General features: G+C 42.9%; 2 protein-coding genes and 1 non-coding gene across 7 annotated transcripts; 1 reads left to right on the top strand and 2 right to left on the bottom strand.

Annotated features, from left to right (window-relative positions):
- Positions 1 to 1,137: 1,137 nt before the first annotated feature.
- GLRX3 (glutaredoxin 3) lies at positions 1,138 to 54,003 on the bottom strand. 2 transcript variants are annotated; one of them, XM_077126422.1, is made up of 11 exons: positions 53,896 to 54,003; positions 38,474 to 38,582; positions 29,312 to 29,386; positions 28,413 to 28,614; positions 23,282 to 23,454; positions 22,993 to 23,054; positions 21,155 to 21,212; positions 19,230 to 19,282; positions 5,027 to 5,066; positions 4,843 to 4,935; positions 1,140 to 1,433 (listed from the first exon to the last, which is right to left on the bottom strand). In XM_077126422.1, the coding sequence occupies exons 1-11, from the start codon at positions 53,988 to 53,990 to the stop codon at positions 1,383 to 1,385; spliced, it is 1,011 nt and encodes a 336-aa protein (XP_076982537.1). In that variant the 5' UTR covers positions 53,991 to 54,003; the 3' UTR covers positions 1,140 to 1,382. The 2 variants fall into 2 exon arrangements, with proteins under 2 accessions (XP_076982538.1, XP_076982537.1); XM_077126423.1 differs by lacking the exons at positions 4,843 to 4,935; positions 5,027 to 5,066 and having other exon boundaries at positions 1,138 to 1,433.
- Positions 39,768 to 39,874, bottom strand: LOC143654715 (U6 spliceosomal RNA). Its single transcript, XR_013161907.1, has one exon. It is a non-coding gene; the product is annotated as a U6 spliceosomal RNA (small nuclear RNA).
- A 25,963-nt stretch (positions 54,004 to 79,966) lies between the features above and the next one.
- C13H10orf143 (chromosome 13 C10orf143 homolog) lies at positions 79,967 to 138,534 on the top strand. Of its 4 annotated transcripts, XR_013161812.1 has the most exons (5): positions 79,967 to 80,726; positions 102,869 to 103,033; positions 103,131 to 103,193; positions 107,588 to 111,611; positions 111,844 to 118,470. XR_013161812.1 is itself a non-coding variant. In XM_077126420.1 (4 exons), exons 1-4 carry the CDS (start codon positions 80,658 to 80,660, stop codon positions 138,467 to 138,469), a joined length of 318 nt encoding a protein of 105 aa, XP_076982535.1. In that variant the 5' UTR covers positions 79,967 to 80,657; the 3' UTR covers positions 138,470 to 138,534. The 4 variants fall into 4 exon arrangements, 3 of the variants coding, with proteins under 3 accessions (XP_076982535.1, XP_076982534.1, XP_076982536.1); XM_077126420.1 differs by lacking the exons at positions 107,588 to 111,611; positions 111,844 to 118,470 and adding an exon at positions 138,449 to 138,534; XM_077126419.1 differs by lacking the exons at positions 107,588 to 111,611; positions 111,844 to 118,470 and adding an exon at positions 123,538 to 125,181 and having other exon boundaries at positions 79,969 to 80,726.
- Positions 138,535 to 144,179: the final 5,645 nt, after the last annotated feature.

Below are 144,179 nucleotides of genomic sequence, written 5' to 3'. Positions count from 1 at the left end.
AACTACCACAGTATACAAGTAAATTATTGACTCCTCCCCCCTAATCACACACATCCCTGAAGCCCTGGCTTAATAAAATTTCAGTTAAAATTCCATCACCATTTGCATTTAAAGTTTTACTTATACAAAGACTTTTTACTTTAAATGAAAAAAAAGTTCTCATGGACCAGTGCTCCAAAGAATCCCATTTACTTACACAAGGTGGCAAGAAAATCCACTGTGATGGGCTCTGATAGCTCCTAGCAAGGAGCCAGGAGGCCATGTTAACGTTAATGCCCAATGTTAATGCACACCCAGAACCACGTGGCTCTCTCCTCTTCACACAATAGAGAAAGCTGGACGCTGGAGAGAGGGGCTATGAGGAAACCTTCTGAGAACCCCATTTCCTCTTCTTCTTTTTGCTTTCTACCACCAGGCAGCATCATGGAGCCGCAGTCACCCAAACCAACAGGCTGGAGGAATTTAGTGAGGAGGGCAGGGCCACAGAAGCCAAGAAGCTAAGAGCCACAGTAGCAATTCCAAGCTCCCTGTCTAGACCATGCATGACAGAGCAGTTATTTATTAAATATCACTTAGATTCAGGATCAAAATACTACTGAAATTCCCAGACCTCAGGACATTCTTAACCTGTCTGAAGGGCCACCTCACTCTCTTTCATTCCGACAATTTAGGTTATGATGTTCGGGATTAACTGCCAACAATTATCCACCTAAGGTCTCCGCTCCCATTCTGCTAGACAGAATGGAAAAAATATTTGCCATGATTTATATAATGAGCAATCATTTTCCACTCAAAAAATGCTTGGAAGTAAAAATATACCATTAGTGCTTTCTGATCTGAGTCTGTGAATTTACAGAACTATTCTACATCATCTTTGCAACTCCACTAGCAACAAGTTCAGTGATGCTTTCAGAGGTTCTTAGTCGAATTTTTCCAAAGCTGCAAGTAGGTCTTTCAGCCAGTGGGGGGAGCCAGTGGGTCAGCATTTGAGTTACTCTAAGGCCTGCTGTGAACCACAGATTTCATCCCATACAGTTCTCCCTCCATTTTCTGAGGACTATTTCTTAGTTGCTACAAGAAGCCCACATGTTATGAAAAAGATCAAAGTGGGTTAGTTGCAGTAACTATATGTTTAACATCACGGCACAGACACATTTTGGTTTTTTTACACAACTTTTAATTGAATTTGAAGATGTTCATTGCATTCTATTTTCAGTGGAAAAAACATAACATACATTTAGCACAACCTTGTGAAGGACACAAAGCATAACTGGATAAGAAGCAGTTTTCTATTCCTAGTCCATTTCTGAGGACTAAATCATGAACTGCTCCATTGCAATTAAATATTTCTGGCAATAGTTGAGCACCAAGTTGAACATTTATTAATTTTCTCCTCGCAGTATAGGAAGCAATTCTCCATTTTCTTTCAGTTCCTAAAAAAGAAAACAATAATAATAACACGCATAATACTACAAAATTAAAATTTAAAAAAATTCTAAAACCAACACTGTTTAGCATGAGGAAACACAGCAACTGGATCAAAATAATATAGCTCTCTATTTAAATTAGAGCAGTGAACAGGAAACAAATTTTAAGTGATACGCAAAAGGAAAAGTTGCAGGAAAAAAAAAACTCTGATAGTCCAAATTCTCTCAACAACAATACACAGTGTCCACCACCTCCTGGACGAACCAACAGGTTCCACTATTTCAGCCAGCAACCCACGCTGCAGGAAAAATCACAGTGCCAAGAATCCAAAGGACAGGATCCACCCAAAAGCTCTAGTAATTCAGAGATATGGCACCCAAAGAGCCATCACTAGTTGAGTGGACCTGTAGACCAGGCTTTCTACACTTTATGTGACTATTTTTCAGATTTAAAATTTGGAGTATAAGCATTGAGTTAAAATTAAGATAATAAAGGATAAAGAAGTTTTTGCCAGGTTAAAATAAACACTTAATATAGCATTTTAGGTTATCAATAAGTAAGATAAAAATCAATAAAACCATGAAAATCTACACACTGGGGCCTCCTGCTGCCAATGAAGTGAACATTCTGCTGGGCCCAGTGGCGACTGAGAAGGTAGAAGACCACCAGCTCCACGGAGAGATGCAGACAGCCCTCAGGTAGAGTCTGAACTTAATGGCTTACTAGTTATGGGATTGTAAAAACATACCTAATTCCTCTGTGTTTCCTCATCTACTGCCTGAGAATAAGAGGTGCTTTCACTTTGGCTGCAGGAAGATTATATGCAGGAACCAGGTAAAGCACCAAAGCAGTGTGGCTGGCACATCGAAACTACTTAAAAGACAACAGTCCTAGCTTAACTGAACACCGTAAGTACATGGAACCTTGAGTAGGGCATGAGATTTTGTTGGTTTGTCCAGAGTGATGCCCCGATAAATCCCAGAGTGATTTGAAAAGTAAATAAAAAAGTATTTGCAAAGTGCCCTTGGGGGAATGGTGAGAAAGGGGGAAAATTCAACTTTCCCAAGTTGAATTCCTGATATTCTCACAAGCAGTGGGGACAACCAAAGCAACAGGCCAAGCCCCCAATTTTGGGGGTTGTTCATACGAAACTTAGCCCCACAAAGGATAAGTCAAACCTACTTAAAATTAGGCCTAAGAGTCACTCCCAAGAGAACCTTTTTTGTTACTCAGATGTGGCCTCTCTCTCAGCCAACACAACAAGCAAACTCACTGCCCTCCCCCTGTCTACGTGGGACATGACTCCCAGGGATGTGGACCTTCCTGGCAACGTGGGACAGAAATTCTGGAATGAGCTGAGACTCAGCATAAAGGGACTGAGAAAACTTTCTCAACCAAAAGGGGGAAGAGGGAAATGAGACAAAATAAAGTGCCAATGGCTGAGGGATTCCAAACAGAGTCGAGAGGTTATCCTGGTGGTTATTCTTACACATTAAATAGATATCACCTTGTTAGTCAAGATGTGATGGAGAAGCTGGAGGGAACTGCCTGAAAATGTACAGCTGTGTTCCAGTAGCCATGTTTCTTGAAGATGACTGTATAATGATATAGCTTTCACAATGTGACTGTGTGATTGTGAAAACCTTGTGTCTGATGCTCCTTTTATCTACCTTGTTAACAGACAAGTAAAACAAATGGAATAAAAATAAATAATGGGGGAACAAATGTTAAAATAAATTTAGATTGAAATGCTGGTGATGATGAAAGGGAAGGGTAAGGGGTATGAAATATATGAATTTTTTCTATTCAAAAGCTAACATGTTAAGCATTGTTTTTCCTCCAGGAAGGAAACAATTTACTAAGAAATATGCCACACTGGCTGGTGGCTGGTTCCAGAAGAGGGATGTCAAATCTGACACTGAGCAGGACTCAAAAACATGCAGATACAGCCACAGGACGGAGCAGCCTGAGCAGTAAAAAGAGCCATATCCTGTCTACAAAGCACACAGTCCAAAGCACCAACGGCCCTTCAGCAACAGGCTAGGGTCACTTGAAGAAATGTTGTGCTACCTTTTTTTTGATGGGGGAGCATGGTTTGAGAATCAAACCCAAGTCTCTGCATGGAAGGCTGTGCTACATTTTAATTTGCAACATAAGTACAAGGAGTACTTTTTACTACTTGCTTTCCATGTAACCAGTTGGAGGCTGATCTCAGGAGAGTCACAGCAGAGATAACCTGAGCACACCTGCACCAGCCACCCCTGGCCCTCAATACCTTCATGCCCAGGGTGGCCATGACATGGGTAGAGGGTGTTGAAAGCTGCAGTTTCCCTTCTAATGTTTCGGGCTAACCAACAGAGCTATGAAGTAAACAGGGACTATCAGGTGGGGCTGCCTTAAGGTCTAGACTTTAAATTCTATAACAAAAGCCATGTCAATGAGAGTTTACTGAAGGCAAACCAGAGACAGAAATAAAAGTCTTTCATCCATCCATGCATACATGCAAAGCACCTCAAAAGATTCAAAGATGTAAAGGAAATGGTGCCTTCTAAATGTGCTTACAATCTAACAGAGTTAACCGAATTTTCTAGCATCTGTAAACCAGAGGAACTTAGAGATGAGCTAATCAAATCCCTGTGCTTTTCTTTTAAGAAGCTGAGGCCCTAAAGACAGGTGACCTTCCTGCCAACTGCCCAGCCAGCAGTAGGCCCTGAGGCACATAGGGTTCCCGCCTGGGCCTCTCTAAGGCTCCCTCACTCTCCACCACCATTTATAATCACAGAAGAGTGCCACAGGAGAGTGCCACACATCAGGCAAAGTAAAACTGCGTGGGAACTTCAGAAGCAGGAGTAAGCATTTCTGGCTGGAAGAATCTGAAAATGATTCACAGACAAGTTGGGCCTTCAAGGACACAAAACAGTTATTTAAACACATAGAATAATGAAAGGAAATACAAGCAGAGAGCACAGGGTGAAAAAAAGCTGAGAGGCAGGAATATACGGAAGAAATTCTACAGAATTTAGCATAGTGTGAGTAAAACTAAAATTTGGGAGTAGTTTTCAATCATAGCCTAAGATGCTTGGAATGCAAAACCAGAGTATGGACTTCAGCCAGTAGTCCTTCGGCAGTGGAAGGAAGCTTTTAAGGTGGACCTAGAGAAGAAGGGGGGCCAGGCAGTGGGGGGGATTATTTGGTCCTGGTAAGAGATAAGAGTGGTGTGACATGGCAGCTGCAATGAGAATAACAAGCTATCGTGGAAGCAGATCCAGCAATTCTGGTTTAGAAGCAATTGGACTCGAGGTTGGAAGAGAGAGGAGGCAAGGACAATCCCCAAAGAGCTCAGTATGAAATCCTAATTTTAAAATGTGCCAAGATTTCCAGTTTCTTCAGATGCAAAACAAATTCCGACCTTACCTTGACAATATCCAGTCCTCCAACAAGCTCCCCTTTTACATACAGCTGTGGGTATGTTGGCCAATTTGAATAAGCTTTTAATCCTTGCCGAACCTAAGGAAACAACATGAAGCCTGACATCTTCATATCAGACCCAAATGATTAAAGCTAAGACAAAAGACAAAACATAAAACATGGAACTTACTTCTTCATCCTCCAATATATCAAATGTTTCATATTCAACACTACAAAAAAGGAGAAAACTTTTTAACAGGAAGTATAGTTTCAAACAAAAGTTGTACAACCTATTTGCCTTAAAAAAAAATAGTCAAGAAAAGTAAACTACATTTCATTGCACAAAATTTACTGTAATGAAATGGAAATGATTTCACTGCTCAATCTATCAGCTACTACCCAGAATAAGTCAATCCAATAGAGATATTTATCAGGATTTTCCTATGGACAGTACTGAGTTAGACCAGAGCTTGGCAAACTTTTTCTTAAATGGCCAGATAGTAAACATTCCAGGCTTTGCAGGCCAAACTATCTCTGTCACAACTACTCAGCAATGCTGTTGTAGAAAAAGCTGCCAGACAATAAAGGGGGAAAATCCAACTTCCCCATTTGGAGAACTGATATTCTCCCAAGCAGTGGGGACAACCAAAGAAATAGGCTGAGCCCTCAATCTTGGGGTTTGTTCATATGAAACTAATCCCTGCAAAGGATAGACTAAGCCTACTTAAAATTAGGGCTAAGAGTCACCCCTCAGAGAACCCCTTTTGTTGCTCAAATGTGGCCTATCTCTCTCTCAGCCAACACGGCAGTTTTGCTCACCGCCCTTACCCTCTCCACATGGGACATGACTCCCAGGGGTGTAGGCCTCCCTGGTAGCTTGAGACAGAAATCCTGGAATGAGCTGGGACTCAGCATCAAGGGATTGAGAAAACCTTCTCAACCAAAAGGGGGAAGAAAGAAATGAGACAAAATAAAGTGTCAGTGGTGGAGAGATTCCAAACAGAGTCGAGAAGTTACTCTTACGCATTGCATAGATATCTACTTTCTAGTTTAAAGTGTATTAGGCTGGAGGGAAGGGCCTGAAATTGTGGAGCTGTTGCAGTGGCCATGTTTCTTGAGGATGACTGTATGGTGATATAGCTTTCATAATGTGACTGTGTGATTGGGAAGGCCTTGTGTCTGATGCTCCTTTTATCTACAGTATGGGCAGATGAGTAGAGACATATGGATATGAAATAAATAATAAGAAAAAAAAAGAAAAAGCTGCCAGAGACTATGCATAAATGAACAGTGTAGATGTGTTCTGTAAAACCTTATTTAGAAAAACTAGCAGCCAGCTATGGTAGGCTAGCCCCCGGTTACACCCATGCTCACGATGCACACAGACTATGAACTGAATACTCTCATTGTTTACAGCCCCTGCCTTGTACTGCTGCTTCTTTGCCTACAGGAAGCTGCATAGCATAAGGTAAGAACTCTGCTGCCCAGGCGCTAAGGCCGGCAAGAAGAAGGGATGGAGGATGGAGGAGCTGACCTACCAGGGTGACCAAGGTGACCAGGCTGCGGACTGACCCCACCTCATGGAGATCTGTTCTCCACACTCACAAAACTTATTTCAGAAAACATGCTATTTGTAACACACATAAGACCAGTGAAAATTTTGTGACAACCTTCCATATAATGAACACTACTTACACAAATGAATGAAAGGTACTGCATGGACATCTAGTCATTTAACTATAAGGAGCTCTGAGAATCAGGATGAATATATGACTAGGTCCTTGAAAGGTGACCTGTGGATATGTGTGTACTTTCCGTAGGTGACCAAAGAAAATGCCACCTGCAAAGAACAATTAGATTTTCCACCAAACAAAACCATCTTCATTGGGAAGTCCTGTTTGTTGAGTAAACAACAAGCTCCCAAGGAAACAATACAACCGTTCACGGTGCAGCAAACGGTCAAGAAAATGGGATAAATCAGCAGCAAATACCAAAAAGGAATGTTTGAAAGGAGAGCAAAAGGAACAAGATAATAAACAGACCAAAAAACCTGAAAATTGTTTTCAGGTAAGGGAACAATTCTCCCTCCCTGAAAACTTCAGTAACAAAAATATTGATTCACAGACATAAGGGACCTAAGAATTATCAAACTTGAGTATATGTAGTAGAATTCTAACAGCTAAGATCTCTCCTAAGAGTGACTTTTAAAGGCAACGTTCACATCCCAATATACATTTGCATATTTATTTTGACAAGTGAAGGAAAAGAAAAGTGGAAGAATGAAGAAAAAGATTAAAAAGCTAAGAGCTTTCTCCACATGCTTCCCAGCAAGAGCCTGAGGTTCCCAATGGCCTCACCAATCCACTGTACACCTCCCACCCTACCTCCCCATTATGTCTAGCAAGCCTAGAACAGGGAGGTTATTATCTCCCCAAAGAAGCCCCTCTGTTCTGGGGTAACTGTGGTACTTTCAATCCAAGCAAGATCAAAACACAGATGGAAATGAAAGCAAAGCATGCAGGTTTCCCCCTGACACACAAGCTCTGATGGGCTCGGCACACTATGGCCCAGAAGCCAGCCTGGCCACACCCCTCAAGAGGGCATACCCTGACAACACACTATTGCTAGGGAAAGAGGAATTGAGCGTTTTTGAATTTGCAGATGCAGAGGCGAGAAGACAAGGAAAGGCCATTAAAATAGATGACCAAAAACAAGCCAGCCACCTTCTACCCAACCCCATAAGAACAGCCCATAGCAGAGGTAAAGAAGGGAGAAGGCATGAGGCCATAATTACAACAAACTGACTTTGCTCTGTCCTGTAAAATGCCACAAATGAAGACATCAGCTATTGTTCTTTATACAACAATATAAACTGTATTCAACCAGTGCTACTGAACTGACTACTTTCAACCTTACCCAAGCATGTCTAAACATTTCAATGAAGATTACATTCCCTGTAACTTCATGAGGCTGACTAATTTCTTTAAAGCTCCAGTTAAAACATACTCTGTATCCCCATCAGGGAATGGTGAGAACGGGGGAAAATTCAACCTCCCCAAGTTGAATTCTTGATATTCTCACAAGCAGTGTGGACAACCAAAGCTATAGGCTGAGCCCCCAGTCTTGGGGTTCGTTCATATGAAACTTAACCCCACAAAGGATAGGCCAAGCCTACTTAAAATTAGGCCTAAGAGTCACCCCCAAGAGAACCTCTTTTGTTGCTCAGATGTGGCCTCTCTCTCCAGCCAACACAACAAGAAAACTCACCACCCTCCCCTATCTACGTGGGACATGACTCCCAGGGGTGTTGACCTTCCTGGCGACGTGGGACAGAAATCCTAGAATGAGCTGAGACTCAGCATCAAGGGACTCAAAAAAACCCTAGAATGAGGTGAGACTCAGCATCAAGGGATTGAGAAAACCTTCTCAACCAAAAGAGGGAAGAGTGAAATGAGACAAAGTGTCAATGGCTGAGAGATCGAGAGGTTATCCTGGAGGTTATTCTTACGCATTAAGTAGATGGCACCTTGTCATTCAAGATGTAGTGGAGAGGCTGGAGGGAACTGCCTGAAAATGTAGAGCTGTATTCCAATAGCCATGTTTCTTAAGGATGATTGTATAACGATATAGCTTTCACAATGTGACTGTGTGATTGTGTACCTTTTATCTACCTTGTCAACAGATGAGTAGAACATATGGAATAAAAATAAATAATAGGGGGAACAAATGTTAAAATAAATTTAGTTTGAAATCCTAGTGATTAATGAAAGGGAGGGGTAAGGGGTATGGTATGTATAATTTTTTTTTCTGTTTTCATTTTCTTTCTTCTTCTGAATTGATGTAAATGTTCTAAGAAATGATCATGATGATATGCAACTATGTTATGATACTGTGAATTACTGATTATATATGTAGAACAGAATGATCATATGTTAAGAATGTGTTTCTTTCTTGTCATTTTTTTATAAAATTTAAAAATTAATGAAAATTTTTTTTACTCATAAGAAAAAGTTGATGCTAAATTACCCTGTAATGCAAAGTATTCACAAAGCAAAAATAAATGTTATTTGTGAAGCAAAGAAAAAAAGTATATACACTATAACTTTTAAAAAATAAGCAATCACTCCTCTTCCTCTTTCTCCACCGGCGGCGCTCCCGCCGCCATCTAGCCCTCCTCTTCCCCCTTCTCCGCTGGCGCTCCTGCCGCCATCTAGCCCTCCTCTTCCTCTTTCTCTTTCTCCGCCGGCGCTCCCGCAGCCATCTAGCCCTCCTCTTCCTCTTTCTCCACCGGTGGCGCTCCGGCCGCCATATTGCCCTTCTCTTTCCCCTTCTGCTCCAGTGGCACTCCATCCGCCATCTTATCCTTCCCTTTCTCCTCCTGCTCTGGCGGCTCTCCAACCACCACCGTGCCCTCTTCCACCTTCACCGGCTCCTCCGCCACTGTCGTCGACAGCCTTGCCATCCTCACCTTTCCTCCTCCAGAACAGCTACTAGGGGAGTAGAAACGATACAGAACAGCTCCCGGAGCCACGACAGAGATCAAAAAGACAGCGTACCTCATCCTGGAACGGCTGACTGGCTGGCAGAACCCGCTCCGGTGAGACCGCCAAGGGGCGCAGGCTTCACCGGGCGGAGTGGCAAGCGGCTGGAGTCCCTCCCCTCCTCCTTCCCGGGCCAGCTGGCAGAATTGGGCAGGCAGTCCCCTCAAGCCGCGGCGGCTAGCGCCCCCACCACACGCGGCCCCCCGGACCAACTGAGAGAATTGGATCGGAAATCCCCAGGCTGCGGAGAACAGTGACCAGGGGGGTCCCTTCCAAACACGTGACTCCCCGGTCCGGCTGGGAACGGTGCACTCTCCCGGGCCAAGGCGGCTGGTGCCCTCCCGTCATGTTTGGCGCCCCGGGCCGACTAGGAAATTCAGACGGGCGCTCTCCCAGGCTGCAGCGGCCAGTGACCCTCCCCGCATTCGGACCCCCGGGCCAGCTGGCACACTTCCAAGCCGCTTCGGCTGGCGAACCTCCCAGACGGCGAGAGTTTTCCAAAGTTAAAGGACCCACAGCACCTTTTACTGGTGGGACCCGCAGACAAACGTGTGCCACGAGTGCCCCCTACTGGGCAGGATAAGAAAAACAGAACCCAGAGATTTCACAGAAAAATCTTTCAACCTGTTGGGTCCAACACCCAGGGAAATCTGACTAAATGCCCAGACACCAGCAGAAGATAACGCATCATGCTCAGAAAATTGAAAATATGGCCCAGTCAAAGGAACAAACCAATAGTTCAAATGAGATACAGGAGCTGAGACAACTAATGCTGAATATACGAACAGAAATGGAAAACCTCTTCAAAAACTAAATCGATAAATTGAGGGAGGACATGAAGACATGGGCTGAACAAAAAGAAGAAATAGAAAAACTAAAAAAACAAATCACAGAACTTATGGAAGTGAAGGATAAAGTAGAAAAGATGGAAAAAACAATGGATACCTACAATGATAGATTTAAAGAGACAGAAGATAGAATTAGTGATTTGGAGGATGGAACATCTGAATTCCAAAAAGAAACAGAAACTATAGGGAAAAGAATGGAAAAATTTGAACAGGGTATTGGGGAATTCAAGGACAATATGAACCGCACAAATATACGTGTTGTGGGTGTCCCAGAAGGAGAAGAGAAGGGAAAAGGAGGAGAAAAACTAATGGAAGAAATTATCACTGAAAATTTCCCAACTCTTATGAAAGACCTAAAATTACAGATCCAAGAAGTGCAGTGCACCCCAAAGACATTAGACCCAAACAGGCGTTCTCCAAGACACTTACTAGTTAGAATGTCAGAGGTCAAAGAGAAAGAGAGGATCTTGAAAGCAGCAAGAGAAAAACAATCCATCACATACAAGGGAAACCCAATAAGACTTTGTGTAGATTTCTCAGCAGAAACCATGGAAGCTAGAAGACAGTGGGATGATATATTTAAATTACTAAAAGAGAAAAACTGCCAACCAAGACTCCTATATCCAGCAAAATTGTCCTTCAAAAATGAGGGAGAAATTATAACATTCTCAGACAAAAAGTCACTGAGAGAATTTGTGACCAAGAGACCAGCTCTGCAAGAAATACTAAAGGGAGCACTAGAGTCAGATACGAAAAGACAGAAGAGAGAGGTATGGAGAAGAGTGTAGAAAGAAGGAAAGTCAGATATGATATATATAATACAAAAGGCAAAATGTTAAAGGAAAATACTATCCAAACAGTAATAACACTAAATGTTAGTGGACTGAATTCCCAAAAAAAAAAGACAAAGACTGGCAGAATGGATTAAAAAACAGGATCCTTCTATATGCTGTCTACAGGAAACACATCTTAGACCCAAAGATAAACATAGGTTAAAAGTGAAAGGTTGGGAAAAGATATTTCATGCAAATAACAATCAGAAAAGAGCAGGAGTGGCTATGCTAATATCGAACAAGTTAGACTTCAAATGTAAAACAGTTAAAAGAGACAAAGAAGGTCACTATATACTAATAAAAGGAACAATTAAACAAGAAGACATAACAATCATAAATATTTACGCACCGAACCAGAATGCCCCAAAATATGTGAGGAAAACACTGCAAACACTGAAAAGGGAAATAGACACATATACCATAATAGTTGGAGACTTCAATTCACCACTCTCATCAATGGAAAGAACATCTAGACAGAGGATCAATAAAGAAATAGAGAATCTGAATATTACTATAAATGAGCTAGACTTAACAGACATTTATAGGACATTACATCCCACAACAGCAGGATACACCTTTTTCTCAAGTGCTCATGGATCATTCTCAAAGATAGACCATATGCTGGGCCACAAAGCAAGTCTTAACAAATTTAAAAAGACTGAAATCATACACAACACTTTCTCGGATCATAAAGGAAAGAAGCTGGAAATCAATAATAGGCCAAGTGCCAGAAAATTCACAAATACGTGGAGGCTCAACAACACACTCTTAAACAACGAGTGGGTCAAAGAAGAAATTGCAAGAGAAATTAGTAAATATCTCGAGGTGAATGAAAATGAAAACACAACATATCAAAATTTATGGGACACAGCAAAGGCAGTGCTAAGAGGGAAATTTATTGCCCTAAATGCCTATAGCAGAAAAGAAGAAAAGGCAAAAATTCAGGAATTAACTGTCCACTTGGAAGAACTGGAGAAAGAACAGCAAACTAATCCCAAAGCAAGCAAAAGGAAAGAAATAACAAAGATTAGAGCAGAAATAAATGAAATTGAAAACATGAAAACAATAGAGAAAATCAGTAAGACCAGAAGTTGGTACTATGAGAAAATCAATAAGATTGATGGGCCCTTAGCAAGATTGACAAAAAGAAGACAGAGGATGCAAATAAATAAGATCAGAAATGGAAGAGGAGACGTAACTACTGACCTCACAGAAATAAAGGAGGTAATAACAGGATACTATGAACAACTTTACGCTAATAAATACAACAATTTAGAGGAAATGGACGGGTTCCTGGAAAGACATGAACAACCAACTTTGACTCAAGAAGACATAGATGACCTCAACAAACCAATCACAAGTAAAGAAATTGAATCAGTCATTCAAAAACTTCCTAAAAAGAAAAGTCCAGGACCAGACGGCTTCACATGTGAATTCTATCAAACATTCCAGAAAGAATTAGTACCAACTCTCCTCAAACTCTTCAAAAGAATCAAAGTGGAGGGAAAACTACCTAATTCATTCTATGAAGCCAACATCACCCTCATACCAAAACCAGGCAAAGATATTACAAAAAAAGAAAACTACAGACCAATCTCTCTAATGAATATAGATGCAAAAATCCTCAATAAAATTCTAGCAAATCGTATCCAACAACACATTAAAAGAATTATACATCATGACCAAGTAGGATTCATCCCAGGTATGCAAGGATGGTTCAATATAAGAAAATCAATTAATGTAATACACCATATCAACAAATCAAAGCAGAAAAATCACATGATCATCTCAATTGATGCAGAGAAGGCATTTGACAAGATTCAACATCCTTTCCTGTTGAAAACACTTCAAAAGATAGGAATACAAGGGAACTTCCTTAAAATGATAGAGGGAATATATGAAAAACCCACAGCTAATATCATCCTCAATGGGGAAAAATTGAAAACTTTCCCCCTAAGATCAGGAACAAGAAAAGGATGTCCACTATCACCACTATTATTCAACATTGTGTTGGAGGTTCTAGCCAGAGCAATTAGACAAGAAAAAGAAATACAAGGCATCAAAATTGGAAAGGAAGAAGTAAAACTATCACTGTTTGCAGACGATATGATACTATACGTCAAAAACCCAGAAAAATCCACAACAAAACTACTAGAGCTAATAAATGAGTACAGCAAAGTAGCAGGTTACAAGATCAACATTCAAAAATCTGTAGCATTTCTATACACTAGTAATGAACAAGCTGAGGGGGAAATCAAGAAACGAATCCCATTTACAATTGCAACTAAAAGAATAAAATACCTAGGAATAAATTTAACTAAAGAGACAAAAAACCTATATGAAGAAAACTACAAAAAACTGTTCAAAGAAATCACAGAAGACCTAAATAGATAGAAGAGCATATGGACTGGAAGACTAAATATAGTTAAGATGTCAATCCTACCTAAATTGATTTACAGATTCAATGCAATGCCAATCAAAATCCCAACAACTTATTTTTCGGAAATAGAAAAACCAATATTTATCTGGAAGGGCAGGGTGCCCCGAATTACTAAAAACAATGAGGAAAAAAAACGAAGCTGGAGGTCTTGCGCTGCCTGACTTTAAGGCATATTATGAAGCCACAGTGGTCAAAACAGCATGGTATTGGCATAAAGATAGATATATCGACCAATGGAATCGAATAGAGTGCTCAGATATAGACCCTCTCATCTATGGACATTTGATCTTTGATAAGGCAGTCAAGCCAACTCACCTGGGACAGAACAGTCTCTTCAATAAATGGTGCCTAGAGAACTGGATATTCATATGCAAAAGAATGAAAGAAGACCCATATCTCACACCCTATACAAAAGTTAACTCAAAATGGATCAAAGATCTAAACATTAGGTCTAAGACCATAAAACAGTCAGAGGAAAATGTAGGGAGATATCTTATGAAACTTACAATTGGAGGTGGTTTTATGGACCTTAAACCTAAAGCAAGAGCACTGAAGAAGGAAATAAATAAATGGGAGCTCCTCAAAATTAAACACTTTTGTGCATCAAAGAACTTCATCAAGAAAGTAGAAAGACAGCCTACACAATGGGAGACAATATTTGGAAATGACATATCAGATAAAGGTCTAGTATCCAGAATTTATAAAGAGATTGTTCAACTCAACAACAAAAAGACAGCCAACCCAATTACAAAATGGTAAAAAGACTTGAACAGACATCTACCAGAAGAGGAAATACAAATGGCCAAAAGGCACATGAAGAGATGCTCAATGTTCCTGGCCATTAGAGAAATGCAAATCAAAACCACAATGAGATATCATCTCACACCCACCAGAATGGCCATTATCAACAAAACAGAAAATGACAAGTGCTGGAGAGGATGCGGAGAAACAGGCACACTTATCCACTGTTGGTGGGAATGTCAAATGGTGCAACCACTGTGGAAGGCAGTTTGGCGGTTCCTCAAAAAGCTGAATATAGAATTGCCATACGACCCAGCAATACCATTGCTAGGTATCTACTCAAAGGACTTAAGGGCAAAGACACAAACGGACATTTGCACACCAAGTTTATAGCAGCATTATTTACAATCGCAAAGAGATGGAAACAGCCAAAATGTCCATCAACGGACGAGTGGCTAAACAAACTGTGGTATATACATACGATGGAATATTATGCAGCTTTAAGACAGAACAAACTTATGAAGCATGTAATAACATGGATGGACCTAGAGAACATTATGCTGAGTGAGTCTAGCCAAAAACTAAAGGACAAATACTGTATGGTCCCACTGATGTGAACGGACATTCAAGAATAAACTTGGAATATGTCATTGGTAACAGAGTCCAGCAGGAGTTAGAAACAGGGTAAGATAATGGGTAATTGGAGCTGAAGGGATACAAACTGTGCAACAGGACTAGATACAAAAACTCAAAAATGGACAGCACAATAATACCTAATTGTAAAGTGATCATGTTAAAACACTGAATGACGCTGCATCTGAGCTATAGGTTTGTTTTTTTTTACTATTATTATTACTTTTATTTTTTTTCTCTTTATTAACGTTCTATATCTTTTTCTGTTGTGTTGCTAGTTCTTCTAAACCGATGCAAATGTACTAAGAAATGATGATCATGCATCTATGTGATGATGTTAAGAATTACTGATTGCATATGTAGAATGGTATGATTTCTAAATGTTGGGTTAATTTCTTTTTTTCCGTTAATTAATAAAAAAATAAAATAAAATAAGCAATCATGGGCTGGCCACAGTGGCTCAGAAGGCAGAGTTCTCTCATGCCATGCCGGAGCACCCAGGTTTGAGTCCCAGTGCCTGACCATGCAGGAAAAAAAAAAAGCAATCATGACCCTGACCCAATGAAGATGGAAGAACGTGACTTTCCAGAATTGTTTTCCCAAAGAAGCTCTGAACAACCAACAAGAACTGCCATAACATCTTTCTCAAAGCTACAGAAAATAGTTAAGGGACTAAAGTAGCAGGCTAGTGCTAAATCAAGAAAAAAAAAGCTATATAAAAGCAGTAAGACCATATGGCACCCTGGCTGGCCCAACTCAATGGCTTGGTGGGGAACTGGCCCCTGGTCCTGGTTCCTTGTGAACATATTATAAAAGCATGTCTGTCTAGCAATGGCCTGAGGGACTCAAAGCCCTTGAATCTGGCCTACATGCATAAGGTGGGTCACCTAGCTCTTCTACAGAAATCTACGCAAGATACTCAAGCCTTGCTGCCTGGGGCAAGGGATTACTGGCTGTAGGACATACGGTGCACTGCCCAGGACATTGAGAAAACTGTTCCCTAGGGTAGCGGGGACATTTGTAACCATGCAAATGGGGAAATGCCTCAGATCATGAGTGTATGCCCAAGACAGGATCCATGAGCAGAAAAGATGAGAGAGGCCCCTATGCTTTAGCCTTGAGCTATTCTCCAAATTCATTTTCTGGACAAGTCCTGAAGGAGGGTACTTGCACAGGTCAATCTGCAGAGACTGGGAAAGGGGTTTTCTTTTCTTTTTTTTTTTTTTTTTTTTCCTATTATTGTTGTTAGCCCCTAGCATTCAAGGAAAGTTCTGTCTTAACACTAGGTCATACAAGTTTAAGGAACAGAGACCTCAGAATCTAAATTCCAGACATAACACACTTAAAATATCAAATGCCCAGTTTTCAACAAAAGACTACAAAATATACAAAGAAAAAGAAAGAGATGGCCATGTACAAGATAAGATTAAAGCATTAGAAACCTCCAATGAGAAGGACCAGACCTAGGGCATACCAGACACTTTTAAAAAGTGGTCTAAATATGGTCAAAGAGCTAAAGGAAAACATAGACAGAGAACTAAAGGAAATCAGAAAAACAACACATGAGCACAAAGAGACTATCAATAGAGAGACAGAAATTATGAAAAGGAACAGAAATGAAGGCCACAGTTAACAGAAATTAAAATTTTCCTACAAGGGTTCAAGAGCAGATTGGAACTGGCAGAAGAAAGAATGAGAGAACCTGAAGATAAAATAACTGAAATCATTTAACGTGGGGAGGAGAAAGAAGAAGGAATGAATACAAGCAAACAGAGCCTGAGAAATCTGGGGTACACCATGAGACATACCAGTATACACACTGTAGGAGTCCCAGAAGAACAGAGAAAGGGACAGAGGTATCATGCAAATAATGGCTGAAAACTTCTCAAATTTAACAAAAGGTATGAATATACACATTCAGGATGCTCAACGAACTTCAAACAAACTTCACTCTATATAAACCCAAATAGACCCACACTGCAGCATACTGTAACCAAACTTTCAAATGTGAAAGATAAAGAGAAAAGCAACAGGTCACATACAAGGGAGCCTCAAAAATATTAAGTGCCAATTTCTCACTGAAAATCAGGAAGGCAAGGCCATGGGGTGACACATTTAAAGTGTTAAAAGGAAAAATCTGCCAGCCAAGAATTCTATACTGGCAAAACTGTCTTTCAAAAATGAGTGAGATCCGACCAAAAGGGGGAAGAGTAAAATGAGGCAAAGTGTCAATGGCTGAGAGATTCCAAACAGAGTCGAGAGGTGATCCTGGAGGTTATTCTTACGCATTAAGTAGATATCACCTTGTTGTTCAAGATGTAGTGGAGAGGCTGGAGGGAATTGCCTGAAAATGTAGTGCTGTGTTCCAGTAGCCATGTTTCCTGATGATGATTGAACAATGATATAGCTTTCACAATGAGACTCTGTGAATGTGAAAACCTTATGTCTGATGCTCCTTTTAGCTACTATATCAACAGAAGAGTAGAACATATGGAATAAAAATAAATAACAGGGGGAACAAATGTTAAAACAAATTCAGTTTGAAATAGTGGTAGGTGAAGGTGAGGGGTAAGGGGTATGGTACGTATAGTTTTTTTTTCTCTCTATTATCGTTTTATTTCTTTTTCTGTTGTCTTATTTCTTTTTCTAAATCGATGCAAATGTACTAAGAAATGATGAATATGCAACTATGTGATGATATTAAGATTTACTGATTGTATATGTAGAATGGAATGATTTCTAAATGTTTTGTTAATTTTTTTTAATTAATAAAAAAAAAAAAAACCTGAGTGAGATCAAGACATTCCAGATAGATCAACTTTGAGGAGGTTCGTCACCACTAGACCAGCTCCACAACAGACGTTAAAGAGAGTTCCACAGGTTGAAAGTAAAGTACAAAAGACAATACATCAAAGCTGCATGTAGAAATAAGATAGTCAGGGATAAATATAAATGACAGTACTATTGTATTTTTGGTTTGTACATCTACATTTATACTTCCTAAAGGATCAAGAGGCAGATGCATAAAAGTCAATAATAAATCAGTGGATTTTGGACTCATAATGAATAAAGATAAAATCTGTGTTAAGAACTTCATAAAGGTGGGGGGACGTCAGGGCATAGTAACATAGTTTGCGTATACTACTAAAGTTAAGTTGGTATCACAACAAACCAGAATATTATACGTTTAGGATGTTAAATTTAAGCCCCATGGTAACTACAAAGAAAATACCAGAGAATATTCAAGATCATAGAGACAGAAATAAGAGTACAGGTTGTCAGGAGTAGGGGGAGGGGGAAGGAAAGGGGAAATGGGTATAGGGTTTTTGTTTGGGAAAATGGGAAAGTTTATGTTGTATATATGTTTCCACAATTTAAAAAGAAAGAGCAACTGAAGAGACAATGTCAGTTAAATATAATACATGATTCTGGATGGGATCTAGCAAGGGAGGAGAAAAGGTTCAAAGTGACGTTAATAGTACATAGGGAAAAAAAATGGGAATGTAATCCTTATATCAAATTTCTCAAACTTCATAACTGTACTTAAAGTGGTACATTCTTCAAATGATCAGAAAATGGACTGATAAATAGACAGATGGATAGGTGAATGGACAGACAGAAGCACACGGCAAATATGGCAAAATATTAAAACTGGTGGATCTGGGTACCTGGGGATACGGGCATGTTGAAGTTCTCTGTATGGGTTTGTATAATTTTTGTTTGCACTGTAGTTTGAAAGTATTTCAAAATAAAAAGTTAAAAAAAAACAATCATTAAATAAGATAAAAAAAAAGGAAAAACATTTGACAAACCTTACAGAGCATGTTCTAAGTGTTTTGATTTTAAACACAAAAATCAATCATAATTTTCTTAGCTAGCAGCAGCAGATCAAAAGCAGGTATGCTGAATTTAATCCACCCCACTTTTCAGATCCAGATAACATATCTTAGTATGTGCCCTATCAATTTCATATATTCTTTAAGAACTGAAAAAAAAAACAACTTAGGGAAATAAAAAGCAACCTATAATATATTCTCCTTGAAATATCTTTTATGCATGGGGAAAACTTGATTATTAACTTTCCTCTGGGAAATTAGATGAACAGTTGTTTCAAAGGTTACCTAAGAATTTCCTTTAATTTACTAATAGATAGACCTTAGCCATAAATCTCTAGTTTAGTCTAAGTTAAAAGCATTCACAAATACTACAGCAAAAATATACAGAGATCTAGATCAAAAGATAGGTGATAGGTATAGATGATAACATAAAGAGAAATAGACATAACTGAAAAGTATCAGAGGCAGAATTAAAAGGTGGAATTTTTTAAATATACCGTTTGAAAACAAGATTTACATACTCAGTACTATTTAGTATTTCCAGAATCTGTTTGCTGAATCCACATTTTGCTTCCTAAATTAAAAAAGGAAAAAAGATGCATTTTTAAATTATTCAAATGCCATGGCTTTTCCCTCTGCTGTCAGTAAACACAGCCCTTACACGATTAGCTGGCTCTGTGATGGTACGGTCACTAAGTTCCAGGCACTTTTTAACATTAACACAGTCAGGGGAGATCCAGAAGTTGCCTAGTTCCCTCTGTGCACCTCTGTGTACTCACCCATCCATGAATCACCCTGACAAAATCCAGACTAATTTTGGTTTTTCACCACTTAACATGTTCATATAGCTCATCACCTCTGTGGTCACAAAGTTCCTCTAAGTCAAACCTAGATTTTCTACTGAGGCTTCAGTCCCTTCTACTTCATTCATACATAATAAGCTATCTTAACTCACTTAACCGATTTGCAGTTATTATCATTTCCCATTCCCAAGTGGACTTTTACCACCATTTTTCTTATTTCTACATTATTACATTACAAACTTTTTTGAGGTATGGAAATCTTATGCTTTTTCCTAAGCCACAGAATTCTAAATCCCAGCAATCTTGTAGGAAAGATCTGGCACATAAACATTTTAATAGTTCTAATAATACTATTTCCAAAAAATGTATAACTATTGCCTGGGCTCCCAGGAAAAAAAAAATTGAAAATTTAAAAGAAAAAGGTTACTATACCATTACTGGAAATTATTAACTTCCACTATTAATACTTCCATGATGTATTAATAAATATATTGAACTATTCAAAGAATTTAGGTCCTAGCAAAGTGACCTGAAAGTATTGAAATTTATATTGTTTTCCTTGTTATTAACTTTCATGATGTTAGTTATATTAACCAATTAGTTAACTAATTAGTTTCACTATATTAGTTATTTTAACCTTCAAGTTAATTATCACAACCTGATTCCCAAAATAGCTCTGGGAAGTATTATCATGTCCGCAAAAGGAGAAAGTGAAGCTCTGTGAAGTACTTGTCTAATAAGTCTTGGCTAGTAAGTGGGGTACACTGAACATAAATGCAGTTTCTTTATTCCACCTGCCTCATTTTACACATTCTGAGATTCCACCTCTCTAAAACAGGACAAACAGTATCCACCCTTGCCCATCTTAACAACTGGATGAGAATAAAATCAGGTAGCAGAGATTCAATCACAAAATACAATATAAACGCATATGGCTGTTTATTGGAGATCATCATTCCAATTCAAACCCAAATGATAACTAGTTTTGCTCAAACTGTCAGTGGAGTGATCTATCAAACTTGATAGTCAAAATAATGCACAGGGTACATGGGTGGTTCAGTGATAGAACACTTGCCTTGCATGTGGGAGACCCAGATTCGATTCCCACACCATGCACCCAAAAAAAAGCACAATTATTATGTACTTTCACCAAAAAGCTATAAACACAAATAATAATTGCCAGATTGTTTACTCATTCATCAAACGTACTAAGTACACACTATCTGACAGGGTAGGTCAATTTTTACACTGGGGACCCTTGAGGAGGGCTGAGAGATGCAAGCCCGAGAACTGCCAGGTTCCCTATGCACAGCAACTATACAGCACACCGTACCAGCCACCAACTCATCAGCAGTGGGATAAACCACCAGACCCAGCAAAGGGCCAACGGTGCTGGCTAAACAGGCTAGCAAAGTTTGGCAGCAGAAAGAAATGCGCCCCACTGAGATGTTGATGATAAAGTCAAGTAAAATGCAGATTACTTTGTTTGATCTCCATAAGCACCAATTAAAGCCCAGATAACTTCCTGATACCACTAGAGCTTCATTAGCTAAAGCTAGGGAAAAAAAATATTTAACTGTCCCCTTGTTGCAGATGTTAACATCAAAAGAAATTACAAATAAAACCATTTTTTAGTTCTTTACCTGTTTGTTGCCTTTCATAAAGAGCATCACAGAAGCTTTATTTGTGAGTACTTTGAGCCTAAAGAGAGAAAATTGATACAAAATGGCTCAGCTCAATTATTAAACACCATTTTTGTTCTGCTTTGAGAGTAACATGCATATTTGAAGGATAGCAGGATGATGGTTCACAGCTCCATATTAAACAAGCAAATGCACTGACATCTCCCTGAATTTCACTCGCTCCCTAAGCCACTGTAAAATACAATATGGTTTTTAAGGCAATGAATGCTCCCTAAAGTTGCGATTTAAGCCCATCATCTCATAGTACTAAAAAAATAATAACAACCAATTCAATAAGGAACTGTTCAGAAAGAGGCCTATATATTAAGCCCATCCAGAATTTTCAGAACTGGATCCTGAGTATTCTATTTTCAATCAACATGTCTCTGGCTCTCACTGCTCACAGGGTCAGACCTAGAGGATGAAACATGAAATCTTAGTGCCAACTGATGCCAGCTGCTAAAATTAAATGCTCTTCTCATGACTTTATGTTTAACATTATCATACTCTAACTTCTATCAGGAATTGCACTGACCCACACAGAGGCCGAAGCTCACCCCAGATTTCAGGATAACGGCCTGCTGGAGCCCATCAAGCTCCCTGGCTCTCCCACCGTGCACTCCTCATCCCTAAAGAGTGGAATATAGATTTTGGAAGCCAGAAGGTTTGATGGATGCAGACACATCAACAACAGGAAAAGAGATTCAACAGAGAGGAGAAAAACACACTGAAAAGAAACATCAGCATGTAAAAAGCACAGCAGTCTTTGGAAGCCAGGGGGTGTAGGAAATGTGATCAGAAAAGCCCTGTGACTCACAGGCATGCTCAGGCCACAGCAAAGAATGTAACTGAGGAGACTAGAAGAGATGAAAGGATGGGGGCTTCACCTTCCCCTCAGAAAGGCAGGAAAAGTGTGTGAAAGAGTTGAGAAAATGCAGCACTTAAAGGTAAGCTTGCCATGGCTAGAATAGGTATATCATGAGAATTACTTTATTAGCCAAGGTCAGATGAATGAGGTGTTTAATATTAAACATTTTAGAAATTCCCAAAATATTAAACAGCAAGAATATTGCAGGAGAAAGGTTTACCATACAAACTCCAGGTCCAATTAGGAATGGCTAATGTGCTGATTTATTTCAAAATAAATTCTTTTTAAACTTCTACATTAATTCATATTTATTATCAATAAAAATTGCTTTAAATCTCAGGGCACTAAAGTCCAAAAATTCTATAAAATAACTTACTAAAAGCTCTGAGAGGGAATCCTTTTCTAAAACAAAGACAAATATTTTAGTGCTCCAAAACTGCCTTGGATTTGGAGTTATCAAAATTGCTTTGAGAGAGGCAATGAGAAATACCCAAAGTCCATTCACAAGCTGCCTACACGGCAGCTGCATCTTAGCACTATGACATACACTGTTGTGACATGAAACAGCGACAGCAGCATACAATAGACAGGGACTGTTACAAAACCAAAGACAAGACAGCTGGGTCCTGGCTCCTATATGCAGAGATCAGTAAAAACCTGGCCAGGCTCTTCCTCTGTAATGATAACATTTCTGTAAAATCAAAGAACAATCTCCACATGACCATTAAGTTGGTGCTAAACTCCCTCCAGTCCAAAAAAGATATTCACAAGTTTGTATAGCTAGTTTCATCACAAACAAAATTATAACCCCTGGCAAACAAAAAACAAATCTTTGATTCCTACACAGAAAGAGCAATGCAGTAACTTAGGATTTAAAACTATCTTAAAAGATAATAAACAGTAGATTACTTGAAGCTTTCAAAACACTTACCTTTCCTCTAATTTGGGAGCTTTGGGGCAAATTTTATCTAGCTCTTCAGATGCTTCTAGCTCCTGAAATGAACACACATATAAGTTTAAGAGACAACTTATCATACCTTTATAATATCATAATACAGAATATTAGTCAATCACTTAATCAGAAATACTTTGTATTCATCCCAGGTTCATACCAGGAAACACGGAGATTAAGAAATTTTTAGTTTAGACTTATTTCAGCACTTTTAAAAGTATGCTCCAAGTGAAATTTCCTTACAAGATGCAGACTTCTCAATTCTGACCTTTATTATATCAAGTCCTCCGATGAGATCTCCAGATACATATAGCTGAGGATATGTAGGCCAATTGGAATAGGTTTTGAGACCCTGACGAACTTCTTCATCTGAGAAGATATCAAAACTGCTAAACTGAATATTATGTTTGTTAAGAATTTCCACCATTTGCTTGCTGAAACCTGCATCAGAAAAAGAAAATACAGAATTTGGCATCTCTCTCTCATTTACACATGCATGATTTTGAAGTGAATTAATTCAGAGCATATATTACCTAGTGGACATAGATGTTTACTTGCCAGGGATTTAATGAGCATGTCTGATAGAACATAGAGAAAACAAATTTCAAGAGCCATTTATTTCACCTAGAACCACACCAACACGTGTTTAGGTAAAGCTTAACTTTTTAACCTACCTGTGATTAAAAGAAAGAAAAAAGAAAAAAAGAGCCACATGTGTGTTTATCAAACTTCAAAATTACGAACAATTTTTTGTTGTGGGAGAAACAGCATTGGCCAAAACGAGCCCCCTGAGCCCTAGCGTCCCCGCCACACCCTGAGAAGGATGCTGAGGTCTTGCCTGGCCCCTCCCAGAACATGGCTCTCGGTCAGGCCACCTGTGCAGTCCCCTCCAGCTCTGATGCAGGACAGAACCCCCACTGAGGTTTTTAATCCCTACTTGACCTTCATGGAACCCAGTCCTGTTTAGTTTCTACTGCCCTTGTACGACTTAAGGACCACTTCAAGAGTTCACAATCTTTAGCAACTCTCAGCAGAATTAATTAAAAACCACGAAGGCATGGGCTCCCTTTTATTCTAAAATGGGCACTGCACATTGGATTTTAAAACTATCTCTGTTATATATGAACTATCTCTGTTAGATATGAAACTATCTTTGTTATATATGTCGTCAGCAGATTGACGACATTCTTTTTCATCTCGTGTCAAGCGTGACAGTTTCTTTTTTTAAAACTATTTACATTCTCCAAAATATATTATCTGATATTTTTACTGCACTGCAGTGACAATTTTATATTTTATGATTTTATTATACTTTTGTGACATATTTTTGTACTGTACTTTTTTGACATCATTTTCTTATTATGACATTAGTACTGAAGAAGAGTGTAAATATCAGTCTTTCTGTAAATCTATTAGTCCAGTATGAAAAAAGGACTTTTTCTTTCCATAAGCTAATTCTTCCCAATTGTTTTCCAATATTTTACACTCCTTCTCTTTCACACCCCAACATTCTTCTTTAAAAACACAGTTGTAATTCACTGAAAAATAACCTGTACTTCAAATTCAAAATTCCCACAGGATTTATTAGCATTAGCAATTATTTTTAGAGAAGGTAGATTCAGAAAATTTACAGTAAGATTAACTGTAAGAACAGGCTTTACCTCATGTCACACAAAAGCATATTTGCTCTTGAAACATGGATCTACTACTGAGCTCTAGATAGATTTCTAGCCCCGCAGTTCATGAAGATGAAGCACAAGTATTTATTTGTGCAGCAAAGAAGTTGCTTTTTCTAACAACTGAAATGTTAAGTTCATGTACGGCCTGAAGTAAAACACAGATTCTGAAATTTTTTCATTCATCTGGGAGTTCATTAGTAAACAGCTAACGGCTGATTGCTGATGGTTATTCTGTTGTCAATATATTAACTCATTTCTACTGCAACTGGCTGAGAAAAAGCTTTATTTTTGCTTTAGGCGATTACATGCAGACTACAAAGATTGATTGGTAGTATTTCATTTTTAAGGGTTAAAGAAGCAGACTGGAAATATTAAGCTTAAGGAGAAAATAGTGAAAAGACTTTATTCTAATCACAAAATATTTATATTTTTTTTGAAAAAAATGCAAACATGCAATAAAATGTTTAAAAGTAGAAAACCGTATTTAACTGTTACAGATTACCATTTCTATAATCATTATCTAACAACAATAAAACCTTAAAGAATACTTCTGAACCTGCTATGGTTTTTGTCTGATTTTAAAAGTAAACCCCATTTAGAATGCTCTCACTGAAGGATAAATGTCTGTACTATAGTTCAAATACCTTTTGCTTTGCTAAAAGCTTTGTTAATTGAATCAGTTATAAGAATTCCCAAATAATTAACCTGCATGCTCTAGAATTTAACAATCTATTTTAAAAAAAGTACATCTCAATGCTTCTTGAAAATGTTCCTAAGACAAGAGCCCTTTCTTTCCTGTCCTAGTGATGAGCACAGAATAAGGATAATCTAATTCTCTGATGACTGAGATCCTAGTAAAGTGTCAGGCTCACAATGCACCATACAGTTGGCAGGCAGATCCCAAAAGCAGAAAGGGTAAGAAGAGGGAGAAGGAAGGTGTGCAGGAGGTTGGCTGAGTCCAAGTGGACTAGACCCTGACTTTCAAGGTTTCCTTGATATGAAATTAAGATGCCATCCATCCACATTTTTCTGATGAAGAGAAGGTGAGGAGGGGGGAGCAGTTAATTAAAAATTAAATGGAGATATATTCCACAATAGGCACAAACCTAAAGCAGTGGTCCTGGCAAGAGTGCCTTCAAAGCGAAGTCTCTGCAAAATAAGGAAATGGAGCCATTCCAGTTCATGAGATTAGATGGCCACTGCTTTTATATTAGAGGTTTTGCCTACAACTCGTCTCAGAGTAAAAATAATTCATCACTAAACAGGTTCAGAAAGAAATAGCAGAGGAAGAAAGTTGTTTATGTATCTATAAGAAAACAGCTTAAAGACAGTTTGTGTTCCAGTGTACACTGAAAGGAGAAAAGAGAATCAGAACAGAGTTAAGGAACAGAATTAAGGAAGGAAGTGGGAGAGGCAAAATCACAACCAAAATATTTTTCATTTAATCCTAAATAGATTTTTTTTCATTAAAGAATACCAACATTCTAAAATAACCTATTTATTGTATTTCACAGAAGGATATGTTGTAATGAATCAAAATACTGGGAAACAGAAAAGCCTATTAAAAATATAGTTTTAAAAATTATAATGATTTGGGACGGGCAACGGTGGTTCAGTGGCAGAGTTCTTGCCTGCCATGCTGGAGACCTGGGTTCGATTCCCGGAGCCTACCCATGCCAAAAAAAAAAAATTTATAACAATTTAGTTCCTGGTGCTTGCCCATGCAAAAATAAATAAATAAATAAACAAATAAATAAATTATAATGAAGAGAACAAAACTCTATTAATCATATTTATCTAAAAATCTTTTATTATATTTCCTGATTGTTTAATTATCTAAACATCTATAATACCATGTTTTTCAGATTTCTCTGAAATGTTTTAAAGTTTCTTTTTTATTCTATCCTGTTATTTGTACAAGGTCTTCTAAATGTCACTGAGCCATCCATAAAAATCAACAGAAATACATCATAAATTCAATCTAATGATTATTTCTTAAATATTCCTTGATCTATTTGAATAATCAGGTAATATTTGAATTGAAAAGGATTTCCAAGATTGGCTCCAACCCCCAACACCACCAAAGAAGAAGTAAAGGCACAAAGTACAGCAGGGGTTGGGAGGGGTCCGCAGAGCAGGACTGACACTCATCTGCTTCCCAATATACCAAATTCTCATACCTTCCCTGAGCATCAATGTACCACCTTGATGATACCGAGTTCATTATGGTATCTTCCATAAAAGATAAAGAGAATGCTACTGCTCATCCCAAAGAATGAAAAACTTTTCTCTTGGTTTTACTATAAGCTTGCTATGTATGACCTGTCAGGTTCATCCACATCTCACAGCCGGTTCTGTAGCACTTCAAACTCAAATGAAGGTATTGAATGAAATCCAGTAGACGAATGTGACACCATTTGTGTTGTATTTAGGCCTGTTATTAGGCTACCACATAAAGTATGAAAAATGACTATCATGCTTAACAGTAGAAGGTAAATATCTGAACCAGTCACAGCCCTCATCAAAAACAAATCAAAAGAAAACGTAACACAGAGATGACTGTTGCTATCTTTAGTTAACTCTAATATAGACTAAGTTAAATTTTCAATACATAAATAGGAGGCGTTATCTGACAGGTAAATGTAAGGAAATTTTTCAAGTAGATCTAAGAGATAAAGGAACGGTTAATTTTTATCTTTTAAAACAGAATTCATTGTGAAACTTTATTTTTAAAAACCAGGCTTTCTCATAACCTAAAATGTAATCTGCTAACCATATAGGGAAGAATTTAGAATTAAATTTATATTGGGATCTTGTTTATTTTTATAAAGCCGCACTGGACATGCAGTAATCATATCAATAATATACTCAGTTTTACTGCTACCTATTTTAATAAATTCCCTCCTGTGCAGTTGAAACAAATAATCCCAGATTCTCAACAGCATCATTAAAAGGCATTAAATGCTCAATTATGCAGCATAATAATGTTGTACCAGGCATCACAAAAAGAAAACCACATAAAATCATTACCAGGTACCAAATAACTACAAAACTTAAATGGACAACAAAATATAAGCTTATATATGTATATAGAAAATAAGAGTGACTATAAGCCACACAATTAGGAATCTTTAAAGTACTAGCAGCTGTAAAGTGGACATGACAGCGCTAGGGGAATAACATAATCGTTAGACACTGAAAGACAACAAGAAGGTAAAGGTTGTCTTGGCCACCCTGTTAGACAGGGTGGATGCAGGACACTAACAAGAGTTTACAGATTTTAAAGCTGCCAAATCTGGAGGCTGAGAAAGAGAAGATACCTGCTATGAAAAGAACAAACTACACCCAGGCAAAAAGTACACTACTGCAGACAGCAACATAGCAGTCGGAACCTAATCGACTCTGCCACCAAGATACCCTGGCATGTTGCCTCCATCTCTTTAGGTCTGAATGTTTATGTATAAAACAAAGACTTGAATTAGATAATCCTATGAGGCTCCAAGATTCTCTGAATCTATACTGCAAATTTCTTTCAAATGACTATATAATGCCTCTTCCCACAGAGGCTGTGGGAAGTACAACCTCTCTGATATTCTAAACGTATCCAAACGCCAAGAATAAGACACACAAACAGCTTTGAATGCGCATGTACCTTCTCAACCCAACCCTAGACAGTAAATTATCCATTTAGTTTAAGTCGTCTTATAAGCAGTTTCTTACCACAGCGGGGTTCCTGAGGAGTCCCTTTCATGAACAGCATGCAGGGGGCAGCATTAATTAATTTCTTTAGGCGGAGGTTGAGATCTTCTTTAGGATGTTCATTCACACCAGGTGCAAACGAGCCACTAGATGCATGTCGCTGAACTTTTTTGGTTAACTCTGGGGCATGTGCACCATCTAATCGGTCAATTTTCTGAGAATTCTGAAGTTAAAAGAAATCATTTATCATATCTGCATTTTAGGCTCCAAAATTCTAATAAATACAAATCCACAGTTTTAGCCAATTTTTACATGGATCCACAATATTACTGGAGAAGGGAAAATATCTGATCACCAATTACCCACAATGCATCTAAATTTTAGAAATACTTAACAGCTATCATCTTCTTTTTGGGAACAAAATATCACTACATCTCAAACTCAAACCAGATCAACCTAACCTAAAACCAAAAGGATTTCCCCACCCTCACTGGGATGCATCTACTGGTACTGAGTATAAATGAGGTATTTTGAAAACTGAGATCAGCGGTGGTGCCCAGAGGAACAGATTTACACCACTTCCTAAGAGAGCCATTAATCAAATAAAACTGCCCATATTTCAGGATGACCAGGCACATGCTCTAAACAACCAACTTCTACTCCAATTCTGGGAGCATTTGGGGTCTATAGCTATGGATCTGGATTTTTATCAAGAAGCTCCAGATTGTGGTTGCTGGACCTCCACAGCCCACATGACCGTTCCAGGACCCGAGGAAAGCAAGCCGCAGAGTTCACTTCAGGTGCAAAGGAGCTGCCCTGACCAAGCCAAGGATCACCACACACCTGATGCTAGGGAGTGAAGGGACAGGGATAAGGAACCACTCTACATGGCTCTTCTGTGGTGCCAACTTTATCCTTACCTTGAAAAATAGAAACGTGGGAACAGAACTAATTTCATATTTTTCAGATACTTCAGGAACAGCTTCAGCTTCCAACTTTAAAATAAAAGAATACAAGTTTGACTGTAAAAAGGCCTTTTCCACTCCTTCAACATGTAAATTAGTTTCACATGCATTTTTCCTTCAAGTAGTGCATGTTTTCAGAGCACAGGCTACAAAAGTTTACGACACATTTACATTTAAATGAGACTCACTGGGCAGGCATGTCATCTACTGAGTCTGTGGTGTCAGAACAGGTTCAGAGGTTTTTATTTTGTTGCACATTTCAAAAGATGCCTGGAGGCTGTGAATAAAATTTTTGGTGCACTAGTGACCTAGTAAATTTTCAATCATATGCAGCTACTACTATATTGAAATCCATAAATCACTGACCCCAGTCATGTCATGATTACAGTGCTTACTCTCTGCCCATAGCAATCCTTGCTGTCTGCTCTATTGACTAATTTCCAGAGGCACTACATCATGACTGACAGCCGCAGCCTTCTGCAAATTATGAAGCAAAAAGGAGTATTTCTTCAATAAACTATTGATGTCTGATAAGTTTTACTTTTAACTCCTGCAAGGCTGTTGGACACTAAGTCAATATCTTGCTAGGCTACTTATTTCTAAACATGTTTTAAAAAAGATGGCTACCTTCTCTGATAATTTCCTTAAGGCTCCTCAACAATGGTGATGAGATACGATGAGGATGTAACAGCTGATGCATGGATTTAAAACATTTAGTAATACTATTTCTAAATAATTAAAATGCAACCACTGTGAGCTGTTTATGCAGAACTTCATAAAAACCATACTTTGACAAGAACCAAGATACATTATATATTTTTCCCTCATAGGACCATCAATTTAATATAAACCTTTTGAAACCAATAAAAATCTGTATCCACATCATACCTCTAGGAATAAAATGTATTGATAAATTATATTGTTAAAAGTTTTAAAAATACATATACTGTATTTTTCCCAAGATTGAAAGATTTCCATTGGGCTTGAAACACTATTTTTATCAAGAGCTTTATCCAATCAAGTTATATTTATTTGAATGAACCTTGACTAAATAGCAGAAGGCAGAGTAATCTGTCTTTGCGCCATCTTCCAGTTTATATATCCTTGAGTATACTTTTACCACCTTAGCTGTTCTTCTTTATAATGCCCTTTTGAAACAAAAGTTTAAATTATTTCCAGTTTAAAAATGTATTTATAAATTTTATATCAACACCTACCATTCAATTATTCAATAAAACTGAAAAAAAAAAAAGCAAAAAGAAGATAAGAGCATTCTGAGACAACTATTTAGTGCAGGCTCTTTCTAAAGTTTTAGAAATTTCTGTGCTTTTCTTTCACATGGTTCCACAAACAGAAATCTACCAGAAAGTGGGCTCAAGAGGACACACCTTGCCCATTGCCCTTCAGATGATTCTTTTCTCTTTCTGCAGATGTCCACCAAGTGCCCACCTATGCCAGGTGACCTCAGAGCCCTCACTGGGACTGTTGGATTCTGGCAGAAATACACTGCAAACCCCAAAAAGCCTACTAGTTAGGAATCAGGTTTTGTCTTAAACCAGAACAAATGGAATAGTATTCTGACTTAAAAAAAAATTCCTATAAGCTTTGAAAATCTGATCTTTCTTCCTATTTCTGCTGTTTCCAAAAGAGTCCCTCACTGGCAATCCCTTCTAGATTCCTGCAGAGGCCCAGAAAAGCACAAGTTCCTGCAGAGACCCGGAAAAGCACAACTCCCAGCACAGGAGATCTTCACAGACAAAGGCGATGGTAGCAGTCAAAACAAACCCTGCAGAGTGGGGGATGGGAGCACCACCCAGAGCCACAAGCAGTCACTGCTGCCTCCAGAAGTCTACTGCCCTTGAACCGCTTGGAAACAGATCCTTTTCTGTTTAATTTCCCCAGAGAGCCTCTAGCAGTTTCAGTTCCAATGATACCACTGCCTTTGCTTGATCTAGATTCCTAGTCCCATTACAGCCTCGAAGGAAAAGGAAGAAATAATTTCTAGATCAACCTGAAGATACTCAGCTTTTTTATGAATGAGCAACATCACTCAAAACTATATTAATCAACTTTCCTTACAGATGAGTTCACATAAAACTACTTTCTCCCAGAGGCTTAAGTCAGCTTAGCTTAAATAACTTCTAAAACCAAGAACTACTGTTTACACCATCTGAAGCCCTAACACCTTTGCAGCACTAAAATTCTTTGGAAATGTTTTTGTTGGGTCTAACACAATAAACAGTTAAAACAATGAAAACAGAAAATAAATGCTAAAAAATTATCTGCATTCAGAAGTGCTTAAGGATGCTCAATAATAGTTATTTTTCATGGAGAGCTTATTCTGTGCCATAAACCATGTCAAGTCCTTTTTAAAATTGCCAATTACAAGCATGAAAAGTACGTATTATACTATTTAATTTCAATTTAAACATGTGGTAAGGTAAAGAAGAAGTAACTTGTGTAACTTGCCCAAAGTCACACAGTAAGTACAGAGTTGAAAAGCAAAACCAAGTTTGTTTGACTACAGAGTCTGTGCTTATCTCACTATATCATGTTAAGTTTTGCTCCTACAACAATCAAAAGGAAAGACTAAATGTAAAAGGTATGACTTTAAGATTGATCAACTGTGGATATTTCCAGAACAGAATCCTAGAATCCTAGATAGACAGCCTTTAGTGGAAACCACCTGCTTCCTGTACTGTGGACCTCAAACTCAAAAATCTCCCAGGCAGTGTGCCCTCTGCAGAGAAAGAGCAAATAGAAGCAGGGGAGGCCGTTCCTGAAGCAGGGTGAGCTCTGAGGCTGGGGATTTTCCTCAGTCCACTTCAACTTAGCAGGGTCCCCGTGCTGATTTGAAAACTGTTCTGTACCCCAGAGAATGCTCTTTTAATTCTTATCCAATCATGTGGAGGCAGACCTATTATTGGCTGGGAGCTTTTGATTAGGTTGTTTCCATGGAGATACGTCCCACCCAAAGTGGGTCTTAATGAGTTTCCTCGAGTCCTTAAAAGAGCCAACAGAGAGAGCAGAGTTCAGATGCTTGGAGAGATGATACAGACCCAGACATTCAGAGATGCAGATATGCCAGGAGCCCCAGAAGATGCCAGAAGCAAAGAACCATTTGAAACCAGAAGCCAGAAGGGAAGGCCAGCAGATGTTGCCACATGCCTTCCTATGTGACAGAGAAAACCCGGACAGAGAAAATCGGCCTGTCTTCTGAGAAGGTATCCTCTTACTGGGTACCTCAATTTGGACATTTTCACAGCCTGAGAATTCTAACTTGTCATTTAATAAGTTCCCTTTACAAAAGCCAATCCATTTCTGGTATATTTCATCTGGCAACTTAAGCAGGCAAAACAGTCCCCAGAGACCGCCATGATAATAATGGTTAATATCTATGGTTTACTCTAGGCCAGCTATTTCTTTAAGTGTGTTTCATATATTTAATCCTCACAATTAGAGGTAATGTCATCACCCTTATAGAAGAAACCAAGGCTCAATGGGGTTAGTAAATCAGCAAAGATTAGAAAACCATTGAGTAGGGAGCAAGATAGTATGGCTCCAAAGCCAGGTTCCTCACTACACTGCCATGTTGCCATTTTACCAAATCCAACAGATACTCTCATTTCCTCATTTTACCTACTTTCAGTATCATTCACTGAGGGTGACCAAAACTACATTTTTGCAAATTTTCTTCAGGTGGCCTCCCAAGTTTTCTTAACAGCTGCCCTACATGCTCAGTCTTGGTCTCATTTACTGTTTCCATCACCTCTGGCCAGCCTCTCCAAGCAGGCACACCCCAGAGACCTCTTCTCTTATGGACACTCATTCTCCTAGAATGGACTCATGCAATGTTTCTACTAGACATTCCCCATCTGACTTGGCCCAGGGAGATTTTTTATTTCCCCACTAAATTCGTTCCTCCCCAAGGATCTCGTTAAATCTATCCAATTGCTCAAGTCAAAAGGGAGACCAATTCATCAGCAGGTCTTCTGGACTCTGCTTCCAAAATATAAGCCAACTCAGCCCACAAAGCCATTTCCATGCCCACTCCCCCACTGCTCAAGACCACTCTCCCTAGCCCAGGAAAAGAGCCTCTTAACTGGCCCATCTGCTTCTATTCTCATACCCTTCCCCTCCTTTCAAACTACTCTCCACACAGAAGCCAGAGTAAGGATTTCAAGCAAGAATCAGACTGTGCGCTCCCCATTGCACTCAAAATAAACCATGAACTCTTCACCACTGCCCACAGGGCCACTGGCTCCTGCCTACCTCTCCAACCTCATGGCATGCTCTTTCCCTCCCCTCCTTCACTATCCCCAGCCCCACAGTTGTCTGCCTCCTGCCTAACCCCTAACACTTTGTACTGGCTAATCCTCTGCTCAAAAGCTCTGTCCCCTGCTCTCTTAATGCCTGGCTCCTTTATATTTAGATTTCACCTCACAGGACAGACCTCTCCAGCCAACCTACCCCAGTCCCCACCTTTCATATCCTGTTTACTGCTTTTGTAGAACTTCCTATTTAAATGTATCTTGATATTGTATTTGCTTGCCCACTTATCATACATGACCCTTACTATTTGGTATTCCCAGAGCCTAGAAAAATGCATGGCCTCTAAGTGTTGGATAAATAGATTCTGACAGAGTATTGAATGAATAGTGGCCAGGAATGGAGTGACCGCTTACCAGTGGTAAAATGAGGCTCCGAGGTTGAGAATGATGAAACTCTACACTCAAAATAACCTGTTAAACCTCTTGAAGAGGGTTCCTTCTACTCTATGATGTGTGTTCCTTTGAAAAAGGAGTATTTTTCAAAATCAAATTCCTTGTCAGATATCAAAATATAAATTCAAAATAGATTTTTCAATGAACATTTTTGACAACTTTAAGACCTCTGTCAAATATACCAGAAAACAGCTCATAAACCATGTCAACTGTGTTTTTTTTTATTACCAAGACAGCAAAGATAAAAGTTAGGATAGTTTCAAGATTTAACAAATCTATTGGAACTACCTGAGAGGCTAAATATTTTTAGATTTCCTGAAAAATGGGATCTACGTAAGCTCCCTAAGCTCATTTAATAACCAGAATTCTCTGGCACTGAGAGGTATGCCTCCATCCAGTCAGGTGCCACCACTGTACACCTAGTTGGTGTCCCCTGAAGAGGCTCCACACCACCCATTCACACATGCTGACTGTACAGACATTTGGGAAATTAAATATGGTAACTACATCCATAACTGTCTATACTGCCTGTACAGACTAAGAAATTAAAACAAAGCTGTATCTTTAACATGACTGCACATTTAAGAATAAATCATACTATAAAGATTTCTGGGAGGTTTTTAAAATTAATTTTTATTTATTCTATACCCACCAAACAAAAATGCCCCTTCCCCCCCATTCCCTGGTAACCTCTAATCTACTTTCCGTTTCTGAGAATTTGTTATTTCTAGATAGCTCACATAAGGACATCATTATCTATTTTCTTTAAGAATCAAAAATACAAAATTAAGTAAATAACCTTATATCTAAAGCTGCAATGGACATAACATGGAAATATTATGTCCAATTCAGATACTATTCAAATAAGATTGATACTAAATGAAAAACAACAGCATGAAATCTCACCAGCCAGGTTGCTGAGAAGCCTGACTGAGAAGTTTTGCATAGAAGTGCACTATATGGTAAAATGAGTACCCCGGCTATTATGACCCAGGTATTAAGCTGGCAGTAGGGTACGGGAGGCTGACGTGGGAGGTGGGAGCCATCTGAGCAAAGGAAAGCAATAAAAAAATTAAAAGTAAAAGTTCATACCTCACCTGTACCTCACCATCTAATCAAGAAGCCAATTGAAACAGAAATTAAATGACAAATATACAAGGTATTTTCTGATATTTAATAGCCCAACCAATGATACAGACTAAGTTCTGAGGCAAAAAAGGGCCATAGTACCTACCATAACTTGCCAAACTCCAACCAAAACCATTCCTGCCAATCCTAAAGAACCTAGGGCTATATCTAAGATTCTTCGAAGGTTCCATGCACTAGGGTAACTTTCCAGAAAACTACAACCTCCAGATGGGTCCCTGGACCAGATAAACCCTGAAATGTAGAGGGCCCAGCCTCTCCAGAACATCAAGTAGTTCCGTCCCCCTGTCCCATATTATCAACAGCCCCTTCCAACATGAAAAAGTCAGAATGGGCATAACCCAAATATAGCCCTAAAGAGTGAGAGAAAGACCAAAGGTAATGGTGGACTTATACAGAGAAGGCAGGCTTTAACAAACTAATATGATTGCTGAATCATTCATTATATTGATATTTCTTTTAGTCTACAGTATCTTAGAACACCAGAAGTAAAAACCAGTGTTTGGGAGTAGCTAGAAGGAAAAATTTGAACTAGTGGAATGGTAACACATCACAAACTCTTAAATCTGTTCTGTAACTACTCACTGAAGTGTACTTTGAAAATTACTGCTTTTTCTTTCTTTTCTTTGTATATACTAAACAATAAAAAAACTCTTAAAAATTTTTAAAAAGGGCCAGAGGAAAAATTTTCTAGAAAATGGACTTGATTTGGAGTTCGAATACAACTAGTGGTTCCTAACTCTCTGATCACCCAAGAAACTTCTTTCTATTCTTCCTCCTTCCCACCCTCTCTACCAGACATATTTCAAAAGAATCTGTCTGCCAAACAATTTACTAGCTGATAAGTGTGTATTCCTATTTTATTTAAAGGCAAGTAAAACATGGGATCAGCATGATAAAGCATGTTAACAAACCGACTTAAGGTTGACCTATTAATTAGCTATTAAATTTTGTTCTGAAAAAATGTTAAGTCTTCCTTAAGACTTTTAGCAATAGAAATAACTCTCCATCTCCTCTTTGAGCCTTCAGGTGTAAGGACCTCAGGACGGGAAAGCAGAGACAGGCTCTGACCACCACACACCAGAAGTGTGGCACCTAGAAGGGGTACTCATACTCGTGATAAGCACAAAATGAGTATGGGGAAGGAGGGATTCAGATGCAATCGATCTCAAAGCCTTGCCTGTCAGCAACCTCTCCCACTGAGCACAAACTAATGACTCTGAACCAAAACATGTGGCTAAATTTTCTAGGTATTATTTTATCATCTCTTACAAAGTGAATTGTTGATGGCCACAAAACTTTACAATCTTGCTATTAAAAATATCCTGTTTAAGATCACTTAATGATTGTGTAAACCTAAGTCATAAAAATGGACTCATCCTATACTTCACAAATCAAAAATGTCAACCTAATGTAATCATAAAAAAAAAAAGACGAAGAAATCAAATTAAAAGGCACAGCTAAGGGTAGTAGTAGCTCTGTGCCCCAGTAATCTTCACAGGCTCTCATTAACAAAAGGGAAATGTTACAAACTCTCAAAGATTTTCCTTCTCATCTGCCCACTATTCAGCAACTGTGGCCTTTTGAATTTAAATGTTCAATTACCTACCTTACAAACTTCATGAAGTTATCTTTGCCCTGGGTAATGTCTAATGAAAGAAAAACTAGGCCACAGAACTAATTCCCAGAAAGCACTGACTCCTGGAAGAATGACAAGTTGACCACCATGACCCCCATGAATGGCAGGTGCAGCAGGACAAGGGTTTCCCAAGCCTTGGCTTGCAGAGACATTTAAGCACCTGAACAACTTAAAATCTCACTGCCAAGTCTAGTACCAATGTGAGAAGTAATTCTATAGTCACAGTAAATAAATCATTTACAAGGCAGCTGAGAACAATGTGTTACCCAAACCTGTAACATTATACACCTAAGAACAATTACCATCATCTTGATTAATCTTAGGATTGAAACGCTAAATCATTCATTTCACTTGTAAGCATTATCTTTTATCACTGACCAAACATACAGTTTTAATGTTCCCTTCTATTATTGATATCAGCGATTTTAGGGTTACATTCTAAGATTACATTATATATTTCTTCAGAATTTTAAATAAGTCCTTAAATTTCAAAAAGCTAACTACTATATTCATATTTGCTCTATCTACATGAAAGAACACTGGAAAGATTCATACAAAATTCATACAAGTAGTATGGGGGTGGGACAACAGGTGACAGGAAAAGGTATGGGAGTGAGACTACTCCATGTATGCCTTTTATATTGACTTGAAACCATTCGAGTACAGTATCTAGTCAAAAGAAAACAATTTTCAATAAAACTTACCTATACAAAAATTGTTTGAAAATTGTATCACCTACTATGCATGCAAATGAATTAATCTAACCTTTCAGAATTTCCATTTAAAAAATAGCCTATAGATAAGCACAACTTATGTCATTTTCTAACCCCACAATATGGGCATATTTATTGACAGGCATACTGAACTCACAACTTCTGCTTTTAAAAAATAAGGCTGTTTTTTTGGTAGTGGTGGTTGTTGTCTTAAGGATTCATGCTTTGAATACAGAGAGTGTCTCTCCCTCCCAATAATTCTTTTCTAAGATTCTCAACTCATATTTGGCCTTGCTGCCTAAGCCAGTATTAATTCCTGAAGGACAGAAGGTAGGAGCGTGCAGAACCAGGGAAAAACTAATACAGGCAAAAAAACAGACTGCCTGGCTTCCCTTCTTAGCTTTCTGAACAGGACTGAAAGACTTTCGGTTTCTCTATAGGTTTGCATGTACCCAATCCAAGAGAGTACTTTCTTTCTGTTCCTCGGGTCCCTGACAGCCTCGTCATTCCCTTTCTCAAGTTATCCTGCATATCATGTGTAGCTTTTCAATGAAATACATCTTCTTAATATTTTAGCATATTAAGGTCACAATTATCCACAATAAGTCATCTACAGTCAGCTTTTACTCTCAAACATTCCCCACACTGCCCACCCTGATATTTACTGGTTATCTCCTCCCACTAGAGTATGTGTTAGAGAAAGTGTGGTGATTTTCAGAGGACTCAAATTGAGAAATGCAATTACTCTGTTGCAAAAAAAAAAGACTACATCCCAACATCAATTATAAATATTTCGAATTCCATACCATTCCTCCCTTACAGTGGTTCTTAAATCTAGTCTGACCCACAAATCAGAATAAAATCCATAACAGGCACGAAACTGAAAATATAATACCTTCACAAAGAAAACTTGAGGGTGTTCTTTGGCTAACTCCACCATCACATCATTCATCTGAGCACACTGTGGAGCCCAAGGTGCCCAAAAATGGACCACAAGAAGGGACCTGTAAATTGAAAGAAAAAAAAAATGCATTTTAAAAATACATTTTTGTTGAAAATAATCAAATACTGACATAGATTAAATTCCACCACCGAAAAGAACTTTAATAGAACTTCCTGAATTGTTTTGTACCACTAGAATGTTGTATTAAGCACAGACTAAAACATAAGGACAATTTGCAAGGCCTTGGGAATTTCGGATAAATTTTCAAGTTAATGATATTTCTTGAATCAATATTTTCCCCATATGGTTCTAAATATTCACCCATCTCAACTAATTGTCATATAAGTCAAGTATATTTTCAGACCTTTGGGGAAGGTAGAAACTAAGCTTCTGCATGAAAAGCACAATGCATGTAAAAAACGGTAGCAGATACACTATTACTACTGAGGCTGGCATTTACGTTTTAAACACGGTACTGTGACTAAGGGCATGATTAGGACCACCGGAAGACCAATACAATGTTGAAAATGGAGGCAAGCAAGAAGAAAACAAGGAAAACACATAAGTACATTTTACAAAGCCATTCTTTTTTTTATTTTTTTATTTTTTTTATTAATTAAAGAAAAAAAAGAAATTAACCCAACATTTAGAAATCATTCCATTCTACATATGCAATCAGTAATTCTTAACATCATCACATAGATGCATGATCATCATTTCTTAGTACATTTGCATCGATTTAGAAGAAAAACTAGCAAAACAACAGAAAAAGATATAGAATGTTAATACAGAGAAAAAAATAAAAATAATAATAATAGTACAAAAAAAAGACAAACAAAGAGACAGACAAAAAAAAAAACCTATAGCTCAGATGCAGCTTCATTCAGTGTTTTAACATGATTACTTTACACTTAGGTATTATTGTGCTGTCCATTTTTGAGTTTTTGTATCTAGTCCTGTTGCACAGTCTGTACCCCTTCAGCTCCAATCACCCACTATCTTACCCTGTTTCTAACTCCTGCTGGACTCTGTTACCAATGACATATTCCAAGTTTATTCTCGAATGTCGGTTCACATCAGTGGGACCATACAGTATTTGTCCTTTAGTTTTTGGCTAGACTCACTCAGCATAATGTTCTCTAGGTCCATCCATGTTATTACATGCTTCATAAGTTTATTCTGTCTTAAAGCTGCATAATATTCCATCGTGTGTATATACCACAGTTTGTTTAGCCACTCATCTGTTAAAAATACGGAACGCTTCACGAATTTGCATGTCATCCTTGCGCAGGGGCCATGCTAATCTTCTCTGTATCGTTCCAATTTTAGTATATGTGCCGCCGAAGCAAGCACCAAAAGCCATTCTTTTATACTTTTTTAATACTATGCTTCAAAAGCATAGTATTTTCTAAAAATCAATAGTATGAACAGATAGAACAGTGGATTAAAAAATTGTTAACTAAATCCTTAGGAATCTCAGTGTATATCTATCTCTATTTTCATACACAATTTTCTTAGCTAAGATGTGTTTTGGTCAACCCTCATTTTCACCTAAAAAATCTGTTTTATAGAATTCTAAGCTCCAACATAACTTCCTCCCTTCCCTAAAAAATCTGAAAACCAGTTAGAATCCATGTTAAAAAAAATAACTAAATATATGTTATATGAAGGAGGAAGCAAAGACTACTAACCTATGAGCAAAGAAAGGAACTACAAAGCTGAAAGGTAAGAGGGCTGTGAGGCTACAATGAAGCATCAGGAGGGGTTGAGAAGGGAGGAGCTGGGGGGCGCTGGATATGAGAGGCAAAAGGGGCAGGAGCAGGTGAGGCACAAGTCCAGGCCGGGCTCCCGAGTGAGTCTGTATGGCTTGGTAACTGACTGCTCAAGATGTCCACTCAAAATATGTAACCCAGAATACGCCAGCATGAAAGGAAAAGAAGTTTAGAGGGCTCTTAGTAGGACAGTCTCCAGCTCAGAAGTCTATGCTTAGCTACAGATTTGGGACTCATCAAGAACCAGGCAGAGCTGACACCAACGTGCCAGAAGATTCACCCATGAAAAGGCGATAAAAAAGAGATCCCAGTCAGAACCTCTGAGCTCATCAACATTAAGTTAGGCTTGGAGGAAACAGAATCTCTGTAGTGAACCCAAGAAGGCAGCCTAAGAGGTTTAAGAAGGCTATAAAAGGTCCCCAAAGAAGCCAAAAGAAAAGCCTCAAAAGGAAGGAGAAAGACATCCAGTCCTGTCATGCCCCCTGTTCTGTATCGCCCTTTGTCTGAGAAAATGATCTTGCCTACTACATGGAAGCACTTCCTTCCAAATCCAGAAGGAAATGTCAATCTATAACCAGACCAAAAAAGGAGCCACTTGGTTTGGCAATTAGGTAACCTTCATGAGAGCAATTTCAATGGGATGGTAGAAACCTAAATCAGATTGCAGTACAGGGAGAACAGAAGTGAAGATGTGCAAGTAGAGATTGTCAGAAATCCACTCTTTAAGAGATCTGGCTCTGAACAAAGAGTACACACCAGAGGGAAAGATGGGTAACGGGATGGGGGTTTTTTAACAAAAATGTCTTCAGTATGTTTATTTGTTAATTTATTTGTGAGGGGCCAGTGGGAATAAGAAAGACAGTGATGCTATGAGAGGCAGGTGAGGATGTATAAGGTCTCAGAGAGATAGGAGAGGGGAAATCCAGAGCAGAAAAAAACTACCCTATGGTGGAAAAGGGACAACCTGAGTCAGGAAAGGAAGAATGGGTGGTGTGCATGTAAATGTGCAGGCCTGGAGGGTGGAAGGAGAAAGAGCATTGAGGCAAATACCACTTGAAGCCCTCGGGGTTTCTCATATAGAAGGCAAGATCATTTGCTCAGACAAAGGACAACAAAGGACAGGGGGCATGACAGGAAGCATTGACAGGACTGAGGAAGGAAGAGCTACCCAGGGCCACACAAAAGGAAAGGAGGAGTCTCTGAAGGTATGCCCACCTGAAGAAAACACACACTGTAGGGGTCCCCAATCCAATGGGTTATAATTTGTATCCATCAGAAAGTAGCAGCTTCAGTGTACGAGGAGGTGGTCCCAGGGTCTATGGCTAAGGCTGTGGCATGCTTCATCAAACCCAGTCTCCTTTTCCTCCTGGGCATCTCCCAATCTTCCCTGCAGTTGTTTGGGGTCCTGAAATTCAGGCAGAAGTGACCCACACCATATCCAGGCCCAGTCCCTGACAGCTCTCTCTCCTAACCCTCTGTCCACTCAAGCCCCAACTCCCAGACAAGCAGAGGATCCTGTGGAGGCTCCAGGGCCCAAGGCACGGCGGGAAACCCAGGATCTCCGAAAAAAATCTGTGCAAGCATGTTCACAGTAGCCTTATTCTTAACAACCCCAAACTGGAAATAACCCACATATCCACAAACTGGAAAAACTGGTATATATTCATGCAACAGAATATTACTTGGCAATAAAAAGGAAGCAACTTCAAATGCATGCGGTAACATGGATGAATCATGAAAACAGACCTCCCCAAAACACCGACATGATAGAACAGGAGCTGCATGATTTTACCTAAAGTCCAGGAACAGACTAACCTAACCTATAGTGACAGTTCAGTGGTTGGAGATTTTTAGAGAGAGACCCAAATAACTTTCTGGGGTTCTATAGTCATGTTTTGAAATGGTGGTTACCCACTGTGCATACAATTACCAAAAATGATCACAGCAAACAAGTTCTGTGTATTTTATCCTACATAAGTTAAAACTCAATTAAAAAAAAAAAAGCTGGGATACCATTTTCATCAAGTTGACAAAGGATTTTTTTAATTATAATATTCATTGGTAAAAAGTATAAGATAAGAAGCACTTCCATATCCTGCTAGTGGGAATTAAACTGGGACTTCTCCAGAAATTTCTTACACACGTAGATGATTCTGAGGAAGTAAACAGACAAATCTATTCGGTTATTTTTCCTTTTTTTTTTTTCACAAAGCAAATAACTGGGAAAATCTACCATATTTTTAGTGGTCATATAACAAAATATTAAACAACTATTAAAATTGTGTTATCAGACTTTGGGAAGATGGCTGACTACAACAGCCTGAGCTCAGCCCTGCTCCACGGAAGTCAGAGAAGGGACAGGAGGCGACTGAGGCTGCCATTCGGGAGTGCAGCTGACCTGGGGGAGCTTCTGCACCACATGCGGCACCTGGTTGCAGAGGCCGAGGAGCTGAGAGGCAGAAAGGTGGAGCCCGGTGGGGAGGCACAGAGCCACAGAAGCGCACAGACGGGAGCCCAGGACTAGGAAGTCAGCCAGACCCTGTTCCTTAAGCACGCTACTCTCGCCAGCACAGGCCCATGACCAGCGACTCATCCCACACGCCACGCACACGAACCCTGTCACCTGTTCCCGTTCCCCACACTCCAGACGCCCCTACCCCACCAGACCCCAGTGCACGTACCTGCCCCCCACCCCCACCCCAAGTGCAGCCCAACCCACCTCTCCTGCACCACACTGAGCACTACCTCCCCCTCTGTTCCCTGCAGGCTGTTCCCAGCACATAAAGGCTGTGGGCACTGACCTCCACACCCAGGCTACCCCTGCCCCCACCCATAGTGTCGCACAGCCTCACCCCCCCTCCCTGAGCTCAGGGCATCCATTTAGGGCACTCCAAGGCCCATGCATGTGCACGGGTCCCCAATCATGTCCTTCAGCTCTGGGAACTGCACTTTACAACAGTCCTAGAACTGCGCATTCCCACAGCTCTCAGCCTCACTTACCAGCTGTGAGAAAGTATCCGCCTATACAGCCAGGTCACACCTGCCCCCAAAGGCATAATGCTGAACTGCTACCACAGCTCTATACATACGCAGAAAGGGACCCGTGCCTTAGACCAGTGCACACCAGGGTTATGCCCCCCAGACCGGTGCACCACACAGCTACATTCTCCCTGGCCGCTGGGAACCCAGGTTCATAAGCATCAGCATAACATATCCATACCTGCCCTGAAATAATCACCATACTCAGTGCTCCACTCCGTGCCGTGCTCCCTATGGTACAACCACCCCACCAACACAAGGCCTTAGACTACTGAAAGAAATCAGATCACAAGTAAATCAATCAAGATATTTTCTTGCGGTAAAGACAGCAGAAGATCTCTAAGCATCTCACAATGCAGAAAGATATAGCCCACCCTAATGACCAAATTAAAACACCAGAGGAGACACAGATATTGGAACAACTAATCAAAGATGTTTATACAATTCTACTTAATAAAATAAGTGGGATAGCAAATGACATAAAGGAGATAAAGAAGACAGTAGAAGAGCACTAAGAGGAATTTGAAAGAACAGAAAAATAGCAGAAATCACAGAGATTAAAGACTCTGTTGACCAAATAAAAAACATAGTAGAAGCATACAACACCAGATTTGAAGAGACAAAAGAAAGAAGAAGTGATATAGAGGACAGGATAACTGACTTCAAAGACTCAAAACAGCAAATGGAAAAAACTGAATGGGAACTCAGGGAGATGATAGACAAAACAAAGCGCGCAAATATAATAATCTTTGGTGTCCCAGAAGGATAAGAAAGGAGTAAAGGGCTAGGAAAAGTAGTTAAGGATATAATGGAGGAAAACTGCCCAACCCTCCTAAAGGACAAAAATACACAAGCAAAAGAAGCCCAAAGAACTCCAAACAGAATAAATCCAAATAGGCCTTCCCCAAGGCACATATTAATCAGTCTGTCAAATGCTGAAAAGAAGCAGAAAATCCTGAAAGTGGCAAGAGAAAAACAATCTACTACATATAAGGGAAATCAAATAAGACTGAGTTCAGACTACTCAACTAGTACCCTGCAGGTAAGAAGGCAGTGGTATGATACACCCAAGATACTGAAAGAGAAAGACTTCCAGCCAAGAATTCTGCACCCAGCCAAACTGTCCTTCAAAATTGAGAGAGAGATTAAAGCTTTCACAGACAAACAAGTTCTGAAAGAATTTGTCAACAGGAGACTGGCCCGATAAGAAATACTAAAAGGAGTTCTTCCAGCTGAAAAAAAAAAAAGACAGAAGAGGGAGGTCTGGAGAAAGGCAGAGAATTGAAGAGTACCACTAAGGGTAATTTAAATACACAAAAAAAAAGAGGAAAAAGAATATACAGATCTGACAAACAAAATTAAAAAGTTAAGATAGTGGAATCAAGAAACGCCTTTTCAGTAATAACTTTAAATATTAATGAACTAAATTTACCAGTTAAAAGATACTGATTGGCAGAATCAATTAAGAAACATAATCCACCTATACGCTGCTTACAAGAGACTTATCTTAGACATAAGGATACAAATAGATTGAAAGTGAAAGGATGGAAAAAGATTTTCCATGCTAGTTGTAACCAAGAGAAAGCACGAGTAGGTACACTAAAATCAGACAAAATAGACTTTAAATGTAAAGACAACATAAGAGACAAAAGAGGACACTATATACTAATTAAAGGGTCAATTCACCAAGAAGATTTAGCAATCATAAATGTTTATGCTCCCAATCAAGGAGCTCCAAAGTACATGAGACAGACACTGGCAAAACTGAAGGAAGTGATAGATGTTTCAACAGTAATAATAGGAGACTTCAGTACACCACTCTCCTCTATAGACAGAACAACCAGACAGAAAATCAACAAGGAAACAGAGAAGTTAAATAACTTGATGAATGAATTAGACCTAACAGATAAATATATATAGGTCATTGCACCCCAAAGCACAAGGTTATACATTCTTCTCTAGTGCTCATGGTATATTCTCCAGGATAGATCATATGCTGGGGCAGAAAACAGGTCTTTATAAATTTTAAAATACTGAAATTATTCAAAGCACTTTCTCTGATCACAATGGGATGAAGCTGGATCTCAATAACCACCAAAGAACGAGAACATTCACAAATACATGGAGATTAAATAACACACTCTTAAACAACCAATGGGTCAAAGAAAAAATTGCTAGAAAAATCAGTAGCTATCTGGAGATGAATGAAAATGAAAATACAACTTCTCAGAACTTATGGGATGCAGCAAAGGCTGTGCTGAGAGGGAAATTTATTGCCTTAAATGCCTATATTAAAAAACAAGAAAGAGCAAAAATCGAGGATTTAACAGCAAAACTGGAGGAACTTAAGAACAGCAAACTAACTCCAAAGCAAATAGGAGAGGAGAAATAACAAAGATTAAAGCAGAGATAAATGAATGGGAGAATAAAAGAACAATAGAAAGAATCAATAAAATCAAAACTTGGTTCTTTGAGAAAATCAATAAAATTCATGGGCCGCTAGCAAGACTGACAAAGAAAAAAGAGAAGGGATGCAAATAAACAAAATCAGAAATGAGAAGGGTGCACTACCACAGACCTTGAAGAAATAAGAGAAATCATAAGAGGATACTATGAACAACTGAACACCAACACACTAGACAACTTAGATGAAATGGACAAATTCCTAGAAACACACAAACAAGTCACACTGACTCAGGAAGAAATAGAAGACCTCAACAAGCCAATCACAGGTAAAGAGATTCAATCAGGCATCAAAAATCTTCCTACAGAGAAAAGCCCAGGGCCAGATGGCTTTACAGAATTTTATCAAACATTCCAGACAGAACTAACACCAATCCTGCTCAAACTTTTCCAAAACATTGAGGAAAAAGGAACTCTACCTAACTCACTTTATGAAGCTAATATCATTCTAATACCAAAACCAGGTAAAGATGCTATAAGAAAGGAAAACTACAGGCCAATCTCCCTAATGAACACAGATGCAAAAATTCTCAATAAAATATTAGCAAATCAAATCCAACAGAACATTAAAAGAATTATATACCATGTCCGCATGGGGTTTATACCAGGAATGCAAGGATGGTTCAACACAAGAAAATCAATTAATGTAATGCAGCACATTAACAAATCGAAAGGGAAAAATCACATGATCATCTGAGAAAGCATTCAACAAAATTCAGCATCCTTTTCTGATAAAAACACTCCAAAAGACAGGAATCAAAGGTAACTACCTCAATATGATAAAGGGAATATATACAAAACCAACAGCCAGCATCATACTCCATGGAGAGAGACTGAAAGCCTTCCCCCTAAGATCAGGTACAAGATAAGGATGCCCACTGTCACCACTTGCATTCAACATTGTGCTAGAAGTTCTAGCTAGAGCAATTGGGCAGGACAAAGAAACAAAAGGCATCCACATTAGAAAGGAAGAAGTAAAACTCTCATTGTTTGCAGATGATATGATACGATACTTGGAAGATCCTGAGAAATCTACAGCAAAGTTACTTATTCAGCAAGGTTGTGGGATATAAAATTAATGTGGGAAAACCAGTAACATTTCTACACATAAGCAATGACCTAGCTGAGGAGTCAGTTAAGGAAAAAATTCCATTCAAAAAAGAAACTAAACAAATCAAATACTTAGGAATGAACTTAACTAGGAAAATAAAGGATTTGTACATAGAAAACTACATAACACTGTTAAAAGAAATCAAAGGAGGTTTAAATAGGTGGAAAGACATGCCCTGCTCATGGACAGGAAGGCTAAATATAGTTTAATGTCTATTCTCCCCAAATTGATCTACAGATTTAACACAGTACCAATCAAAAGTTCAACAACCTACTTTGAAGACTTGGAAAAGCTAACTACCAATTTCATCTGGAAGGGAAAGAGAGCCCAAATAGCTAAAAGCACCTTAAAAAAGAAGAATGAAATGGGAGGATTAACACTCCCTGACATTAAAATCTATCATAGAGCCACAGTGGTCAAAACAGCATGGTACTGGCACAAAGACAGAAACACTGACCAATGGAATGAAACTGAGAGTGCAGTCTTTTCAAAAATTGGGCATTCCCATGCCAGAGACCCGGGTTTAATTCCCGGTGCCTGCTCATGTAAAAAAAAAAAGAAGAATTGGGCATGGAAGAACTGGTTATCAGTAGCCAAGAGAATGAAAGAGGACTCCTATCTTACACCCTACACAAAAATTAACTCAAAGTGGATCAAACATCTAAATATAAGAACTAGCACCATAAAGCTTCTAGAAGAAAATGCAGGGAAACATCGTCAAGACCTAGTAATAGGAAGTAGCTTCCTAAACTTTACACCCAAAGCACAAGCAACAAACGTAAAAATAGATAAATGGGAACTCCTCAAAATCAACTGCTTCCACACTTCAAAAGACTGTCAAAAAAGTGAAGAGGCAGCCAACTCAATGGAAGAAAATATTTGGAAATCACGTATCAGACAAAGGTTTGATTTCCTGTATATGCTAAGAAATCATACAACTCAACAACAAAAGAACAAACAACCCAATTATAAAATGGGCTGAAGATATGATACGCATTTTTCTGAAGAGCAAATACAAATGGCTCAAAAGCACATGAAGAGATGCTCATTGTCATTGGCTATAAGGGAAATGCAGATCAAGACTACAATGAGATACCATTTCACACCTATAAGAATGGCTGCTATTAAACAATCAGGAAACTATAAATGTTGGCCAGGATGTGGAAAAGCTGGGACACTTAGGCATTGAGGGTGGGAATGTATAATGGTGCAGCCACTATGGAAGACTGTTTGGCAGTTCCTTAGGAAACTAAATATCAACTATGACCTAGCAATAGCACTTCTTGGTATATACCAGAAGAGCTGAAAGCAATGACACAAACATTTGCACACCGATATTCACAGCAGCATTATTCACAATCGCCAAAAGATCAAAACAAACCAAATGCCTATCAACAGACGAGTGGATCAACAAAATGTGGTATATACATATGATGGAATATTATGCAGCAGTAAGACAAAATGACGTCCTGAAGCACATGACAAAACGGATGAGCCTTGAGGACATAATGTTGAGTGAAATCAGCCAGACACAAAAGGATAGATACTGTATGATTCCACTTTTATGGCCAGCATAAAGGTATAATCAGAGGTTTATAATACAGAATATAGGGAACTTCGAGATACATAGAAGCTAGAGATGGGTGAACGTTAGCTAATGAGGTAGAACGCCTATGTAAGGGAATAGATAGGAGTGAAGGTGATTCTCTAGTGGGTCTAGAAGTAATATTACCATATTGAAGATGAACAAGATTGAAAGGGGCTGTACAGACCTATGTGTCCCACTGACTCACACTAGAAATACGAATGAGTTCTCTTAAGAACTACTTCAAAGATATGATTCTTGTGTAAAGAGTGTTTAAGTCCAGGGTACAGGGGGAAAACTGCTATTGCATGCTATGAGCTATGTTCAAAAGGAAACCATCAGCACTACCACAGCAACAGCAGAGGTAAATAATGGGGTGAGGGACAAGAGTTAAGAGGAGGTTTAGATTTCTTATTTGGTGAGGATGTGTTTATTGGTTTTCTGCCTCTTGGGAACAATGAAATTACCTAAAATTGAGAATGTTGATGGACTGTGCACTTTGGGCCCTCTACATGATGCGTGATGAATGCAGGTGGCTGAAGGATGCACTGATGGAGAAGTAGATTGCTGAACGATGGCGTATACTTATGAAGGAAGGTTGTGCTGCAACAAAAAGGAACAATGTCATGAGGCATGCAATAATGAATGAACGTGTGGGACATCTGGTGAGACAAAATAATCCAGAAACAAAAAAAACAACATGGTATGCTGTGTTAACATTTAGAAAATGCTTATAAGAAAACAGGGGCCTAGACTGTAAGCTTTTAGAGCAGACACATTAAGCCCAGAGTGGTGATTATTTATTTCTGGATTTTGAGAGGTTGTTTTATATATATAACCTGATATTTAGAGATAAGAACGAAGTCAAAAGGTTGGAGTTAAAGAATTCAGAACATAAGGATAAGGAAGACAGTGTCTATATTTTAGAACCTTACACATACTCTTTGAGACGTTTGGAAGAAAGATTTAGCTGATCTGGAACTAAAATTTTCTGTAATGCATAATCTAATTCAACCTAGCTATACAGCTCATTTGAACAACTGAAACACAAGAAGCACAGAATAAGAAAAAGGTCCTTTAATCCTGTATAGATTATTGTAATGCCTGGTGTCATGGTCAGGTTCATGTGTCAACTTGGTCAAGTGGTGGTACCTGTTTGTCTGGTTGGGCAAGTGCTGGCCTGTCTGTTGCGATGAGGCCATTTCATAGAATTAAATCTTGATACGTTGGCTGCATCCACAGCTGTGTTCCATTTGTAATCAGCCAAGGGGCATGTCTTCTACAATGAGTGATGCTTAATCTAATCACTGGAAGCCTTTTAAGGAGTATTCAGAAGAGACAGGTTCTCTTCCTGCTTCAGCCTATGAGCCTCTCCTGCGGAGTTCGTCCAGACCCTCCATCAGAATTGTCACCTTCACAGTCTGCCCTAAAGATTTTGGGCTCTATGTTCCCACAGTTACGTGAGACACTTTTATAAATTTTATATTTATGAATATTTCCTGTTGATTTTGTTTCTCTAGAGAATCCTCACTAATACACCTGGAAACATCCTAGAGTATATTAAGCAGATAATCAAAAATATTGGCAAAGTCCCCTGAGGGAGGGGAGAAAAACTATGGAACTATTAAACTTTACCATAAGGGAATCCCCTGAAACTGTGTCAAACTTTAGGGATACCCAAATCAATTGGCCATGCCCTCGATCATAAGGCTTACTCTTGTGAAGTTTATGTAGGTAGCAGAGAACCTTAGACTACCTATAGGTATGCCTAAGAGGTATTTCTGGAGAATCTCTACTGTTGCTCACATGTGGTCTCAGTCTCTCTAAGCCCAACTCTACAAGAGAAATCACTGCCCTCCCCGCTATGTGGGACATGACATCCAGAGGTGAAAGTCTCCCTGGCGACATGGGAGATTACTTCCAGGGATGAATCCAGACCTGACACCATGGGATCAACAATTACATCCTGACCAAAAGGAGGAAAAGAAATGTAATTAATAAAGTATCAGTGGCAAGAGAGTTCAAATAGAGTCCAGAGCCTACTCTGGAGGTTGCTCTTATGCAAGCTTCAGGTAGACCTTGCTACCTATCATAACCTGCCAACCCCCAACCAGGACCATTCCAGCCAATCCTAAAGAGCACCTAAGGCAATATATAGGATTCCACAAGTGTTCCAGGCACTAGAGTAACTTCCCAGAAACCTACAACCTCCAGATGGGTCCCTTAAGTCCTGAAACCTAGCCCAGCCTCTCTAGAACATCAGATAGTTTCATCTTCCTACCCCATATTGGTGACAAACCCTTCCAATATCAAAAATTTGAATTGCCATAGCCCAAACAACCCCAAAAAAGAGGTATGGAAAGATCAAAGATGACGGTGGAATTACACACAGAAGACAGGACTCAACAAATGAATATGAATGCTGAATCATTAAATTGACATCTCTTTTAGTCTCCAATATTTTAGAGCAGCTAGAATTAAAAACTTAAAATTGTGAAATTATAACCCATGTCAAAGTCTGAAATATGTTCCACAACTAATTGTGGTGCTGTGCTTTGAAATTTATAGCTTTTTTGTATATATGTTATTTTTCATAAAAAAAGAAGGAAAAAAAAGTCGATTGTGATGATGAAAAAAGTATTTAAGCCCCCTAGCCTCCTATATTCTGGAGCAGCTAGAAGGAAAAATCTGAGAGGATCGTATGGTAGCCCATGACAAACTCTGGGATCTGTCCTGTAACCACTTGTTGAAGAGTGCTTTGAAAACGACTGCTTTTTTTTTCTTTGCTTTCTATGTATGTTATACTATACAACAGAAAAACTGTGTTATCAAAGAATTTTTAATGACATGGGAAAATGCTCACATATCACATTTTTAAAAATTAAAGTAGGTTGCCATACTTTATAGCATTTAATTCTATGTAAAAAAGGAAAAGAAAAAAGTACATACAACTTGAATTCAAATTTCTGTTGCTTCACTACTAAGGTAACCGAACAGTAACTGAACTTCTCTTAACTTCTACATCTGTAAAACAGGAATACCTAATATCCTGGGTTGCTGGGAAGATCAAACAAAAATATAAAAGCACTCTGAAAATATTAAAGCACTATGGAAATGCCTACTGTCACATTAAACTATCTATGATTTTCTCATGTTTAGATGCTTAAAATTTCCATTTTCCAATTAAGTACATAATGCCCAATATTTTAAGGACATAAACCTGAAATGGGGTTGTCCTCTTTAGGATATCTGTAACTGTGTTCTCTCCATCTTCACTGATAACTCAATATACATAGTGCAATGTTTGAGGAAAACATTCAGAGAAAGACTGACCAGGTTCAAATCCTGGCTAATAATGTCAAGTCTTCATCAGTAAAATAGCTACTGCTCAATAGTTATTTCTTTATGATTACAGGTGCTCTGATTAATTATTCAGCAAATGGACATAAATATCCTACAGACCTGCTGGAGTTTTCATAAATTATAAACATCTGCTGAGATGACTTAAGCAAAGAAAAAATGTCAATTCATACCAAATTTGAAATTGAGAAGGTATGCTTTTTAAAGCTTTTTAAGTGATTGCATTACCACAAGTACTCTTTAATATTTGTAAATGCTTTCATTTTCACAAAAACAGCAGATATTTGTTCCTCCCTCCTATGCCAAGTTGCCCAGGTACTCATTTAAACTAATCTCTATGGGAAGCAGTATAGTCCTTTCAGTTATTTCAAGTATAGACAAGCAGCAAGAATACATCTAACTGGTTTTTACATGTAAACTTTTACCCGTGTATATTTTAAAGACTTTAAAATATGAAGCATAAAAACAAAAACGTGAAGCACACAACAAACAAAACAGTTTATTTCAGATGATGGTTAAGTCCAAAATGTTTATTAAAGGCAGGTCCACACAAGCCCTGTTCATTTCTAAAGGCCATCACTCATGTCCTCCATAATTTGCTGCCTTAAGATTGTGTGTGTGTGTGTGTGTGTGTGTGTGTGTGTGTGTGTGTGTATGCAGAAAAGTATTGGCTGAATTAGAATCCAGGTTTCATCATTTCCTTCTGTTTGACAATTTCTAATGTAAGCCTGAGACGCCCAAAGAGCTGTCTTGAACTTCATCCTGTCCGTAAAGGGTGGTCAACCAGAACAGAGCAACTTTCACCCCTCCCCATTTTCAACAAAGGCAACTCCCCTATCTCATCGCAGTCTCCATTATAAAAGCACAAAATACAACTTGCCTCTGACTCAAACTCAGCCAGCAAAATTTTACTGTATTAAGGTCAAAAAGCATTTACCACCAGTGAATTCCACGCACGCACGCTACTCTCTACTGAAAAACAACAGGCTTCCCACTCACTCATTGAGTGCTTCCTGCATGCCAAGCCAAGTACTAAGCATTTTACTTGATCTCATTTGATCCTGGCAACAGCTCCACGAGGGAGGTACAATTCTCAACCACTTTCCCGTTGAGGAAACTGAGGCTTAAGTGAAGCCCACCCTAGGGTCACCCAGCCATGAAGGGGGCTGAACTGAGGATGCCACAGGCGATCTGACCACCTAAGTTCCCATCTTAACCTTTACAGCTGAAGGCTGTCCTTGAGGACACTACAGTGTGATGTGCATTACCACGGTCGCCCATGGGCACACCTGTCAGCATTTACCTGTGAGCACTCATACGGTTCAGTGTCTAACTCCAGAAAAACGTTTTCTGTGCATCCCGATGGATCTCCTTTTGTGGACTCTCAAGGGCAAGAAGCACGTGTGCGCCAACCCGGAACCGACTGACAAAAGCAGCTCCTGAAACACGAATTCCCCGTCTATGGCAACGACGAATTTGGAAATGCTAGCGCTGCCTGCCTGTGACAAACTTTAAACACTAATTCTAAAAGAAAGGCTAAACACCCTAAGGAAGCCAAGCCCTACTATAACGCGGTGCCAAAGAGAAAGACTTGAGTTGGCAGGACCCGGCGGGCGGCGCACAAAGGAGCCGAGCCCGCCGGTGGGTCCCTCGCGCGGCGGCCGCGCCCCGGGCCCGGGTCTCCGCGCAGCCCCCGGCCCCGCCCGCAGCGAGCGCCTCGGGAAAGCTGAGTCACCGCGCCCGGCGGGGGCGGCCAGGCCAGCGCGCTGGGGGCCCGGCCGGGCCGGGGGTCGACCCTCTCGGCCCCGCCGCACCCTCCAGAGCGGGGCACGCCCAAGCCTCGGGCCTGGCAGCTCTGGACAGCCCGGGGAGCCCGGGGAGCCCGGGGAGCCCGCGGGGCCGGGCGGAACCGACCGACGCCCGGGCGAGCGGGGCGTGAAGGCGCCGGCATGGCCGCTCTCCTCCCTCAGTGCCCAAGGCCCGCCGGCCCCGCGGCCCGTACCCGCGGCCCGCGCCCAGCTCCTGCCTCTCGCGGCCCGCTTACTTGGCTTTGAGGCGCAGCAGCTCCTCAAACTGCCCGGCTGAACCGACCTCCACCACAGCCGCCGCCGCCGCCGCCTCGGCCGCCCCCGCCGCCATGCTGCCGCCGCCAGACTGGAGCAACCGAGCGCGGGCGGGTCGATGGGGGCGGGGCCGGGGGCGGGGCGGGGCGGCCGCGCGCCGGCAAAGCTCCGCCTCCCCGGCCACGCCCCCACAGCGGGGCTGGGCTATTGCGAAACCTGATCCGCCGGGCCTGCAGCGCACAGCCAGAGCCAGCCGGGTTCCAGCGGCCGAGATCCGCGCGCTGTGCTCGAGACTGTCGGGGATCCTGACCCCTGGGAAGGTCCTGACTCCCGGGGATCCTGACTCCTGATCTCTGGGAGTCCTGACTCAGGAATCTTAATTGATTGGAGAGTCCCACCTGCTTAAGACCTCACCCCACCAGCCTCCTGCTGGCAGCTCCTACAGCTTCAGGTTCCGAGCTTTGAAAACCAGGCCCGAGGGCAGAGGAAGGATTTGTGTGTGCAGGTGCGTGAAGTCAGGCTGTGCACTTACAAGCTGAAATCTTTAAAGTTTAGCGTAAAGATTGGCATGAACTGGGAAGGCTGAGAACACAATGCTGCCCAGTCTCCAAACCTCACCTAAAGGACGCCTCCCACGAACCCTACGTGGAGACCGCGTTCCACCCCCCTCACACACACACACACACACTCCCAGCTGGACCCAAAGGGACTGTGACCAGAGAGCAGCAGGACCTGGGACTCCACCAACCTAGCTTCCAGGACCCCCTTAGCACCTCCAATCAGGCCCCCAAGCTCCCAGACCCCTCTTGCCTCGGGCCTTCCCTGGCGACCCTTGCTCTCCTTCGCATCCCCCTAAAGTCGACTCTTCTGAGGGTGTCCTTTGCCTTCCCCCACACTCTCTCCTACCTGGTCATCTTGTCGGTGCCCCTACTGACTTAAATGTCTGGGGAAGGCTCGGCTGCAAGTCCAGAGCTCTCTCCTGCCCTCATCTTCTCCAGACTCTCCTCCCATAGTTCCCATCGCAAGGGGTGCTACACCAGGAATTTGGGGCTTCTCTTAAAAGTCCTCCTGCACCGTCCTTGAGAAAGTGTCCACACAGCCTTCCCTACCTGTCCCTACTGCTCCCTGTGTGAAGAACGTGCTCCCCTTCACCAGTGCTCCCACTGAGGGCAGGAATTGTCTTTATCCCATGCCTGGGCTAGAGCACAGTAGATGTCAGTACGGGGCAGAGAGCAGGGCTCATCGGCAGTATTACAACCCAGAGAGTGGACAGGGACAGCCTCCACAAGCCACACTCTCAGGTGAGCCACATGCTGGGAGGAGCTGGCAGAGGGAATTCGCCCCAGGGGCCTTGTGCTGCTCTGCCACTTCTGTGCCAATCCCCTGCGTGCTGCCCTGCACATCTCTCGGTGGCCTGGGAGGGTGAGCACAGGTATCCTTGAGAGAGAGGAGCAGAATACAAAATTCTTTTTACAAAGAAATTTTCCTTTTAAATATGGACTGAGCATAAAGCATTTTCCAGGGTGGGAGAGAAAAAATTAATCTGGAAGAATTAAGAGGAGGCAGAAGGATTTGTACAGGTTGGTGTGATGCTCTGATACATACCAGAGTTTATTTTGGCCAGAAAATAAAAAAATATTTGCAAATCCCCTTGGGGGACTGGGGAGAAAGGAGGAAATATTAAACTTCCCCATCTGGGGAATTCCCGACATTCTCACTAACAATAGGGACAACCAATTCAACAGGCCGAGCATTTAATTTGGGGGCTCAACCTTATGAAGCTTATTCCTGCAAAGGATAGGCTAAGCCTACAAATAATTATGCCTAAGAGTCACAACTAGAGAGCCTCTTTTGTTGCTCAGATGTGGTCTCTTCTCTAAGCCAATTCCACAGTTGAACTCACTGCCCTCCCCCCTCTAAGTGGAACATGACTCCCAGGGATGTAAATCTCCCTGACAACGTGGGACAGAACTCCCGGGATGAGCCAGCATCATGGGATTGAGAAAGCCTCTTGACCAAAAGTGGGCACAAAATAAAACTTCAGTGGCTGAGAGAATTCAAACAGAGCTGAGAGGTTATCCTGGAGGGTATTCTTATGCATTATATACATATCCCTTTTTAGTTTGTGGTGTATTGGAGTAGCTGGAGGGAAGTACCTAGGACTGTTGAACTGTATTCCAGCAGCCTTGATACTTGAACGTGATTGTTTAACTATAAAGCTTTTACAGTGCATCCATGTGATTGTGAAAACCTTGTGGCTGACACTCCCTTTATCCAGGGTATGGACAGATGATCAAAAAAATAAGATCAAAACAGAAATAAAAATGGTGGGGAGAGAATGGGCAACAGTGGCTCAGTGGCAGAGTTCTAGCCTGCTGTGCCAGAGACCGGGGTTCTCTGGCAGTGCCTGCCCATGCGAGAAAAAAAAAATCATGGGGGAGATAAGAGGTTAAAAAAATTGGATGGATTGCAATACTAGCGCCCAATGAAGAGAGGTAAGGGTACAGAATATATGGATTTTTTTCTTTTTTCTTTTTATTTCTCTTTCTGGAGTGATGCAAATGTTCTAAAAATGATCACAATGATGAATACACAACTATGTGATGATATTGATTGTATATTTTCCATGGCTTGACCTTGATAAAAATATTTTTCTAAAAAAGCAATACATAATCTTTAAAAAAAACAGAAGAGGAGGCAGACAGAAAAGAGAATTGTGAGTGTGTAAACTGGAAAAAAACAGAAGCACTCACAGCAGGCAGCTAAGAGCCGTGCAGTCCAGTGTGGCTCTATCCATTGTGGCAGCTCCATGCCTCCGAGAGCTGGTATGTGGCTGGCCTGAATTTCAATGTGCCGTAAGTATAAAATGCACAAAAAAGAGCACAAAATATCTCATTAATATTTTTTATATTGTTGGCATGTTGAAATGATAATATTGGGTTGAAACGCTATATTGGGTTACATAAAATACATAAACTAAACCTGCTGCTTTTTACTTTTTTTAATGAGATTCTTAGAAAATTTAAAATTACATAGGTGGCTTTCGTTTGCAGATCACTTTTTATTCTCGTTGGACAGTGCTTCTCTAATGGTTTAAAAGCAACCTATAGGAGCCACATTACAGACACACCTCACTCTGAGAAGCAGATGCCACTGAGAATGGTAAATTACATTACTGAAAATGTGGGACAGAGGTGGGAGTCCAGGTGGGTACACAAGCCTACCTGTGATAAAATGGCGTAGAACTAAACACACACACACAAATGAACATCAACAGGACTGAGGCCATCCGAATAAGATAGGTAGATTGTATCAATGTCATTACAATGTCACTGACTGTGAGACAGTGCTACACTGGGGAAAACTTTTGTGTGTACACAGTGTCACTCCACATTACTTCTTACAACTCCAGTTGTGAATCTACAATTATCTCAAAACTAAATGTTTAATTTAAAAAATACATAAAAGCCTTAGTGATTATTATAAAAATGCAATAGGAGGGGGGAACAGCATATGGTAAAATAGTATGTGTATCTGAGAATCATTTTTAAACATGGAATTATATGTAGACAAAATATGTAAAGATAGGTGTGTGTAGCATAGAAAAAACTTTCAGAAGGATGTGTCCCCAAATATTAGAACTTGCCCCCAGAGACTAGAAGTTGGGGAGTTTGAAGGATGGCCCTTTACTTTTTACATTAAACACTTTTGTGTCGTTTGCATTTTTCAAAGAACATGGACTAGCTTTGTAATTTTTTAAGATAATGAAACTGTAATACACCAGGGAAATGTGCAATAGTGAATAGTTTTCAAAAAACGCAAGTAATTGCCCCCCTAATGTGGCTGTTTTATAAATCTTGATTTTTCCTTTAAATGGAATTTGCTGCAAGTGGTATACGCTAGCTGCAGAGCATGCTCCCTTCAACAAAAATGCCCCCAGAAAATGCCTGGAAAACATTTCCAGTCCCCCTCCTGCCCTTTCTTGCAGTTATCATGATTGAGATCAGCAAGCCTAGGGGGCAGCAGATGGCCTGTTCCCTCTAAAATGCTCTGACTTCAGCAGCAAAGACTACTCAGTAGCTCAGCACTGAACTCAAGCCACGTTTTGGGGAGAGTGCTGAATCTGAGTTACAGGTATCTACAGGTACGTACAGGTGTATATGCAGGAGCATAAATGGGTATTTCCAGGAACATACATATCTGCAGGTATGTCCAGGCATATATACAGCTATAGAGTGTCCTTTTCTTGGCCATCCAAAGCCCTTGCACACAAGTGGCCACTTTTAGCATTCAATTTCCTGTTGATGATACCAAAACTTTCACTGCCTGCTCAGAAAACTGCCCAGAGCCAGAGCCAGGATGCACCCCCATACCCACCCCTGAGCCTCTGCGTTTCGGCCTCCAGCTCTTCTCAGCACCCACCCCCACCTCGCATGCTGTTAATTCTCTGTTGAGTCCAGTCCTCTCTTCCTCTTCTCTCTTCCTCTCTCTCTCTTCCTCTCTCTCTCTCTCTCACACACATACAAACACACACACACAGCATGTTAAAGCTTAGGGGAAAACTGGTAATTATTGCATAAAATTGCCATATACAATTGGTTTGCCTGTTACAGAATACTGTGGACTTGGCTTTCTCTGTGTCTCAGTTAGTATTCAAAAGCTCAGAAATACAGTGAAAGCAAGCATCAGGGCTGCCTCCCACCAGTGCAGTTCCCCTGGGCAGTGAACTTCTGCTGGTCTCATGTATGTGCATGGGTTAGCCCTGGGGAGGGGCTCCCACAAAGGTCCCCAGCATCCCTGGTTTTAGGTGCCCCCTGGGCGGACAGGCCCCTCCTGTGTCTCCCAGCACTGCCGGAGCATGGGTACTGGGAAGTGGGGCTCAGGTCCCCGGGAGCTGGGGCTCGGGAGACTGGAGCCTGGGGTTCAGGGGACTGGTGGTTGGGGTTCGGGAACTGGGAGCTGGGACTCGGGGAACTGGAGGCTGGGACTCAGGGATTAGGAGCTGGGGCTCTGGACATTGGGAGCTGGGGGTTCGGGGACTGGGAGCTGCCATCCGGGCCCGGGGTACTGAAGCTCTGGCCAGGGTGCAGAGGCTTCCTGGCCTCGTGGTACAAAGGGTTCCACCCGGTGTCCATGAACTTTCCTTGTCTTAACGATCAACCCTGCGTTGAGTGAGTGTGCATGTGGGTGGTGTCTGCACGTAGTTGCTATATGTGTGGCATGGTGTGTGAGTGCTATGGTGTGGGGAGTGTGTAGTGTGGTGTAAGTGTGGTGTGTATTTGGATATATGTGCGTGTGCTGCATTGTATGTGTTATGCGTTTGTGTGGTGTGGTATACGTGGCGTGTGTTTGTGTGTGGTGTATGTGTGTTGTGGTGTGTATGTTGCATATGTTTGTGTGTCATGTGTGCAAGTGTGTTGTGTGTGGATGTGTGTGCGCATTTGTGGGTTGGTGTCTGTGTACATGTGTTTGTGTATTTGTTGTAGTGTGTGTGCGGTGTGTGGGGATTGTTGTGTATGCATCTACTTTTGTGTGTGCATGTGTTGTCGTGTGGTGTGTATTGTGGTGTGGGAGTTTGTGCATGTATGGTGGTGAGTGTGAGCATGGTGATGTGTGTGTGTTGGTGCATGCCTGTGTTGTGAGTGTGCAAGTGCGGTGTATGTGTGTGTGTGTGGTGTGTGCATGTGTGGTGAGTGTGAGCGTGTGTGGTGAGTGTCCATGTGTGTGCAGTGAGTGTGCGCACATGGGGTCCCGGAGCCTGACTCCCATGGCACGGAGGGGGCCGTGTGGGCAGGCCGGGGCGGGACCCCCCTGCCTGGGCACACAGGGGTGCTGGGGCGGGGGCGGGGCGGCCTTTCCGAAGGGTAAATCGTGGCCCGAAGAAGTGTTGTCAGTCAAGGAAAATGGCCAACGTTTCCCTTCTTTTAAGAGAGACTCTTAAATTCCAATTACTCCGCCCCCAAAGACCAGTTGAGAATAATCCCAACTGGAGAGAATTAATTTCCTCAGGAATTTCACTGTTTCAAGATTAATGGGGCCCCCTGCCGAGAAACAGTAAAACTGTAAGTACAGTAGATCCGCACCTGAAGGATACATATTTTAATTTCTGTTCTCAAGCTGCGATAACATCTTCCCGCACTCCCGTAAAAAGCATAAACGAGTGCTGGCATCGGCTCGCCCGAGCCCCCCACGGCCCCGCGCCCACCCTGCCCGTGGGAGCCCCGGCCCGGCTCTCCGGAGCTGCCCGCCGTCCACCCCCCATCCAGGCAGGGCCTGCACCCAGGGGCCAGGGCCTGCACCCAGGGGCCAGGGCCTGCACCCGGAGTGGGGAACCGCCGAGGTGAACGGGCCTGGCCCCCCTAGGGTCCTGGCCCCGAAGAACGGCCCTTGGGAGGGTCTGTGCCAGCCATGTGGAGAGACGGCAGCCGCTGGGTCAGAGCAGAGCCAGCCCCTCCTTCTCCCTAGCACAAGGCCCATCTGGTCAGGCGACAGCCAGGGGCCAGCCTGGGACCCAGTGTGGCTTTGGGGGGCGTGAGGTTGCTGTCTCCAGAGTGAGGAGCCCTGAACTTGGCCTTAGAGCTCAGACCTGGGCCAATTTCCTGCTTTCCCTCTTCACCAGGAATGGCTTTTATTAGGAGAACTCGATGTATATGCTCACTATAAAGGTTGTTTATGCTGTCATAGCTAGATTTTTATTGGTAGTATTTTTGCTGCACTTGCTTGAAAAATAATTATTTTCAAAGAAAAGAAGAATTACATATCCAGTAAACTAAATAAGGCCCGCTGTTTATTAGGGACCTCTGACAGCTCCTCAAAAGTGAAAAAAGATTTCGAAGCAGTGAATGGACAATTTATGTTCAAGTTTATTTGTAAAACAGATTTCCAGACATACTTCATCTTGGCTCTGCCAATAAAAACACATTCCTTTTCTTTCCAGAAGGGGTGTGTTATCTGGTGGTCTCACAGCCATCCAATCTCCCCTAGAAGAGAAGACCACCTGATGAGCAGGTACCAGGTACCCACTGACCTAACCTAGGGTAGGGCCAGATGTTGCAGAAGAAAAAAAAAGAAAACCAACAGATGTGATGGTCACACCCTTCTCTAGAAGAAATGCATCTATAAGAAGTGCATTTTGTAAATCTTGACCCAATTGCCATAATCTCCAAACTTTCTCTAGGTAAAATCATTGTAAAAGCTTTTTAAATAGTTAACGATTTCTCAGGGAAAAGCCTCACACGGGGAGTTGACTGCCAGCTTTCCTTCTCCTGCGTACATCCTCCTCTCCTCTCTCCGACCAGGGCAGGCATGGGTCAGTCTGAGTGGCAGAGCCGGCCCGCGGGCTGTGGGAGACTGAGCTGCCCTCTTCCCGCTATGGACGGTGCTTCCTTTGACAAGTGGTTTCTTTACCTGGAGAGATCACAGTGCAGAATTTGCACACACTGGGGCAAGCTGTAGAGGCTGGAGGCCCTGCTGGCCCACCAAAAACACGTGCTTTCCCTGTTCCTGTTTTCATGGATGAGAAACCATTACTGGTGTGCTGGCTTGAAGCTGTTCTGTACCCCAAAAAAGCCATGCTCTTCTAATCCAGCCTCGTGGGGGCAGCCCCATTGTTGGGTGGGACCTGTCTGTGATTAGGTCGCTTCCATAGAGATGTGACTCACCCAATTCCAGATGGGTCTTAATCCTTTTCCTGCAGTCCTCCATGAAGAGAATATGAGACAGAGAACTGAGAGCCGAGATAGCAGAGAGATGGAATCAAGTGATAAACGTTTGGAGATGCAGACAGAAACACTCCAATGCTAAGCCTTTGCGCTGGAGAAGCTAAGAAAGGATCCGCAGACACTTAGAGAGAGAAAGCCCCCGGAATCAGAAGCTGAAAGCAATAAATCCGTGAGCAAGGACAGCAGATGCCAGCCACCGGGCCTTCCCAGCTGACGTAGGGGTTCCAGATGCCTGCTGCCTTTCTTCTGAGAAGGTAATCTCTTGTTGGTGTCTTAATTTGGAAATTTTCATGGCCTTAGAATCATAACTTGGAACTTAATCCCCTTTATAAAAGCCTATCCATTTTTGGTATATTGCATTCGGCAGCTTTAGCAAACCGAAACAGGTGGTTCTAGCTAATCAGTTTAAATATATGCATACTACATACACAGATGTGTGCGTGTGTGTTCCCTGTCCTGCCAACTATTAACAACTACTCCAGCCCTTCTTGCTTCAAAGGGCTGTGTATTTGGGGCCCTGTACAATTTACCAAGTTGTGCAGATGATGAGCTACTAGTACAGATTACCTGTGCGCACGCATTTCCACGTTTATCTCATTCCCCCGAGGGTCCAGTTTTCCATGCCATCGCCCAGCACCCAGATGCACATTCGATGGCATTTGGTGGGTTGCTGAGTATGGTAATCATCCTGTATGTTTGTGTGCAGCTGCATGCTCTGTTCTTCCTGAGTTTAAATGCTTCACAGACAGTGTTGCCTGTGCACAGACGAGTGTGTATGTGTATTTATTCTCTAAGGCCATTTGGAGTTAATTTTCTGGCCCTATTTGTAATTCTTATTTCAAAACTGAGAAACTAAGGTTGCAGATGAACTGGCCCTGGAGTCACAAGCCAAATCATTTGTAAAATCACAATGAACTCTTCAGAGAACTGAGAAGTTCTAACCAAAAAGCTCTTCCAGGCTTCAGGGCTCCAAGACCTCCTGTGTCAACGAGGCTCTCCCACCAGACAGCTGTGTCCCCTCTCACGCTCCTCCTTTGGGCCCCCTGACCCTCTGTACCTGTCTTGGCATGCACAAGCTGCTACCATACAGTGACAAACCTGCACACTGAGGGCACCAGGCACACAGCGGGCCCTCCTATGTGTTGTGGAATCCAGGGCAGAGAGTTCTGAACACACTGAGCACACATACACACACACACACACGTGCACGCACAGAGTCCTTCAAGACGCAGCTCAGTGATACACGGGGGGACCAAAATGTGCCCAGAGAACAGAGGCAGCAGGCCATTGGCTATTGCTTGCATGTGCCTGCCCGAACTGGAAAGCCCAGCCATCTGACCTTAGTTGAACAGATGACCACAAGTCTTCTATTGGCCAAAATTCCTCAAAGGATTAGCATAGTGACAATGGTTTCCTCCCTGTTCTCCCTCTCCTCCAAAATATAACATGGGCATCTCCACCAGTTGCAAGACATAGGAGCACCACCATATATTTTTTCAATAATCTAAACCAGCATTCTTTTTTTTAAATTTTTATTTTATTTATTAAACATAACATACAAACACAAACATTCTTACCATGCGATCATTTCATTCTTGAAATACAATCAATAACTCACAATATCATCACATAGTTGTATATTCATCATCATGATCATTTCTTAGAACATTTGCATCAATTCAGAAAAAGAAATAAAAATAAAACAGAAAAAAATTCATACATACTATACTCCTTACCCCTCCCTTTCATTGATCACTAGCATTTCAATCTAATACATTTATTTTAGCATTTGTTCCCTCTATTATTTATTTATTTTTAATCCATATGTTTTATTTGTCTGCCAATAAGGTAGATAAAAGGAGCAACAGACACAAGGTTTTCACAATCACACAGTCACATTGCGAAAGCTGTGTCATTATACAGTCATCTTCAAGAAACATGGCTACTGGAACACAGCCCTACAGTTTCAGGCAGTTCCCTCCAGGCTCTCTGTTACACCTTAACTAAAAAGGTGATATCTATTTAATGCGTAAAAATAACCTCCAGGATAACCCCTTGACTCTGTTTGGAATCTCTCAGCCATTGACACTTTGTCTCATTTCTCTCTTCCCCTGTTTGGTCGAGAAGTTTTTCTCAATCCCTTGATGCTGAGTCCCAGCTCATTCTAGGATTTCTGTCCCACGTTGCCAGGAGGGTCCACACCCTTGGGAGTCATGTCCCATGTAGATAGGGGGAGGGCAGTGAGTTCGTTTGTGGTATTGGCTGGAGAGACAGACCACATCTATGCAACAAGAGATTCCTGGGGGTGACTCTTATGCCTAATTTTAAGTAGTCTTAGCCTATCCTTTGCAGGGTTAAGTTTCATATGAACAAACCCCAAGATTGAGGGCTCAGCCTCTTGCTTTGGTTGTCCCCACTGCTTGTGAGAATATCAAGAATTTTCCACTTCGGGAAGCTGAGTTTTCCCCCCTTTCTCGCCATTCCCCCAAGGGGACTTTGCAAATACTTTTTATTCACTGTACAAATCACTCTGGGATTTATTAAGGCACCACTCTGGGCAAACCTACAAGATCTCATGCCCTACTCAAGGTTCCATGTACTTATGATGTTCCATTAAGTTGTCCACATAAGTTATATTAGGAAATGCACTAGTCGAAATATAAATTTTGTACCAAATAAACATTTTTTGCTTTACAAAATATAAGTTAAAGTTTTAAAATACTAATTACCATCTATTTTCAACACCCTGCAACATTGACATTCCTTTGTTCTTCCTCATGCAAAAACGTTTTTAAATTTGTACATTTAGTCACTATCATTATACACTCTAGGCATTCCTAGATTATACTATCGCACTCTTTATTGTCTATATTTCCTTCTGATTTCCTTTGTGCCCCCAGCCCTCCTCCCTCTATCATTCTCACATTCAGCTCCATTCAGTGTTCTAACATTATTGTATTACAGTTAGGTAGTATTGTGATGTCCATTTCTGAATTTTTACAATCAGTCCCGTTGCACAATCTGTATCCCTTTCAGCTCCAATTACCCAATATCTACTCTATTTCTATCTCCTGATGGCCTCTGTTCCCAACTGAAATTCTCCAAGTTCATTCATTAATGTCAGTTTGTATCAGTGAGACCATACAGTATTTGTCTTTTTGTTTTTGGCTAACCTCACTCCTTGATGCTCCTTGAGGAGCATAATGTCCTCAAGGTCCATCCATGTTGTTACATGCTTCATAACTTTATTCTATCTTACAGCTGCATAATATTCCATCGTATGTACATACCACAGCTTGTTTAGCTACCTGTCTGTTGATGGATATTTGGGCTGTTTCCATTTCTTGGCAATTGTAAATAATGCTGCTATAAGCACTGTAAACCAGCATTCTTGACCACCCTGGAGCTGTTTCCTAGAACGCTCCACCATGTCTCTACTGCTACAAGCCTAGTGGGCAGGAATGCACGATTCTGCTAGCACTGGGTCCCTTTGGGAGACTTGGTGCCAAGCTCAGAGCCAATCTGAGGAAGGTGGTGAAATCATAATATAAAGCTAGGCAGAGGTGACTGGATTTGGATTTGCTTTCAGCCCCAAAAGGAGCCACAGTTCAGATTTCCAAACCAGATCACCCACCTCTGACTTGGTGGCTTATTTTTCTAGGATTATTTTTCTGTAAAGTTACGGCTGGCTTTAATTTCCTTCCTGTAGAATAAAACGGACAGATGGACCAAAAAAGAAAGAAAGAAAAAGAAACCACTGACTTTTAAAAGATGCATACGATTCTATTGCCCTGTGTAATGTGTATAAAATAAACAGGTCAGTACATGGGCTTCTCATGTAAAGAAGCTAAGGCTCCTTGGATGTGCCCTTTCAAAAGCAGAAATCAAAAACTTGATGGTGACTCCATTATTAGCCTAATTTAAGTTAATATCTAACACCTGATCATTCTTAGGAAATATGCTTTATTTTAATCAGAAAAAAATATATCATTTCAAAATGTCAGTGCCACCCTTACCTTTACTTTCAATCTATAAAGTTCTTTTTTTTTTTTCCCAATTCACATGTGTTGAAATGACTAAGAAATGAGTAATGGGAGACACAGATGTGTGGGACCCCAGCCTGTACATACCGCCCCTTCCAGAGTGAGAGACACATGAAGCCAAGTCCAGCCGATTTAGCAGAGCTGGGACAGCTCTGCTAGCAGCTGAGCCCAGCCGAGGTCAGCGGAGGCCCAGCAGCTGCCCAAAAGGGTGCGGGGCAGGCGGAGCCCCAGCCCCACCTGGCAGGTCATTTCTTAGCCTGCTACCCTCACGCCCTCGTCCCCTCCACGTGGGAAGCTCCCTCAGGCCCCAGGCCCCAGAGACTCTCCTGAAACTCTCTCCTTTGTCATCCCAAACTCCCCAGCCTTCTTCACGTCTGGTGAGGACCAAGGGAGATGTTCTTAACGATTTGGAAGAAATCGTCGCATTCTGGTCCCAGCACACACTCCATTACCACATCACAGCTAGAAGTGACTGGACCCCCCCCACCGCGGGACACCCCCCCCAATATCTTCGTGGCCTCCCACTTTTCTTTCTTCCAGAATCAGGCTGTTACGTCAGTCCTCATCCAGGCCCCATTATTATGGGATATGACTGTACTTACCCTTCAGAAGTGTGTCCTTTAATGACGGGATATAAATATTAAATAGCAGTGTTCTGGGATACCAATACCTGGCCACTATATTCAGGGTGAAGTCGAATTCCAGATGAATCACAGGACCTCATCGATCCTGAAATGAAAGGTTCTGTTTTAAGGAGGGCTACAAAAATCTTAACACCACTTAGCATTTCTTTTGGAGGGCATCTGTCTCTTATTTGCCAGAGTATGTAGTATGTGAGTTTACATGCCTCTGCTTTTGTTTTATAATTTCAAATAGAAAATATTGCATTCGCTGGCAATCAATTTGTTTTGATTGATAAAAAGGGGTTAATAAAAACCCCTTAGAAGCAAAAGAAGGAGAGCAGTAATATATCTTTCATGGTGCCTTCTTTCGGTGCTGCATAAAGAGAGCAAGCTTTTTACTTCTCACCAATAAGTCTTCCCCCTTATTTTCTACACCTAGTGAGTGTTTTATAATCCTTATTATTTTCAACCCACACATTAAAGCAGCATCAGTCATAGCTCTTCATGGTTGTTTTTCCCTCCTCCTTGCCATGTCGTGAGAGCCGAGAGGCAAAGACAACCTATAATTTATACAAAAACACATGCCAAAATGCATTATAGCAGCATAACCAATGTCACTTCATCCACTTCAAAATAAAAAAATTTAGGATGAAATATTAACCACCATGCTACAGTTTCGATCTATTGTGGAAACATAGCAGGAGGAAGAAAGTTCACTGGCGAAAGGCATTCACAAACATTACCAAGCTGTGATAGAAGAAGGGCGAGGTTAAAACCAGGTACAATTAACACTTTCCATTCAAACATAAAGCTGTTTATTTGAGAAGGCACTTTGTGAGTTACTGGTACTGTTATCTACCTAGGATGCCTATGAAGAAAGTACAAAATGACAGGCTATCAACCCTGGCCTTTCTGTGTGTCTGAAGCATTTACAGGTACGTTATGGAATGGATTTGGACACATCCATTATACAGTCTCACGCAAATCCCTAATTTGCCACCAATCATGAAGTCTTTTGATATTAAACAGCTACCTATTTTTTGGTGAACCCCTGAAGCGCATATTTATAATGGCAGTAAATAATTCAGGGGAGTGGTTTGGATCACCAAGGTCTCTATGCAGAGAGATCATCATTTGGAAAGCTAGGGGTTTATTTGGTTATTTTAATTAGTCCAAGTTAAAAGTGGACCTCAAATGGTTACAGTATACAAGCTGTGAGGTTTCTAAACTTGCGACAAGGGACAGAAGGGAAATTTTCTACTCGTTGCAAGGAAATCCTCACTTGAGCTTCAATGAGTCACAAGCACTTAAACCCCCTGCACTGTCAGCTGGCCGCCTCGGCCAGTCCAGTCTCTAGAGGGAAGGGCGTGTGTTTTCGTGCTGCTCCCCTGGGCTGGATCACGTCTCCGTACTCTGGATGCTCAACCATGGAACCAGTGCAGCCAAGTTGCTTCTTCAACGCCTTCACTAGCTTCTTTTTCCTGTGCTCGTCCGTGACCCCCTGGACAGTGGTCAGGGCCTTGTGTCCTTCTCTGCTGAGTTCGCATGTGGGTGTTCTCTTCCGCCCCTGCGGGAAGCAGCTCATCAGCAAAGGGGTCCAGAGAGAGGAGACTCTGGAGGGCGCACATAGGATACGATTCCTTTTCCTCGGGGTAGGGGGCACGGCCTGCGGAAGGCGACGGCGGGAGGCGGCGGGCAGAGGGGACAGGTTGGCGGGAAGCCAGGGGGCTCGAGGGCAGGCTGCTGAGACCTCGGTGGTGGCTCGGTGACTGGGGTTTAGGAACACTTTGATTTGAACATTTCAATGTCACTGTAGTTGTAAAGGAAGGAAATGGGTGGGGGGCTTGTGCATTCCCGAGATGGATGCGTCCCTCCATACCCCTCTTGCTGGGCCCGCCCAAGCCTCGGTGGGAGGCAGGGGGATGCAGGCCCCCTTCAGAAGGCCCCTGGGGCCTTGACTAGAGCAGCTGCCACAGAGCCAGCGCTGCTGAACTCACCTGCTCACCACCTGGCGCCGAGCACCCTGCTGGGCTCCACCTGGGCTGGGTGCCGGGGACTGGATGGACAAACGCCCTCCTGGAGCTGCCAGGTATGTGTCCCATCCCTAGCCGGGGAACCTTCCTTATCCCAGGCACTCGATTACATGTTTTTGGAATGAATGGAAGGCAGAGGAGCCTGTGTTTCCTCATCAGTAAAGGAAGGGATGTCCTTCCTCTTCGGACTTTGGGTGATTCTGTCGAGCACCAGAAGGTGACCTCACCTCTCAGACAGTTTCTTGGCACAGCCTCAAAGGAGAGCAAGATCAAGGTTTCCATGTGTAGGCAGCATTCCATGTCAAGCAGCCAGTAGAGAATGCTGTCTGCACGCTAACTATGGGACAACACCCAAGTCATGTCCCTGACCACGTGACCTGAGCGCCTCATCAAGCTCAAGGTGGATGCAGAGGAGCGGAGCTGGGCAGGTGGGCCTGCTCATGGGTGGGGTGAGCACTCTGGAGGGCCAATTGCCAACTTGAGCCAGAAGGAAAGACCGGTGGCCAAGAGGGCACTGCTGGGGCTGGGCGGTGAGGGGGAAGTGAAGACGGGAAGAGAGGAGAGGTGAGCCTGGAGGAAGAGAAGCCTGGGAAGCAAAGGGTCCCTGGGCCACTGAGGAGATGCCCAGAGTGAGGTGGCAGGGGGGCCCAGGGAGGCGTAAGGCAGACCCAGAAGACGCCTAGGGAGGGGGAAGCCCTGAGCTGAATATTTCCATGCACAAAGGCATTTCAAGTACAAAGGTAGGTTTCAGAATAAATGCACAGGTGCATGGACAACGGGAGCTCAAGGACCAGAGTACAGTCCACTTTAGGAAGCCACCCCTATCCCCGGCAGCCACCAGCTCCAGCACCGCTCCCACTGCAAAGGGAAGGCCGACAGGGCTAGGTTCGTATTTGTTATCACACAGACCCTGTTTCCAGGAAAACCTGTGGCTCAGCGAGGAGGCTTGACCCAGGGACCAAAGGCTTAGAGCAGCGGAGGCGGGGGACATCCTGGCCGAGTCTTGTTTGAATTCACACCTCCCCCCCACTCCCGCCTCATGGTTTGCAGCTCTGGGCATGGTCGCTCTGTCCCCGACGTCTTCCTCTGATCAGATAGGCGGCCCTGCAGCCATGCAGCCAGGACGAGCAGAAAGCAAGGGCCAGGCCGGCGGCTCTGTCCCGGGGGCTGCTACGCCTGCCTCTCCAGGTACAGAGCGAGCCCGAGGTGGGGACTGCAAGCTCCGGGTGATGTCAGGAAGCCACTAGCTCGTGCCCCCGGGGGGAGCCCCGGGCTGGCTCCTCGGAGGAAGGGACTTTTCAGCCAAAGTCTGCAGAACAAGAAGACGCAAACTGTGTGCAGCTGAGGGAAAGCCTTTCTAGGAAGATGAGAACCACTGTTATTACAACAGCTAAAAGAAAGTGGATTTCAAAGATGAAAAAGAACTGGATCCTCGCGCCCAAGGAAGTGGCGGGCATTTTTTTTTTCAATAAGACTGCAAGAGGGAAGGGAAGAAGCATATTTTAAAAATTTTTTATTAATAAAGCCAATCAACATACAACATGAACATTCTTAACGTATGAACATTCCATACTTGATGTGCAATCAACGGCTCACAACATCATCATAGAGTTGTGTATTCATCACCATGATCATTTCTCAGAACACTTACATCACACCAGAAAAAGAAATAAAAAGAAAAAGAAAAAACTCATACATACCATACCTCTTATCCCTTGCTCTCATTGACCACTAGTATTTCCCTCTACCCAATTTATTTTAACATTTGTTCCCCCTATTATTTATTTATTTATAATCCATATTTCTTATTCATCTGACCATACCATAGATAAAAGGAGCATCAGAACACGGTTTTCACAATCCCACAGTCACTTTAAGGAGCATTTCTTGAGCACACTTCTGTTATAGTTTCTTGAGATGCTCAAGCAAATACCTTGAAATGGGTCGAGTTCAACAATGGAAATTTACTTGCTCAGGTTTTGGCTCAGAGGATGCCCAAGTCACAGCACCATCACGGCAAAGCTTCCTCCCTGAATCCGGTGCTGGCGGGGGCCGCCCACTGTCCTTGGCTTGTTGCATGGTGAAGCTCCTGGCGGCCGATCCTGGTCTCAGGTCCCCCCGACGGAGCTGGTCCACACCTTAACTGAAGTAGCCTCATCAAAAGTCCTGCTTACAATGGAGTCACACCCACAGGAATGGATTCAATTTAAGAACATGTTTTTCTGGGGTACACACAGCTTCAAACCATCGCACCTATTACATGCTAGAGGCCTTACATATACCATTTCTCTTTCATCCCAACAAGGTAAGCAGAGGTAGTAGTTTTTAAAAGAGGTCCCTGCAGAGTGAAAGGGGAGAGCTTAAGTAAAAGGAAGAAGTGATGGCTGTGTCACGTCTGAATCAATCCCCTTTCCACAGCTTGTGCATGTGTATACTCACTCTCTTTCTCTCTCTCTCTCACCCCCCCCCCCACACACACACACAGCTCTCCTTTGGCACGGCAGAGCTGAGATCATAAAGGCCACCTGCAGCCACTCTTTGCAGCCCTGACCTCCGGGAAGGCAGGTGACAGGTGCAGGCAGCTTTGGTCCTGTTTCACAGGTGTGGAAGCTGCGGCTCAGGAAGGAAGCCCCACCCCAGCACGCATCGCTGGTTAAGTGCTGAAGCCACAAGCAGACCATCCTCTCCAGGACGCCCCTGGCCTCCCAGTGATCCCGGGCTCATCAGGGAGGGGTAGAGAGGGACACACAAGTGACAGTTGAGAGCTTACTCTATGCCAGAGTGCTCGCCCTCTCCAGACGCAACCTCCCCACAAACTCGATGCCTGCGGACGGCTTTCATGAGATTCGGATTACTGCCATGCCTGTGTACCCCACAATGGGGAGGCGGCATGGCGGGCAGGCAGCTCATCCAGTACCAGACAGCCAGTGACCTATCGCTGGCATTCAGCAGAGTGGGACTGAAACTCAGGTCACCTTCCTCCTGACCAGCTTTCCAGGTGATGTGCGAGGTGGTGGCAGGCAGTAGAGAGACAGCTTTTCTTTTAATAGTTAAAGTATTTAACATATTAAAGTACTTAGCATGTCAAACCATTTTACAGATATCACATATATTATTTGAAAATTTTATGCTAAGATATTGAGAATTTAAGTAAACATACTTGGTAAATAAATGGAGGGGATTCGTCTACGTCTTGCGGTGGGTACCAAATGATTGATCCTTGGTAAATGGTGTGCAAAGCCAAACTGCATCCTTCTAAGAATATCTATTGCTGTTCCTAGTTCAGGGGCTCAGCTCTTTTCCCTGTTACCCAGTGGCTGCCTGAAGCCAAGTTCAAAGGCCAGTGAAATGGAATGGGATGACAAAGCAAGTCATCTAAGTCAGACTTAAGACAAAAAGTTTTAAAAGTAGAAATAGAAGTTCAAGTCCACAATAGCACCTTATTTTTGAATTCTGAAATACAAAATGTTCTAAAAAAAACAGAATGTTTTCATAGTTTGGATTAAACTCACTTGAACTGATATAAGACTAACCGTAGCCATTACATACCCCACTTAGTTTAGTCCTATGTATTTTTTAAAAAACTTTATTCTAATAACATATATAAGCCTAAAATTTCCCCTTTTAACCACATTCAAGTATATAATTCAGCTTTAATTACATTCTCAGTGCTGTGCTGCCATCACCACCATCCACCATCAAAACATTTCCATCACCCCAAACAAAAACTCTGCCCTAATTAAACATTAGCTTCTCATTCCTTTCCACACCCCAGCCCCTGGTAACCTGTATTCTATTTTCTGATTCTATGAATTTGCTTATTTTAATTATTTCATATGTGTCAGATCATACAGTATATGTCCTTTTGTGTCTGGTTTATTTCACTCAACATATACCTTCAAGATTCATCATGTTGTCACAAGTGTCAGAACTTCGTTCCTTCCTTCATGAATAATATTCCATTGTATGTATATACCATATTTTATTTATCCATTCATCGCTTGATGGGCACTACTTGAGCTGCTCCCATCTTTTGGCAATTGTGAATACTGCTGCTGTGAACATCCATGTGCAAATGCCTGTTTGCATCTCTGCTTTCAGTTCTTCTGCGCATATACCTAGAAGTGCAATTGCTGGGTCATATGGTGATTTACTTACTTTTCTGAGGATCTGCCAAATTGTTTTCCACAGTGGCTGCACCATTTAAAATACCCTGTAAGAATGAGCAAATGTTCTTATTTCTCTACATTCTCTAAAATATTTATTTTCCATTTTGTTTTTTAATAGTAACCATTTTAGTTGGTGTGAAATGGCATCTCATTCGGGTTTTGATTTGCATCTCCCTAATGGCTAATGATGTTGAGCATATTCCATATGCTTTTTGGCCATTCCTATAATTCAATGGAGAAATGTCTACTCGAGTTCCCTAGCACATTTTTAAACTGGGTTGCTTATCTTCTTATTGCAGAGTTGTAGGATTTCTTTATATATTTTGGATATTAAACCCTTATCAGATATGTGGTTTCAAATATTTTCTCCCATTCTGAAAGTTGTCATTTTATTTTCATGATGAAGTTCTTTGATGCAAAAAAGTTTTAAATTATGATGAAGTTCCACTTATCTATTTTTTAATTTTGTGGCTCACGCTTTTGATGTAAAGTCTAAGAAACCACTGCTTAACCCAGGGTCCTGAAGATGCTTGTTTATGTTTTCTTCCAGGAGTTTTATAACTGCTTCTTCTATTTAGGGCTTTGATTCATTAAAAAAAAATAGTTTTCTTCACATACCATACAATCCATCCTAAGTGTGCAATCAATGACTCCTGGTATAATAACAGTTATGCATTCACCAATACAATCAATATGATTTTCTTCTGAAAAAAAAAAAAAGAATCCCATACTCCTCCCTTATATTCTGCTGTTTTTGACATTTAACTTTGGTATAGTGCCTTTGATACAATTAAGGAAAGAATATTGCAATGTTACTATTAGCCATAGACCTTAGTCTGCATTAATTGTATTTTCTCTATATGTCACCCCATTATTAACACCTTGTAATTTGTTTTAGTTCACGTAAAAACTTTCTTATATTTGTACAATTAACCACCGTCATCATCCACTTTAGGGTTCACAAAGTTATACAGTCTTAGTTTTAATCCACTGGCTTTCCTTCTGGTGACATACACAACTCTAATCTTCCTCTTTCGGTCATATTCACAATCAGTTTTGTTAATTACAATACTGTGTTATGTACTTACAATATCGTGTTGTCATTAAACAGTATCGTGCTATCCATTTCCAAACTTTTTATAATCAACCTTATTAACTATAAGCATTTGACCCATTTTGAATTAATTTTTATAAATGGCATAAGGCAGGAGTTTACCTTCATTCTTTTGCCTATGGATAGCCAGTTTTCCCAGCACCATTTGTCAAAAAGACTAGTCTTTCCCCATTGACTGGATTTGGCTCCCTTGTCAAATACCAATTGGCCATGGATGTGAGAGTTTATTTCTGCACTCTCAATTCAATTCTGTTGGTCTATATGTCTGTATTTGTGTCACTACCATGCTGTTTTGATTACTATAGTTTTGTAATAAGTTTTAAAATTGGGAAGTTTGAGTCCTCTAGCTTTACTCTTCTTTTTCAAGATGGTTTTGGCTATTTGAGGGGTCTTACCCATCCATATAAATTTGATGATTGGCTTTTTCATCTCTGCAAAGAAAGCTGAGGGAATTTTGAGTAGGATTGCATTGAATATGTAAATTGCTTTGGGTAGAATTGACATTTAACAATAGTTAGTCCTCCAATCCATGAATACAGGATGTCCTTTAGTTTATTTAAGTCTTTAATCTCTTTCAGCAATGATTTGTTGTCTTCTGTGTACAAGTTCTTCACATCTCTGGTTAAATTTATTCCTAGATATGTGATTCTTTTTTTTGCTATTGTAAACGGAGTTTTTTCTTGATTACCTCTTCAGATTGTTCATTACTAGTATTATTGATTTCTATGCTTTGATCAATAAAACCTGCCATATTGCCAGATTTGTTTCTCTAAAAGCATTGTTGTGGATTTCTCAGGTTTTTCAATATATAGGATCATGTCATCTGCAAATAGGGAGTTTTACTTTTTCCTTTACAATTGGAGCTTTTTCTTTATTTTTCTGGCCTAACTGCTCTGGCTAGAATCTTCAGTACACTTCAATAACAGTGGTGATAGTGACAACCTTGTCTTGCTCCTGATCTTAGAGGGAAAGCTGTCAGATTCTGCCATTGAGTATGATGCTAGCTGCGGATTTTTCATAAATGCCCTTTATCATGTTGAGGATGATTCCTCCCATGCTGGTTTGAAACTGTTATGTACCCCAGAAAAGCCATGTTCTTTTAATGCTAATCCAATTATGTGGGGGCAGACCCATTGTTTAGGATGGGACCTTTTGATTAGATTGTTTCCATGGAGATGTGACACACTCAACTTTGGATGTGGCCTTTTGATTTGGTTATTTCCATGAAATTGTGACCCCACCCATTCAAGGTGGGTCTTAATTAGTTTACTGGAGTCCTTAAAAGAGCTCATGGAGAAAGAAAGAATTCAGAACTGACACAGAGAGCAGAGAAATGAAACCACAGATGTTTTGAGATGCTAAGCTAAGAGATGGAAATAGAGTTTTTTCCCCAGAGAAGCCAAGTTAGGCCCACAGATGCTCAGAGAGGAGGCCACTGGAACCAGGAGCTGAAAGCAATGAAACCCAGAGCAGAGGGCAGGCAGACATCACCATGCGCGTCCCATGTGACAGAGAAACCCTGCAAGTGATCAGCCTCTCTAGAGTGAAGATATACTATTGTTGACACCTTAATATGAACATTTTTTTTTTTTTTTTTTTTTTTTTAAAGGAAAGACAGAGAGAAGGAAGGAAGGATAGAAGGAAGAAAGGGAAACATTTTTAAACATTTTCTTTGTTTTATTGTATTCTGTTTCTCCGTTTTTGTTACATGGGCTGGGGCCGGGAATCGAACCGAGGTCCTCCGGCATAGCAGGCAAGCACTTTGCCCGCTGAGCCACCGCGGCCCGCCCTAATATGAACATTTTTATGGCCTTAGGACAGTAAATTTGTAACTTCATAAACCAAGTTTATAAAAGCCAATCCATTTCTGGTATATTGCATTCTGGCAGCTATAACAATTTGAAACATCTATTTCGATCTTTTAAATCAAAGAAGGATGCTGGATTGTGTCAAATGCCTTTGCTGCATCAATTGTGATGATCATGTGGTTTATTTCATTCATTCTATTGATGTGGTATACTACATTAATGGATTTTCTCATGCTGAAGCACCCTTGCATATCTGCGATAAATCCCACTTGTAAATGTTGTATAATTATTTTAATGTGCTGTTGGATTCATTTGCTGGTATTTCATTGGGGATTTTTTGCATCCATATTCATAAGGGAATTTTGTAATTTTCTTTTCTTGTAGTATCTTTATCTGGCTTTGATATTAGGGTGATGTTGGCCTCAAAGAAAGAGTTAGGAAGTATTCTTCCTCTTCAATTTTTTGAAGATTTGGGCAGAATTAGTGTAATTCTTCTTAGAACGTTTGGTAAAATTTACCACTGAAGTCATCCAGACCTGTGCTTTTCCTTGTTGGGAGCTTTTTGATAACTGTTTCGATTTGTTTATTTGTTTGGTCAGTTAAGATCTTCTAGTTCTTCTTGAGGCATTGTAGGTGGTTTGTGTATTTCTAAGAATTTGTCCATTCCATCTAAATTATCTAATTTGTTGACCTACAGTTAATCATAGTAACCACTCATAATCCTTTTTATCTTTGTAGGGTTGCTGGCAGTGTCTCTCCTTTCATTTCTGATTTTAGGTATTTGCATCTTCTCTGCTTTGTTCTTTGTCGATCTGGCAATTTTAGAGCTATAAAATTCCTTCTCACCACTGCCTTTGCTGCATCTCATAAGTTTTGTTCTGTTGTTTTTTGTTTTCATTTGCCTCAAGATATTTCCTAATTTCCCTTGTGATTTCGTTTGACCCATTGGTTAAGAATATGTTTTTAAATTTCCACGTATCTGTGAATTTTCTAATTCTCCCTCAGTTGCTGATTTCTAACTTCATTCCACTGTGGTCAAGATTTATGATATGATTTCAATATTTTAAAATTTATTGAGATTTGTGACCTAATAGATGGGCACTCCTGGAGAATGATCCGTATGCACTAGAGAAGAATGTGTACTCTGCTGTTGTTGTATGAAGTGGTCTACATATGTCTGTTAGGTCTAGGTTACTTTATACTGTTTTTTGGAGTCTTCTACTTCCTTACTGATCTGCTGTCTAGATGTTCTATCCATTATTGGGAGTGGTGTATTGACGCGGCCTATTATTAAAGTAGAACTGTCTATTCTTCCCTTCAAATATGTCAATATTTGCTTCAGATATTTTGCAGCGCTGCCATTAGGGGCTGTTTCACTTTGTTACAGCTGCTGAAATGCAATATACCAGAAATGGGTTGGTTTTTAACAATGGAGATTTATTACATTACAAGTTACAATTCTAAGGCCATGGAAATGCCCAAATTAAGGCAACAAGAAAAGAATACCTTCCCTGAAAAAAATCCAACGGTATTGGGCTTCAGGGCTCTTCTGTCACATGGTAAGGCACATGGCAATGTCTGCTGGTCCTTCTCTCCTGGGTTCTGGTTTCATATCACTCTCTCTCAGCTTCTGTGCGTCCTCTGTTAGCATCTCCAAGGCATTTTTTTCTCTCTCCAAATGTCTCTCAGCTCTCTCTCTCTGTTTTGTGCCCTTTATTCTCTTCATAGAGGACTCCAGTAAAAGGATTAAGACCTATCATAAATTAGTGGGTCACATCTCCATGGAAACAACTTAATCAAAAGGTCCCACCCACAATAGGTCTGCCCCCACAAGAACAGATTAAAAGTACATGGAATTTTCTGGGGAAGAGTTCAAACCAGTACAGGGACATATATATTTATAACTGTTATGTCTGTTGTTGAGTTGAACTTTATCAGTATGCAGTGACCTTTTTTTTGTCCCAGGTAACAGTTTTTGACGCAGCCAGAGCCTTTGGAGATGAAGGAAAACGTCCCCAGGGAAGCTTCATGAAACAAGAAGCCTGGAGAGGAAGCTAGCAGATGTCACCATGTTTACCACGTGCCTTTCCAGTTGAGAGAGAATCCTGGACTTCATCGGCCTTTCTTGAGTGAAGGTAACCTCTCGTTGGTGCCTTAATTTGGACATTTTTATAGGCTTGCTTTAATTGGGACATTTTCATGGCCTTAGAACTGTAAACTAGCAACTTAATAAATCCCCCTTTTTAAAAGCCATTCTGTTTCTGGTATATTGCATTCCAGCAGCTGGCAAAGTAGAACAATACCCATCGTTCTCCCCCACACCCTTTGTGTTGTACTTCTTACAAATTAGACTTTATAAACTTTATATGTCCAAAACCTCTGATTGATCATTATTTTATGCATTTGCTTTTTTAGAACCTATAAGAAGTAAAAAAGTGTTACCAAAAAAAGTATAATACAATTTAAGTGGCATCTTAAATCATCTATATGGTTACCTTTACTGGATATCTTTATTTCTTTATGTCACTTTGATTCACTGTCTAGCATCCTTTCCTTTCAGTCTGAAGAATTCCCTTTTGCAGTGTTTGTAGGGCAGGTCTAGTGGTGATAAACTCCTTCAGCTTTTGTTTATTTGCGAACGTCAATCTCTCTCTTGATCTCACCAACTATAAAATTCTTGGTGGCAACTGTTTTCTTTTGGTAGTTAAATATTTCATCCCACAGTCTTCTTGTCTCTATGGATTCTGGTGACAGATGAGCATTCTTATTAGGACTACCCCCTACATACACATTATGTACTTTGGCTGATGTTCTCCTTCATTGTTTTGTTCTCCCATCAAGGAAATCAGCCTGAGGCGAATGGGAGGTGCATGCAGGGCTCTCTGTCTTGTCCTGAGCTTGTGCTCACTTATGACCCTAGGAATTCCCCTTTACAGGAATTCCAATGCCTCCTGTATGCCCTATGAGACAGACTCCCCTTCCTCCCCACCTGGGTACTCTATTGCATGTCTCAAAGCAGGTAAGCTTTTGGCCCAGGCCACTTTGACTTGTTTCTTATGCTGCTTTAGCTGTCTGTAAGCTATTCTTGCCTGCAGTGCAAGTTCTGGGTGGGTGGGCCCAAGATGACCTCATAGATTGGCACTGACATATAGGCACGGCAGTGCATGCATAGGGGTTACTCTCCTCTCTCTGGAACAGGGCCAGGGACCCACAATGGGCACGCAAGCTGGCTCCACTCTGTGCTGTTCAGGGGGTGGGGCGGGCACCACAAGTTTTACTTATCATTTTTAAAGCTGCATTTTTCTGACTCAGCCCTTGCCCACTTACTGCAATATTTTAACTGTATTCTGGAGTTTTGAGGAAGATGGCTCTGCCAGTTTTTTTCCTAGTTGTTCAAAGATTCTGTGAGGGGATGGCACCTTCAAGTGCCTTATGCCACCATCGTGGTTGGCTGCTGGTCCCAATGGTTTTAGAGAAGGAATTATGAACCATTCATTAGTAGCTGTATGAGTCCTTGTAGTAGTGGCACATTTACTAAGTACTTACTTTGTGCCAGGCATTGTTCTGGGTACTTTTATCTAAGTAACTTGTTTGATTCTCATAATATCCCATGAGGTCTTCATTATTACCTTTTATAAAAGAGGAAAATGAGATAGAAAAGCTACTTAGTTTGTTGAAGATCACGTAGCAGGGATCCCAACTGAGTAAGGTTTCATGTCTCTCACTGTAATGCTTAAGAACAGAGTTTACAAAACGCGCCTTCAATTGCAGCAGAATGACAAACTCACAGCGGCTTAAATAACAGACACACAAGAAGTTTGGAGACTGACAATTCTCGGTTGGTTCAGGAGCTCACGTTTTCCCCCAGCCTAGGTGCTTTCTATTTTTCCACTAGATCGCCCACCAGGTTCTCTCATGCTGATAAGATGCTGCAGCAGCTCCAGGAAACTAACTTAGACAGTAACAGCAGGAAGGCGAGCAGGCCCGCCCCCTCCCCCATCCAGCCTTCTTTTCATAAGGAAGGAAAACCTTTCCCAGAGCTTACCCCCAACAGATCTGCCTTGGCACGCTACAACTAGGCTACATTCCCACTGCAGCCAACCACTGGCAAAAGACTAGCTAACACCAATTTTAGTCATCAAAATTCGGATTCATTAAAAAAGCGCAGAAGCTCTGTAGTCACGCAGACAGGAGGGGTGCTAGAGCTCAACCAGCAGCTATAACCGCGGGCGAGTTGCCTAACCTAATCCCGGCCGCCGGTGCAGCAGTGTTCAGCGCAGCACTGGGCATGTTAAGGAGAAATGCGAGGTAGGGGTCAGACGGTGCGGGCTTAGCTGCTTGCTCTGTCGGAGGGTCGACTTGGCCAGGTTTGATGCCGGGCGCAGGCTATTTATCACGAGGCAAATCTTTTGAGGACTTGCAGGCTGCTCACATTCCGCCTGTATTTCCAAACCCCGACGGAGCACTGCGCCGCCAGTGCAGCGGTGCGGACGGCGACGACCACGCCCTGGGCCTGCCTCCGCGGCCAGCGTCTCCCGGGCGCGCGCCTCTCGTGGTCTCCAACGGCCCTTCCGTCTGGCCCACGGCCCCGGGGCTCTGCGCGGCGATGCGGACTTTCCGCGACTACGCGGGGAAGTGGGGTGCTTCGAGGCTTCGGAATGAGAAGCCATCAAAACAGAACCTGTGCACCAGACCCAAGGCGCCCCGGAACCGTCCGGACGCCCAAGGTGCTTGGATGGGAGGCGGCCGTCCCGGGACTACAATTCCCAGAAAGCCTCGGGCACACCCTTGCTGATCGGGCGCTGCGCCATCTATCAGCCATCCAGTAACAGCAATCGCAGACAAGGACAAGAGACCAATCACAAAAGAGAGGAGGCGGGCATTGCTCCAGCCATCCCAAGTGTAATCGGAGCTTGCGGGGAAGCTAAGAGAATAGGTGCTTCGGAGCCCCACGGCCGAGCCCGTGTGCCAGGAAGAGGCAGGCCACCGCGATGCAATGGCGCAGTGCAAACAGCTGCCCGCACCGTGCCCTTATCCCAGCAAGACTCTTCTTCTCCAGCCTGGGACTCTCGCCTTGGAGCATTCCACGAGTTCCTCGCGGCGCCACCCCCGGCTCTTATTGGCTCTCTGCGAACACGTGGGGAATGGTGTGGGCGAGGCAGGCGGGGCGAGGGGCGGGGCGCGCCTGCGGAGCTGGGATGACGGGGGGCACCGACGCGGGCTTGAGGCCGCATGGACACGCTAGTTTTGGGCCGCTGGCGAAGGCGAAGGGCGGAGGAGCTGCAGATTCCGGGGGATGCGGTGAGTTCCCAGGCCCTGGCGTTACGAGTGGGAAGGCGGGCGCCCTGGGCGGGCTTCTGTGGGCCCCGACTCCCGGCGCGGCCGTGCCTGTGAGGAGGCCGGGCGGTAAAGGCTGGCGCCCTTCGCCCTCTCGCTTGCGGGAAGGGGCCTTGGGGGTGGGGCCTCAGGGAGCGGGTCCGCGCCACGGCCCCTCCCTCCTGCCCGGCCGCGCGCGCCTGCGCATTGACCCGGGAGCCGGGCGCTGCTTCCCCGACGGCCTGGCTGCTTGAAATCCTCACCTGCACTGCTTGCACGAGCTCGGATGCCCGTCAGGACATCATGTGGTCTCCGGCTTTCTGCTTCTTTGGTGTCATTGAGTCATTACCTCCTGACAAGTACCTGCTGAGCGTCGACTAGTGCCGGGCCCTGGGCCAGGTGTTGGGGTACGGTAGGGTGGTCAGCAAATGAATCCGGAGTGGGCGTGCCGGTGTGACTTGTGTTGAGAGCTGTAGCGGAGACGAACGGGGTGAGACGATCACAGGAGACACCGAATCAAGATTGGGGGCGGGTGAGCAAAGCCTGAGAGTGACTCTTGACCAGGGGTGAGCAGTGGAAGAAGGGCAGAGGAGGCGAGGAGGAGCTTAGCCTTTTAGGGGAACTTAAACGAGGCCAGCCACTTTGAACAGAACTGAGTTATCTTCCACCTCTGCTTGCAGAAGGACCTCATTTATTTGGTGGTTCCTGGCTAAGGGTAGCAACCATCAGCCAACATACCCAACATGTGAACTTTTTCTTACTGTTTCTTCTAGAGCTACAAGCTTGATAAGCACAGAATGTCTTCAAACTTATTGCCGGCAACGTTATTTTTTCACATGTACCAAACTGGTACAACAAGAGTCACCAGTTTTCTACCCTGCCATATCTGTTTCCTCACCACCTCTGCCTGGCTACTAAGCCAGTGCCACATATAATGCTTTCACAGCTGCACCCCTCTTCCAGCCACCAGTTATTACTGTAGGAAGGCACAGACCACGGTTCTGCCTTGAGACCTCAAACGAGAGTGAGTGGCTCAAACCAGAGGGAATTTGATCCACGAGCATAGAGCAGTGTTTGCCAGTGGGGGTAACTCAGGGACATGCAGGGATCCAGATGCCTTCCCCTTCTGACCCTGCTGTCCTGTGGGTACTGTCCTCATCTGCATGGTCAAGTCTGGCTCAGTGCAGTGCTTACATCCCAGACTGTGGGACGTAGGGTGATGGAATCACATGCACATTTTAAGAGCTTGGTCTCTGGACTAAGAAAGGGAGCTAGTGGTGGGGATGCGGGAGGGAGGCAGGGCTGGAAGCTGTGCTGGTATACAGATGAGGCAGTAGGGGATAGAGACTTTGGAGGGCTGTTAGAGGGTGAGTAGAGAGACTCAGCTGCATATTTGGGAAAGGTCGGGGGTAAAGGGCAGAGTCCAGGATGGCCCCTGCCTTGTCACTTGACTTGGGTGGGCAGCTGTGCCATTTATTGGGAAGAAAATATTGGAAAGGAACAGTTGGTGGGAGAAAATGAAGAGTTCCAGTTAGGCCCACTGAGTTTAATTTGTCTCTGAGACATTGGCAGATGCTGCTAATCATTGAATGATTACTATGTGTCAGGCACTATTTTAAGGGCTTTGTGTGGATTTATCCAATTTCCACAGTGACCTATTCTTATTCCCATATTACGTGTTTCATGCAAGGAAGCTGAGGTACAGAAAAATTAGTCAGCAGACCCAAGGCCTCACAGCTGGGAAGTAGTGGAAGTGGGTGTTAAGCCCCAGCTGCCTGACTCCAGACCTGCCCTCTCCTTTTCCTGCACGCTGTAGCTCCCTATGTGGGCCTGGTGGGAATAAAACAGAAGGCTTCACAATGATGTCTTAAATTGGCCATCATGAAATGATGAAACCTAAGGTGCCAGGTGCTGTCAGGTACGGGGAGCTAGAGGACATTATTGATCAGGAAGATCAGAAAGAAACCTTGAATGGCCTTTCAAATTGGGATTGCTGAAATTAAGCGAGGCTGCAGTACTTCCTGACTGTTACCAAAGAATAATGAGTTGGGTATCGTTATTGCCGTGGTGTGTATTGCCTCTTAACTTGATAAAGTTCTTGTTTATACTGTCTTGTGTCCTAGTCTTTGATCTAATAAGCCAGATTGAGTTCAATAAAGTACCCAAGTTCTTTCCCTAAGTTTCTTTTTCTCTGTCCTCTGCCGTCTCTGTCTCACACATGTACCCAGAGTTTGGTTGCTTGGGAAGTTTCCTGCATCCGTTTGTATCTGGTGGCTTCACACCCTGCCTGGCAGTTAAAACCGCCAGTGGAGATTTTAGGAAATATAGCTGCCTGGGATCCCACACAGAGTCAGACCCAAGCTCAGCTTCTTAAGGGCTGGGTGTCCAAGTCATTGTCAGTTTCCTTGCTGTAAGGTTAGCTAGTGTGGTGACACGTGTGGCAGTTTCATGTGGTAGCATTTATCATTTCCTTTGAGCAGACCTTTTTTTTGCTTTGCACCCTTGTGTGGCCAGCAGTGTTTAAGTCACTGGAGATTCGGTGATGGATGAGAAAAATGGTGAAAGACGTGGTTAGATCTCCTCTCCAGCTGATGGACACTCAGTCCCTGGCTGTTTTCACTGTAAGACCCTCTGCCCACCACACTCAGCACACACATATGTTTCAGAATTAAACTTCAGAACACCTAAAGGTTCTCTGCTAAGACTTTCCTGCCCAAATAGCTCTGAAAGAGCAAGCTCTCTCTGGACAGAGCAACACTGAGATACCTTGGCTTGAAAACCTAGTTAATATTTTTTGTGGTGTCACCTAGGTTGGTCTGAGATCTTTTTTCCTAGGTTTTCAATCCTAGGGAAAAGTGGCCATATTTTCTCTTGTAATTTCTTGCCATTCTTTGTCACTGTCATTTAGAAATCAAATGCAAGGATACATTAATTTAGTGGGTATTACAGGTTTTCTGTTTATCATGTTTCTCTCATTTATTTAAGATATTATTGTGGTAACATATATAACATAAAATTTTACATTGAGCCATTTTCAAGTTTTCAGTTCAGTGGCATTAATTTGTCTACATTGTTCTGCCGTCATCACCATCCATCACCAGAACTTTTTCATCACCTCAGAAGAAATTCTATTTTTAATACTGTTATAGAAGGATAAGTGACAGAATAGGCTACACAAGTGTAAGTACAATTTGGCTTTTTGGCCGTTATAATTAATGCTTCTATGAACATCTATGTATAAATTTTTCAGTGGACATAATGGTTTCATTTCTCTTGGGTAGATAACCTAGAAATGGAATTGCTGGATCATATGGCAACTGTATATTTAATAGCCAGAATGTTTTCCAGAGTGCTAGTTTAGATTCCCACCAGCAGTGTGTGAGTGTTCCACTTTCTCTATAGCTTTATCAACACTTACTTTCTGTTTTCTTTTTGATTATAGCTAACCTAGCGAGTGTGAAGTAGTATCCTATGGTAGTTTTGATTTGCATTTTCCTAATGACAGACGATTTTGATCATCTTTTGTTTTTAGGGGATCATCTCATTTGGAGAAATGTCTATTTGGGTCTTTTCTCCATTTTTAATTTGGGTACTCTGTCTTTATGTTGTTCAGTTGTAGGGCTTCTTTATGTAGTTTGGGTATCACACCTTTATCAGATATATGATGTGCAGATATTTTCTTCCATTCTTTAGGTTGTCTTTTTCCTTCATGGTCTCCTTTGAAATGCAAAAATTTTTAATTTTGATACTATCTAGCATATCTTTTCTTGGCTTGTACTTTTGGTGTCATCTCTAAGAAACCATTTCAAAATCCAGTGTTAGGAAGGTATACCCCTGTGTTCTCATCTATGAGTTTTACAGTTTAAGCTCTTACCCTTAGGTCTTTGAGCCATTTTGAATTTATATTTGTATATGATGTGAGGTAGGGATACAACTGCATTCTTCTGTATGTGGCTATCCAGTTGTCCCAGCATTATTTGTTGAGCATACTATTTTTTCTCCCATTTAATTGCTCTGACACTCTTGTTAAAAATCAACTGACCATAAACATGAAAGATTTTTATCTAGACTGTACTTTTTCTTCCATTGAGCTCTACATTTGCTCTTATGCTAGTACCACTGCACTGTCTTGATTACTGTAGCTTTGTAGTAGGTTTTGAAATCTGGAAATTTGAGTCCTCCAACTTTATCCTTTTTCAAGGTTATTTTAACTATTTTGAATTCTTTGAATTTCCGTATGAATTTTAGGATCAAATTAACAATTAAAAAAAAATCAGCTGGGATTTTGTTGAAGATTGTGTTGAATCTGTAAGTTAATTTGGGGTGTATTGCCATCTTAGCAGTATTAGCTCATCTGATCATGAATATGGGGTGTCTTTCCAGATCTCATTGATTTTTTCCTATTGCTTTTCTATTTACTATCTTATCGATTTTCATTCTAATCTTTATTATTTCCTTTCTTTTACTTACTTCAGTTCATTTGCTCTTTTTTTTCCCCTTGTTTCTTAAGATGAGATAGGTCATTGTTTTGAGACCTTTCTTTTTTTTCTAATATAGGAATTTAGTATTTAGTACTATACCTTTTCCCCAAAACGCTGTACTAGTCCATACTTTGGTATGTTTTATTTTTATTGTTTTACTGTTTATTCTGTTCAAAATACTTCATAATTTTCCCTTTGTTTTCTTCTTTGATCCATTTGTTGTTTAGAAGTGTATTACTTCATTTGAGAGCCTTCTGTTATTGATTTGTAACCTAATTCCATTGTGCTCAGAAGACATACTTTGCATGACTTGAATCCTTTTAAGTTTACTGAGACTTTTATTGTGGTCCACAAGATGGATGATCTTGATAAATTTGTGCACTGCTGTTGCTGGGTAAAGTATTCTATAAATAGCAATTAAATCAAGTTGGTTGCTGGTTTTGTTGAAATATTCTCTATCCTTCTGATTTTCTTCCTTCATGATCTATCACTTTTTGTGAGAGAGTATAGAAATCTTTGACAACAATTGTGGGTTTGTCTAATTTTCCTTGTAGTTCTGTTTTTGCTTCATGTATTTTGAAGCTCTGTTCTTAGGTACTGTTTTGATTTGCTAAAGCTGCTGGAATGCAATATACAAGAAATGGGTTGGCTTACAATGGAATTTAACAACTTACAAATTATAGTTCTTAGGCTGTGAAAATGGCCTAAGGCAACAACAATATGATACCTGTTCTCTGAAGACAGGCTGCTGGCATCTGGGACACCTCTGTCACATGGGAAGGCACATGGCCAGTGTTTGATGGTCCTTCTCTCCTGGATTTCGTTGGTTACAGCCACTGGCTTTAGTGGCTTCCTCTCCATTTTCTGTGGCTCCTCTTGTAGCTTCTCCAGGGCTTTTTTCCATGAACTTCTCTTAATTTCATTTCTTCGCTTCTGTGTGTCCTTTATCCTCTTATAAAGGACTCCAGTAGGTGGATTAAGATGCACCTTAAATGAGATGGATCATATCTCAGTTGAAACAACTTAATCAAAATGTCCCACCCACAATAGATCTGTACCCATTGGAATGGATTAAAAGAATGTGACCTTTTCTGGGGTATATAATAGCTTCAAACTGTCATAGGTACCTGAACATTAAGGAATTTTATGTCCTCTTGATGAGTTGTTTCTTTTATCATTAGGGAATCAATTTTTTTTAACCCTGTAATAATCTTTGCTCTGAAATCTACTTTGTCTGATTTATTCATATAACCTCTCCAGCTTTCTTTTCACTAGTTGTGGCTTAGTGTATCTTTTTACATCCTTTTACTTTAATTTATTTTTATCTCTATACTTAAAATGAGTTTGTTATAGGAGGTCTATTGTTGGGACTTGTTTATCTTTTTTAATTCATTATGACAATCTCTGCCTTTTCATTGGGGTGTTTAGTCTGTTTGTATTTAATGTGATTATAGATATTATTGTGTTTGAATCTTTCATCTTGCTATTTGTTTTCTGTTTGCCCTTAATTTTATTTTTCTGCTTTTTCTCCCTTCTTTTGGATTTGTGGAATTTTTCTGATGATTCCATGTTATTTCCTATGTTGATTTTTTAGCTACAACTCTGTTGTTTGCTTTAAGATTTAGTGTCTTTCTTCTATATGTATATATATATATTTTTCTTACCTTTAGGTGATATTATACTACTTCATTTATAAGAACCTGACAATAGTATACTTCCATTTCTCTTCTCCCAACTTTTGTGCAGTTGTTACTGTCTGTTTTGCTTTTATATGTCATAAGCCCCATATTATATTTGACTATTTTTGTTTAAACAGCCAAGTATCTTTTGAAGATATGAAGAGATTTCAGTAATAATAGTCTTATATATTTACTCATATAGTTACTATTTCTGATTCTATTCATTCTTTAGTGTAAATCCCTATGTCTGTCCAGTACCTTTTTTTTTTTTCCCCTCTCTGCAGGATTGCCTTTAGCATTTCTTATAGTGCAGGTATGCTGGTGATAAACTTTTTCAACTTTTGTATATCTGAAAAATTCTTTGTTTCATTCTCTTTTGAAAAAATCTTTTCACTGGTTAAAGAATTCTAAATTGACAGTTTTTTCTTTCAGTACATTAAAGATGTCTTCTTGTTCAAATTGTTTCCATCTAGAAATCTGCATCATCTTTATTTTTGATCCTCTATATGTAATGTGTCTTTTGTCTCTGGATATTTCTTAAATTTCCTCTTTATCATAGGCTTTGAGCAATTTGATCCTGATATACTTTGATGTGGTTTTCTTCATTTTTTTTGTACTTGAGGTTCAATGAGCCGCTTGGATCTGTGGGTTTATAATAAATTAGCAAATTTGGACATTTTTCAGCCATTGTATCTTCAAGTATTTTTTCTCACCCTTTCCCTCTCTCCTCCTCCCACCCTGGGCACTGCAATTATATATCTAATAAGTTGCTGAAGTTGTCCCACAGCTTACTGATGCTTTGTTCTCTCTTTTTTTGAATCTTTTTCTTCTTTCTACATTTTATTTTGGATAGTTTCTATTGCTGTGCTTTCAAGTTCACTGATCTTGTCTTCTGCCATATCTAATTTTTCAATCCCATGCAGTACATTTTTCATCTTTGGCATTGTTGTTTTCAGCTCTTAACATATGATATACTTTTGTTTTATTACTCCCATGTGTCTATTTAACATTTTGAACATATGGAATACAGTTATAATAAGTGTTGTAAGGTCCTTCTCTGCTAGTTACAACATCTGTGTCAGTTCTAAATCAGTTTCAGTTGATTGATTGTTCTCTTCAGTATGGATTTTGCTTTTCTGCTTCTTTGTGTACCTAGTAAGTTTTGAATGAATGCCAGACATTGTGAATTTTACCTAATAGGGTGCTGGGTATTTTTTTATTCTTATAAATATTCTGGAGCTTTGTTCTGGGGCACAGTTAAGTTACTTGGAAACAGTTTGAGTCTTTTGAGTCTTGATTTCAGAATCCATTAGGTAGGACCAGAGAAGTCCCCAGTCTAGGGCCAGTGTTTCTTTACTGCTGAGGCACGACTCTTCTCCCTACCCTGCCCCATGGATCATGGCGTTCTCGAGTTCTGCTGGTAAGATGAGGCAGTGTTCCTTGATGTAGGTACCAAGTGCTGATATTTCTAATCCTTTAGAGTTGTTCTCTCCCTGGGCTTGTATAGTTTCCTCACATTTGTACTAATCTGATCAGTATATGCAGATCTTCACATTCTGTGTGTGCTACTACTCTCTTCTCTCCAGTACTCTGCTCTGTGAACTCTAACCACCTTGGTCTCTGCATTCTCTCAGCTTTCGTCTTTCAACCCAGAGAGTGCACCAGGCTCTGCCTGGGTTTCCCTCTCTGTGCCGCAGCCTGCAAGCTCTTAAGACAGAAAGATAAGGCAACTGTGGGGCTCACTTCATTTGTGTCCCAGTCTCAGGGGATGCTGTCCTTTGTTGCTTAATAGTCATTGTTATGGTTTCCATTATTTCCTATACTTGTACTGCTTTTTTGTTGTTTTCATGCAAAAGGGTAAGTGTGATCACTTTTACTCCATCTTGGATAGAAGAGAAAGTTGGATAATACAGTTTGATCCAAAGTTTAAAAAGAAATTGAAACACATACCATGAAACCAATAAAATTATGTTTGAGGGAGCCCCTAAAAACTTCCAGAATATTAATTTTAAATGCTTTCTATGATGTTTAATTTTTTTTTTTAATAGAAGCTGTGGGTTTGCTGAACAATCATGCATATAATACAGGATTCCTCTCCACTGCCCCACCACTAGCACCTTGCCTTGGTGTGGGAACTTTGTTACAACTTATTTTAACACTTTTTTGTAAGTGTACTTTTTTTAACAGTAGTTACTTTTGTTACAATTGATGGAAGATTATTGAAATAATATTATTAACTATTCTCCGTAGTTTAAGTAAATTTTCCCCATATACTACTCTATTATTAACATCTTGTATTAATGTCATTCATTTGTTATAATTCATATACTTCTTTTGTACTGTTAACTGTAGTCCATCTTATCCACAGTAAAGGCCACTGTATTATGCAGCCTTATGTTTTATCTTTTAATTTTTATTTAATTAACATATATGACCTAAGGTTTCCCCTTTTAATCACATTCGCCTGTATGATTTGGTGCTGTTAATTATACTCACAATAATGTGCTACCATCACTACCATCCATCTCCAAGCCTTTACAATAACTAGAAAGTCTCTACAAACTAAGCCTCTACTCCCTCTTCTCTAACCCCAGTCTATCCCTGGTAACCTATAATCTTAGTGAATTTGATAATATTTACTTCATATCAGTGAAATCACACAATATTTGTCCTCTTATGTCTGGCTGATTTCACTCTGCATAGTGTCTTCAACATTCATCCACGTTGTCGCATGAATCAGGACTTCATTCCTTTTTATGGATGAATAATATTCCATTGTTTGAATATACTACATTTTATTTATCCATTCATCAGTTGATGGGCCCTTGGTTGCTCCCCTCTTTTGGCGATTGTGAATAGTACCGTTGTGAGAATTGGTGTGGAAATATCCATGTGAGTTCCTACTTTCGGTTTTGAGTATACACCTAGTAGCAGGACTGCCGGGTCATATCGTAATTCTATACTTAGCTTTCTGAAGAGCTGCCGAACTGTCTTTCACAGTGACTGCACTATTTTACATTCTCACTGGCAATGAATGAGTGTTTCTATTTCTCCACATCCTCTCCAACACTTTTAAATTTCTATTATTTTTAATAGTAGCCATTCTAGTGGGCGCGAAATGGTATCTCATTAAATGGTATCTTATTGTGGTTTTGTTTCCATTTCCCTAATACCTTGTGTTGTTGAGCATCTTATCACGTGCTTTTTAGCCATTTGTATAACCTCTTTGGAGAAATGTCTGTTCATGCCTGTTTTTTAACTGGGCTGTTTGTATTTTTATTCTTGAGTTGTAGGATTTCTTGGTATATTCTGGATATTAAAACCTTATCAAATATGTTGTTTCCAAATAATTTTTCCTATTGAGTAGGTTGTCCTTTCACTTTCACGACAGAGGCTTTTGATGCACTAAAGTGTTCGATTTGGGGGAGGTCCCATTTATCTACTTCTTCGTTGTTTGTGCATGTACTATGTTTTGATTTAGAGTATTTTTAAGATCGTGTTAGAGAAAAGCTCCTATAGGTTGTACATAGCAGCAGCAAATTGCCTCCTGGCTAAAACCACTAACCAGGTAAGCATTTTCTGTATAGAGTTTGTCAGCCATAAGTGGCCCTGGCCACCTCTGAGGGGTCTTTTGCAGATGCCAGTAGTCTGGTGCATTCTTTGGCGCTCATGCTTTTCCTTTCCTTTACACCCACACACAGGTCACACTGAAGCCTGAGCCTTTGAAAAGGGCAGGTAATTGTCAGTTGTAATCTGGAATGTACATAGATACGTATTTTTTGGAATTTTTTTTGTACAACCATAGATACTTAGATATGAGAAATGTAAAATTCCAATCTGCCATTTTTACCAATTCTTGATATAGTGAATAGCTACTCCAAAAATAGGGGCCTGAGGATATTTTAAATCTACTCTGCTCTGTGGATAGTTTTTAGAACTAACATTGCTAACGCTTGAAAAATTATCTACTAAAGCTAGTAATCCTTGTCAGCAAAACCACTTAAATATATTGATGGCTTTAACTCCTTTCAAGTAACCCTAAGGGGTCTAACTTATAAAGGAAGAAGATTCAAAGTTAAATTTGCTTGTCTCACCCGGCTGGAGGTGGGTTTTATAGCTCATCTGCTGATGTGATCCCACTGTGAGAACCTAATGAATGCTAGCTGATGAAGCGCCCCCTCACAGAACCCTTTCGTTTTGCTTTTCTGTGGTCATTCTTTTTCTAAGTAATTATAGCCCACTCTTCAAGAAGCAAGTTATTTAATTCTCTTAGCCATCTTTAAATTTTGGAAGTAGTTTCTTGAGCTACTTTATACCATCTATCCATTAAGTTTAAGTGTATTCAGGCACTTTTCCATCTAGATGATAGATACTTATCAATAATATTCATCTTTTTCTTACACCTCCAATACAAATTTTCACACTAACAGCTGCACATGGCCACAACCCTTTCTGACTTTTGGCAGATTTCTTTAATACAGAAAAATCAAAATGAAGTTAGGGTCAGCAAGGAGGTAGTTTTCAGTGGTTGGACATACCGCTTACATATATCTTTTGTGTTTAATAGTGGCCCTGGAAGGACTGTGACTTGGCTTGTTGTTTTTAGTTATAAAGTATCATGAAACCTGCAGGGCAATTGGTAGTTAGTCAGCAAATACTTTATGGTCAATTGACATGTAAAGAAGAGTGTGTGTTAAGCTGGAAAGAAATGAAGGGAGGGTTACACTAATGCATGAAATTGTTGGTATTTTCAAAGTATCCTTTATTTAGGGAAAACTATAATTCTATATTAACTATAATAACTATAATTAATGGGTAATAATGCCCATCATTATGGCGCTTTATTACCCTTCATTACCATCTTTGTAGCTCTTCTCTTTTTAAACTTTTCCTTCTTATACTTATCATCAGACCACGTTGTTTTGGTTTTTTATTTTTCAGTTCACAATTCAATAATTTTTAGCAAATTTAGAGTTGTGCATTCATCATCACCATCCAATTATAGAACATTTTAAATAAAAAAGATCGCTGTGCCTATTTGCATTCACTTCCCCCCTCCCCCAAGCCCCAGGCAACCACTAATACTTCCTGTCTCTCTATAGATTGGCTTTTTCTGGGCATCTCTTATAAATGGAATCATGTGTATTGTGTATTGATCTTGTACAGCTGGTTTCTTTCATTTAGTATAATGTTTTTGAGGTTCATGCATGGTGATGTATATATCAATAGCTTCCTCCTTTTAATTGCTAAGTAATATTCCATCACATGGCAATGCCACATTTTGTTTATCATTTACCAGTTTATGGACTTTCAGTTTCTTTCTTTTTGGCCCAATGAATAATGCTAAAAATTCAGAAAATTCACATCTAGTTCATTATGTGGCTTTATGTTTTCATTTTTTCTTGGAAAGATACCTAACCTAGCATTAGAATAGCTGTCATATGGTCAGTGTACCTTTTTAAGAAATTACCAAACTGCTTTCCAAAGTAGTAGCACTATTTTGCATTTCCACTAACAATTTAAGAGGATTCTACTTTGTCCACATCCTTGCCAGTACTTGTTATTGCCTTTTTGATTCTAGTGCATATGAAGTGATATCTCATTAGGGTTTTAATTTGCATTTCTCTAGTGACTGAAGATGTTGAGCATCTTTTCATGTGCTTTTTGACCATTTGTTTATCTTCTTTGGAGAATTATCCCTTCATAGACTTTGCCTATTTTAAATAGTGTTGTTTTTTATTATTGAGTTTTAAGATTCCTTTATATATTGTGGATACATTTTATTTATCAGGCATGTGAGGCATAAATATTTTCTCAAAAAATCTAGCTTGTCTTTTTACTTTATTAATGGTGTCTTTTGAAGCACAAACCCTTTAATATTGATGACATCCAATTTATCATTTTTTCTTTTATGGATCGTATGTTTGGAATACTATCTAAGAAAATTTTGCCTAACCCAAGGTAAAAAAGATTTTTCTCCTCTTCTCTTCTAACAGCTTCATAGTTTTAGCTTATAGTCTATGAGCCATTTTGAGCTCATTTGTGTCTGAGGTATGTGGGGAGAATCTAAGCTATCTTTTTTCTGTATGGATATTCAGTTGTCACAGAACTGTTTCTTGTAAAAGCCATCCTTTCTTTGGGTTGTTTTGGTGTCCTTGCTGAAAATCAATTGACCATAAACATTAAGAGTTTATTTCCAGACTTTCGATTCTATTCCATTGGCCTATATGTCTATTTTAATGCCAGTACCACACTGTCTTGATTACTTTAGCTTTTTAGTACATTTTGACATTAGGAAATGTAAGTTCTCTTTTTCATATATTGCTTAGTTTTTAGGTTAGCTCCATTAATTTTATTTTTCAGTCTTGTCTCTCCAACTAGATTGTAAGTAGACTCGGCCCTGCCATTTCCAGTATGCAGAGCTCAGGCAAGTGGGTGAAGGTTTTTGGACATCATTTTCCTCATCTGCAAGATGGGAATAAAACTCCCTCCCCATCCTGTGTCCTAGGAATATAATGAAATAAATATGGAAACATTGGAAACTGCAGTATTTATTATTGTAAGGATCATTTATTAGGTTCCCCCTTTTGTAAGTACGTTTGTATTATTGCTTCCTTAAGATCCTAAGTTTTGAGTGAAAATGTGGTAAACCTTGCAAGCCTAAAATTCATCTACAGCAAGTACAGTGTATGCACTCATCTGTTTTTTAAGCTGGAAGTAAAAGAGTGTTTTTTCTTTGCTGTTTTCTGGTGTCTTCCTCTAGATAACTTGCTCTCCTTGTATTAAGTTGCATTCTTATCCACTCATCACCTTATCAGTTCCTTCTCTTTGCTGGGCTAGATTTGGTCAATAGAATGGTTTGAAATCTCATGCTAGTAAGTTGAGGAGTCTTTAAATAAATGGTCACCGCTGGATAAAGTGGAGTATCACTGTTGATCAAAAACAGAGAGACTATTCCCACTTCCTGGGATGGAGATTCACCACATGGAGGCTGGCAGGGGTGTGCTAATGCCTGCCACCAGAAACCCAGTCCTTGGGACGCCAACCCACCCCATGGTTTGCAGGTGTCAGGGTTGCCGAGAGAAGCACAGTCACCCAGTGCTGAGCGGAGCTGTGCTTTGTTCACATAGAGAAGAGCTGGAGCAACGTCACTTTCACTAGGGGGTGTGGTTTCCCCATACTGGTGGGTCTCAGTCATGGCCTGTGCAGGGAGATGTTATTCCCCTCCCTCGTGGTATGTGTGTGTACATGTGTCTATGTGTGTGTGCCGTAGTGGAGGAATCCCGTTCCCTCTGCTCCAGAGACAGAAATACTACCAGGGTGTGTGCTGGATGCCGTAAGGAATGCTCATAGTTATCTTTCTGTCTCCATTGAATGTTTCCATGTGTTTGGGACAGGAGGGGAGGGTCCCGGCAGTCCTCCTCTACTGGGGGATTGGATTTTATCCCACCAGGTAGACACATCTGGTCCTGAGCACAGGGTATATCTGTGGGTCCCGGGAAAGGTGGTCGCTGTGCTGGTACATCCCAGCCTCCATCCACAGTGATGCGGCTGAAACCATAGTGCGCCTGGTTAGTACAAAAGCTGAGTTCTAGCCTCTCCCCTTTCTCCCGCTGACACTGTACCAGATTCACTGTGCTGTAGAAAGCAAACCTCGCAGAAGCACAAGGTCATTTTCCAAATGAAAATCCATTGGGAAGGAATCTTTGCTTGATAGAAACTGTGCTTTCTAAATGCCGTTCCACAGGCTCTCACTGCTCCGTCCGGCATTAACTTTTCTAAGCTTAGGTCTGACGGCCGTTTCTATCATCTACTCCAGCAAAAATAAACTTTCTTTATTGTGGTTGAACTAAAACCAAACTAAACGTAAAAAACCTCACTTATCAACTGTTTCTGATAGCTAGGACCTGAATAACCACCATCGCACATTTATAGTACAAATAACCTTCAGGATAAAGCTCAATAAAAATGGTCAAAATACCTTCAGAAGAAGAGAAAAAATTAGGTTGTTTTACTGTGGATTTACCATTAATTGCATGTTACTGAGTTGTATTGCCTTACATTGGTGTTCTAGTTTGTAGCATATATGCTGAACTGTTACCCAGGGTGCTTAAGTTTTAAGAATGTGCCACTCTCTTGCCTTTATTAATCTCTTAATCTCTTGGTTAAAGAGATTAGACAGTGCTTTGGGGTTAGAGAGTTCAGAGAAGTTGGCGTTTTTTTTCCTCTGTTCTTTGCTTTTTTTCGAGTGGGTGGAGGAGAAGTGGATTCCTGGCGTTAGCCTGGTGCCCCTTGGTTCGGCCAGAAGCAGGGCTGGCCCGGGGCGCATGCCTCCCCTCAGCCTGTGCGGTGCACCCCGAGCCCTGCTCCCACGGCTCACCCCGTGTCCCATTTCCACAGGGGCCAACTCTCATCGTAGAACCTGAGGCCTGGGATTTGCTTTATGGCGAAGCAGTAAGCCTCTAGCACTCCATTCCTCCCCTCCACACCGCCTGTTAAGCTGACTTGTGTCCCGTCACTTTCAATAAAGGAAAAAGTCCATGTCACCAAGGGGCCCTGGCACCCCTCGTGGAGAGCAGCTTGTCTGGCCAAGATGTGCACTAACCCTTTTGGTTTATCTCATTGAGGTGACATACTATATATGTATATGTGTATAATTTTCTTTTATTTTGGCATGGACAAGCTCCAGGAATCAAACCCAGGTCTCCGGCATCGCAGGCGAGAATTCTGCCACCGAGCCACCGTTGCACTGCCCGGCACACTGTAAATTTTATATTTTAATTTGTGCATCTTATCAGATGTCTTCTCTTTCTCAACCATGTTCCTGTTTCAACTGTTCTCTAGTAGGTTGCAGTTTGATTGATCTTCTTCAATTATGGTTAAGTAATGGGGTCTTTGTAAATACTCAGGATTTTAATTTTGTTTATATGGTGCCAAGTGTCTTTTTAGTTGGGTGGTAAATCTTCATCTGCTCTCATGAAGGCTGACAGAGCCTCTCTAGAAGGGAGAAAAAGAGACTGAGCCATTTAGCGTTAGCAGTCCTGGAGCTAAATGCTCTGCAGTTTCATTTTGGTCCAGGGCAATCCATGGTAACTGGACTATTTGCCAAGTGGACGTGCCGATCAATATCCGTTGTGGTCAGCGCTCCATAATCCTCAGTAAATAACAGAAAATATGAATAATTTAATGCACTCAGCTGGCTAGCGGCCTCCGAACAGAAGCCCTGCTGTGCCTGCCAGCTCCACCCGTAGCAGCCCAAGGGCTCTCGGCTCCTCCCGGAGGGTCAGGGAAGCTTGCTGACCTTGGTGTTTCGGACGGTGCCAGAGCCCCCAGGAATGGTTTAGAGTGTGGTTCCAGAGTGTTTAAAACTCCACGCAGAAAGGAAGTTCTGGGTTGTATTCACATAAGCCCCCTGGCTCTCCTTTCTGGTAAGTCCCGTGGCGTTCAGAAAAGGAAACCGCGCTGTGGCGCCGGAGCTGATCATGATGTTACAGGACAGAGTGAGGCTGGAGGCCTGGGGAGGGGATGACGAGGGATGCTGCGCATCTCCTTCACATTTCCCCTTTAGTCCAGGGGACTGACCGGTGCCAGCCGGCCAGTTCTGACCCATCTCGCTGCTCCCAGCTTGAAGGGGAGCAGCTTCCGGACACCCGGGTCCCGGCCCCTGGTCTTCTCTTCTCCCAGGTTTTCTTCACTGGAGTAAACACGTGGAAGGCCACGTTATTTGCAAAAGCCGTGGAGATGATACAGGGCAGAATAAAATAGGTCAGATGTGTTTTGGCAAGCTACAACACTACTTTAAAATCAAGTTAAACTTAATGAGGATACATGAAACAGCTACAGTTAGATTAAGAAGAAGAATACTTAGTAAGTGCCAGAGCCTGGAGGTTATTGCTGCCTGTGGAGGAGCTGGGGTTGGGGGGCCCTGCAGACCCCATGGGCCGCCGTGTGATGGGCTCGTGCAGGTAAATGTACATGGACTTCTGCGCAGACGCAGGGGCTGCCTGGCCTGGGGAGGGCCTGCCCCATGCTCAGGGGGCAGGTGACACTTGAAGCCTTTAGCACGGTTCATTTTAAAAGGGATATTGGCAATTTAGAAACACCCTGGGCAGGGGCGTCTGGGATAGGAAGCATTGGACGCACCTCAGAAACAGGATGGGAGGGTGCTTGGAATGTCTGGTGGGAGAAAAGAGGCCTCGAGGGTGCATGGCAGTAGCTGTCTTCAGACCTCTGGAGGGACCCTGTTTATTTTATGTTGCTCAAAAGGGAAAGATTAGAATCGATGGGTTGAAATTATAGGAAAGCAAGTTGACCTAACCCAGTATTTCTAGCAGTGTGCTACTATAGGGACGAGATTTTCTTTTTGAATTAAATATTTTAAACTTTTGAAATAGTCTTAGATTTACAGAAAGGTTACCAAAAAATGATATTGAGAATTCAAGTATGCCCATCACCCAGCTTCTCTCCCTGTTAACAGTTTACATAATCGTAGAACAGTTAGCAAACCAGGAAATTAATGTTGGTGCAATATTATTAACAAAGCCACAGACCTTATTTGGACCCTGTGTTTTTTCTACTGATGTCCTTTTTCTGTTCCAGAATCAATCCAGGATCCCACTTTGCGTTTGGCTGTAGTGTCTCCTTTGTTTCTTCCCATTCTTGGTATGTCCTCAGTCTTCCTTGTCTTTTATGACTTTGACACTTTTAATGAGTATAGTCAATTCTTTTGTAGAATGTCGTTCAGTTTGGGTTGACCAAGATTTTCTCAGGATTAGATTCAATTACTTAGGGTAGCTCAAAGAACCCCCAAGGAACTACTTAGGGTCATTCTTTTCATCTTTACCCCCTTCAGTATGCTAATGTTCATTTGTAATACATTAGTCAGGTGGTTAGGTTCATTTTGTATTCCATTTGGAGCTCCTGCTCCCCCAACCTTGCCACATGCTGGTTGATTTTAATTATTGTTTATTTTTTGTTTGTGGGTAAGACCTTTCTAAGACTTGAAACTGTACCAAACAGTATACAGAGTATTGCTCCCTCTTCCCTTACTGTCCCCCCTTCCTTCCACCCCTGTCCCACCCACCCTCTGTAGGAAACCAGTCTCTTTAGTTTCTGATATTTTCTTTCTGTATTTCCTTGCACAAATGAACAAACACTCAGGTACAGGTAGATTTTCTTGTGTCCCCTTTCTTACACAAACTGTAGTGCATTCTAGATGCGTTTTTGCACTTCTTAATTTTTTTTCAATTAAGAGTATATCTTGTGATGCGAATTGTTCTAAGAAATGGTGATAAATATACAACTATGTGGTGACATTGTGAGTCATTGATTATATACCAAGAATGGAATGTTCATATGTTAAAAATATTCGTGTTTGTATGTTGTTATGTTTTGTCAATAAAAATATTAAAAAAAAGACTATCAAATCACTCCAGACTAGCCCATAGAGCTCTTTCTCCTTTTTGCAGCTGTGTGGACTCCCACTGTATGGATGCGCCATAGTTTGTTTATGCACTCTCCTAAGTATGGGCAATTAAGTTGTTTCCAATATCTCACAATTCAGACAATGCTGCAGAGAACAATCTTGGGCAAATGTACTTTCACATTACTGGAGGTGTATCTTCTGTGTTGATTCCTAGAGGTACAATTGCTAGCTTAAAAGGTGTGTTATGTATCTTCAGTAGGTATTACTCATGACATCTGCTGGGCTCCAGGCTTCTCCAAACATCTGTGTCTCTGTTCTCCACATGTTGGCCTATGTGCCAGCGCTGCTGTAAAGTTTCTGTCAGCTCTGAGGCTTCTGTTGTTTCTCCAAAATGTTTCCTCTTTTAAAGGATTCCAGTAAACTAATCAAGACCCCCCTGGAATGGGTGGAGTCACATCTCCATCTAATCAAAAATTAATACCCACAATTGGGTGTGTCACATCTCCATGGAGACAATCTAATCAAAAGATTCCAATCTACATTATTGAATCAGGATTAAAAGAAATGCCTGATCCCACAAGATTGGGTCAGGATTAAAACATGGCTTTTCTAGGGTACATAATAATCCTTTCAGACTGGGGCAATGTGTATTTTGTTTTATTTGCTATGTTTCTTTTTCTATGAGATGGATAGTCTTTGCTCTTTTATTGGGAATTTTTTTTTTGGATTTTGAAAGGTATTTTTTGATCTAGTAATTACCTTTTTATTTAACCCAGTTTTAATGCCTGGTTTTATTTTTCAACCCTTTATTGTCTGATTTATCATTTTTTCCCTATATCCTTTAAATACTCACCTTTGTTCTACATAATGAACTAAACAGTTCAAATTTTTCTCTGCCGTTCTCTCTTTACCTCCCACTTTTTAAAAAAAAATGTTTATCTCTTTTTAAAAATATTTTTATTGACGTATCTTCACACACATGCAGTCCATAACTTCCATTCATTGTGTAAATCAGTGGCTCACAATATCATCACATAGTTGTGTATTCATCACCATGATCATTTTTTAGAACATTTGTATCACTCCATAAAAAGAAATAAAAAGAAAAAACCCATACATCCCATACCTCTTATCCCTCCCTCTCATTGATCACTAGTATTTCCATCATACCCTGGATAAAAGGAGCAGTGAACACACGTTTTTTTCACAATCACACAGTCACATTGGAAAAGCTATATAGTTATATGATTGTCTTCAAGAATCAAGGCTACTGGAACACAGCTCAACAGTTTCATGTACTTCCTTCCAGCCACTCCAATACACCATCAACGAAATAGGGATATCTGTGTAATGTATAACAGTAACCTCCAGGATAGCCTCTTGACTCTGTTGGAAATCTCTCAGCCACTGAAACTTTATTTTGTCTCATTTCTCTCTTCCCCCTTTTGGTCAAGAAGGCTTTCGCTGGGTCCCGGCTCATCCTGGGATTTCTGTTCCATGTTGCCAGGGAGATTTACACCCCCCCCCCACACGTAGTGGGGAGGGCAGTGAATTCACTTGCCAAGTTGGCTTAGAGAGAGAGGCCACATTTAAGCAACAAAAGAGGTTCTCTGGGGGTGACTCTTAGGCATAATTTTAAGTAAGCTTAACCTATCCTTTGCAGGAATAAATTTCATAGGAGTGAACCCCAAGATGGAAGGCTTGGCCTATTGATTTAGTTGTCCCCACTGCTTGAGAGAATATCAAAAATTCTCCAAATGGGGGGAGGTTGAATATTTCCTCCTTTCTCCCATTCCCCCAAGGGGACTTTGCAAATACTTTATTAGCTGCCCAAATTACTCTGGGATATAACAGGGCATCACACTAACCTGGATAAACCAACAAAATCTCACACCCTATTCAAGATTCCGTGTGCTTATGGTGTCCAACTAAACTGATCATACACATTAAATTAGGTAATGTGCTACCCAAAGTATACATTTTGCACCAAATAAACATCTTTCCCCTTGGTCTCACACAGAAGTTGAAGTTTTAAAATATGGACGATTTCACTCTTTACCCTGTATTCTTCTCAACCTCAGTTCTATCAAGATCAGCTTCCTTCACGTCTCTAAATGAAGTCTCATCCCCTTTTCAACTTTTTAAATAGTTCCTCTGTGAGGTGCTCCTGAGGTTTATAGCTCCAGAGCTCTAACTGTGAGTCTCAGGTGTCACATAAATACCCAAAGCTTCTGGAGTCAACCAGGTTATATACAAACAGCTCATTACCTCAGAATTTAGAAATAACAGTTACAACTCCTGAATATATGTGACCTCTCACTTTTTTTGATATGTAGTATTTGTGCACTGGGCTTTCAGCCTCATCCCCACCTTTGCTGTAGTCTTAGATGTACATCTAAATATTGAAAAATATTTACCATAAGTCCTTTTGCTAGAGTTTTCCCAGTTGTCACTTGGTTGGATGAAGCTTTTTCTCACATAGAATCCTCAAAAAGGGCTGATGGGTGTAGAATTCCTTAAATTCTTTTATGTTGAAAATTGTTTGTCTGTGGTCTTCATATTTGAAAGGACAACTTGACTGGATTTACAGTTCTTGGTTCATACTTCCTTTTATTAAGCTTTTAAAAAAATGTTGCCCATTGCTGCCTTACTTATCTGTTGGTTTAGAAAAGTCTGAACCAGTTCCTTTGCTCTTAAAAATTACTTGATCCTTGAGGATTTTATCTTTATCTTTGGAATCTAGTGGTTTTGCTAGGAGGTGTCTCAGAGTTGATCATTATGGGATATTTGTCTTTGAAATCTAAAGGCTTTACTAGGATATGCCTCAGAGTTGATGTGAGTTAATTTTCCCAAGTATCTAGTGAGACCTTTCAGTTTAAGACCCAGACCTTTTTCTGTTTCTGGAAAGTTTTCTTGGATTATAGTTTTAATATCAGCTTTATCCATTGCTTTATTTTTCCTCTTCAGGGGCTTTGATTATATAAACATTATTTCTTCTTTGTCTGTCTTCCTTTTCCATTGCTTTCTCTCTTATTTACCTTTTTTGCTTCTTTTTTAAAAATGTCATTTTCATTCTCATGTTCCTGCCTTTTATCAGTACCATGTGTTCAGTTTTCACTTGAGTCTCTTCTCCTTTGGTACCTTATTTTTCTTCATTTCTGAGAGGTAATGTTGTCTTTTTCTTCTTTTACTCTCCTGAGTTAATTCAGCTCTCATTTCCCTATTTTTTTTTGTCCATTCCTGGTTTTATTTATTTATTTTAAAATTTCTGATTCACGGTGGTTTTTCATATCCTCAAATGCTTATTTGAATGTATTTAATTATGTTTGTTTGGAGTGTTGAATTACGGTTTTCTTTTATTTCATGGTTTTTTTTCACATGAGCAGGCACCAGGAATCGAACCTGGGTTTACGGTATGGCAGGTGAGAACTCTGCCCCTGAGCCCGGTTATTTTTCACGAGGAGATTTTCCTCCTTTGATATGTGCCATTTGAAATAGCTTTGTATGAACTTATTGCGCTTCCTCAGTTCGGTTTTGTGGTATTGAGGGTTTTGGTTCTCTGCTTGTCTGTGTTGTAGGGATTCCTGGTCTAGTGCGGAGCTGCTCTGTCTGCACAGCAGAGCCCAGGCTGTACGGCAGGCGCTCAGCTCTGGTGGTGGCGGGGGTCCCTCCCAGTCTCTTGGCTTGTAAGACCTCGATGTTTCCCTCTTCCATCCTTTTATCTTTACTACCCAGTTTTCAAAGACATGTCCCCTCACCCCGCCCTCTGTCCTTTTTTTCTTCCCCAGAAAAGTTATTTCCGAGGCTTGAGCATCTGGCCCCAGGGTTCTGGAGATGGGGGTCTGGGTGTCAGGGGCAGGGGAGGAGGGGGCTTGGGCGACAGTTGACAAAGGTCCTTCTGCTCTGAAGCTTGCAGTAAAAGCGCTGCTTTGTTCACCCTCCACACACACAGGCGTAGAGGTTGGAGAGGACATTGGATTGTGTTGTAAATGTATCTTCTTTAGTTCATGTGGACCTAAAAAAGAATTTCTCACTTTCCCCAAGGTCAGCAGGATGGACTCTGTGGGGAATTTTTGAGGTAAATGAAATTAATTTGTTCTTCAGTGTCGGTAAGACAAAGACCTTTTCACAGGTGAATTTTTCATTTTGAATTAAGAAAGTGTAACTTGATACTTAAGCAGGATGTGTTGAGGTTTGTAACTACTATCTCGACTACAGTTAACCGGTTTTGTATGTTTTCAGTATCGTTAAACCAGTCACAAGAGTTTATTACAAGAGTTTCAGCCGCAGTTGTTTAAAATGACTGTTTAAAATCTGTCAGGCTAAGTAAATAGCAGATAAAGCTAGAAATAATGAGGTTAATTTTAATTGATGGTTTTGTTCTTCCTGAAAAGGTAAAGTTTAAAAGTCATCTCCTCAAACATCCTAAAAAGTTTTCCAGTGCCACAGGGGTCTGTATTTGCAGTTGAAGTTTCAGAAAGCAAATTAAATTCGAGTGTTGTGTGTTTTCTGAGCTGTCTAAGGTGAGCTTTTGTGTTTCAGAAGCGAGCGTGCAGGAGGCTAGAAGCCACTGCCCCCGACGGCAGCTGCACCCAGGTCAGCACCCCCACCTCGGGGTCCTGGAGCGCGGAGGAGCCGGAGCCTCAGCCCAGGGGGCCCCCCGCCGACCTCGGTCCCGAGCGTGGCTGCAGGAGGCAGAGCATGGGGGTACGTTCCTGCACTCGCTTGAGCCCATTTCAGTATTGTAACAGAACCGTGGATGACCGTCTGTCTGATACATCTGTGGCTGTGATTTGTTAACTAGATCCCGCAGGACAGTGGAAGGAGCCCTGCCCGGCCTTGCCCACGATGTGCTGCGGGGGAGTCTGTGAGTGTGTGCGCCGCCTTGCTGTGACTTAGCAGACTGGCGGGTTCTTAAATATTAGGTCCATAAAACAAAGTTAAGAGAAATAGCCATCGCGCCTCTAAGGAATGAGGAGCGCACATGAAAAAGTGCAGATCAATTTAAGCTCTCCTTAGCGTTCTGCCTGGGGAAAACTTCAAATATTTTTAAAACTCTTTCTAAAAAGCAGAGTTTAGTGAAGAAAACAGGCCACTCAATTTGGTTAAAACAGAGCATCATTTAAGGACATCTTGAAGAAAAGAACGAACTTTCTCATTTAATCATTCAAATAAGAATCAACATTTTTTTTCCATTTTCCTGTTTAAGCTTTGCTCTCGTTTCCCATATTTCACATAAACCACAGATTTCAGAAGAAGAAATGTGGTATTCATACCATTAGTTCAGAATAAAGGGAGGTGAAAGCCTACAAGAGTCAAAGTGTCAGCCTTCTCTGTTGGACAGCATATTAGTTTGTTAAAGCTGCTGGAATGCAATATACCAGAAATGGAACAGCTTTTACAAAGGAAGTTTATCAAGTTGTCAGTTTACAGTTCTAAGGCCATGAAAGTGTCCAAATTAAGGCACCGACACAGGTTACCTTCCCTCAAGAAAGGCTGATGCCATTTGGATCCTGTCTGTCAGTTGGGAAGCACCTGGCTGGCGTCTGCTGGTCCCCTGCTCCTGGGCTCCATTGCTTTCAGCTTCTGTTTCCCGTGGGGTTCCTCACTTGGCTTCTTCAGGGCTGGGTGTTATCTCTTGGCTTCTCTTGGCTTTCCTGGGCTCTCTCCAGGTTCTGCCCTTGCTTAGCATCTCATGGGAAAGCACCTGGTGACATCTGCTGGGCCCTGCATCTCCAGGTGTCTGGGTCTCCTGTTGACTCGGTGGCTCTGAGCTCTCTCCAAAATGTTTCCCCTTTTAAAGGACTCCAGTAAAGTAATCAAGACACACCTGAAATGGTTAGTCACAGTTCTACCTAATCAAAAGGTTCCTTACACAATTAGATGGATTATATCTCCATGGAAACAATCTAATCAAAGTGTTCCACCTAAACAATGTTGAATGAGGATTAAGAGAGCATGACTTTTCTGGGGTACATAACATTTTCAAACCAGCAAAGGCAGAATATCGTTAAGGATACATTGGCATTGTAATATGCTTGTTTTTAATTCTGAACTTACTCTTAGAACAAATAATATGTCTTTGATAACCACTGTAATTCATGTTTTTTTTTTAAATTTGGAATCTTAATATTGTAATAAATAGAATGTATTTAAATTCCATAGAAACCAGGAATTTGGGGGTGGGATGGGGTTGAATATTTCTGAGGTTGCCCCCTAAAGATCTTTAGAGAAAAGTGTTGTTGTGTAAGCAGGGCGTGATAAGCAGAAGCATGAGTCAGGAAATCATAGAGCTGCCCTGCTGCACACTGCAATGATAGGTACTGGTTTTCATTTATAAACAAAGACCTAAAGCTCCGACAGCCACTACCCAAGTGGACCTGAAGTTGCTAAAACATTAAAAAAAAAAAAAAAGAAAGAAAACAAGAAAAGCTTTGTGTAAAACTCATGAAGATGTATTTTTCAACTTTTTGTACTCTTATCTTCAGAAACATTCCCACAGGTTACAGTATATACCATGATGCAATTCTAAACAGTAGGAAAATCAAAGTTCTATCCAGCCATGTGGATTTAGTATTATGTAGGCTGCTTCATACAGTTGTCAACCTGTCCTGGAATGCAAATAAATAGTATTTACTTGGGGAAAGATGACCTTGTCATGGTGAAGTTGTGCTTACGCTGGTAAATATCGAGTGCCCTCCCTCGTTCCTGTCCCACTTCCAGGGACTGTGCCCTCCAAATCCCCCGTCTGCCTGAGCAAACTCTTGGAATTGGTGTTGCCTCCTAATGCCCTGAGGCTGGGTTCCGGCACGTGCGCTTAAAGAGAACAGTCACATTTGGCCCAAGCAACTGGTCAAACCATTTCGGCTAATAGTCTGATCCTCTGTTTGGACACCAGCACGTGTTTGATTAGCCTCCCCCTTGTGGGCTCCACCCCCCCCAGGCTTGCTTCTATTAGGCTTATAGGAAATGAGTCTGTGATGGGAAAATCTACATTGATATGTGAATACATCATTTTTCTGTTAATGCTTCATATCTTTTTCATCTAAATTTCAGAAACTGACTTTAAAAAGTCAGTTTCCTCTTATTTGTAGTTATTCTCAATAAATTTTCACCCAGGCTTGGGTGTTTTAATATTTACACCCACCATTTCTAAAAGTCTTATGTAAATAAAGATTGAAATATGAATTTGAAAAGTCATACCTCTTGATATTTGAACGGACTATAGCTGCATATATCTTCTTTTTCTAATAATAAGCTAGTTTCTTTCCTAAGCTTTTAAAATAATAAGACACTATTTTTGTATTATAAAACATCAAAAGGTTCAGCATTAAATAAAAAGCAAATAGTGTTTTTAGAAATGCAAGATCCCAGGGAGTAGTGCTTAGCCGTCAGCCACTGCTGGGCAACAATTCCAAGCTTCAGAAGACTTCATTATACACGCGGTTCCCCTCCCAAGCACTTGCCCATTTACACGTGAGCATGTCCTGCCTCCTGGTCAGAGTGGCCACAGGTGACCCAGAGCAACTCCCTGGGATCAGAGAAGACAAGGTGACATCCCTGGTAGTTTGTATGGAATTTCTAGTAGGGAACTTGCCTGTGATTCTTGACTTCTTTGGTAGCTTTTCCAATACTCCCTTTCCGTCCTCCGTGTATCTCTGATGTCAACTGATCTCATCAGTTCTGCTCTGACTTCTGAGTGTAGCCATGTCAGCTTGGTGTCCAAGCTCGTGTGGTCCGCTGACTCCTAAGCACTTCCTCAACTTTATCATTGACCGTTTCTCACATATACAAGATCTTGGCTCTGCATTTCACGTAGACCTTCTCAGACTCGTTTTCCAAGCTTGCATTTCGGTCCCGTCTCTCTCTGACCCATTAATGTAAATTTGTCAGTTAGCTGGCTGCCACGGCGGTTGCCATTTCAGCAGTAGCTGCCACTGGTCTGTGGAGAATCCCTGTGGCAGTGCGGCTCGTTTAGAGGCCTGCCCTCTGAGCCCTGCCTCATTCTGCCCCTGTTACTGCGCTGGCATGAAGCCAAGCCCTGTCTGAGGTCGGGTGAGGCAGCCTGTCCTTCCTCCCTGGGCCTGGCTGTGACCACTGCCTCGACTAGTATGCTTCGGCCCCTTCCACAGAGGGCTCCAGAAGCCAGCTGGGCCAGAGCCTTAGCACTGTGCTTCCGTTCCTGCCTCCAGTCCACGTCCTTGGCCCCAGGGTCGCATGGTAGCCCAGTGTGGTGTAGAAACCACACCATTCCTTTCAAATTCAAACCAATTAAATGACCCCTAATGAGGTTGCCAGCAGCCTCCAAAATAATCAAAAGAAGACATATTAAAAAGGCAGAACTATAGGAAGAAAAGATTTAGAATGTTGAGGGGCGCTTCCTTACCATGCTTTCTAGTTAGTGTCCCGCGTTTCCATAGTCCTCTCCACCCTGACGCCCTCAGGGAAGGTGTCTCCGCAGTTGGATCAGGGGATGGTTCCCTGCCTGTTTGCGCTCAGCTCCTGTCCTGTCCTCCTTTCCCTGCTCTGTATTGTGGAGACTGCACTTGCCTCTGGTTTCGGGGTAGGTCTACAGGAGGCACTGCTAGAGCCTGGGAGCTGGGGGCAAAAAATGGAAGCCCGGGTGTTTCTCCTTTGGGCAGCTTTTTGCCCCCCCTCGCCCCCTGGTCTCCAGCTGGCCCACTGTGGCTCCAGCTCTTGCTGGGCGCCCTGACCCCTGGGCTGACTCCAGCCCTAGTCCCTCACTGCCCTCCTTTCCCCTGGGGGCATGATTTATGTGGCCAAACTTAGGGTTATACTCCTCAGTTCAAAATACCTAGATTACTCTGTTTCACTTGATCCCAGGTAAGAGTGACTGGACTAATCAGCTGATGAACGGACAGATTCTCCTGAAAAAAGAAAAAGGTTGCCACTTCAACACAGGCCTCTGGGTCTTTGATGAGCACCCCGAGGGCTCAGGGTGCTTAGTCCAGCAAAGTTAGCATTTGGGGGTGCTGGCAGAGCCCGGCACAGTTGTAGGTCACATGAAGGTGTTGAAGGCCTGGGCATTCAATTTAGAAGGCCATTTGGGCTCTTCCGTATTGCTCATTATTGGAGCTTCCTTCCCCTTTTTTTTATTTGGGGTCACTGGGTTTTCTTACCCAAATAGGTAGTAATTTTCCACTTAAAGGTCATGTGTTAGTTAGGGTTCTCTAGAGAAACAGAATCAACAGGGAACACTTGCAAATATAAAATTTATTAAAGTGTCTCACGTGACCGCAGGAACGAAGAGTCCAAAATCCACAGGGCAGACTGTGAAGCTGATGACTCCGATGGAGGGCCTGGATGAACTTGCAGGCGAGGCTCACCAGCCGAAGGAGGAATGAGACCTCTCTCCTCTGAATCTTCCTTAAAAGGCTTCCCGTGATTAGATTTAGCATCACTAATTGTAGAAGACACTCCCCTTTGGCTGATTACAAATGGAATCAGCTGTGGATGCAGCTGACGTGATCATGACCTCATCCTATGAAATGTCCTCATTGCAACAGACAGGCCAGCACTTGCCCAATCAGATGAACAGGTACCACAACTTGGCCAAGTTGACACATGTCCCTGACCATGACAGGTAAACATACAAAATTGGTTGGTTTTGGGTGTTGTGAACCTCACGAAGGAATTGATTTTGGATCCCTGTCCTTCACTGGTGTTATCACTCTTTTTTTCACTCCAGGTCAAATGCTAAGGGAATAGTCTTAATAAGCCACTACATTATTATTTGTGTTTTGAGATAAATAACTGTTTCCTGACAGTTGGGTGGGTGTGTGTGTACATGTATGTATGTATGTGTGTGTGTGTGTAGGAGAGAGGCTGGCATGAGAGAAAAGAGGAGCACAGGGGAAATAGGAATTGGGCCCAAATCTGTTGTTTTGATTCAGGGTTCCCCAGTAGGGACTGCAGGAGGAGCCAAGGTATGATTACTCTGACTCTAACTGGATAAACAGTTTTTGTTTGTACTTCTCTTTAAGATTTCCAGATGGGTGACCTTTAAAATACGTGTGTTTGTTTAATTCACATATCTGTTTTCTTTGTCATTGCTTTGCACATCTGTGGCATCTATAAATACTGTTCTGAAACAGAAGCTTACATGGAGCCTGATGAAGATGAGATTTCCACCTTTCTTCTGAGCCCACTGCGATGGCAAAGAAGTGCTTGCTAGTGCCTGATAAATGTCAAGCTGGGGACAAAGTCCAAGGATGAAAATGTAACGTTCTGACATAGATTAAGAAAGATCAGTGTGTGGTGGTTTGCTCTTTGTGCTCTCGTTCAGCAATAGCTAGTTCTTGTCAGTCTTTCATTCTTATTCCTGCGAGAAGAAAACACAGTCATGTAGGGCTCAATGGAATTTCATTGATCATCATATAAGAATCACATTGTGCTCCATTATGTTTTTTTCCTGGGTCTTTCAGGGATCCTAGAGTTCATCAGTCTAACCCAGTCAATTTACAAATAAGGAAAATGCTGTACATGGGGGTGGGGTGGGGGGCTTGTGGTGCTTAGACGCATGCCTCAGAGCCTCTCCTCTCCCTTCCTTCTGGGTGTTCTGTGTGTTTGCAGTCACCAGCCAGCTCTCAGCACAGAGAAGTGCGGCCGCAAGAGCAAGGGTCTTTGTGGACTTCATTCCCAGACACAGTGTGGGTTTCTTGGCTAAGGCACAGGACTGACTTATTCAAACTGTGAAAAAATAAGCTGGCCAAGAGAAGAGTTTGGCTGGGTTGGTAGTATAGCCAAATATGAATCCTGAAATGGATGAGTGGCAGTTTGAATAGAGCCACTGACAAAATCTTTAGATTCAGCTTCTGACAATAAATGTTTTCTCTGTAATGTGGATCCCAGAAAAATAGGTTTAAAAAATTTTTTTTACTGTTATTTAAATTATTTCCAGGTTTTGAAGAAACAGCCTTTAGATGACTAGAAGAATAAAAACAAACAAAAAATTATTTTTCTATAAATGAAGTATGTTAAATTGTGTTGAGATGGTGAAATGGATTTTCATTCAAAAGTTAGCACTTTAGGAAAAATGTAGTTTGGACTTTCTGCATATGTGTAGGACTAAGCTAATCTGGATGGTCCCCCTCCTGCTACAGACAGAAATGCTGGACTAACTCTAAACACATTCGTTAGTAGATTTAGTTGAGTTTTGTCCTTTTGTGGCTTTGATCCTAGCATGCATCCAGGGAGTGGAGCTAGAATTCAGATGTCCACAGCCATGGGTGATGTGACTTTGGCCCAGTGAAAAAGGTCGTGTAGCCAGCAGGTAGGGGAGCTAAACTCATTCATAAAATTTGAGAACCTTGAAAATCTGCCTGTCCCTGTAAAGAACATTAGAAACTAAAATACCAGGCTATACATGGGTATAGTCCCTAAGTTTATTCTGTCTATATGGTTCAGAAACAAAAAGCCATGCCATTAAGATAAAATAGAGCCAGACCATTGAAATCCTTAAGGGCTGGATAGTGGCAAATGCAGATTTAGCCTGTAAGCATTCTTCCACGATCCAGCAGGATTCAGAGATAAAACAACCCACTAAAGATTAGATCACAAGTAAGAAAAAAAAAATACGAGCAAATCTACTACCATGGTAGGGTGTAGGGGAGGACGGGATCAGGAAGTACAACAAACAGGAGACTTCAGAGCTCCAAGAATCTGAAATACTAGAAGAACCTGAAACTCAGAATACAGTGTGTTTAAAATTAATAGAACGATTAAGGAAGAAATAAAGCCATAATGAAAGAAATATGCCATAATGAAAAAAGAATAGGAGGGTTAGGGATTAAAAAAAAAAAAAAAAAGAACTTCTAAAAGTAAATGATAAAATCATTGAAGTTAGAAAAAAAAATATTTTAGACACAGTTAAAGACTGAATTAGTGAATTAGAAGATAGATCTGGGGAAATCACCCAAAATATAGCAAGAGAAATAGAAAGTATGAACATGTGAATAAGATACACAGAGGAAAGAATGAGATGATCCATTACAAAATCCAGAAGGATGGAATTTAGAGAATGGAGGATGTTCTAGTTTGCTAGCTGCCGGAATGCAATATACTAGAAATGGAATGGCTTTTGAAAAGGGGAATTTAATAAGTTGCTAGTTTACAGCTCTAAGGCCGAGAAAATGTCCCAATTAAAGCAAGTCTGTAGAAATGTCCAATTTAAGGCATCCAGGGAAATGTACTTTGATTCAAGAAGGCCGATGAAGTGCAGGGTTTCTCTCTCAGCTGGAAGGGCACTTGGCAAACACGGCATTATCTGCTAGCTTCCTCTCCAGCTCCCCGGGAGGCATTTTCCTTCTTCATCACCAAAAGTCGCTGGCTGGTGGACCCTCTGCTTCATGGTTCTGCGGCATTCTCTGTTGTGGCTTTCTCGTGGCTCTGCCATTCTTATCTGCTGTCTCCAAGTCTGCTTTCTCCAAAATGTTTCCTCTTTTATAAGATTCCAGTAAACTAATCAAGACCCACCTAGAATGGGTGGAGATATGTCTCCACCTAATCCAGCCTAACAATCACTCTTGATTAAGTCACATCTCCAGGGAGATAATCTAATTAAAGTTTCCAACATACAGTACTGAATAGAGATTAGAAGAAACAACTGCCTTTGGAAAATGGAATTAGGATTAAAACATGACTTTTCTAGGGTACGTTCATCCTTTCAAACTGGCACAGAGGATAAGAAAATTTGAAAAGGACAATGACTGATAATTTTCTAGACCTGAAGAAAGCCATGTGTAGCCAAAGAATTTTGAAGTATAGCAAGGTGGGGGAAAGCACCCATCAGATAGCAAGATTTCAAGATGCGCAAAGTTTATGAGTAGGTAATTCAGAGAAGAAATTCAAATGGCCAGTAAATATACATCTATGGTTAATCTCACTACACTAATTAAAGACATGCAAATTAGAGCATCAGATTAACAAAAGTAAAAATGTAAAACTGTCTGATGGCAAAGTGTAGATAAGTATGGCTTTTCAGGAACTGTCACTTTCTTGGAGGCAGTATAAATTGGCACATCACTTTAGAGAACAAGTATCTGGTAAAGGTGACCGTGGGCATTCTCTGACCTAGAAGTTTGACTCGTGGGTATAGACTCGGAGAGTTTCCCAAGGAAATGTGCGTCAGATAACAGTTGTGACAGTGTTTGTGTAGCAAAAAGCTGGAAACAATTCCTTAATAAGAGAAAGGATAAATTAATTGGTATATATTTATCCAGTGAAATAGTTTATACAGCATTGAAAATGAGTGAACTAAAAAAAGGCTATGGGCGGGCCGCGGTGGCTCAGCGGGCAAAGTGCTTGCCTGCTATGCCGGAGGACCTCGGTTCGATTCCCGGCCCCAGCCCATGTAACAAAAACAAAGAAACAAAATACAATAAAACAAGAAAATGTTTAAAAATGTTTCCCTTTCTTCCTTCCTTCCTTCCTTCTATCCTTCCTTCCTTCTCTCTGTCTTTCCTTTAAAAAAAAAAAAAAAAAAAAAAAAAAAAAAGGCTAATTACAGAATAGGTATAAGATGATATCATTTAGGTACAGTTTTAAACATGTAAAATACTGATGCATGCTTATTTGCTAAAAGAATAAAATTTGTGAGAATAACACCAAATTGAGGGTAATGAAGGTTTTTTCCTGACTGTAAGGGCTAAGAATACCTAGGTTTCATGTATATCTGGGATTTTTTTTTTTTTTTTTGCATGCTGTGTGGTGGGGGTCACATTTCATTCAATTTCTATGTGACTATCCCCTTATTGCAGCACCATTTGTTGAATTTTTGGGGGGGGGGGTGAGGGGAAGTACATGGGCCAGGAATCGAAACTGTCTCCTGCATGGCATGCAGGAATTCTCTTGCTGAACTACCCTTGCACCCCCTATTTGTAAGATTTTATTTCTTCAGCTGTGTGATAGTTTATGGGTGTTTTTTCCTTTGTCTCTCCTTTTTTTTGTATGCCTGAAGAATCATGTTGAGTCTCGGGCATGATTTATCCATGCTTAGGTACAACCTGGCGAAACTCAAGAACATCGTAGACATAAGAATAGTGTGTAGAGCTGCTAGAGAGAAATGACTGATTATCCGTGTAGGAACAATAATTTGACATACAACAGAATTCACATTCTTAACAGTGGATTCCAGAAGCCTTTTGAATAACATCTTCAAAATGTTAAAGGGGCTGTGGTTGTGTGAGCCCTTGTCAGCAGTCATCTACTGTTCATAGAACTGGGACAGCCAGTGCAGTGGGGCTTTACCCCCCAGAAAATTCAGTTACCAAAATTTATTCCAGAAGAAAGAACATAAACAGGCCAAAAACAATGGAAGAAATTAGAAAGTAACGAAAGAGCTACCATCCCAGATTGTTGACAGGTTACAGCAGTCCTACATGAAGGAGCTTAAGGATGATTTAACATTAGAAAAACTGCTACATTGTCTGATTAAAGGAGAAGAAACAAATTATCATCTTAATAGATGCAGAAACTGTGCATTGAACTTAAAATTTTCTTCATGATTAAAGCTCAACAAACCCAAAATAGAAGGGTGTATCTTGATAAGGTTAAGGAACAGCATATGCAGTGAAGCATTGCTGTTGGTGATGGGGAAAAGGTAACAGTTCTTGCTGTCACTATTTCTGTTTAATGTACTAGGGTCTTAAGCAGCACAATGAGACCAGAAAAAAGAAACAATAGGTATAAGAATTGGAAAGGGAAAAAATTAGTTATTTCTAGATGACTTAATTATCTACATAGAAAACTCAAGAAAATCTACAGATAAACTATTAGGACTAATAAGAAAGTTGAGCAGAATTGCTGAATATAAGATGGACATGCCAGAATCCATAAGCTTTTTATTCATTGGTGATAACCAATTAGAAAAAAATCCCATTCACATTATTTATTCATGTGGGTTTGAGCTAATGTCTAGTGTCCTTTCATTTCAACCTGAAAGACTCCCTTTAATATTTCTTGTAAGGCATGTCTACTAGCAATAGATTCTATTCTTAAAAAATCTGCGAATGTCTCAATTGCTCTTCCAGCTTCAAAGGATAGTTTTGCTGCATATTAGAATTCTCAGTTGGCAGTGTTTCTTTCAGTGATGAGTATGTCATCTCACTGCCTTCTGACTTAGACAATTTCTGGTGAGAAATTAGTTGTCATATTTATTGAAGATCACTTATATATAATGAGTTGCTTCTCTCTACTTTCAAGATTTTTTTGTGTGTTTGATTTTAGACAGTCTGGATATGATGTGCCCAGTTGTGGATTTCTAAGTTTATTCTACTTGGAATTTGTTCACCTTTTTTTGACGTGTAGATTAATGGTTTTCATCAAATTTGGGAAGTTGTCTGTCATTATTTCCTCAGATATTCTTTCTTCCCCTTTCTCTCTCTCCCCTTCCTTCTGGGGGCTCTTGTTTATGTGTATGTTGGCAAACTTGATGGTATCCCATAAGTCTCTACCCCACACTGGATAATCTCAATTGACCTAGCTTCAATTTCAGCGTTTCCTTCTTCAGCCACCTCAAATCTCCTGTTGAACCCTCTAGTGAATTTTTAATTTCCATTTTACATTTCTACTCCAAAATTTGTTTGGCTCCTTTTTTTTTAATGTTTTTTTTTCCTTATTGCGAAATGTAACTTATATAAAAAAAAAAGCAATAAATTTTCAAGTACATTTTAATAAGTAGTTATAGAAGAAATTTTCAAGTTTGGTATGCGTTACAGTGCCATGATTTTTCATTTTTTTCTTTTAGCTGTTCCAAAGCACTAGAGACCAACAGAAATAGCAATATAATGACTCAGCAGTCATACTCATTTGTTAAATCCTATCTTCTCTATTATACTCCTCCTTCTCTTTAAATAATATCTATACATAAAAGCAATAATTTCAAAGTATATCGCAATAATTAATTGTAGAACAGATTTCAGTATTTGGTATGGGTTATAATTTTGCAATTTTAGGTTTTTATGTCTAGCTCTAAGGTACTGGAACCTAAAAGAAATATCAGCATAATGATTCAGCACTCATACTCATTTTTAATTGTTTTTTATAATTTCTGTCTCTTTATTGTTTTTCTCTATTTGATGAGACCTTGTTCTCATGTTTTCCTTTAGTTCTTAATTATGGTACTATTTAGTTCTTTGAACATATTTAAAATAGTTTTCAAATATTTATCTAGTAAGTCCAATGTCTGGAATCTTTCTCAGGAACAGTTTCTGTGAACTGCTTCCCCCCTTCCCACCCCCTGTATATGGACCACACTTTCTTGTTTCATTATGTGTCTTGTTATTTTTTTTGTTAAAAACTAGACATTTTAAACAATATTATGTGGTAGCTCTGGAAATCAGATTCTCCGCCCTTCTCAGACTTTGCTGCTACTGTTTGTTTGTTTAGTGACTTTTCTGAACTAATCCATAAAATCTGCATTTCTTATTGTGTGTAGCCACTGAAATCTCTGCTCAGTTAGCTTTGTGGTCAGCTAAGGGATTAGACACAGATTTCCTAAAATTTTGGAACCAGTAAGTCTTCTGGTCTTTGCTGAGGGACTCTGTATTGGAGTACACCTTTACCACTCAGCCAAGCCCCTTAAGGTTCTGCTTTACCCTTATTTCCTGCTTGCACAGGGCTGCAAGGCCAAAGTAGCAAGAACCAAGGGCACTATGAGGTCTTTCCTGAGCATGTGTTCTGGATTCCCAAAGCCCCCTGTGAACCTCTCATTCCCCACTTCTCCTTTTAAGCTTTATGGTAAGCCTTTGCTGGTCCTACTGTTGTCCACCACTGTTAACAGCCACCTTGTTCCATAATCGCCTCTGGTTATTTTTGACAGACACCCCCAGGAAACCTTTCAAACTGGTGTTGCATCAAATAAAGATAGCCTTTGCAGTGGGATCATCTGGGTAGCCACCAAACAGGTCAGATAATGAGAACTCTTCAGAGCTTTGAGGAAACTCCAAGCTACTCTGTCTCTTCCAGCACTGCCAGGTGCTGGTTTCCAGTGTGGTTGTGGGCTGCTGGATTTCAAGGCTACCATGGAACCTTGGAGGAGAGAATGGGAATGGGGCAAGTGAAAAACCACAAAGCTCACTGTTCTTACCAAGATGAGTAAAATGCTCCCTAGGTTGCTGCAAGTCTTTGGTTTATTTCCAGAGTTCTGGAAAAGTTTGTTCTGACCATTTATGCCAGGGTTTTCCTGGTTTTTATGGAGATGATATTTGGAGGTCCTTACTCTGACATTTTTGCTGACTTCCACCCCCATTCATGTTAACAAAACCTGTAAGTACTATTGGGAAGTCGAATCATGACCCCACAGATGACACATCTTAATCTGCATCCCCGTGGGTATGAACCCATTTGAAAATAGGATCTTTTGGAGATGTTATTATTAGTTAAGGTGTGGCCAAATTGAATCAGGGTGGGTCTTAATCATTAATCCACATGAAGGAGGCCTTATAAAGAGGAAATTCAGAGGCAGTCAGTAGAAGCCAGAGTGGAGAGAGACCACACGCAATGGAGAACCCCATCATCAGAAAGCTACTGACGCTGGGAGAAAGCGTGCCCTTACCGACACCTTCATTTTGGCAGCCTTTAAAACTGAGGTAACAATTTCCTGTTTTAAAGCCAGCCAGTGTGTGGTATTTATCATAGCAGCTTGGCAAGTAAAGACAGATACCTAGAAACAAATTTAACGAAAGGGTGTAAGATCCATATGGAGAAAACCATGAAACTATGTTAAGTGTAAGGGAGGCCTAAATAAATGGAGAGATATTGCTTGTTCATAGATAGGAAGATTAAAAAACATAACACTATCGATCACACCCAAATTCATCCACAAGTTCATGCAGTTCAGTAAAAATCCCAACAGTATTTCTTTGCATGTAGAATATGATATGCTGACTGTACATTCTTATTGAGGCTCAAAGCTAAGATAGGAACAGCATTGAAAACTTCCAGGAAGGTGGCTGAATAGAGTAGCTTGAGATTAGCCCTGCTCCAAGTTAGAGAAGGGACAGAGGGCGACTGAGATGGCGATTTGGGAGTGCAGCTGACCTGGGGGAGCTTCTGCACCACATAGGGCAGCCCTGGTTGCAGAGACCAAGGAGCTGAGAGGCAGAAAGCTGGAGGCTAAAACAGAGGTGCGGAGCCCATGGGAGTACACGGGTGGGAGCTGGGACTAGGAAGTCAGCCAGGCTGTGACCCTTCAGTGCACCACCTTCACCAACTCAGCCCTGTGACCAACTCACCACACTCCCTACACACCCGAACCCCATCACCTGCTCCCATTCCCCATGCTCCAGGTACCCCCACTCCACCAGTCCCCAGTTGTACCTGCCTAACACCCCAACCCCAAGGGAAGCCCAACCCACCCCTCCCGAGCACTACCTCCCCTTCCCTGCCCTGCAGGCTGTTGCCAGCACGTGAAGGCTGCAGGCGCTAACCTCCGTACCCAGGTTACTCCTGCTCCCTTGTCCATTGTGTCTCACAGCCTCATCCTGCCCCCCCAACCTCTACATATCAGTTTATGACACTCCTAGATCCACACCTGCCCCAATCATGTCATTCAGCTCTGGATACTGTACTTTATAGCAGTCCTAGGACTGCACATGCATACAGCTCACTTCCTAGCTCTGAGAAAGTGCCGACCTGTGCAGCCGGGTCATATATGCCCCCAATCCATGAAGGCGTAATGCCGACCTGCTGCTGCAGCTCTATGCATGTGCACAAAGGGCCCTGTGCCTTAGATCAGTCCACACCTGGGTTACGCCTCCCAGATCGGTGCACCCGGTCTTAACAAAATGAAGGTGTCGGTAAGGGCACGCTTTCTCCTAGGGTCAGTAGCTTTCTGATGATGGGATTCTCATTGCATGTGGTCTCCACTCTGGCTTCTATTGACTGCCTGTCTTTATAAGGCCTCCTGTCATATGGATTAAGACCCACCCTGATTCAATGTGGCCACACCTTAACTAATAATAACATCTTCAAAAGATCCTACACCCTCCCTGGCCCATGTTCACAAGCATCAGCATAATATCCCCAGCCTACACTCATACTTGCCCTGAAATGATCACCACACTTGAGTGCCCCACCCCGTACCCTGCTCCCTGCTGTACAACCATCCTGCAAATACAAGGCCTTAGACTACTGAAAGAAATCAACTCCCAAAGTAAATCAATCAAGATTTTTACGTGCCTTGAAGACAGCAGAAGATCACTAAGCATATCACAATGCAGACAGATACAGCCCAGCCTAATGACCAAATTAAAACACCAGAGGAGATGTTCATACAACTCAACTTAATAAAATAAGTGGGATAGCAAAGAACATAAAGGAGATCAAGAAGACAGTAGAAAAGCATAAGGAAGAATTTGAAAGGATGAATAGAAAAAATAGCAGATATCACAGAGATTAAAGACTCTGTTGACCAAATAAAAAACATACTAGAGGCACACAACACCAGATTTGAAGAGACAGAAGAAAGAATAAATGATATAGAGGACAGGATAAATGACTTCTAAGACTCAAAACAGCAAATGGCAAAAAAGTTGGAAAAATTTGAATTGGATCTTAGAGAAATGATGGACAAAACAAAACGCACAAATATAAGAATTATTGGTGTCTCAGAAGGAGAAGAGAGGAGTAATGGGCTAGGAAGAGGAGTTGAGGATATAATGGGGAAAAACTTCCCAACCCTCATAAAGGACATAAATATACAAGTCAAAGAAGCCCAATGAACTCCAAACAGAATAAGTACAAGTAGACCTTCCCCAAAGACACATACTAGTCAGTCTGTCAAGTGTTGAAGAGAAGCAGAAAATCCTGAAAGTGGCAAGAGAAAAACAATCTACTCAACACAGGGGAAACCAAATAAGTTCAGACAACTCAACTAGCACCCTGGAGATGAGAAGGCAGTGGTATGATATATTCAAGATCCTGAAAGAGAAAGACTTCCAGCCAAGAATTCTGTACCCAGCCAAATTGTCCTTCAAAACTGAGGGAGAGATTAAAGTTTTCACAAACAAAGAAGTCCTGAAAGAATTTTTCAAACAAGAGACTGGCCCTACAAGAAATACTAAAAGAAGTTCTGCCAACTGAAAAAAAAAAAAAAAAAAAAGACAGTGGAGGAGGGCACAGAATTGAAGAGTACCACTAAAGATAATTTAAAGAATACGAAGAGAAAGAGGGGAAAGAATATATAGAACTGACAAATAAAATAAAAAATATAAGATGGTGGATTCAAGAAACACCTTTTCAATAATAACTTTGAATATTAATGGACTAAACTTAACCAATTAAAAGATACAGATTGGCAGAATGGACTAAGAAATATAATCCAGCTATATGCTGCTTACAAGAGACTCATTTTAGACACTAAGATACAAATAGATTGAGAGTGAAAGGTTGGGAAAAGATTTTCCATGCAAGTTGTAAGCAAAAGAAAGCAGGAGTAACTATACTAATATTGGACAAATAAGCTTTAAATGTAAAGACATCATAAGAGACAAAGGACACTATATACTAATTAAAGGGTCAATTCACCAAGAAGATATAACAGTCATAAATGTTTATGCTCCCAATAAGGAGCTCCAAAGTACATGAGACAGACATTGTCAAAACTGAAGGGAGTGATAAATGTTTCAATAATAATAGTAGGAAACTTCAAGACACCACTCTCCTCTATAGATAGAACAACCAGACAGTAGATCAACAAGGAAATAGAGAAGTTAAATAGCTTGATAAATGAATTAGACCTAACATATATATAGGTCATTGTACCCAAAGCACAAGGATGTACATTATTCTCTAGTGCTCATGGAATTTTCCCCAGGATAGATCAGATGCTGAGGCACAAAATAGGTCTTTCTGGGATCTGTCCTTGAGTACTTGTTGAAGAGTGCTTTGAAAACTATTGCTTTTTTATTTCTTTGCTTTGTATATATGTTATCCTATACAATAAAAAAAGTTAGGAAAAATAACAATAGCCAAGGAAATTGTGAATAGTGAAGGTAGGGGGGCTTGCTAGGGGTTGAAATTTACACAAAGCTATAATATTCAAAGCTGTAGAATTGGCAAATACTAATAAACAAAGAAGAAACAAATAGACAGTGGAATAACGTAGAGTCCAGGATCAGATTACGCTGTTATGGATGATCTCGTACAGAGGAGAAATGAATTGGCAGGGCAGGAATGGACTGTTCAAAACCATGCTGTGATCATTGGCCTTCCTTATGGAAAATATTGAGTTATACTGCATTGTGTATGTGAAAATCTGCTCAAAAGAATGAAAGACTTAGCGTGAAAATGAAAATTTTGAAACTGTTAGGAGAAAATATAGAGGACTCACCTCTTGTAGAATTTCTTTAATAAGACATGGAAAGCAAAACCTTAAGATAAAGGCTGCTAAATACTATTACTTAGAAATTAAAAACAACATACAGACAGTAGCATACATTTGCAGAGTTTAAATGTGGGCCACAGATATGTCAGTTGTAAGTGACCAGTGATGATTGTATGTAACATGTGAACTGCTTCCTCGGATGAAGGGAATGTCTGTAGAAGCATGGTCTAATGATTATGGCCAAGGCCCTCTGCATTGCTCCTGGAATCCTAATGCGCAACATGTGAAAAGCATCCCTGTCCTCCAGTTCTTTTTCATGAGTATCAAGTGTCGTCAAGGATGGAGGTTAAGGGGAGTGGCCATTTTGGCCGCCAAGCCTCGGGAGCATGTCTGCTGCTGCACTCCCACATCCCGTTCTGTGTGCTTGAGCCCCAGCCAGCTGCGAGGGGTGCAGCCGTCTCCACCACAGTGCTCTTTATGTCAGCCAGAGGCAACTTAAATGTTCTTGAGTAGGAGAGCAAATGAACCTTGGGAAGACTTCTGAGCTCAAAAGCAAGCTACTAAAGAATAATACACAAAACCATAAACTTCTGTACCTGTTGTTAATTAGCACAGGTAAAGAGAGAACCTAGCCATCTGCCCCTCCGGGTCCACTTTGCACCTTTCCCCTGCATTCTGCCCTGTAGGGTCCGTGTCAGTGGGGCGCCTGGGTCCTTTGGCTTCCCGTTGGCATCAGACACCACGGGGTGCCCACAGGAGATGGAGCAGGAGGGCAGGGCAGGGCACTTGGCGGGTCCCACGGCAGACATGACCGTTCCTCTCAAGGCAGTAGCAATTCCTCACAGCCTCTCTTTCCAGGTTCTAGAAGCCTCTGCCCCCATGTTCCTTTTGGTCCAGCTGTGTTTTGGCACTGGCTCAGCCCCTGTGAGTCTGCTTCGCCCCACCCACAGCTTTGTAATTAGTTCCACTCTAAATAAAGCCTTTGTGCCTTCTCCTTGTGTGCACACCATCGATTTCCTATTGGGACCCTAATATAGAAGGATGTGCCCCAACTTTAGAACAGGGGTTCCCTCTAAGAAGGAAGGGAAGAAAAGGAGGCAAATATACTAATATTTGGTAGCTGCATGGGGAGCCCGTGGGTGTTACAAAGATACTTCATTATGCTGAGGTTCCAAGGAACCAGCTAGGGACTGGGAAGCCTTTGCTTTCGTTATGGACTTGAAGAATTCTGTTGAGAAAGGACCCTGCTTGGTGGCAGTGAAGATAAACACGCTTTTAAAGAAAGAAGGAAAGTTGTTCCTTGGGCAGGAGTCCCAGAGATCTCTGACACAAAGGGCTGCTTCTGTTCAGAGTTACCCAGTCCCTTGTATCGGGCAGGGGGGCCAGCTCCGAAGGCAAGGTCCTACCCGGGGGGTGGGGGGGTGGGGGGTTTGGTGTGAAGGAAGGTTGCACGTGGCAGTGTGCTCTCCACCCAGCAGTACAGGTTCAGTCGCAACTAGATTCACTGTAGAGGAAGGTCCACATCTGCTGCCTAGTGTGGGAACCTCAGAGGGGGTGTCCGGAGATGTGGACCTCGGGCCCTGATGTGCAGCCCCCCCTCGGAGCAGGTGGGATAGAGCCCAGAGAGGAAGGTCTTCAGAAGGGGGAGGCTCTGCAACTGCGGTGAGCCAACAGGGAGGAAATCCTCCCAGCCCGAGGCTGGGAGAAACCTTCAGCGGACATGACCCGTGAAGACTCATGGCGGAGGAGGCGCAGAGAAAGACTCCTGGTGCAGAAAGACTGAAGTAGTGTTTTGCCGAAGGTGGAAATTATTCCACACTGCTGCTTATCAGATCACCTTTCAAGCCTAACCACACAGGAAGCAAGGTGTTTTCATCGTCAGTGGTGAGTTACTAACAACCAGCCCTTCCTGCCTGAGGTTACCAGGTCGTGGAGCCAGCGCCGGACTCCCTCCCTCTGCCCCTGTGGCTGGCCTCTGCTGTCTGTGAGGGGGGGGCCTCCCTGGGCAGCCTTGTCTGGGTCAGGGGCAGGCTGGACGCCTCCCGGGCTTCACAGGGGCTCGGCGCTTTGAGGGAGACAGTGAGAACCTGGGACGTGTCCTGAGAAGATGAAGAAGTGGGAGTTTGAGGCGCTGTCAGTGGGCGGTACTGCCTTCAGGCAGTTTCTAACATTCTTTCACTAGGGTTCTGGGTCTCGGTCGTGTTACTGGGGGGCTCTGCCCCTCCAGCTGTGCCCAGGCCTCATCCGTTCCGTTTCCTTCCAGTCTTCCAAAAGTCCCCTCCAGCAGGGTGGTGGGCGGAGGTAGGAGGGGATTTCTTAGTGAGTATCTTCTCTTTTTGAAACCATTCTGTGTTTTGAGCCGCACTGACGATCATGGAGTAGTGGCAGCAGGAGAAGGCGGAGGAGTAACAAGTTTAGAGCGCTGTGCTCTGCTCCCATCCCCACTGCCGCCCACCCCTCTTGCCTGGGCCTTGAGGCCGGCGTCCCCCCGCGATTGGGCCCTGCACACCTGGTGCCCAGCAGCCCCCCGGTTCTACATGTCTCATGACAAGAGAAGTTCCTGGCCAAAGAAGTCTGGAAATGCTGCCCACTTCTCTCCACCTTTGGAGACTGGATGTACATTAAAGGACTAAAGACTGAGAATGGTAATAAAAATGCTTGATTTTGTTTAATCTAGAGTTTCCAAAGTGTCCTTTTGTAACAAAGTATCCTTTTGTGAAATGACACCTATTATACATGCAATTCTGAAATTCCATGGAGGAAATTCAGCACCTTTGTCCTGGTGCCTGGGGCCCCTCACAACCCGGAAGCCCCCCCGTCCTCCTGTCATCTCCCCTGTGGCCACCCGCAGGCGCCACCAGCAAGGTCTCCTGCCCCCACCCTGGCCCTGCTGGATGCCCTTGCCCACCTGGTCACCTCTCACTCCCTCGTGGCCCCACTGAGCCACCTCTCCTGGGTGACGCCTTCCCGGCCCCCTTGTCAGGGAAGGTGTGCTGCTCCTCCCGGGCCCCCATGATGTTTGCCCCGAGCCCCTGAGTGGGCATTTGGCAGGGAGTGGGTGCTAGGGAGCTGAGTGCCAGCCCCACCCTGGCCTGCAGGCCTCATGTCAGGGCCCCGTGACTCGGGCAGCGCCTGGTGACCAGGAAATGGGGCACTGTCACTGTCAAGGCTGCTCCCCTGCCACACCACCTGGCCCCTCGCGGGCCCCCCAGGTGCCCGTGGCCATCGTCCTAGGAGCGGGCAGGGCTGGGCGGTGGGCGGGCGCACTCCACACTTGCTGTGCCGTTTGCTGGTTGCCTGGCCAGGTGTGGTGCCTGCACTCTCATGCCAGCCCCAGCTGCCTGGTCCTCCCGTCACTGCTGCTGCTGCAGGTGGAGGGCCAGAGGCTGCTCCTGGAAACGGTGAGGGGATGGGGAGGGCTGGATGCATGGGGGGTTGTTACTTAACCTGGATGGCTTCCATGCATCTGGGGGAAAGGAGCCCCCTCTGTGTTTTTGTGTTAAATCCTGATTCGAAATTTAGAAATCGAGATTTAAAATGTTTTATTTTTAAGAATATTTAGATGGCATTTTTATTCTCTTTTTCCCCTTCATAGTAGCGTAGGAGAGAGAAATTGCATTTATTGAAAACATTCTACATACCAGGCACAGCTGCAGTTGCTTTAACTGCCTTAATTTTGATGTAGTAGAGAAGACAGAGCAGTAAAAATATACCGACGTCAGAAATTAAGACACTGTGACATTGTTTAACTCGGGCGTTGACTCAGTCTTTTAAGCAGTGCTTTTGTTGGTGGATGTGTAGCCAAGGTATAAGTGAATGCTTTCCGGTGGAAATTAATTCCCACGCTGCTGTTTTCTCATTGTAGGGGCATTTTAACCACACCATGAGTCATTAGAAGATGCAAGCCTCAGAAAAGGAAGATTCCAATTCTGGTGTTGAGCTCTCCATGCAACACTGAACGTAAATCTCTTACAAATGGATTTAGACGCTCACCTGTCCAAGTAGCAGCCAGGACGCTCCTGCCGGGGCCTTTTTGCTCTCTCCCAGGCAGTCCCACGGGCCTCTGCACGGGAGCTGGGGACCCCACAGCCCTCACCAGTGCCACGGCAGCTCCTGCAGGCAGCCTGCTTGAGAAGAGTGCGAGGAGACAGTTCCATTATTTAAGACTTCAGAAAACACAGTATCAAACTTCCTACGGGGTCTGGGGACCTGTGACTTATGGAATCATATCTAGATGTGGCCTGCTTTTGTACTTTTCATTTGTTTTGTGGAAGTATCCAGGCTACTCAGTACTCTTTTTAAACAAAGAACTTATTTCTATATTTAAAGTGCTTTTTCATCTTAAACCAAATTTTACTAAATGCTAGTATCCGATTTGTTCTATGTCATTCTTCAGCTGAAGTTAGCAGACATAAGACAGACTCCTTTTGTTTTAAAATGGAAATTCTGGTTTTCCCTTGAGTTTTCAATATACTGTCTGGCTGAGGAGATACATTCTTCTCCGTGGTATGGAATCTCCATGCGGTGCCCTGTTCACATAGTAGCCAAGGTCCTAGGGAAAGCCCTGGGTTATGCACTCCATCTCAAGGCCCTTAACCTTCCCAAACCAGAGGAGGGCCGAGTGACCTGTCCTCTCCGTGTTTCGGTGTGTTATCCACTTGGGGCCATGCTCCCTGCAGGGACCGGCTCTCAGCATTGACATGGTGCAAGCCCAGTCCATATGTGACCAGGGTGTGCATCCTGGGAGGAATCTCCTACTGGAAAGGCGGAACACGAGAAGACGAGACGTCGAAGGGAAACCAGGACAACAACATTTGTGGTCCGACCATCCTGAGCCACGGAGCAGGGCCATGTCACGGGAAGGAGGGCTGACCTTCCGGGCCCCCAGCCCCGTAGAGGCCACTAGACACTGGGCCCCGAGGGAGAGCACAGAGCTGTGACTGGGCTAGGAAACACCAGTCCACACTGGAAATCCAAGGCCGGGAGTGCGGGCGAGGGCATTGAGATTTATGGCTTAAAAATGCATATTTTCAAAGAGCTTTACCTTGCTCCTCTTTTCAAAAAGAGATACCTGTCAGTTTTTATGGAAAAAAGAATAAAACTCTGAGATTTACAACATGTTCTTTTTGTATGTAAGCTCTTCCTTTTCCTCCAGGTTCATGCAGAGAGGAGATGCCCACATATTTACGTCTGGTTATTTCGGTAATTGAAGTAGCACACAAATTTCCCCAGCTGTTTTACAAATTGGAAGCTTGTTTTGTGGAGAATGAGCACCCAATGCATCGTCCTGGCCCAGTGGAGAAAGCCCTGCTTTTAGAGCTGGGCAAGCTTGGTTGGGGTCCCATCTCACCCCCACTGTGAGATCTGACCTTGTGACCTCGACAGGCTTCTTTACACCCCATCTTTCCTCGCCTTTGGGATGGGGATGGCAGCAGAGGGCGTGTTGGCATTAAACCCACGAGCATATGCAGAGACTCGGTGTCAATTGGATTCACTTCCTTTCCCTCTGCACAGCCCTCAAAGCCAGGGCCGGCCTTCTCTTGCGATGGTGCGGAGGGGCAGGGGCGATGCTGGCAGCGTGAAATGACAGCAGCGAGTGAGGGGGGCAGGCCAGGGACGGGGGGACAGCAACTGGTCTCATCACAAATCCTAGAATTTGTGGCTTGTGAAGAGAGGGCTTGAGAAGCTCGACACAAGGCATTTGAAGAAGCAGCATCCAAGGTTTCTCACTGTTTTAATTTGTTAAAGCTGCCGGAATGCAACACACCAGACACGGGCTGGCTTTTATGAAGGGGATTCGTTTAGTTACAAATTCAGTTCCTCGGAGGAAAGGCAGCGAATTTTCTTCCAGGTTTCTCTGTCACATGGGAAGCTCTGCTGACCTCTGCTGGCTTTTGGGCTCAAAGTGCTTTCCCCGGGGCATGTCCTTTCTGTATCTCCAAACTTCTGGGTCAGAGCTGCTCTGAGCTCCGGGCTGAGGTGTGCTGGCTGCGCTGAGCTCTGCTGGGCTGCACGGAGCTGCTTCTCTCTTCTGACCTCTCCTTTTAAGCCTCACTGCAGAAGGTACTCTTCCTTAGCCGACTGCAGATGTGGTCAGCCGTAGATGGAATTCACATGCTGGTGATTCAGGTCCACAGCAGCAGAACAGTTGGGCACCATCACCTGGCCAGGTGGACACCTGAGCTTAACTGCACACTCATCTTTTTGGTAAGTCTACTGCAGGGTCTGTAACATGGTGTGTGCTGAAGTGCTAACCTTCCAGGCCATTTATCTTAGGATTTGTACAGCCCTCAGAGCCTGTCTTAGCAGAGCCTTTGTGCCCCAGCAGGGCTGGCTTCTGTGCAGGCTTGACGCCTCATCCCAGCCCACGTGCTCCCTGACTCTGGCCAGCCCCCACCTGGTGGGCCGTTCTGACTGTCCCTCTGTGCACGGGGCAGTGGCAGCAGCCTGCAGCCCTACTCTGTCTGTGTCCAGCCATCATCATGTAGGTCTGGGTGTTTGGGGCCTCACCTCCCAGCCCCAGAGTCTTCCCTCCCCCTCTGGCCACAGGGACATCTCCACTCCAGGGCCAACCTACCCGCTTTGGGACCCTGCAGCTGAAAAGTATGAGGGAAATGAACGTCTTGATAGCACTTTGTTGTTTTGAGTGTTTTTTTTTAGTGACTATAAAAATAATACTTGTTCATTATAGAAGGATGTGTAAGGCACAGAAGAAAAACAAAAACTGCTCCCTGGCCTGGGTGACCTTGCTGACCTGCCCCCTACAGCCTTCCAGATGGGGGCTGCTTTTTATTTTACATAGCGCATGCTCCCCCAAATCATGAACGATTCTAGGAAAACATCCTTTTACCAGGTGGCATAACATCCCCCTTTGAAAGGGGCTGTCATTTTGACAGCTCTTCTGAAAGCTGCCCCCACATTTGACCTGTCTGAGAAGGCAGCCTGTGGGGGCAGGTCGGGAAACGTGCTCTTCGGCGAGTGGAGCGAGAGCCAGGACGTCGGCCGGGATGGCCTGAGTGGCGGGCGACGTCCTTCCTGCTGCAGGGGCCTGGGAGAGCCCGTGTGAGCAGTGGCCCTTAGTGCTCTGCACATGGAAGCCCATTTCTCCCGCCAGAGTGATGTGTGGGCACCACAGGTATGAAAGGAGATTAGCTAATAACCTGCATGTCTGCCATTACGCTGGCTTTCGACATACCCGTTAAAAGCACGAAACGTGATTATCCCTTCAAAGTGCTTCGTCTTTGTTCTCCTGTCAAAAGAAGAAGAAAAATACATTTTCTTACACCCCGAGGAAATAGTCTAGGTGCTTAAAGGCGCCTACTTCCATTAGATAAATTTTCAATTTATTCTTTAATCATAATTTGTCATTGTTTGCTTTTTGTGTAGGATAAAAATATCAACATATACCTTTTTATGATTTCACAAAATAATTTTATAGCAGTTTCTAGTCCAACAAATTATTAAAACTCATTTCAGAATATCTGTAAGCATGGCAAATGGGTAACAAAGATTTATTAAAATTGTTGTAAATGTTTCACCCCCTCTTAAAATATATTTTATTTCCAGATTTGTTTTGAAAACATTAAAAAAATTATACATGAAATCCATATTTATTGAACAAAACTAGAAAATTATAGATTAGTAAAAATGAAATATAAATATAAAATTCACCCATAATCCCATTACTCAAAGGTAACTAATATTAACACTTTGATGTGTAGCTTATAAAACTTCTTCTATGTGAACATAAATGCCCACTTACATATACTTTTACTGTTGCACATGGTACATAAATCTCCACTGATTGTTACTTTAAATGGCTGCATGGTTCTCCGTTGGATGGAAATAACACAATATCTACCTGTTCCCTTGATACGGAGCATCTGGGTTATTTTTATTTTCACCTGTTTGCTTGTTTACTTATTTACCTATTTGCTATTATAACAACTGCTGGATGGACATACTTACACATGCATTTTTGTGAAGTTTTCCAATTATATTCCTAAAAGAATGTGTTAAAAGTTGAACTTCTGGGTCAGAGGGCCCATTGCAATTAGTTTTTCATTTATTTATTACTATATTAAAAAGAATAAAGTTACAAGAAAAGATGCAACCATGCAACCAAAAATGTATAGATCAACCCAAATTACCTTTGTGATCACTCCCTCTTCTGGAGAGGTCCATTTGTCCATTTTTGAGGAGGGACACTTCAATGAAGGTCTGAATCTCTAATGTTTTCCAAATATTGTTGACAAGCCTCTTCAAAATTGACTTCAATTAGAAGAAGGAACTTAATCCCAGGGATCATGAATGCCTTTTCCAATCCCTGAGCTGTTGAGGGCCAAAAGCAGCCGGTGGCCTGCTGTGGGGTGCCTGGGAGGGGGCTCAGATGTGGACCCCCAGCTGTGGGCCCCCGGGGCCAGTTGCCGCAAAGGACCGTCCCCGCTCCCTGAGGTCAGCAGTTTCTGCAGGAACTACGATTTCGGGGCGGCAGCCTGATCACAGAGTGGGGACGCACTTTTGACAAAGACTCCTTGTCCTTCCAGATGGTTCCACTTAAGATATGGTTTCGCTGGCATCCAGAGTAATTGATAGATGCACCTAAGACCTGTCGTCCAGAAGATTTGGCTGCAGAGCAGTCCTCCTTCCAAACTGCAGTGAGTCCCATAGCTGGCCATTCGTCCCCTCGGTTCTCACATTCGACAGCAAGATTCTGACACGATGGAGCGGGCCACGGTGGTTCAGTGGCAGAGTTCTTGCCTGCCATGCTGGAGACCCAGGTTCGATTCCCGGTGCCTGCACAGGCGAAAAAAAAGAAGAGTCTGACACGATGGAAGTACTCCTGAGGCCCTTATTCTGAAAAATGCCAGGCCAGAGTGGGTTGCTGGAGCCAGCAGGGCGACGCGGTGGCCCCCGAATCCTGCGAAGCCTGTGACAGTCTCCACGTGGTGGCGGGGAAGCCTTGCAGCTGCAGCGCTCTTCCGGTTCTTTCATTCCCGCATCAGTCCTGGAAGGTGGGGCTCAGCGTAACAAAAAGTCCACCGCTCCACACATTCCCTGTATTTTCATAGTTCATATAGACGGAGGGTTGTGGTAATGGTTTGCCCCCAGATGGGGTGCTGGCACTTAGCTGCAAATGTCTACTGGATGTATGAACGGTCCCCACCAGCATTGTGCTGGGCTTAGCAGACAGCATTTGGAAAATGCTCTCAGAGCACGTAGTTTCTCCTGAGGTCTGCGCAGGGACTTGCAGATGCTCCCTCCACTGATTGTACTATTCATCGGGAAGGCTCTCGAGGCTCACGGAAGGGGAACGGAGGATGCTTAACGCTGGTCTCACACGCAGGCGCCAGCTCTCGCTGCAATCCCGTGCTTTCCTGAGGTCAGCACCTCAGGTCGGCAGGGGCGGTTTACGTGTGTGATTCGCTGGGTGGGGGCGCGCCGTGAAAACGAGTCCATGTGTCCCAGGGAGCCTCCTCCAGCTGGCCAGGCGGTCCCGGTCCAGACTGGACTGTACGGCCCAGTTGGCCTCTCCGGCTGGTTGGGGACTTTGTAATGTCGCGGGCTGTGGCTGGCTGCCCCCCTGCCCCGGCCCAGTGACCCGCTCCAGAGCCTTGCCTGTGGGGTGGGGCTGCCACCATGCGCGGGGTCACACCCAGACCCTGACCGAGGGGTGTGGGCGACTCAGGGTATCCAGAGCCCCACGCCCCGCCCAGGAGTGCTCAGACGCCACAGAGCAGGAAACACCGCAGACCCCTCCTGGCCCTCCCTGCCCGTTTTCCACGTCTTCCCCCATCCCAGCAGCCCCAGGTCGGACATTCCATACAGCTGGGACGGCTGCACCGTGGGGACCCTGAGGCAGGCATGGGACAGGGAGATGAGACTCCAGTGTGATGAAATTTAGCTGCAGCTCTCATGTTTTACTAATTAAAGTATAGAAAGCAAGTATGTCTAAATGCTAACAGTTAATTCTACTGAGAACGTGATGTTTGCTATACTATTATTGTATTTTCCCACTTAAAAAGAAAATATTTCTTAGAATGTTCCTGCAAGGAAATGGGCTTTGACTAACGGTGACTTGGCTTAACCGGGCCGGCCACAGCCCTGGGATGTTAGTGGGACCCGCTGTCCTTGCGCCGTCCGCACGCCTAACGTGCGGGAGGGGCACCTTGACCCCCGCGACCCTTTGGGGCAGCTGCCGTCTTCCTGCTTTGGAGACACCACTGGCCAGTGCTGGGGCAGGGACTGAGCCCCGGCCCGTGACCCCTGCGCCCCGCGGTCAAGGACTGTGGCTGTCGCCAAAAGCTCTCCATGTTTAAAACAGTCTCATAGCATCCTTTGTAAAATTGATTCTGGTGGGGGAGGCAAAATGGCACAGGCACTTTGAAAGACAGTCAGGCTGTTTCTTACAAAGTTCGGCGCAGGCTTAGCCTCTCCCTCAGCCATCACGCTCCTGGTATTGACCCGAAGGAGTTAAAACTTTGTCCAACCAAAACCTGCCCACGAATGTCCACAGCAGCTTTATTTATAATTGCCCAAACCTGGAGGCCGCCGAGATGCGTTTCCTGGGTGCCTGGATGAAGACAGCACGGCCTGCCTGTGCGGTGGACGTTACTCAGCAGTAAAGAGAAGTGCACCGGCAGCCACAGGCAGGGCCGGCGGAGGCTCAGATGCACACTGCTTGTGAAAAAAGCCAATCTGCAAAGGCTGCGTGCTGTGTGATTCCACCCCGGTGACTTTCCAGAGAAGGCAAAGTGATGGCGCGAGTAAAGGGTCGGTGTTTGCCATGGGAGGGAAGAGGAGTAGGTGGAGCTCAGGGCATTTTTAGGGCAGAAGAATGATTGTCTGATGCTGGGATGGTGGCCGCAGGACAGCCCGCGTAGACCCTTACAGCACGACGTTCATTACTGTCCGTGATTGTGTCAACCTCGGCCTCTAGTCCCTAATGCCCAGTGTGAGTCCATCAGTTGTGACAAATGTACCCCATGAATGGGAGGCAGGGAAGACAGGCGGTACGTGCAGTGTTTCTAACCTTCTCTACGTTCTGTGGTTCTAAAACTGCTCTAAAAAATAAAGTCTATTTAAAAAATGTCAATCTGAGAGCTCACTGAAGTTTCCTTACCTGCTTATGTGGAATAAATTCAGATGTCGTATATTTAGGGTAGAAAATATATGAAGATTGTCAAATTTCTCTTCTCAACATTACCTTTTCAATGCCTCACAAAAATCACACTTCTTTTCTTGGCCATGTTGTCTTTATTTTGTGAGTGATGTGATAGTTATTGTGGAAGGTGCCTGGTGCTCAGGTGACGGCCTCGTCCGGAGCTGTCACCTCCTGGCTCCTTCCCAGACCCCGCAGGAACTGGCTCCGGGGACAGAGGCTCCGGGAGGGTCTGGGACTGGACGGCACTGGGGAGGAAGAGTGTCTGTGGGCCCAGCTGTGAAATGCGTGGACGGACAGCAGGGGCAGCGGACGGGATGGCCAAGAGGGCACTGCCGGGGCTGGGGCTGCCGCGGGACGTCCCCCACACACCAGATGGGTGCTGCCTCCAGTTCAGGGGCCTTGGAGCCTCGGGGGGCTTGCCCAAGCTCCAGTCACCCTGGGGTGCCAATGTCGGGTTGAGCCTCTGGCGCTGTGGCCCTGGGCCAGCCCTCGGGCCACCCTCCCGGACATCTGGGCCTCCAGGCCCCTCCCCCCCCCGGGGGCTTTCTCTGCAGGGCACCATCAGGGAAAGTTAGTAAAATGGGGCCTCGGGGACCCGTGTGACACCCCCCCCACTGGTGGCCCTTGGAGCTGAACCTGGGGACTGTGTCCTGGGCCCGTGTCGCGTCCTGGGGAAGGGCTCACCCAGCTGCCCTCAGGCCCATGGCCTTCAGTACAGAGAGACCCTGAGGACTCAGTGGTCCCCCCATGCCTTGGGCCAGGTCATGATGGAGGCTGGGGGTCCACTTGCTCCCAATCGATCTGTCCCCACGTGGGATGCCCATTGCACGAGGTGCCATGCGGGCTGGGAGGGGCACGGTCAGGCCAGCTGCATCCGAGTCCAAGTCCTACAGTGTCACAGAGGACAAGCCATGGGGACAGAGGTAGAATAACGAGGGGCAGATGGTGACCAAGAACGGGGACCACCAGGCTAGAGGGTGAGATCTTTCTCTGGGCACTGAAGTAATTAGGAAAAGGAAAGCAGCGCCGCATCCCGACCCTTGGAGAAGCCACACTTTTCCTGGGGCCAAACCAGGAAAGGGGAACAGGGGGTCCTGGTCGCAGTGCCCTGGGCCTGCCGCCTCCCCCAGCTCCCAAGGCCAAGGCTGCCGTGCTGGAGCGGGCGGAAGAAGGGGCGGCCTTCCTGGGGGCCAAGGAGACCACGGCCGGGGACCACTGAGCTTCCCGAAGGGGGGGATAGGAGTGGGGATGCTCCCCGCCCCCCTCCCCTCCCCACCCCCTGCCCCTTGCTCTGGCTTTGCGGTCAGGGTCCCCAGGGGTGCTGGCACTGAGGGGAGACCCCAGCTCCTGGAGGAGGTGGCCGCGGCAGAGCTGAGGACATCTGCTGTGGGCATCGGGGCAGCCTCAGGGAAGGATGTGGTCCTGGGGGCCCTGGCGCCGCTGCTGCCTGGCCATCTTCATCCCGAGCCCCTGGCCCCCGACACCTCTAGCTGACCCTCATTCCCAGACAGGAGACAGTGAGGGGACAGGCCGCCCTTACTTCCCGTGCCGTAGGACGACACTGAGTGACATCTGCTGAGCAACCAGTGTCTGCCTCTTGGCTTTGACAAGCTCTTTAAATCCCCGAGACATCATGGGGTACAGACCAGCATCACCCCGCTTTTCAGGTGAGAAGCTGGGGTCCTCAGGAGCTCTGTGCTGCATACAGTGCTCATCTAAGCTGGCGCAGCGGCCTGGGGGCTGCCCTCCGAGCCCCTCCGGTAGCCCTGGACTCTAGGCCGACCTCCCGGCAGTGCTGGGAACGGCCAGGAGCAGCAATGCCGTGGGCAGCGCCGTTTCCCGTGAGTACCCCGAGCAGAGAAGCACGAGCCCTTCCTTGCCCTCCGCAGCGGGTGCTGACTGCTGCGGGGCACAGACCACCCTGTGAGTGCCGGCCCAGAGCTGGGTTCACTCAGACAGGCAGGGGCGTCTTGGCCATCTCCCCACCCTGGCACCCCTGGGAAGCTGGGGCTCCCCCAGGACATGAGCCTGCATCTCCAGGCAGGGCCCAGGACCCCCGCGGCATCTCTCCTCTCCCAGGTGGGCTGGGGGCCACGCGGCGGCAGGGGGTGGGGTGTGGCTGGCCGAGCCAGCGTTGGCAGCTCCACGTACTGGAGAGGATTGTGGCCGCTGCCTGTCTGAAGTGTGTCTCCCCAGAGAGACCACCACCATCTGATCTATTTTTGATTAAAATGTAAAAATTAAAAATTAAATCGCACAGTGGTCTCACCCCATGGAGAGAACACACTTCGGCTATGAAGTGTTCCCCGCAGGACCCTGGAGGTCTCCCGGCACATGCTGTCACCTGCGGGAGGTCTTTTCATGTCGCGCGTAATTGAGACGCGTGGCGGCGGGGACGGCTGGGGGCGGTGGGTGCGTGTGGACGGGCGGGTGGCCCCGAGCCCCGCGTGCCTGTCCTGGCCCTGACCCTCGCCCAGCACCCCACGACCCTGAAGAGCTGCTCCCCTTCTCCTGCGGTTCGGGTGAATGTTACCGAAGGATGATGGGGCCCCAGGAAACCGCGCCACTGGCAACTGGGTTTAGCAGGAACACGTGCTTTGTGGACTCCACCTCCCGCTGCTTTGCACCAAAGAGCACGCTCAGCCTGCTGGGAGAGGGGTGCACATCTGATCAGACGGCAGAGCAGGCGGGAGGTACGCGACACAGCCCTGCACCCCCACCCTTGACGGTCACCGTGCACGCAGCGGGGGTGGGGGGCAAACGAGATTCCCCGAGTTGAGACCTCACCTCCCCCACCAGTGTGGGGGGCCCTGGACATGCTGGGGCCGCTAGGGACGTCTTCTCATTTGCATTTGTTTTTATTGAAACCCGAGGTTCCTAGGAAATTGTAACAGAATAAAGAGGCACTAAGACAAGGGGTGACACCCCGCAGCTCCCTCCCAGAACATGGCATCGTGGCTTCCAAGTGAGGGCCTGTGCATGGAGGGGCAGTGCTCAGAGGGGTTGCAGGACCTCCCTCCCGGGTCGGGGGCCTGGCTGCACCCACAGGGCAGCCTGGCAGGCATCTACTAGTGTCATTCTGAAAACATCGGAAGGCTTAGGGATTTCCATCTCCAGGTCAAAAGGTTCTGGAACCCGAGGACAGTCATTGGAAAGAGACGGAAGCCAAAGCCGTTCGGGCCTGGGGTGACACGGGGCCTCCCTGCAGGAAAACCAGCCCCTCCTGGGTGGGTTCTCCAGGGTGGGCTGAGCTCACCTCCACAGGTGGGGCGGGGGTCTGGGGGGCCCAGCAGGCAGCCGGCCCCCACAGAGCAGAGGCCGAGGCTCCCAGACCACAGCGGGGGCCTGTGGGTGCTCCTGGGCTGTTGTGGGGCTGGGCTGGCCACACCTCTGACCTCACAGCTTGAGGGGACCCTTCCAGGCGGAGGCCCTTTGCAGTGGCCATTTGGTCACACTTTCAAGTGAGGGGTGACTTCCTGGGGCCTCCAGCCAGGCGGCAGAGAGACCGGGTCCACCCAGGCCAGTCTGGTGCACGATTTCCCCCGGGGACCTGCTGGCAGCCTGTATCCACCTCTCCATCAAGACACCACAGCCTCAGTTTCCCTGGATTTGTATTCTGCAGCCTGCTGGGCTTTCCCGAGTCCTCAACCTGGCAGAATAGCTGGCAAAAGCGAGTCCATGTGCCCAGCTGCCCCCTCAGCTGGGGGTCTCTGAGCCCTGAGCAGCCCTCCTGGTTCTGGAATCTGCACCACGCCCCTTGCTGCAGGCCGGAGTGGAGGAAGGAGCTGGGAGCCAGTGCAGGCCCAGGACAGGCCTCGGTGAACGAGTCACAGCGGTCAGCTCTGGAGAAAGCCCCTTCCCACTTCCCCTCCAGCACCCCTACCCAACCCGGGGTTCTTCGTGAGCCGCCTGCCTTCGACCACCTGCCTCAGAGCCCAGTTTCCGGGCTCTGCCACCCGGCAGCCTGGCCCGCCCCAAATGCTGCCTCGGCCTCTTTCCCTGCCAAGCCCCTCCCCGCCCAGCCCAGTTGCAGCACTGCCGGCGGCCGCCCAGCTCCCTGCCCGACTCCTCTTCCTAGAAGGTGACCCACAAGTGCGGGGGCCGCGGCCCCGCTGGTCGGTGCCAACCTGCCCGTGGCAGTTCCCTGCCGGCTTCCAGATCCGGGCCTGCTCCGCCGGCGGATGGCGACGCTTTTGTTCTCGTACATCTGCTGTTTGTCTGACCTGCTTACGAGCCCCGCGGTTCGTTGTAATAGTTTTACTTTTTTTTTTTTTTTAGGTTTTTTGTTGTTGTTGTAATATATTTTTAAAATTAATTTTCTTGGATTTTTCAAGAATACCAACATTTTGTAAATGACATATTCTTCGTTTTAAATGTGTTCACCCCTTACCTTCCTTATTTTTTTTTTAATTAAATTTTTTTCTTTTTCTTTCTTTTTTTTTTGCTGTTGATAGGTTGCTTTTGAAAACCTGTTATGGCAAATTCAAACCCAGAGAACAGGAAAACGTGCCCCCACATACCGTCACTCAGCTTCGATAGGTGTTGACATTTGTATTTTCGTTTCCTCCATTTCTTCCAGGACACTTTTCTGGAGTGTATTAAGGCAAATCCAAGAAATGGTTTTATTTCATCTTTAAATACTTTGATATGTATCCTTAACAAACAAGGGTATTTTGACATGCCTGATGCCATTATTACATCTAACAAAATTAGCAAACACTGCTTATATAACCTGACACCCAGTTTGCAATCACCTCTCCCCGATGCGATGGTGTCTGTCCGCCCTCCTGTGCAGAGCTAGGCCTCTTATCTCAGCGTCCTGCCTCTCTGCTCGGCTTTAGGTTGCCTTCCTACAACGTTGGTTGTCACAAGGAAAACAGCTGCGGCTTTGAGAACAGAGGCGTCGATACACAACAAGCGGCAAAGGGCGCGTTCCAAATGCGTGGGTGTGCGGCAGGCTGGAGGGGGTGACGGCCATGTCAGGAGGGCAGCTGGGCCCGAGGCCCAGGGCAGCTCAGCAGGGCTCAGGGGACCTTAGCTCGCAGTGGCCGGAGCAAACTGCCCTGAAGGCTCAGAGGCTGCCGCCCGGCACAGCACTTTCTTCCGAGAGAGTGAGCTGAAGGGAATTGCTTCTATTGATCCGTTTACAGACTCTCCTAAGAATGTAAACGCAAGTAAATTAGCCAAGTTTTCCTTTTCTAACATATTTCCTTCATTATTTAATTTGCTACACCCAAATTTTGCTGAAGTGGTTGACATTGGCAGACTGAGCTTTCCGGCTACACGGTGACTCGGTTCACTTCGCCTGGTCGCGTCGAAGCAAAGGTCCAGCTCTGGAATCTAGGATGCAGTGGTCGCCCACACACCCGGCTGGCACCACCTCACATCTTCCTGCTTGATCTTCACGATGCCCTGCCTGCATGAGTGTGTGTGAGTGTGCATGAGGGTATGTTGTATGAGTGTGTGCACGCATGTGTGTATCTGCAGGAGTATGCCTGTAGGTGTGTATCGTAGGAGTGTGTGCATACATGAGTGAGTGCATGCAAATGTGTATTGTATGCGTGTGTGCACGCATGTGCATTAACGTACATGTGAGTGTGTATGGTATGGGTGTGTGCACGCATGTGTGTATGTGTGTATTGTATAAGTGCATGTGTGTGTATCCGTGCATGTGAGTGTGTATTGACAGCACTCGGGTTGCTCTTGACTTTTTGCTACAGCAAAAGCAAAAGGTGCACAAACTCATAAGTTTAAAACTGCAAATCAGATCTACTAGGTATCATTTTACTAGCAAGTCAGCCAGCATTTTAAATTTTGTAATACTTAGAGCTGCTGAAAACGTTGAAAACTAGGCACTCCTAGTCACTGCTCGTAGCAATGAAGTGTTAAAATCATTTCAAAAGAGTTTGGCAATATCCATCCATACTGAAAGCACCCCTGTTCCTCTTGCCATTCGCTGCCTTCCTACGAATGTGTTCTAGGTGCAGAGTTTTGCCCAAAGCTGCCTTCTGAACCTCATTCTCAGACCTACTTAAGGAAGAACTCTCTCCTTCTCTGTCTGGAGTCAAAGCCATATCCAGAAACAGGTGGCATTCGTCTGCATCCCAAAGGGTTTAATTTTCCGGAAACCACCTGCACTGGGGAGGAGAGCGTCATTATTTAGGCTTCTGCTGCTTTGTACCTTACCTCAAACTCAGCTGCTCCCTGGCGGGAGGTTGGTTCCGTAGCCTCCAGTTTACAGAGTCTGCGTTCAGTGGAAGGAAGGAGGAAGCGCGTTTAGGACGGGGCTGCACCTCCACCACTGCCTGCGAGGCCTCTGGAAGTCTGGGGGTGGCGGTGGGCTCCTCCAAGCCCCCCTTCGCCTAGTGGCTCATGCCCGGGAGTGGTCTTCGGCGTGGTTTCCCCAAGCTCCTGTGGCCCTTGGTGCCACCTGTCACTGGACCTTCAGCTCACCCTGGGTCTTTGCACTTTGAATGGATGCTTTCCCCTCCAGAGGCACCGGGGTGGGGGCCAGCTGCCTTATTTCCAAGGAGGAGGCAGCCTCCGACACCAGCCCCCAGAGCCCATGACCCAGATGACACATTTCCTGAACCGTTTTGCTAAACAAGCCTCGACATGACCCCCCTCTTGGAGAGACCCGAGTGTCCACCCCAGTCTTGCCTGCAGGTTGCTCGGTCCCTGTGCAGACACGCAGGCTATTGTAAACACAGTCCGGGGCCAGTCTCGCTGGGACGGGGGTGCTCTCACCTCACTCGCGATAGAGGCCCACCAGTTCATCGCCTCTTTCCAAGTTGCTATCTCTACCTCCTCCCCCAGCACAAAAGAGTGCACATAGTAGGTGCTCAATGGTTGTGCACCCAGCCGCACTGACCAGGCCTGTGGGCAGGGAGCCCAGATGAAAATCAGGGTGGGGCAGCCCAGTCCCAAGTTCACTGGCCGGGCCGTCGGGGGCCAGGGCCGGTATCCGCATGGTCCGGCCGGGCTGTGGGTGGCGAGGGGGTGCCCTCGACGCAGCCAGGCCCTGCCCACACCTCCCGCCTGCCCGGCAGCACCTTCACGTCCTGATCATTGAAAAGGTGCAAGCACTAATTAAGAAAATAATCCCCAGATCGTGTCCTCAGAGGCCACAAGCCTGATTCAGAGGCAAAGCCTGGAAGGAAACGGCTGACAGAGACCCCCACCCGGACGCAGACATGCCTGGGTGAGCCGGGCGGCCCCAAGTCAGCCCACCCGGATGGCAGAGCGGAAGTGGACGGCTGCGTCCGGCAGTCGCGGGGCTTGTGGCAATCTTTCCTAGACAACAACTCATTATTCTCTAATTAAATCCATTTCTTGTCCTGCAAAAGACCTGGGGTCAGAGGCATTCTAATGAACAAATGCGAAGTTTGAACAGGGCCGCCAGTTAGCGGCTGCACACTTGTCCTGGGACCCCACGTGTCACCTGCCTGCACCTGTTGGAAACCACGCTGATGTGCCTTCCTCCTGTCATGAAAGAATTAAAGACAGAATCTTGGGTAGGAAGCAATTGTGAGGGTGGAAGTTTCTGGCCAGGCAAATAAATTGGATTTAAGTATATTACAGTCATAATCTTTTTCTGCCTCTCTCCAGACAGGCTCTGTACATGGAGAAATGAGAATGTATTCGCAGACAAATCTTGACCTGAGGGAGAAGGCTGCCGGAATCTGGATTTTCAATAACATAAGACAATAAAGCTTAGACTTCTAACCTGCTGCAATATGGTAAAAGTATAAAGAGCTTAGCTACTAATAAAAGGAAAGGGTCTGCCCCTCATATTTGAAAATCTGGACCCCCAGAAGGACACTTCATAAAGATCGTAACACGTTAGCCGGGATTGCACAGACACGAGATGCTTGTTGACCGATTGTCTGACACGTGTCACCTATGGGTCTGATATTAATAAGTCCCGTCCTGATTTCCTAGGGGCATTTTTGTTCCTGTAATTGCGCATCTCCTGGTTGTGGTTGCACTCAGCCGCGTGTTGACCGATAGGGACCCGACAACAAGTGCTGCATGTGTAGTTTTCTTTCCGGGGCGGGCGCACCCTGCAAATCGCACCTCCCTCGGCAAGGGGCCAGTCTGGGAGGACAGGCTCGTGGGACAAAGGAGGGACCCAGTGGCCTCTCTCTGGAAGGCCAGGCACCCCAACTCCTCTCACAACAGGGGGAGCTGGTGAAAGTCAGTCGCAGTGACCCTTCTCTAAATTAGTTTGCTATTTTATCAGATCATTTGTCAGGGGATTGGTAGGGTGACAAGCTGTTCTCCAGATAGAGTATTTGAGGCGAGTCACTGGACGAGGAAAGCTGGGGAGAAGCCACAGCACTGAAATCCCAGCCCTGGCTGTGGTGAGTTCTAAAGCCTAGTCACCATTTGCCTGTCCTCTCCTCCTGCAGGGGAGGGCGTTGCCCTATCCCCCCACCCCACGTGGTCTTTGCACCCAGAATTTCTAGTGGCTCCAAGGGCAGGGGGTTTGGCCCAAGCTCCCCTTATCCCGTCACACTCCTCAGTATCTTTAAGCTGACGTTAAGGCCGATTCTGCCCAAGCGTTCCAGTTCTGCTCATTCTGAGAGTCAACTCATCTCTCTCCCTGCACCTAGAGGACCCACCCCACTGCACACAGGACAGAGCTCTGGAGAGACTTGCATCTTGGGGGAGGTCTCTTGGGGAGGGGGCATGGTATGGGGCACTGGAGACCCCAGGACAGTCCTCCCTCTGCAGACCCTGCTCGGCACCACTCCTTCTGGGAACCCCCACCTGGGCCCCTGGAGAGAGAACAACCCAAGGCGGCTGCACCGGTGGGCTGCATGCCTGTTTGGCTGCAGTGTCATCTTTGTGGGATATAAAACACCATCTACAATGAGTCATGACAATGGCAGAGATGTAGCCTCTTCCCTTAGGATTGTCAAGTGCAGGCCACCGAGATGTGGGTGCCTGCAGGGACTGTGGATTGTCAGTCACAGACCAGTGAGACGTGGATGCCCAAAGGCACCTGCAGCTGTGCAGCAGGGGGGAAGATGGAGACCTCTTCTCGGGGGTCAAGACCCCAGGCAGAGCTTTCACAAAGGGCCCCAGGTGTCCCAGAGACTTGGAGAGGGAGCTACCTTCCTCTGGGCCAGGTTATTGGAACTGCCAGGAGCCGTACACTAAGCCCAATGACCCGTTGGTTCCCCCCCAGCCCATGTAGAGCTGGTGATCGTCACGACGGGAGATATGGTACATGGTGGTCCCTGGACCCACTGAGTTTGTAAGACCAGAGCTCAAGGCCCACGATGGGCTTCCTGGGAACCCAGTTGTGCTACTTGCTGGCTCAGTGGCTGGACTTCTCTGAGTCTCAGTGTCCTCATCAGAGCAGGCAGTGACATGGGGGCCGCCGTGCAGGTGGATGGAGTTGCCTCTGTAAGCCAGAGAGTGTAGCGCGCGGGTCAGCACGCAGCCCGTGCTCAGTGTGCAGTGGTCAGCTCACCTCCTGGCCAGCCCCACACCTGGGCAGTGGAATCCCCAGACCTGCCAGCTTCAGTGGTGGGGAGGGTCAAGCGAGGGGGGCATGTGAGAATCTGTGCTCGGTAAGGGGCAAGACTGATGGGAGTCGCTGCGGTGACTCAGCCTCTCTGCTAGAGCATCTCATGAAACGGGCCCACAGTTGATCTCCTCCTTTCCGTCACACCCTTTTAGGAAGGCACAAAAGGGCCTATTCAATTGCAAGATTTTACATTTTATGTAAAGTGGTACAATATTAACTCTAATTAGACTATTTTCCCACAACTGTCTGCCCTCTACGAGGGAGACTTAACCCTTTATCCTCAACCTCCTCTGAAGATTTTCTCTGTCAATAAGTCACCTGCTCATGGGCCTCCTAGTTTTAGGCAGGTGAATGGGGCAGCCAAGTGTTAGAAACAAACATATGGGGGTAGCAAAGAAAATTCCTACCAGCCCCAATCCCTCTATAAATAAATTCTGGACAAGAAAGAGAGGAAAAGAAAGAAAGAATACTCTACCCAAGTCTCTGACTGACCACTTAACCATACATGCTTTAGGCAGACATGAAGCAGTTTAGCCAAGAATAAAAGAACTGAATTGTGATTTCAGCTGTAAGAGACAGAGTCTGCGATTTAAGTCCAATCAATGTAATTGCCTGCCAAAAAAAATTCTCTGGAAGAATAAAACAGAACCGAGAATCTCTACAATGTAACATTCCCAAAATCCATATTACCTGACACATGCTTGACTTATGAAGAACCGGGAAAATGTGATCTAGTTTTAAAAGTCAATCAGCTTTGAATAATCTTGAGATGACCCAGATGTTGGAATTAGAAGGCAAGTATTTTAAAGATGGTATCATAACTATACTCAATGAAGTAAAAGAAATATGCTGGAACTGAAAGAAAAGATGAGAAATCTTAGCTGAGAAATGGAAATTATAAAAGTGGTAACCAAATGAAAATTCTAGAATGGAAAAAGTACAAAATCTGAAATTAAGAATTCACAGGATTGGCTTAATAGCAGATTGGAGGTAACAGATAAATCACTGAATTTAGATAGAGATGAATATTTATTACCCAGTTTGAAGAAGGGAGAGAAAAAAGATTGAAGAATAATGGAAAGAGTCATGAAAACCAGTGGGACAATATCAAAAGGTCTAAAATATACGCAATTTGTGTCCCAGAAGGAGAGAAATGGAGCAGAAAATGTAATTCAAAGATAAAACGGCCAAAATATTTCCTAAATTTGATGAATTCAAATTTATTTAGGAATTCAGGAAGCTTGGTGAACTACAAACAGGATAAATACAAAGAAAACAAACCTAAGCATCATAATCAAACTGTTGGAAACTAAAAGAAGGTGGAAAAACAGAAACCATCCAGAGAAAAGCTATATGCACATTACATATAGAGGAATATGCTTTGAACAACTGCTAACTTCTCATCAGAAGCTTTGGAGTCCAGAAGGCAGTGGAACATCTGTAAAGCACTGAAAGAAAATCCTGCCAACTACAATTCTATAATGAGAAATGAAGTCAAAATGAGGATATTTATATATAAGACAAAAATTAAAGGATTTGTTGCCATTTATAAGAAAGCTAATGGAAACTGTTTGAAGGAAAATGATACCACTTTGAAATTCAGATTTTAGAGAAAGGATGGAGAGTATCAAAACTGTGATATATGTACTAAATTTAAAATACTGCTTAAACACCTTAATTTATTTAAATACATAAGCCTATTTAAAGCAAAAATTACAACTTGTCTTCTGGGGTTTGTAATGTATATGATGTAACATTTATGAGAACTGCAGCATAAAGGACTGGAGGAAGCACAAAGGGCCTATTCACTTGAAAGATTTTACATTTTATGTAAAGTGGTACAATATTAACTCTAACTAGACTGTAAAGTGGTACAATATTAACTTTAACTAGACTGTGAAAACTTCTGAATGTATATGGTAATCCCTAACCAATTAGTTAAAATGTAATGTATAGAGGTATAGTTAAAACAGAAATAGATTGATTTAAATGGAGTTTTAAAAATTTTAAATAATCCAAAAGAAGAAAAGGAGGAACAGAGAAACACAAAACAAAATGAACAGAGAACAAACAATAAATTAGTACACCTAAATCCAACCATATCAATAATTACATTAAATGTTAATGACTTAAGAATGCCAATTAAAAGGCAGAGATTATCAGAATAGATCTTATAAAGCAAGACTGTGACTTAATAGTTGCACTTTAAATACTAAAACTATGATTGGTTGAAAGTAAATAGATGGGAAAAGATGCAACCAGTATGAGTAAGAAAGCTGTAGTGGCTACATTAATATCAGACAAAATAACTTCAAGACAAAGTATTAAAAGAGATAAAGAGAACACTTCATAGTGATAAAAGAGTCAATTCATTACAGCAATATCTGAGACTCCAACAGTGTGGAAACACTGCCTGCCATGTTTGACCTGGATTTGTCCACTGTGTACTTCATCATCAGTGAGATGGTCGTTAATAAGGAGTTGGCGTCCCTGGACCAGCTGACACAGACACTGGTGATTCACTGCACCAAGCCCACTGCCCAGTGGATCCCAGCTCTGCAGCTGGCCAAGAAATTGAGCAAGCTGATGGAGAATAATGAGCAGCTGTTTGACCACAAGCAGGTACCTATGGTGGCTACTTCTGAAGCCAGAAGGATGGCTCCCACAAAAAAATGGGGGTTACATGTGCTGGGGTCACCACTGCCAGCAATGGTCTCAGATAGCTCAAGCATCTCTCCACTGCTGTCCTCTCAGCCTTGGCCACTCCATCTTTAAGTCTTAAACCATGCCCTGGTCAATTCTAAAAGGACTGTTTAGAGTTAAAAAAAAAAAAAAAAGGTAATTCATCAAGAAGGCAGAACATTTACAACTATGTCTGCACCTAATAACAGAGCTTCAAGATACATAAAGCAAAAATTGACAGAATCAAAAAAAGAAATACTTTTTTTCTGGAGTGATGCAAATATTCAAAAAAGTGATCATGGTGATGAATACACAATTATGTGATGATGTTGTGAGCCATTGATTGTACACCTGTATGGATTGTTTGTATGTCAAGAATGTCTGTATGTTTGTATGTTGTTTTATCAATAAAAATATTTAAAAAAAAGAAATAGAGAATTCCACAATCATAGTTACAAATTTTAACAACCTTCTCTCAGCAACTAATAGAGAAAAATTTGGTTAAAATATAAGTGATATGTAAATGATATAAATTACCTCAACCTAATTGATATTTATACTGGACTCTACAACTTCAGAATGTACATTCTTTTTGCATATGCATGGCATGTTCCACAAGAGAGAACCACCTCATGCTGGGCCGCATAACAAGTGGTAATAAATTTAAGCAACAGATTAAATTTATTTTGGTCAGAAGATGTTATCTGACTAAAATGGAATGAAACTAGAAATCAATAATAGTAAGATATCCTGGAGAACCCCAATGCTAGGCGAAATAATGGCCTCCGTGAAAATACCCACACCCTAAGCCCTGGAATCCAGGAAGATGTTCCCTCACCTAGTCAAGGGGAAGTAGGGTTGCACGTGGAACTCAGCTAATCTGCTGACTTAAAATAGGGAGATTTTCTTGGGGTATTTGGGTGGGCCTGAAGCAAAATGCAAGGTCCTTAAAAGCAGAAGAGGGAGCCAGCTCTTCTTTAACTTGGAAGGTAGAGATGGAGTCATGAGACTGAGAATGGATCTGCCCCTGGCAGCTGGAAAGGATCCTCCCCAGAGCCTCTGGAAATGCAGCCCTGCTTATCCTCCATCTCAGCCCATTGGAACCCAGGTCAGACCTCTGACC

The sequence above is a fragment of the Tamandua tetradactyla genome, chromosome 13 (genome assembly GCF_023851605.1).
Source record: "Tamandua tetradactyla isolate mTamTet1 chromosome 13, mTamTet1.pri, whole genome shotgun sequence".
Lineage (NCBI taxonomy): Eukaryota > Metazoa > Chordata > Mammalia > Pilosa > Myrmecophagidae > Tamandua > Tamandua tetradactyla.
This window is presented reverse-complemented; position numbering and strand designations above follow the sequence as displayed.

Coding starts and splice junctions, on each gene's coding strand:
- C13H10orf143 (XM_077126419.1), top strand. CDS start 80,658: ATGGACACGCTAGTTTTGGGCCGCTGGCGAAGGCGAAGGGCGGAGGAG. Junction 80,727..102,868: donor TGCAGATTCCGGGGGATGCG/GTGAGTTCCCAG, acceptor TTTGTGTTTCAG/AAGCGAGCGTGCAGGAGGCT. Junction 103,034..103,130: donor GCAGGAGGCAGAGCATGGGG/GTACGTTCCTGC, acceptor TTTGTTAACTAG/ATCCCGCAGGACAGTGGAAG.
- GLRX3 (XM_077126422.1), bottom strand. CDS start 53,990: ATGGCGGCGGGGGCGGCCGAGGCGGCGGCGGCGGCGGCTGTGGTGGAG. Junction 21,213..22,992: donor GCTCCCAAATTAGAGGAAAG/GTAAGTGTTTTG, acceptor TTCTCTCTTTAG/GCTCAAAGTACTCACAAATA. Junction 4,936..5,026: donor ATATATTGGAGGATGAAGAA/GTAAGTTCCATG, acceptor TTGTTTCCTTAG/GTTCGGCAAGGATTAAAAGC.